Below are 144179 nucleotides of genomic sequence, written 5' to 3' on the forward strand. Positions count from 1 at the left end.
TTGAATATCCATGTTCATATTCAACATGGACCAGAATGTATCTTAACATTCAAAAGTACTTTAATTCAATCACTAATAACAATTAAAGTGATAGTCGCTGCTTAAACTTTTGCTTAGTACAATAAGACTCCTTCTCTCCCTCCATACTGTAGTTAATATTGTGTTGCTAAGAAAAATTATACATTTTACTGATTTTGAACTTTGCTGTAAAAAATTGTTCTTTTCAATCCAGAAATTAAAAGACAACAAAAGAAATATGCCATTTAAGTTACAGTATCAAAATACAACAAAATAGTTTTATATTTCTAAAATGAATTTTGTGCGTTCTTATTACTTAAAAGTAGCTTTTATTTTTTTAAGTGAAATTTTGTAGGGCACAATGTAAATTAGATACTTTTGATCTCTATCAATCTCTCTATGTGTACTTATAGTGTGGAAATCACTGGAATCAAAAAGTGTTAATTTTCAGCATAACCCTGTCACAGGGTCCACAGACCACTAGGGGCACCTCCTCCTGGCTGCTCAGGGGATTAACTCCACTAACATCGAATCCCCCTTTCTGTCACTCATTCATGCAGCTTGGTGCCTCTCTGTCTCTGCAACTCTGGGTGCTCTCTCTTTGTGATTTAGCCCTCTGGCCAGGTCACTAAAGTCCTTTCCTTCCGGGGTAGGCAAGTCCTACTAGAATATCATCTTAGGCAGTCTGCTACTCCACAGTCTGGTCTGTACAACTTTTCCAGTGGCTGGTAGGGGAACTCCAGGGCCACTCTTCTGGGTTCAAGCCCAAGGACCCTACAACCACCAGCCAAGATCTGCACTGTCCCAAACCTTGCTACTGTTTCCCTGGGCTGCTCCTACTTTGCCTTTATCTGGATCTTTTTCCACCCTCCTCTGGATACACCCTTCCCCCAGGGCCAGAACCACAGGGCCTCTAATCTCCCCCTAGTTTCTTCCTTTCCCATCTAAGGCTAGAAAGTGACTGCAGCACCTTTCTGTTGCCAGCTTTGATTTTATCATAGCCCTACCTGTTCCTTCTCAGCTGGGCTCTATTCCCAATCAGGAGTTGCTTGTGCAGTCTAATTTCCCTCTGAGGTGGCCTATCAAGTTAATTGGCCCTCTTCTCAGCCTCATTAACCCTTCTGAGGCTGATGTAGGGTAAACACCCTATCATAACCCCCTATAGGCCATATTCTAAACTTCAATTCCAGTGGGTTGTCGTTTCATAGTTTGTGTTTTTCTTCAGGAGTTTAAAGGAACAGGAGGATTTGCTAGCCAAAGGAGTGCCATCTTTTAAAGAAATGCCTACAGCAAACAGATTCTGAAAAGAGAGGAGTCTTGCAGAGTATTCTGAATGAGATGAGACAGGAATTCATCTTAATTACCGGTGACTAAGGGTTCCCCAGCAGGGTGCCTCTCCATGAGAACCATCCTGTGTATTGTCAGTTGTATCTTATCTGTTGATTGATAGTGCTCGAGTTTTACAGAGAGAAAGATGGTCTTTTAGGTAGGTGGGGCCTATCCCATTAAAGGTTCTGAAGATGAAGACCAGGACCATGAACTGGACCATTACAAAATAGAGTCACAATTGTAAGCAGAGTACAGATGTGATGTGTTCTCATCCACCTGTTCTACATGGGAGATATGTGTAACTGTGTGGTAGACCATCTGGACCTTCTCTGTGGCTTCTTCCATCAGCCTCAGGTAGTGAGAATTGCAGTAGTCCACCCTTGAAGAGGCAAAGACCTAGCTCTCTCTGATCTGGTCCTGGTGCATGAAAAATGGGTTTAGTCTTTTAACCAGCTGGAGATGGAACTGTTGTTTCTAGCCACTGCTATAACCTGAGCATCTGTGTGCATCTGAGAATCAAGCTGACTGCATAAGCCTGACTCACCATCATGCAACTTTGTCATAAGACTGATGTAATAAATGGTTAACCAGGCCTAAGACTACACACCTTCCAAGCTATCAGCTGCCTTGGATTCTATAAGATATTAAAAATACTTCCCCCTACTCACCAGCATCGCGTCTGTCTTACTTGGGCTAAGGTTGAGCCAGTGCTTATTTCTTTCAGAGACTGAGATAACTGGGTAATGTCATGATCCGCTTCAAATGAGAATTCTGTGAACAGGATGTGTATAGCTTATATTTGAAAAAAATAAACACTAAATGAGTGAATGTTTGAAAATAGAGTCTTAGTGGTGTCTCCCAGGAGTCTGTACTGGGACCAGTCCTATTCAACATATTCATAAATGATCTGGGAAAAGTGGTAAACAGTGAGGGGGCAAAATTTGCAGATGACACAAAACAACTCAAGACAGTTAAGTCGCAGACAGACTGCAAAGAGCTACAAAAGGATCTCTCAAAACTGGGTAACTGGGCAAAAAAATGGCAGATGAAATTAAATGTTGATAAATGCAAAGTAATGCACATTGGAAAACATAATCCATATAATCCATCTAAAATGATGGGGTCTAAATTAGCTGTTACCACTCAAGAAAGAAATCTTGGAGTCTGTGGATAGTTCTCTGAAAACATCCACTCAATGTGCAGCGGCTGTCAAAAAATCAAAGAGAATGTTGGGAATCATTAAGAAAGGGATAGATAATAAGACAGAAAATATCATACTGCCTCTATAAAAAATCCAAGGGCACCATTTCTTGAATACTGCGTGCAGATGTGGTTGCCCCATCTCAAAAAAGATATATTGGAATTGGAAAAGTTTCAGAAAAGGGCAACCAAAATTATTAGGGGTCTGGAACAGCTTCCGTATGAGGAGAGCTTAATAAGACTGGGACTTTCCAGCTTGGAAAAGAGACGACTAAGGAATGGATATGACTGAGGGCTATAAAATCATGACTGGTGTGGAGAAAGTAAATAAGGAAGTGTTATTTACTCTTTCTCATAACACAAGACCTAGGTGTCACCAAATGAAATCAATAGGCAGTAGGCTTAAAAGAAACAAAAGGAAGTATTTTTTCACACAAAGCACAGTCAGTCTGTGGAACTCTTTGCCGGAGGATGTTGTGATGGCCAAGTCCATAATAGGGTTAAAAAAAGAACTAGATATGTTCATGGCGCATCGGTCCATCAATGGCTATTAGCCAGGATGGCCAGGGATGGTGTCCCTAGCCTGTTTGCCAGAAGCTGGGAATAGGTGGCAGGAGGTGGATCACTTGATGATTACCTGTTCTGTTCATTCCCTCTGGGGCACCTGGCATTGGCCACTGTCAGAAGACAGGATACTAGGCCAGATGGACCTTTGGTCTGACCCAGTATGGCCGCTGTTATGTTCTTATTTATGTGGAGTACTTTTCTCCAGAGGTTTTGACACACAGACCAGTTAATTTCCCCATTTTCCACACAGACTCCTGATTTTGGATACCCTCTGGTATAATCCTCGGCAATTGCCTGGATATCCAAAGAAAATGATAAATTCAAAAGGAAATTGTATGAGCCACTCTAATTCCACCATCTCCCCCAAAACAACTAACAAATAAACATTCCTGATTCCTAAGATCTCAGGTAGGTTGCTATTGTCTGTTTCTTTTCACATTTATTTAGGTACTTAAATATGAATTTGGGAGCCTTAAATTTTAATTTAAATTAATTAAATTAAATTAAATTAAATTATTAAGGCCTTTAGGCACTTCAATTTTGGTCTGCTTTATTTTAATAGAAAAGAAATGTTAAATATATTATTTAAACCAACAAAATCAAGGAAAGTCAGTGCTGAGGGTGGAACACTCCTCAGCTCCATGCAACTGTAACTTAACATACCTTTTTGTACCTATATATTACAAACTTCATCAAGCAATCAACAAGTCACATGTCCTGTCTGGTAGACACAACAAGGTGGACTGACAACTCTGTCACATATGGTAGCTTCTTTCATTCCATATGGTGTTAAATCACTTTGGCCCAGATTTTGATACCCTTACTCACCTTGAATAGTACCTTCCTTGGCAAGATTTCCCACTGATTTGAGTGGGACTATCCAAAAGGTAAGGTGATAGGCAAGAGGAATTAGGGTATTGGAGAAACTGCCTGTTTAAATCATTTATTTATTAATGTATTTATTTAGATTTATAATAGAGAGGCATGTTTACCCAAGGCTCTAGGTGCCCCTGCCATAAATTAAAAGAATCAAAATAAAATTAAACAGCAGCTTACCCCTTGACAGCCAACAGAACCCAAACCCAGACAAAACACACAACTCCATGCAAAGACCCAGATCTAACCCCACTTTCTTCAACAGCTAGCACAAATGAGATGCATCTTGCAGTGCATCCTTAGGGTCAATGTGTGAAAATGTACACAAAATATAGACTGCAGCTGAGAAAAAAAATGTGTAAAATAACAACTAATTTACCAAATACAGAGCAAGAACTTATTCTGCAGTCATAAGGCATAAGAGCAGAAAGGTGCCTCCCACTGTTCATATCATAGCTTTAAGAACTTAGAACAACAGTCATATAGGGCATAAGCCTGTTTTCATTGAAGTCAGTAGCAAAGTTCTCACTGACTTCAGTGGTGGCAGAATCCGACCCCTAATGAGTCTATCTTGATATAAAATCCAAGATACAACCGGCGCCCTCTCATGAAAGACTTTGTAGGTCAACAGCAATTATAGCTAATGTAGATCCCATGGGTAACAGATAACCAGTGTGTCGATGCCAAGATGTATAATGTATTTGTTTCTCTGCACAATATAGTGCCCTGGAAGCAGAATTGGGTATACAAGATGAAATATGATAAACAGTCTCATTGGCAGATCAGCAAGGCAGGCATTACAGTAATCTAGTCTAGGGAAGATAAAAGCGTGAATGAGCAATATACAAAGCAAAATACATTTATTTCAACTAATAGGAGGCCTTAATCTTCTGAACGCAACACTAAAAGGAGAGCTTGCAATCAAAAACCAAAACAAGATTTTAACTGATGAACCTAAGTTGAATTTCACAGATGGGTTAAAAGTTCAAGTGCCAGTCATAAACAACTCTGCTTTGTTTGATTTTAACTAAAGAAAATTGATGCTCGTATAGGCTTTTATAGTCACCAACTTGTCAATATGGTAATAGCATAGTTTGAAATTGCACACATAGTTGACACATAGATCTGTGCCTTGTCGGCATAGAAATGAAAACCAGTATCATACCAATGAATAATCCTGCATAAAGGCAATTTACGAACGCTGAATAAGAGCAGGGCCAAAGTGGAACCCCGCGGAGCACAAAAAATAAGTGCACCAGCAAAAGGCACAAATTACCTTTGGAAATATACTGCAGATAACTGTTGGATAAATATGATTCAAGTCAATTTAGGACTATGCCAAACAGAAAGTCCCTAAGGCATTCAAGAAGAACATTGAGATCTAGCAAAATGAGAATGGATGGAGAATGAAAATCTGCCTTTAGGAATAGATTATTTCATTTATATTTTATTACGAATTTTAAACATACAAAGACAGAGCATATGGGATTTGATGCTACGCCCACTAAAATCAATGGCTGCTGTGATATGAGATTAGGCCCATGCAGACTGAAATATCATTCATTTAGGGACATCTCTTTTTTACACTATAATTATAAATAAAATTATGTGCATGTTTCATCTCTTACTTATTATGGCACCAGCTCAGAGATAACACTTCTGTTTACCACTATTGCTCTACCTGCTGATATTCTGGTCTTTATCATGGGGCAAATTTAAAGAGTATTGTAGTGAGGGCAGAGGAGGAAAGTAAAGAGAAAAATCAGTCCCAACCCAAATTAAATGTGTCAATTTTTTGATCTAATAGATTGTAATTGAATCCATAGACAAGATTATTTTCTGATCACTCAAAACATATGTCTTTGGCGGGATCCTTTTCTTCTACCTAGTGTAAAGCTATAGGGTGGTGTTTCTGCCCCACAACAAAAGCAGGTGTGTTTAGAGTATCATGATCATTAACAGAAATCTCCAAGGCCCACCACAATCAACAGCATAGATAGGCTGAATTTTGTTGCAATTAGAGTTTTCATAAAAATTTTGAATTTTGAGAAAAAAAATCACAAAATATTTTCATGAAAATTTCCCCTTCACCCACCCATTTTTCAAACAGGAATGGCTCTAGTCGAAATTCTAGTATAAGTTTTGATGATTTTTTGGTTCATATTTCAGTTAATGAAAAAAGAGGAAGGGGAATTTGCTATCTAGGAAGAACTCTTGTGTGATCCAATGCGTAATTCTTCCCCTCCTTTCATCTAGGTGGTGCAAAATCTGGCCCTGGTGGAAGACGGGAGAATTTTCAGTGAGAGTGAGAATAGAAACAAAAAAGTGTAAATTGTAGATAACAGAAGTCTTTGTGTTTCAGATAGTAATTTGTACAGTCTTTTAGTCATGTGAGTTTAAGAAGAATTCATTCGTTGAATCATGCTAGAGCCTCTGCTTCTGAAAAAAGAGTGCAGTCCAGTGTAATGAAGACCAATTAGCATGAAATTACAATTAATATTTACCTTGTCTCTTTCTTGTAAGAAATGAAGGAAACCTCCTAACTGGGGAGATAGTTCAGAAAAAAAAATTTGTTGCAATAAAAACTGTGAATTTGCTTCAGTGGTATTTTTCTCTGACTCTTTTCCCAGCTTTCCTCAAACATTCATATGAGCAACTTTCTGTTTGTGGACCTAGAGACTGGTGGGAATACTCATGCAGATTTTTTTGTACACCAAAAGTGTTCATTTGGTGATTTTGAAGTTTTTTGCAGGCCTGGAAATCATCCAGTCAGGGAGAAGAAATAATATCGTGTGATTTAAGAGATCAGTCAAACAGAATGTATAATTAATTACAAATGGCAAATAAGTGAAAAAATAGTTTGGGTGAAGAGGTCATGAGCTGTCCCTGAGCTGAAACACGTTCATTTAGGGACTGAAGCAAAGTGTGGTGAAGTCAATCAGCTCACAAATCATTTGTCAAATAATTCTGAACAATGAACATATCAATAAGAGTTGGTCTTTTCATAAATAAATCACAAATAAAAAATGAATAATTATTTGTTGCAAACATATAATTCAGTTCTAAACTATTCTATATCTCTTTGGCAACTAGACAGAGCCACCTGCCAAAGAAATAGAAGAAAGGTACTACTACTCTATGGGTATGTCTACACTATCTTTTTAAGTATGGAGGCATGGTTTGGGAGAATGATCTAAATCTTGCTGTCCTACAAAAGGAAGTTAGCTATAGACCATACTGGAATAAAACCAGATTTTGAAATCTCAAAATCCTCTGTGAAATGGAATTACCATATTCTGCCCAACTCTACAGTTAAACAACGCTCACCCTGGCACTGAGGTTTCTGTGTAGGGGATGCCATTTGGGCAGCAATGTGTGTATTTAGGAGTATGTTTGAAAAACTTTGACAGGAGGACTGTGTGCTGTGAATCCAAAACCCTGACTGACTGTCTATTGAAAATGTTGTCAAGTGTGTTTTGTTTTATTTCATTATACATCAGACAGAAAAAAGCTGTAATCTTTACAAAATTAAATTTAGAAATTCTAGACACAGCCTGCAACAGCTGAAGTTTATATTTGGAAATAAGTCACGTGCTTACTAAAGGGTTTTTAAAGCAAGAGTAATCTTGTCAAAGCAGTTCTTTGATAAGACAAACAGTACGAAAAATAGCAAGAGAAATTTCCCCACTCCTGTCAGTGGGACACATCCTGTATGAACATAACTGTTGCCATCTGGTGAGTCAGACTACTATCCTGGTCCTGCCAGATTTATGCGATGTGCAAAATCACAGTCTTATGATCAACAACATTTACTAAGGCTATCTTCTCCTAATATAACTTGAATATTGCATGTTAATAAACCCACTGAGGGGTATTCCATTGGATCTGCTATCTATACCATGAATGTGATTAAAAAATAAAAATAAATAAAATAACAAACACGCAAACAAAAAAGCCACATATGGCCTATGTTGTCAGAAGTGCCTAGTGATAGTGGGTGCTTCAGTTTTTGGGTGCCTAATTTAAGGCAACTTAAAGTGTTCTGCGTTTCTGATTTTCAAAATGGTGAGTGCTCAACAATCGAAGGTAGCCAAAATCACTAGTTTTATGTATGTAGGGCCAGATTTTCTTAAGTATTCCGCACCCACAATTGGGACGATATTTCAGAAGAGCTCAGCTCTCATTTAGATATCAAAATGATATGTCCAGATTTTCAAAAGTACTCTGTGCAGTCAGTGCATGCAGGGTTTCTGGGAGGTGTCAGCAATATTCAGGTAATACTGCATCTTATCTTCACTTCTAGTCTGTTTTCATGCAATTGTCAAAGTTATTAATTGTAGGCTTTTTAAAACAAAAATTATCTGTCGTCATCCCCATTCATCACTGGACAGGAAAACCTGATAGGTCTTAGCTTCTGCACTCAGCAGGCTCTGAGGTTTTGACTCCCACAAAATCCTTGGGAAAGAGGATCTCTTACTTTTCCACTCACTAGCTCTTTTCTTAAGGTCACAAGGCCTGGTCCTAAAGACAGAGATATTTTACCGCTAATTATTATGGCCCAGTCTTCTGAGATTGCAGGTGCCCTCATTCTCAGTTATTCAGTGAAACTGGGAGTGTTCTGCACACCCATGAACAGGCCCTACTTACTTTTTCTCACGTGTTCTTGGATCCTCACACTTAGGAATCATAGAATATCAGAGTTGGAAGGGACCTCAGGAGATCATCTAGTCCAACACTTAATAATTCTCAATTCTTTTTTTTTGAGGAAAAACAAGCAGGGATATTAAAACACCAAAACTTTAGTTACTTTAATCTTAAATTTACGAATATAAGTGTTCAAAAGTCAGTAGAGAGAAAATGATTGTCCATGCAGGGATCGGCAACCTTTGGCACATGGCCCACCAGGGTAAGCCCCCTGGCGGGCCAGGCCAGTTTGTTTACCTGCTGTGTCCTCAGGTTTGGCTGATCGTAGCTCCCACTAGCTGCGGTTCGCCGCTCCAGACCAATGGGAGCTGTGGGAAGTGGCCTGGGCTGAGGGATGTGCTGGCCACCGCTTCCCGCAGCCCCCATTGGTCTGGTGCGGCGAACCATGGCCAGTGGGAGCTGTGATCGGCCAAACCTGCGGATGTGGCAAGTAAGCAAACAGGCCCGGCCCACCAGGGGGCTTACCCTGGCAGGCTGCGGGTTAAAGATTGCCGATCCCCGGTACATAGTAATAACTTGGCTGCATTGATCATATGTTATATTTTCTATTTCTGTTATTCCTTTAAAGGTGATCAGATGATAGCCAGCCAGCAAACTGATACTGTGAAACAATGGTGTTGTACTCTGATAACCACTAACTGCTTAGTCTGACAGAGGGCCAAATCCTTAGATTATTACTCAGTTTGTTTTCACTGATGTGAGTGACATCTTTGCCTGAGTAAACACTGAGGAAGACCAGGGTAAGGACAAAGTCCAAAAAAGAATATGCATAGACTAAAGATGTTGCAGATGCAGTCATAAAAAACTGGGACATCTCCATATGTAGCAATACCATTAACCCATGGATACCATGTTTTTTTTCACCCAGACTTTTATACCTGCTATACTGGTGCTCTCTGATGTCATCCCTGGAAGTAATAACTCCAGACTATTTTGCTTCTGGGCATCACTTCACACTATTAATAATGGTGATATGTCAGTGTATTATAACATCATTCTTGGAAATACAACATTTTTCAGCAATTTTTCGGAGAGTGACTGCAGTGGTTTTACAAGTACTGGATGTATTCCCATGAGTAAAGACAGAAAGCAAGTATTTACTACCCGGATATATTGAAATGATAATTATTTAAGCTTAATCAAGTAATGTTTGTACAGCTCTTTGTGATTCTTACATGAAAGGTGTTACAGGGGCACAAAGTGTTATTATTTATTAATAAGGCTACGATTTAGTCATGGGTATTTTTAGTAAAAGTTATGGACAGGTCACAGGCAATAAACAAAAATGTATGGCCTGTGACCTGTCCATGACTTATACTATAAACATCTGACTAAAATTTGGAGGGGGGGGCACCCTGGGAGACCTCTGCTTGTGGGGGAGCTGGGGCCTGCTGCTGGGGACTTCTGGAGGACCCACTGCTGGGGGGCTGCTACTGAGGGGGAACTGGGGGGCGCTGAGCAGCAGCTGCTCTGGCTGGGACCACTGCTGGGGTCCACTGAGAGGGGCTGCTTTGACCGTCCCCGGGACAGCTGCTCGGGCAGTCCCTGGAACCAGCTGCCCAAGGCTGCCCGAGCAGCAGCCAGTGCGGCTGGCCCTGGGGTTGCTCCAGTAGCAGCTGGTGCTGCTCGCTGCGGGGCTGGCTGCGGAGCTGCTCCTGCTGCAGCCGCTGTGGCTGTCCCGGGGCCACCTGAGCAGCTGGCCCTGGGGTCAGCCACACTGGCCGCCGTAGAAGTTCCTGGAGGTCATGGAAGTAACGGATTCCAAGACTTCCTTGACCTCTGTGACAAACACAGAGTCCTATTGATTATTTCCTGATACAAAATATAAGGACAAAATAGTAGTTCCTATTTAGGATGTAGACATGCACACACATGCTCGTGCGCGTGCACACACGCACACACACACATACACAAACATGCAAATAAACACAAACAAGTCTTAGTGTGTGAATCAAAACAGATACAGTACACTGGAGGCCTGGACAAAACCAACCACATGTTGCAAGCATATGATGTCTCCATGAGTTTATAGGGTACAGCTGGCTTCACATGTTTTTGTAATTGAAAAGGCTATAACATTTAGGTCCTTGGTTTATTACTCTTAGATCAAAGAGTCATGATATGAAGTCTACTTTTTAATCATCCAGAGATTTCTGATAATGAAATAGTGAGAAATATTTTTTTTAGAATAGCCCATCCAGCTGAAAGAGAAATTCCAGAAACATGGAAGACTATGAAAACAAAAGAAAGAAGAAAGAAGAGAGTAAATATTGGCAGGAACTTGAGGTGCTGAAGGTACCTCTTGTGGAATACTTTTCTAGATAATGTCTGTAAAAAGGATTTGGTTTGAAAAGCAATGCCAATATGAATGTTAAAAGAATTCACAGAACTTCTGTAAATACACAAAGAGTTTTATAATATTTTGGAAATATAACTTGGTTCATTTTTTGAAGATATTTTGAAGCTCATTTTTTGAAGTGGTCTATAATGGCACACACTTTTGATATTTTTTATTTATATATAGGTTTGATGACTCCCCTTTGCAAATACCCTTATATAAAGATCCAATTACTTTTCATTTACAATTATTATAGACTTACTACTCACATGCACAAGGCAATGTATGAACAATGGTATGTCTACATAGAAATGATCTCTCTGAACCAAATTCAGTCCCCAGTTACACCAGTGCAACTCCCACAGATTTAAATTAATTCTAGATATTACTACTAATTAGAAGATAGATTCTGATCTCCTTATTTGAGATATATGGATGACGAGCACAAGATAAGCGTCATGTATTATTATTATTATGCATTATTATTTAGGCAAAACTCTCATTAAGTCGGTGATCCAATATATAAGATAAGGAGTACTTGTGGCACCTTAGAGACTAACAAATTTATTAGAGCATAAGCTTTCGTGAGCTACAGCTCACTTCATCGGATGCATTTGGTGGAAAAAACAGAGGAGAGATTTATATACATACACACACAGAGAACATGAAACAATGGGTTTATCATACACACTGTAAGGAGAGTGATCACTTAAGATAAGCCATCACCAACAGCAGGGGGGGGAAGGAGGAAAACCTTTCATGGTGACAAGCAGGTAGGCTAATTCCAGCAGTTAACAAGAATATCAGAGGAACAGTGGGGGGTGGGGTGGGAGGGAGAAATACCATGGGGAAATAGTTTTACTTTGTGTAATGACTCATCCATTCCCAGTCTCTATTCAAGCCTAAGTTAATTGTATCCAGTTTGCAAATTAATTCCAATTCAGCAGTCTCTCGTTGGAGTCTGTTTTTGAAGCTTTTTTGTTGAAGTATAGCCACTCTTAGGTCTGTGATCGAGTGACCAGAGAGATTGAAGTGTTCTCCAACTGGTTTTTGGATGTTATAATTCTTGACGTCTGATTTGTGTCCATTCATTCTTTTACGTAGAGACAGTCCAGTTTGGCCAATGTACATGGCAGAGGGGCATTGCTGGCACATGATGGCATATATCACATTGGTAGATGCGCAGGTGAACGAGCCTCTGATAGTGTGGCTGATGTGATTAGGCCCTATGATGGTATCCCCTGAATAGATATGTGGACAGAGTTGGCAACGGGCTTTGTTGCAAGGATAGGTTCCTGGGTTAGTGGTTCTGTTGTGTGGTGTGTGGTTGCTGGTGAGTATTTGCTTCAGATTGGGGGGCTGTCTGTAAGCAAGGACTGGTCTGTCTCCCAAGATCTGAGAGAGCGATGGCTCGTCCTTCAGGATAGGTTGTAGATCCTTGATGATGCGTTGGAGAGGTTTTAGTTGGGGGCTGAAGGTGATGGCTAGTGGCGTTCTGTTGTTTTCTTTGTTGGGCCTGTCCTGTAGTAGGTGACTTCTGGATACTCTTCTGGCTCTGTCAATCTGTTTCTTCACTTCAGCAGGTGGGTATTGTAGTTGTAGGAATACATCCAAAAACCAGTTGGAGAACACTTCAATCTCTCTGGTCACTCGATCACAGACCTAAGAGTGGCTATACTTCAACAAAAAAGCTTCAAAAACAGACTCCAACGAGAGACTGCTGAATTGGAATTAATTTGCAAACTGGATACAATTAACTTAGGCTTGAATAGAGACTGGGAATGGATGAGTCATTACACAAAGTAAAACTATTTCCCCATGGTATTTCTCCCTCCCACCCCACCCCCCACTGTTCCTCTGATATTCTTGTTAACTGCTGGAATTAGCCTATCTGCTTGTCACCATGAAAGGTTTTCCTCCTTCCCCCCCCCCCCTGTTGGTGATGGCTTATCTTAAGTGATCACTCTCCTTACAGTCTGTATGATAAACCCATTGTTTCATGTTCTCTGTGTGTGTGTATATAAATCTCTCCTCTGTTTTTTCCACCAAATGCATCCGATGAAGTGAGCTGTAGCTCACGAAAGCTTATGCGCTAATAAATTTGTTAGTCTCTAAGGTGCCACAAGTACTCCTTTTCTTTTTGCGAATACAGACTAACACGGCTGCTACTCTGAAACCTGTAATATATAAGATGTGTCAGTATGATTTTCACCTGTGTACAGGCTGCAGTATTGGATGATCTGATTTTCTAAGGGACCTTCCCAAAAGTGGATATTCTGACATATTGTATGAATTGAACTGGGCTGAATCAAGGATGGAATCTAATCATTTGTCCATGAACCTAACAAACTATTTTAGAATAAGAATTTTTGTGAAAATATATTTCTGTGAAGCCATCTAACTTCTCAAGCATGCCACAAGCACGGTTTAAAGCTAGGCCAATCTAATCCTGCTCCAGTTGAAGCTCATGTGAGTTTGGAAGTTTTGTAAGATTGCTTTTACAAATATATGGTCCATGTGGGAAAAGATGTTATCCATTTATGTATTTTATTTCAACATCAGACAGACAATCTTTTTCTAGCCGGAATTGTACTGTAGATTTGTTAACCATTTATGAAAATAATTTTCCTAAGCATAAAGGTGATCAAATAGAAAGTTATGTATAAGTCAACAATTTTTAAACTGTTTTCAGGTAGCTAAATAGAAAGATCAAATTTGTACTTCAAGAATGTAAAAAATGCAATTACATTTTGATTTTCAAGGGGTTAGTAATACAGAGGCATGTTTGCTTTTGATCTATTTTGAAACTTCTGGTGAGAAATGTAATATGTAAGTAGAAATGGCTCACTGGCTTTGGCAAATATGAGTTTACACTTCACAAATGTTAAGCACAGTACCAACAACTTTCCAGTAAGCGCTTGTAATTCTGTGAAGCAATTCAACAGTAACTTCTGTAAATTTGTATTTCTTTCAAGAGCAATTCAAAAGTAGTCTGCTTTCTAGCTGTCATAAAAAGTCTTGGACTGGTAGATGATTTGACAATGAAGAAGCCCCCTAAAGCAAAAATTGAAAAAGTAGCCCTCTATCCTTTACATTGTCTGTAATGAAAAAAATGTACTTAGATTATCTACTGCGTGTGTACATCACGCATGCACACATGTACACTGTCTATGTTGGGGAAATGAACATGTATTTGACTTTGGTTGAAGACAAGCTACAGAAAGAACCAATAAATATATACAAATAGCTTGATAAAATCTGGCAGACTGATTCATTTTTTCATTATGGGCTAGATTCTTCCACCTTTATGCATATGGCCTAGTACCTTATTTGGCAGTGTCATTTGAACTGCTCAATGAGAACTCAGTGTGAGTAAGGGTGTCAGAATCTAGCCCTGTATAAATATAATTTAAAATACTCAAAATTAACTGGTTTGTAAATGACACCACTGCTTAATACAGTCTCTGCTGATTGCGCCACAGAAAAAGATGCTTTCCAAGCCCTGTTCATTTTATATTTTGCTAAAAGTCCTATTACAGAGTATTTCAGATAAGCATTCTTACCATTGCTTGTTCCCAATTCCTCATTTTGTAGGTTCCTTCTCTATGCAAGACATTCCCTACGGTTAAAAATGAAAAGGTAGCTACTACAGACATACTTGATTGAAATAGCTGGTAAATTGCTGCAGTAATGAGAAAATTCCCTTTCCTCTGGTTAGTCCAACTGCTTAGCACTGAAGCATTTTTCAGATAAAGAATTTTAAAGAAAATAAAAATTAAAGAGAATTTCTTTAAAATCACAAAGGGCCTGCTCCCATGGAAATTAGTGGCAAAATTCTCTTGCAATGTTAGGCAAGATCAAGCCATAACATTAGTTTATGCTTCATAATACAGAGACTGATTTTACAGGCATTCTGATGTGCAAATGCAAGGATGCTTTAGAAAATACTGGTGCTTCTTAAAAAATGTGGTTAAAAACATAAGATGATGAAGTTCACCAAATCTCTCATTGGCTTAAAGAAATAGGTCAATTAATACATTATTAGTTCTGCTAGTATACAATTCCTACATTCCAAAGTACAAGAGATTTTGCTTAATATTTCAACATCCTGTTTCATTCATTAGTCTGTAGATTGAAATATTTGGCTTTAGCCATGTACACTTCTCTTTTGTTTTTTAAACTGGAATCCGGATGCTATTTGTGTAGTTATATTATCAGATATGTCTATTTATTTAAAAAAAAGTTTGAATATAGTCATTTGTTAGTTTCTTTGTGTTTTTTTTAATGTGTATTTTGGGGTCTGTTTTATCTCTAGAATGTTTGCCTGTGTTTTTTTTTGATGGTTATTTGCTTGTATGTAGTTGTGAATGTATTGTTTTCTTTCCTCCTTTAATACTTTGTTTTTAAAAAGGCAAACATTGTGTTGATTTAGAAAAGCCAAGGATTACCATGTTTTTTGCTGTGTGCATAAAAATCTTAAAGTGTGCTGCAAAGTACTTATAAACCCATTTGTTATGTTTGCAGACTCTAAGTACAAGCACTCTGTTTGTATAGATAGGATGTGACCAAGGTCAGACATTTTGTGGTGTTGTATATATAAAACAAATAAAGCAGCAGCATATCCCATATCTATCTTCAACTTTTTTCCACGGAATGGCACTAGAATACCTGTAGCAAGAGAAATTAGACATTAGATTGTAATTCCTTGGGGGCAGGGAAAGTGTCTTCTTCACATAGGTTTGGACTGCACCTTGCAAAATATTTGGTAGCCCTGAATAAGTTAAACACAGAGCTTTGCTCAACCTTAGCGATGGGCGTTACTACCACAGTACCCCTTCACTGAAATATCAGAACTAAAGGCAAAGATTCAAGGCCAATCGCAAGAGTTTCGGCTAGCAGTGAAAATGCTGGTTCAGTGGGCAGGACTTGGGAAAGGAAGGACGCAGTTCTAATCTCCTGCGCTCCCTTCATCACTAAATGCATCCGACCAAGTGAGCTGTAGCTCACGAAAGCGTATGCTCTAATAAATTTGTTTCGTCTCTAAGGTGCCACAAGTCCTCCTTTTCTTTTTTCATCACTATTGTCAACTCTGGAGAACTCATAGAGCAACTCCCCATGTCTGTTTCCTTTCCTTCAATCCCAGCTTCAGAAGCCATGTGCCTGGGCAACCCCGAAGTCTCAAAACCAAGAAGGCAACGAGAAAGAACCCCAAGTTGATTATCTTCTAAAACCTCATGTGTTCTAACCAATCTGAGGGGGCTTGGGGGGCCCTGGCTCCATGATTTTGGAGCGCTGGGGGTTGGCACTACTGGCCCTTTCCAGTCGTACTCCCGGGGGCGCCTTTCCTCTCTTTGGGGGCTCGCTTTCAGGCAAGATTTAGGCCCCGGGAGCCATTTACCACCGGCTCCCAACATCCCCCCGACGCAAAGGGAGCCAGCTTGAGTGGCAGCCGGCCTGAGCGGGAGGCCGGGGAAGTTCCCTTTCTCCGCCCCCCCCCCCCTCGCGGTGGCGGGAGGGGCCAGGAAAGGGTTAAGCAGAAACTTGGCGGAGGAGCTGAGCGGCATGGAGAGGGGAGGGACTGGGCTGCGCTCAGCTGGGTGGAGAGGGAGGGGAGGATGAAAGTCAGCCTCCCAGCCATTGCAGCAGAGCGAGCCAGGGCGCCGAGCTGTGTGTGTGGATGCGCGCTGCCCGGCAGGGGAGGCTGCCCCGCTGGCCGTGCAGCCCAGGGAGGAGGCTCGCCCCCGGCCCTGGAAACGCTCCCCGGAGCCCGGCCCCAGAGAACGCGGCTCCGCGGGGGCCAGAGGGACGCGCAGGGCGCCGGCGGGCCGCAGGAGCGCCGGGCCGGCGGCCGGGGTGAGTGTCGGCGCCGGCCCGGGGCTGGGGGCTGGGGGCTGGCCCCGCCGCGCGGGCAGGGAGGCGGCCGGGAACAATGCCCGGGCGGCCGCGGAGCGGGCGCTGCTGCCGGCTGGGCGGGATTGTTTCCGGTGACACCTTCCTACCGCCCCCCGCCCTTTTCTAGCTGCCCGCCCCAGCCTCGGGCGGGCGAGGAAAGCGAAAAGTTTGGCCCCAAATTGCGGCTTTGGGGGCAGCTGGGCGCGTGGCAAAGTTTGTGGCCGCCGCCCCGCTTTTTCCTGCCAAACCCCCCCCCCCCCCCTCCTCCCGCAGCTCCCGAGAGACTGTTCCCCCCCCCCCCGCGCCCCCCTTCCTCCGGCCTCTGCCCGGGCGCAGGGCTCCGGCAGCGCGACCTCCGTGCGCGGGCGCTGCACGTCCGGCAGCTCCCCGGGGCTGCGTGTCTGGGGGGCGGGGAAACAAACCCTGGGATCCAGAAGCGTTAGACCAGGCTCCCCCAACCCCGCTGTCTTTCCCGCGCCCCCCCCTCCTTTCCTCCCATCCCTCCATCCCCGCCTCTTGCTGCTTGCACGGCAGGAGGCAAGGCCATGCTTCCTTCTGCTTGCCCCTCTTGTTGTTCATTTCCCTCTCCCCGCCCCTTTCAAAGGCGCCCACAGTTTACTGTGGGTTAGGAATCCCCCCCCCCCCACCCGCCGACCCCATCTGCTTCCTCTCTCCCCCACCCCCCCGCCGCGCAAAAAGGTGCCTTCTCACCATTTACCTTCCATAACGTGCAGCCCCTGGGGGCATCTCTTCTTGGCTTTTTAAGCTGAAGGTTTGTATTTCAGGGCTTGCCACGTATTTGGTGTCCCCAAAGCCCTTCAGGGTTGCCTTTTGTCCCCTACAAAATTGTATCGATTGAGGGTTTTCCTTACTTCTCTCAAATAGTAACAAAGCTGACATGTACAGAAATGTACTTTGGGGTCATAAAATAATAAATTAGGATTACACAATCAAACCTTCCTGATGTGCGCTGTACTATATTGTAAAAAGAAAAGGAGTACTTGTGGCACCTTAGAGACACATTTATTGGAGCACAAGCTTTTGTGAGCTACAGCCTTTCATCACGAAAGCTTATGCTCAAATAAATTTGTTAGTCTCTAAGGTGCCGCAAGTCCTCCTTTTCTTTTTGTGAATACAGACTAACACGGCTGCTAGTCTGAAACCTGTACTATGTGGTGTGGCTGTGTGGGGTACTCTTTGTCTCCCTTGAGTGTGGTGGTGTGCATTATTATTATTTATTATTTTTTAATTGAAAGCCCCAGGATGGTACTGGAAATCCTCGACACATGGAGATGATGATTTAAGAACTATGGAGATTCTGACTTTGGGAATGATTCAGCGTTAGGGCAGCTGGTATGCAGTTGACTCATTCTATTTATTACTCCTTTCACTATTCTTGTGCCAAGATACCTTTTTCAAAAGAAAGTTCTATTTGAATTGTTTGATTGTAGGAGTATTTTGTGGGTATTTGGTTGCTGTATTCACTTGATGGCACCCAGGCCAGTTAGAATTTAACTGAGTCATGGCAGTATAAATTATCAGATGTATACATTTATGGAGTTTGTTCACAAAGAATCGTAATACAGCACACACAACTTCCGAAAAGGGAGTGATCTGTCCTTGAATTTATGATACAAAGCCTATTTTTTTTTTTTTTTTTAAATGTGCTAGTCAATTGCTGTCTTAAATGGTTGTTGAACTAGAGACTGGAATGTGACACATCAGTAAGCCATCTCACAAATAAAAGTTGTCAGAGGTGAGAATGTTTTGAGGTTAATCATCTGATTTAATGGTATTCAAGGGAAAACTTGCTGTAAAGTGAATTTTACAAACTTATTAAAACTGCAAAATTGCCAGAACTAGAGTTGACATCTCGCGTAGTGAGCTCTCATGCAGGGCACCTAAATTCAAAGCAAATCAAGAGTTCTCTGCTTGGCCCATTGCTGTGCTCTCAAACTTCTTGTTAACTTCTCAGCATTGTATTCTTGTACAGTCTGAGAGACAGAATTGAAATTGACGTTTAACTGACAGGAGCGCTTGACTACAAGTTCAGTACACATACTTATGTGCAAGTTTTGGTTGTGCAAGAGATAAATAGTGAACAGGCATTCAATAGCGAATGGGAACTCCTGCCTTTCTCTTGGACTGGCCTGCAATCCTTTATTATCATTATCTAATAAGGGTGAAATCCTCTGGTGTATTTTTTTGAGAGCATGAATGCACTAAATACAAAGTGAAATCAAATGCACAATATAATTAAACTGGCAAACCCAGGTGAACTACTTTTCTAGTTGTCTTAAGGGTTACTTATAATTATGACACGTACAACATTTTCAGAGGGAAACTTGTTTTTTTTTTTTTTTGAAAGTGGTGTTTTGGTTTTTTTTAATCTACTTTTGGAGAGAGAGATTTGATTATTATGGTACTAAAAACAGTACTAGGTAAAGAAATAATGGTGATGAGTGTCTTCATTTAGTTAGCTTGAATGACTGACTGTTTTATGTTGTATCTATCATTCTGCAAATGACAGCAAGGCAAAAATGGATTTAAAACAACAGAGGTTTACTAAAGGTCATCAGAGTTCAAACCTGAGTGAACAGAAATACTGATCTTATTTCCCTTTAGTTTCTGCTTAATATGGGATCTGTTAAAACGAAGACAAATGCCTGCTAGATAATGGCTTATCACATTGTCCTTGCAGAGAAAAGTTGTTCTCTTTTTGCATAAGTAATGTAGTCTGACAAAAGAAGGCTTCTAGAAATCTTAATACCAGGCCAACATTGATACTGTCTCGAGTGACATTCTCATAAACCTCCTAAATGGAGCAACTGTAAGGTGGGTGCATAACTGGTTGGAAAACCATTCCCAGAGAGGAGTTACCAGTGGTTCACAGTCATGCTGGAAGGGCATACTGAGTGGGGTCCCAGAGGAATCCATTCTGCGTCTGGTTCTGTTGAATACCTTCATCAATGATTTAGATAATGGCGGAGGGAGTACACGTATAAAATTTGTAGAGCGTACGAAGCTGGGAGGGGTTGGAAAATCTTTGGAGGATAGGATCAAACTGGAGAAATGGTCTGGTGTAAATAGGATGAAATTCAATAAGAACAAATGCAAAATACTCCACTTAAGAAGGAACGATCAGTTGCACACATACAAAATGGGAAATGACTGCCTAGGAAGCAGTATTGCAGAAAGGGATCTGGGGGTTATAGTGGATCACAAGCTACCTGAGAGTCAGTAGCGTAACACTGTTGCAAAAAAAAGCAAACATAATTCTGGGATGTATTAACAGGAATGTTGTAAGCAAGACATGGGAAGTAATTCTTCTGCTCTACTCTGCTCTGATTAGGCCTCAACTGGAGTATTGTGTCCAGTTTTGGGTGCCCCATTTTAGGAAGGATGTGGACAAATTGAAGAAAGTCCAGAGAATAGTAACACAAATGATTAAAGGTCTAGAAAACGTGTCCTATGAAGTAAGATTGGGGGGGAAAAATGGGTTTGTTTCTTCTGGACAAGAGATGACCGAGAGGGGACGTAACAACCTTTTATGTACTTGAAAACTGTTACAAGAAGGAAGGAGGAAAAATTGTTCTCCTTAACCTCTGAGGGTAGGAGAAGAAGCAAAGGTCTTCAATTGCAGCAAAGGTGGTTTATGTTGGACATTAGAAAAAGCTTTCTAACTGCCAGGGTGGTTATGCACTGGAATAAATTTCATAGGGAGGTTGTGGAATCTTCATAGTTTGAGCTCCATTTGAACATATGTCTAAATTTTCCCCAAGCAAGCCTATGGAACTGCATTTCTCATAATAGCCCTGCCCAGGAAAGGTGCAGTTGTGGTCGCTCCAATCTCAAATAAAATATATTGGAAGTGGTGGGGGGGGGAAAGTATGGATAAAGGCAACAAAATGATTAGGGGGTATGGAGCTGCTTCCATCTGAGGAGAGATTAAAAAGACTGGGGCTTGTCAGCTCGGAAAAGAGACCGGTAAGGGGGAATATGATAGAGGTCTATAAAATCATGACTGGTATGAAGACAGTAAATAAGGAAGTGTTCTTTACCTCTTCACATAATACAAGAACCCTGGATCACCAAGAAAATTAATAGGCATCAGGCTTAAAACAAAGAAAAGGAGGTACTTTGTCATACGACATACAGTCAACCTGTTAAACTCGTTGCCAGGAGATGTGGTGAAGGCCAATATTATAACTGGGTTCAAAAAAGAATTTAGATAAGTTCATGGAGGACAGGTCCATCAGTGGCTATTTATTAGCCAAGACGGTCAGGGATGCAACCACATGCTCTGGGTGACCCTAACCTCTGACTGCAGAAGCAGGGCGTGGATGACAGGGGATGGACCATTTGATGGTTATTTGTTCTGTCCATTCCCTCTGAAGCACTTGGCTTTGGCTACTATTAGAAGACAGGATACTGGGCTAAATGAACCACTAGTCTGACCAGTATGGCTGTTCTTATGTAGGTGCTTGACTCCTCACTGAAGGACTATCACTGGGAAGTCATCAGGATTATGCTCTGAGGCTGTTGACTTTGAACTACTGACCTACTCCCATGGAACAGTTATTTTTCTACAGCTGCCTGGGGAGGCTGAAGTATTCCAGTTGCACACATAAAGAGACGAGACTTTAAAAGCAGAGTGCTGCTCTGTCCAGGTGGGCTGACCATTGCCATGTGTAATAAGGACATATTAGATAGAGGGCGAGAGATGCTGAAATGTTGACAGACCTCTGCCTCACAGAAGGGGCAAGACCAGACATGGGGAAAGTGTAGCTCAAGACCTTTGATTGTTTTCAAAAATCTGTAAATCTCAAGAGCTTTAACAGTGAAATCATGGTGGTTAAGATAGTCCTTTTGCTAAGCCTGTGTTCCATGCTGACCTCCCACGTTGTTCCCAAATGAGTTAGAGTAGAAGCCCTGAAAGCTTCAGCCTGAGTGGAAATCTGGGGGAGTGTGTGTAAGCAACTGGGGGGCTTGCGAGCTGTGAGACACTGGTTTTGGAGTCTAGAGTGGCTGGACTGTGGAGTTCCATTTTTCAAGGAAGGGCATCAGATCAGCTGTGAGCCTGGGGCTGTGCCTTACAGACCCAAAGCTAGGAATGTTGATCAGACTTTGGCCAGCTCCAGTTGACCTAGAAGCATGCGGGAGGCCACTTGGAACTGACTGATGATAATACAGAGAGGTACTGGGCCAGGTTGTAACCCTATCAACCGCTAATATTTTACAATACTGAGACCAAGTGTCTAAATATAAATTAATCAGTAATGTCTGTGGGTTTAATAGGGAGTGATAGATGAATGGAAAAATTACCGCTACCAGTTTCTAAGGGAACAAGTATAGTGTGAAGTTTGAACAGGAGGGATAGAATATAAACCAGCCAGAATGTCTAAACAGATAGGAAGACTTTAATCAAGAAGGAAAAAACAAACAAAGTTTGAGGCCGGTGTATGAAATATATAGGGTTATATGAAGCTTTTTGTTTTAAAAACAAAAACAAACAAATTTAAGGCCAAAATAAGACTTGGTTTCAGAAACTTTTTTATTGTATGTAGCACACATTTAATGATTACTTGATATTCCGTTAGGTTTATTTGTTGTTGAAGGACAATTTGTTCTGTTTGAAAATACTGAATTTGAGAAGAACATCTTGAGATGGGGAGTCTGTGTTGTGTGAAAAGGAAATAGTCCTTCCTTGTATTCTCATATGTAGGTAGGTCCTTACTAGAAGAAGAAACTGAATGTAGCAAGTGAAATTTCAAAGGCATGTCTTTGGTAGAGATGCATTTATTTATGGGAAGCCCCACAGAAATGTGGACAGAACTATGGTACTTGGATTCCAGGAAATTTGAGAGAATGATACTATTTGGTGTTTTTTTTTTTTTTTTTTTTTGCCTCTCTTTTGGGTACCAGACATCTAGGCTTCCTGGTTAAGGAAGCAGGATGCAAGCTAAGGATTTGTAAACATGGCAAACTAGGAAGGAGAAAGAGGTCCTGTCTTGCCTCTGGCCAAAGAGAGAAACTTATCTTCGGTTAGGTCCCAACCACAATTTACATTCCAACCTATTTCTTTTATAAGGAGGGTGTTATTTAATTAGTGTGACTTTGAGAAAGACGACATGTTCTCAATTTTATATGTATATTTTATTTCTAAATGTGTCTGTCTACAACGAATGAAGAAGGAAAGTTTTTGTTCTAAACATAATCAGAATAAAGCCAGAAGCTGCCGCCTGTTTGGAAGAGTGCCTGTCTTCTGTCAGAGATCAGTTCTTTGAAGTTGATCTTCCTGAACACACACACACTCTTTCCTTGTGTGAAGTACTGTAGCCTAGTTTTCCTTAAACATATCTAGTTTGAGCAGGAGTGAAATTAAGTGAGATAAATGCATTTTATAAGCAAGTGTTTTGCTGGGTGGGTGGGTGGGGGTTTGTTTCGGTGGGGGTGGTTTTTTTTTTGTTTGTTTGTTTTTTGCAATGATTACATGAAACAAATAAGGAAAGATTTGGAAGGTTCCACAAAATATCTTATTGCCTTTTTGTGTAAAAGTGTCTGGCCCATAGGAAACACATAGTACTTTAGTTTCCTTTGACAACTGATTGGTACTAATGTTCTGTATTGTCTGTTTTTTCAATGTCACTGTTAAGGTTTGTGGCTACTACCCTTTTTAATTTCGGAGCTGAAGAAATTGGAATGAACTTTTATGGACGAACTGGGCTCTGGTTCTCACAGAGATAGAAATGCATTTCTATCTGTTATCCCAAGTGGTTGCTATATTCAGATCTTTCATTTTTTTTTTCAACTGCCCGTAATTTTAAAACGGTCAAACTTAGTATTCCTGCAGAAACTATACACAACCCATCTTCCAATTCAAGGAGTTGTTCTTCCTAAAGTTTTTTAACAGAATTCTGGCAAGTGTAGGAATTTCTTCCGTCTTTCCAGAAGTATCAAAGTGGAATTGCTTGTGCTCTTCTTTCTAAACTTTTGTAAACTTGAAGCCTCTTGTACGTCCTTGAAAAAAATACAGCATAATCCTTACCGCTGGCTTCAAGAAAAGCCAGTGGCTATGTTACGGCATCAAAACTGTTGGCATTTACATAGAAAGCTTAGCTCCTTTTGCTAGTTTTGTTTTGTTTTTGGTATACAAGAAACGTGGTGGTGGTGATGGCAATACAGAAGAAGACTGCTCAGATTTACAATAAAGAAAAAGAACTATTCAAGAAAACACCTTGCTGTTCATTAAGATGGTCTCAAAAGACAAATGTCCTCTAAAGAAGCATTGCTTCCGCCTTCTGTCTAACCCCCTTTCTTCAATTTGTGAGTCATAAGTCTGTTGTGAGAAAGGTGGATGCTTTTACTGTGACTACATTAATAAGACTTTTTAGTATTTGATCAAATTTGTGCTCACTTGTCTGTCCTTCTTGCACTTTTAAGTTAAAATGAAGTGAAAAAGACTCCGACCCTTTGTTTTTAATGCTTTTTGGCAGCACAGGCTAAACCCACCATTGACTTATTAAATGATGGCCTAATCTCTCTTCCTAATTAAAAAAAAAATGGAGACTCACTTCTGTTTAGCGAGGCCAAATAACTTTTTTTGTTTATTTGGAGAAGCATGGAAGAGATTACCTGCTTTTGCCCAAAAGATTTACAACGTGGTGGTCCTAGTGGATCCATCATTCCCTATGGATTTGGGTGGCAGCTGTGGTCCAGGGGGCATCCAGTTTTTGTAGCTGTAGGCCTGGAGGCTTTGACTGCTCTTCTCTTGGACGATGACCCTCGTGGCATCTATCTGCAACTTTATTGCTCCTGGTTAGATAGCACTGTTACAGCCATCCTTAGAATTCCTTGGAAGTTCATCTGGAAGCTTGCTTCAGTTGGTGGACATTACAGCTGGGTGTCACAGCAATAGAAGGAACTACTGTGTACACACAGCCCAGATGCTCTGGTCTCTCTACACTGGCTACTTGTTCGCTTCAGTGTTAACCAGTTCCTATGGCTTTTAAAGGTAACCTCAGAGTAGTAGTTAAAATTGGTTAAAACAGAAGATGCACACAGAACCCTGTTAGTCTATTAAGGCATGTTGGTAGTGACAGTTGTGGGAGCAGCAGATTTAAAATGTATCACTTTTTAATCAAAATTCTTAGTTGCTCTAGTGACAAGCACTATAGAAGTTCTTTATTAAAAAAACTCAAACCTAGTTTGGTCCACCTCCTAAACTTTAGGGTTTTATCATGTGTCCATTTAAGGAATGGTAATGAGGGAAGTAGTTACAAAAGTGCTTGAGGTGGATAGTGATCTCACTATCCACCAGCTTTTCATGCCTATGCATTTAAGTCAACAAATTGCTCCAAACTAAAAGTCTTTTGTGTGTGGTGGCTTTTTGCCTGGTCTTTAGAATTTTTTGGGACACACAATACGGTATATAAAATAAAAGGTTCTGCTATGGACTGATATTTTCCTTGTTGCTATATTCATTTTAATAAGGGCCCTTTTAGAAAACTTTACCTCTGGTTATTTGTACATATGAAATAAGTGTTAAGTCATAACATAGTACAGCAAGTCCAAGTTTTAAAAAAAAAAAATCAAAGAGCTATTGTCTCTGAATCCAAAGTTCACTATTTTACATGGATATTATAGTTCTGATGTTGAAGAACCACTGTCTGGGTAGTGGGGTAATACATTCTTCTATAATTACTTCAAAAATGGTCCTGTCTGGGAGGTCTTACTTTCTGGAGTTTAAAGTTATGTTTATTTTGCTGACACAAACCGTTGATTACTTGTAAATCTTAACACACTCAGTGAAGTGTGTTAATTTTCCTAACAGTAAACCAATACCTGGGTACTGTGATAGAAAACTGTTATGCAGATACTCATTATTTCTCCCCCCCCCCCCCTTCAGATCAAGCATGGAATGGTTCAGGAGAACTAATGTACCCTTGGGCTCCTGAAGGATAGGCTTTCCAGGCTGGAACATTATGAAGGTAAATCTTTTCTTTAGGTTAACTATCTTCACATCCGATGAAGTGAGCTGTAGCTCACGAAAGCTTATGCTCAAATTAATTTGTTAGTTTCTAAGGTGCCACAAGTCCTCCTTTTCTTTTTATCTTGACAGTATCATTATTTAATTTTAAAAAAAAAAGTGTCCGTTGAATGACTCTCTACCATCTACTTTTAATCTTAAAATGTCCTGTATAATTCTGTCTATTTTTGATGTTAAAACTCGCCAAAGCAAGAAATGGAGAAGTTTTTATACAATGTATCCCCAAGAGGCAGAAATCATACATTTTGGATAGTGTTGCATTTTTTTTGGTGTGGAACTGGCTAGTGGGCCCTAAGATCTTCCAGACTTGTTTGGGAGGTCGTTCTTGGATAGGGCGGGATCCTGTTTCTCACATTATAAGACTGAGAGGGGAAATAAAATACAAATTTAAAAATTATTTTTTTAACCTCCTTACAAAATGAGCTCAACCCATAATATATGTAATACGATACAGGTGAGCTTATATGGGAAGTGACTGGTATTTTTAAATGGTTAATGAATATTATCCTACTTATTACAAATGGTTTGCAGACATTTAGTACCACTATCAGTTTGTTGATATATGCTAACTTTGTCTCCATTTCTCAAATCCTGTTTCCCTTTGGTATATTGGAATCATCCGTTTAGTCTTATCCAAAGATTGCCCGTTTTATGGCCCAATGTTGCAAACACTTAAGCATGTGAATAACTTTACCCACTTGAGTATTGAATTCAGTAGCAGTATTTGCATGTGTATTTGCAGAATAAGGCCATTAAAGAGCATGAAGAAAAATGAAATGATTGGGCAGGGAGTGGTTGCAGGGTAGTCTGTTTTTATATTTAGTACTCTTAGGACTGGCTTACTTGGAAAGGACAATGTCAATGTCAAACCAACAAACAAAAAAGAAGCAGTAATAGAGCTGTACTCAGATTTTAAGACCACGCTGAAAACTCAAAAGTACCGGGCTTATCAACTTCATAATTGTAATCAGTGTGGTTATAATGGATTCTTATTCTGATAAACCAATCCATGTACCACCTGACTGCAGCCCACATACTACCAGTAGTGAATGTACTATAGTTTGAGAACATCTGAACTAATACAGTATATTCAAGGAAAATCACCAGAAAATCTGCATGTTGTTGGTAAACTTTAGATACTTGAGTTTCAGAATCCATCCAGTATCTTTGATTTTTGCAGTAGCTAGCACAAGTGAAATCAAAATGTGGCTATCAGTCAGGTTATATCTTCGCTTAGAATACCACTGCTGTAGCGCTTCAGTATAGACGCTCACTGCAGCGACTGGAGAGGTTCTTCTGTCACTAGTTAATCCACCTGCCTGAGTGGTGATAGCTTGATTGACAAGAATGCTTCCATAGACCTATACCAGGGCTTAGTTTGGATTAACTGTCACTCAGGCATGTGGATTTTTCACACCTCTGAGAGACATAGCTGGGTTGACCTGACTTCTTTGGTGTAGACCTGGTCTCAGTCCATGATTCTTTAGTTTGTTACATTTAACCACTCAGAAAAGTGTAGAGGATGATCTCTTGACTTGCTTTCATCTTTCTTAGTAATCTTGGCAACCCAAGGTTGTTGAAAAGTTAGTTATATGACTTTTGCTGATCTCAAAACCACAGAGTTATAAAATTTACTATTAAAATACATGGGTTTAAGTAGCCACTTTAAATTTATGAATTACTATGGTCGGCAGTGGATGATGGTTCTGTTCCTTATGCTGAATTGTGCTTAATAGAACAGTGGCTTTCGTGGAAATGAGTATTTGACTATATCACAAGTGGGTTGAAGGCTTTGAACAAAGAGCTGTGCTTATTTTTTTTTTTTAAGAAGGTGGTTGGTTGTGCAGCACAAAAATATATTTCCTTCATGGGTTCTAAAAGTCTGAATTGTAAATAAATGTTGTGTATTAAGTATATCAACTTGTCAAAAAAGTAGCTATTTGATAAATTTGAGGGAATATTTATTACCTGTTTTATGCACAGCAGATATCCTGATTATATTTAAAATTGCTTTTTCTCTGCCCATCCAGACCAATACAAATTTTGAGTAGGTGACCACATTCTGTATTGTGGTACAAACAGTCTTGTTATGGATGTTTTTGTATTCAGCCTATTTCAATACACAAGCTTGCATTACAAGTTGTTACAAACGGTTGTGCTGTATTCTGCCCTGAAACTACCTCTTGCATTAGAATCAGACATTTGTTCTTGTCATTGAAATTGGTTTTTTGGATATCAGAGTTCTAGATCATTAGGGCAATTCCCAGAAGATCATCTGAGTTCTTAAGCAAAAGTAATTTGCGTGTGGTAGGGAAGTACCAATCATCCTGCATACCAGAACAGATGTATTCCTTAAAGCAAAAGCTCTCAACCTGTGGACCACAAGTTATGCTACTAAATGAGAAAGGAGTCTATTCCCATATTGCTGAAAGAGGGGTGAGCCGCAGATACATCTCAACCCTCTTTCCCACAACAGACCATAAAGAGATGTGACGTAGAAAAGGTTGAGAATCCCTACCTTAAAGATATTGCAAGTGAATCTTTTAAGGCTAGAGTCTACCAGGTGGGGTAAGTAGTATCTTACTCTGCAAGTAGTACCTCAGATATCACTGAGGCCATTGAAGGAGGAAGGTATAACCCAATGTGAGCAATGACAGACAGAACATTTGCCGTCAGTGAGGAGAAATTGACATCTTAAAAATAAAATAGTGATTTGTTTTACAGGCTTCACTGCTCAGTGATCATCCATACAATAATTTACCATCAGAGTGGATTACGCAATTTTTTAAAAAAAAGCATAGAATGGGCAGTTTGAGGAAGGATGGAGGGCGAGAGCAAACATTGCAGTATTTAAAAAAAAAAAAAAAAAAGTGATCCAGTGACACCTTTGTTCTAGGGAGCATACTATACTTCATTACAGAAGAAAAAGAAACTGTATTTTTCTGTGAATGCAGGTTAATGTTTTTGTTAGTGGTTATGCAGTACCTTCTAGGATTTAACCCTTACCTCACTGCCATTTTCCATTTTGCCTGCCAAATGAATTTGATAATATGATGTCTAACCTTCGGGTTAAGAAAAATGACCCTTATGCTTTCAGTAGTTTGGCATTTAATATTTTACAGAAAAGTTTTTAGTTTAACATATGTGAACTTGTACTGGATAGGGTTAATAGGCTAGAACAAAAGGTCAAAGCATAAGGCATTAGGCTTAATTAAGGGAGAGCAGGAGTGGCAGGAGTATGTGACAGTTAAATGGGTTTCCCACAGACTGTCGGTTACAGTGCAACCATGCCTCAATTTAAGTGGGTTATTTTGTGCAAAGGGCAACAGTGATTAGCAGTTTGACATGCCAGACATTTCTAGCCAATCCCATCTGTTTTAGAGGTTAAGAAAGCACACCTTTATGAGCTGATGGATTGAATTGTGTGCCTGTCTGGTAAAGATTAGACGTCCAAGGCCAGTGCAGTAAATGTCAGTTGCTGAATATTGTACTTTCTTGGTGGTTCTTTGTTTTAACTGTAAAGTGTTTTGTAATAGGTATAACTGCTGTTACAGTGTTATAAACATTGACTATAGAACAAGAAAAACACTGCATGGATTCTGAAGCAGGTGTTTTGAATTGAAATGGGTCAGGGTGTGGGCACATTTGTTTTTAAGTTTTATTTTAAACCTTGAGCTGTAATGCTTGTTCATTTGTGTAAATGCTTTACTCACCAGGGAAGTATCTTTTATATGAGTTACTTTGTTTCGACATGTGATGCATGATTTTTCTTCACAACTGTCACTTTTTTAAAGTGCATTTGTCCAGTGGTTAATTGTCTCAGTAATAATCTTTCAGACACAAATTAAGCTGGATGTAAGGAGGTTCTCTACATTTAAAAATGTCTTTGACTTCACACTTAACTTCATAATACTCCCCTAAACCTCTCCACTCTGTTATTTGACCAGAATATAGATAGATAGCGTGTGTGTGTTGTGGTTTTTTGCTATTGCATCGCTTTCCCAACTGTGTCATAAGTCTGCTTATGAGCCTAAAATAAAATGAATGGTACAGTAAGTCTGACTGTTTCTTGTCATCTTTATGACTTTCTGAAGTCAGGAAAGTAACACACTATTGATATAAAACTATTAAATTGTTGAGGCAATAAAAGTATTTTTGATGTTCAGAGTTTATACATAGTGAAAAGTGGTTATCCTTCTTTAAAGTAAAGCAGATATCAGGTTGTTCTGTAAGATATGACATCAGCCCAGATGACATGTGGGTAGCTTCAAAACCAATGTAAAGCATGCTTTATACAAATAAGCACCCCACATTAAATCTTTGGCTATGAATGAGACACACAGTAGCTTTAATAATTTCTTAAAGGGAAATGATACAATGAAATGTCTTTCTCTGTTTGATTAAGACTACCCTGGCTTTAAGCAAATGAATACTTAAAATTTTTTTGAGTTATTTAGCTGGTTCCATTCCCTCAATTCCAGCTGTGATAGTTATGGCTGAACAAGAAAGGGAAACTAAATCACAGTATACAAGGCCAAGAGTAAACCATTAATGCTCTATCTGTTACAAAATTAGTCCATTTCCTAAAATTTTAGTTTCTAGCATTCCACAAACAAGTATAATTTTCTTACTGTCGTTCAGGCAGGGGGATAGGGGGTGAATAAAATATTACTGATGCATATTACTCTGAACACAGTTCCACAAGATTATCTTTGGGGCATTTATAACGTATATGTAAAATGAGTTTTGCTCTATCACATACAAAGTGTCCTCATATTAAATGAATTTGTGGTACCCCCGCCCTTTTTTTTTTTTTGAGAGAGACATCCTTTCCTTTGACTTTTGGTTGGAAAAACATGGAGAGATTTTCACTTTTTTTTTTTTTTTTTTTTTTTTTTTTTTAAGAGGGGTAAGACAGCATCATTATCTTGCAGTTAATTCAGTAACATGGAGCTGAAATGGCTATATTCAGTGTCTTGCTCTCTGTGGAATATCTATTGAAATTATTTGGATCTCATACATATTTACATGGAAAAAGCATCTTGCCCTTCTCTGTGGGGAGAGAAGGTGAACAAGCATAAATTTTATAATACTCATTGCTTCACTTGCACTAAATCATTCTTAAATTGCAGAAGGTTGGCTTGAGAGTTGTGTAAAAGTGCTTGGCTAGTAAACTAAGGCTGCATGGAGACATCTAATTTACTACTAAAAACCATTGTCAGCTTCAGGGAATTGATGTGCGGTTGCTTGATCTCAAATGCAATACTTGAGATTTTTTATATTCTCACACTTGTAATATTTAAAATGCTTCTATAAAAGACAAATTATAATTGTGCTACATTTCAGGTAATTTTATTGCTATTGATCACACCTAACACATTATTCAGTGCAAATATGATTGGGAACGGGATGGACTTGGTATCTGTCTTCTACTGGTCTACAGAATAACATACTCTGTTCATACTACTTAGTGGTCACTGTTACAATCTTTACGATGCTGCTTGTGTGTAATTTTGGTATTTCCTGTAGTAAGTATAGCACAAATACTGTAGTAAATTGAATTAGGCAAAATAGTAAAGATTTTAATGACAACTGCTGTGCTGGATATTTTCTCTCCTGCTTCAGGGGTGACATTGGGCTCCATTGAAGTCAATAGTAAAACTCCCTCTGATAGGATTTCACTCCTAAACCTAACATCACTTATGTGATCCATGAGCTGCAATGGCATGAAGTTAATACAGTGGCTTTTCCTACTGTCTACATTACTAAATAAATCAGTGCAAAACATTCCCATTTCATATAACTGACAATAGTGATGCAGTGTTGGTAATGATCACAGCACATTTGGCAACCAAAATTATCTTGCTCTTAACATTCTCTGCGCTCTCAATTAGAACGTTATAAAATATTCACCTTACTTACATTGGTCGTTACACATTAAAAGCAATTTTAATTGTCCAGTGTCTTCCTTTTTGAATCAGATCCAAAAATTGGAAATACGGTGTTATACAGTTCAGCTTTTTAAAATGTTGTTCCTTACATGTAATAGATGAAAAGACAGGCACTTGTTGATATCATGGGCCCTTAATAATTGGTGAGAAGAGACTGCCACAGCCTATTTGAGTAAACTGCCCCGTGTGTGTGTATCTCTTCATTTTACTTTTTCCATACTCTGTGACCTTGCAGTCATTGACTTCAGTCTGGAACAATTTCAAAGTCATGTAAATGTAATTAAGGTATTGCTTATCATCTTGCAGAGTTCAGAGGGAAGCTTATTGGCTAGAAAGGTTTTGTTTACTTAAAATGGAAGGTCAAGCTAAAGTTAAACTTTTTTTTCATAAAATGGTTTTGTAATGTTTTTGTTTAGCTGCTAGAGAACGTAATGTTTGGAAAAGCAAATAATAGTTTTATTTGACCTCAGGGTGTTTGCTGAAGCTTGCTTTATTGAAGAAATTTATTTCCATTCCACAGTGTTTGTGGTATGTTGTCTTCATCTCCCATCCTCCAAAGAACTCTCCATTAAAGCTAGTGTCTTATGTCTCCACCTATTGGTACTGAAGGAAGTACAAAAACAGCCAGTCATAATTAGTATAAGTAGTCTATTTAGCCCACTCTCTTTCTCTTTCTCTCCTCTCCTCCTGGTGCTTGGATGTCAGGTTTTGGTAATCAACTAACCTCTTTTTTTTTTTTTTTTTTTTTTTTTTTTTTGCTTTCTTCTAAGCAGAAAAGACAGAGAGAGAGAGAGAGGGAATTAATAGTCACTAAATTATGTAACTTACTGTTCTTTTATATTTTTCTTTCAGTCAACCCTCTGTTTCTTGGTCAGAGTAAGAAAAACGGCAGCTTCTTAGGCTTATTTCCCTTTCTTTTCTAGCCTGTTCGGTTTAAATACACTAAGTTGTTTCACTTCTTCATCTTTTGGAATTGGTGGGTTGCCTTTCTGCTGTAGGCTTCCTGCTGGTCTGCCTCCAAAGTCATTTCAGAATCCGTAGTTCAGAGCATTTGTAGTGCAGAGCATTCAGTCACCTACCAGCTAACTACTGGATATTTAGGAGAAGAGGAGTGTCCATAAACCAAACCATTTTGAGGAGGGCCCTTACTTCCAACCATTTATAATCATTTCCCTGGAACATGTCTTTTGTGGAGTCATCCAAACTATGGTGAAATGCTGGCTTTATCTCCTTTCAGCGCATATCTCTACAACACAATTCCTTTTTGGCATGGCAGAGTGAGCATCTGCCTTTCCTATAGAGTAATCGGTCACAGTCTCCTGTAGGAAGAACCCCCTTCTCTACTTACAGAATGTTGGTGGGTTTATGTGTGCACATGCGGCTGACTCACAAAGATCAGGGCATGCTAATGCTACTAGCTTAGGGCAATGTCCTTTAGCTAAAATATTGGCGAGCTGTTTGTTTTCTGAGGAGCTGAAAGATTGAAGTTCTAGTCCCATCTTCCCAGGGGTGTGACTTGTTTGTTAATTTTCTGTCTTCAGGACAGATTATTTGTATTTTTATGTTGCTCCTTTCATCCAAGGATAAGTGACATCTTTATTGTACAAATGGGAAGGAGTAGGGGAGTTAAGGTGCAAAGAAAGACCACAATGACTTAGAGAGAATAGAAAACAAGATCTGGGAGTGAAATCCTGTCCAACTAGCAAAACCTCCTTTTGACTTCATGGATTTCAAAGGAGTTAAGATTTCACCCCAGGTCTCCTAGATCACTTGTCTAAATGGAAGGCCTTTCTAGATTATGGGGGAGGGATGCAGCAGGAACAGTTGGCTGGAAAATGTCCTGTCCTCATTTCTTCAGACTTGACTCATGAGAAACATAGCAAAAGTCCTCCCACCACCTCCAGCGTTTCTTTTCCCACTAACATACTACTAAGGGAATAGGGGTTGTGTCCTCACCCAAACTACTCATCAGTGCCACCCTAAAGATGAGTAGAGACTGCTTGAAGTCCTCTTGGCACTGGAGAAACTGATTACTTTCCAGGAACCACTGCAGAGATGGATGCTGGCTTCCCCCTTAACCATTCGTTCAGTTTGGACTCTGGGCCTAACTCTCCACTGCCTTGCACCCTGTGTAGTCATTTATGCCCACACAGCTTGAGTTCAAAAACATTTCCAAATCAGGATGGCAGCATTTTACAGTCCCTTTGCATTCAGTAGGCACAGGTTAAAATGATAACACAAGGTACAAGGCATTGGAGGATCAGGTCCGTTGTCTTTAGAACTAAAGTTATCCTTGGAGTACAATATCAAAAATGAAAGCTTGACATGATCTTTTTGGTGGAGTTCTTGAACACAGCTGCCATTATTTTCTTGCTTTCGAACTTTCTATGAAGTAATTTCATAGGGTGTTATTTCGGAGAGCCCTGTTTCCATTTTCAAAGCCACCTTTCTAGGGACCCTTAGTGCAAAGAGATGTGATATGACCATTTCCCTCTTCTTCAAAGCAGCCTTATTAAGGCTTTGTCCTTGCATCTCCTTCTGTTCCATCTGCTAAATGTAGGACGTGGCTTAACTATTTCACAGAGGGGCATACTCTTGCTTTCTCAGACTTCAATGGATTAGTTTGTTTTGGCACTAAACTTGAGCCATAGAGCAGGAGCTAACGTATATGATGACCCAAAAAGCTTAGTCTCGGGCTATAATAATGATAGGGGGCTGAACCAGGTGTTTTACTCTGGTACTTGGCCCAAAAAGCAGGGATGTCTTTTGATCCTGATTTCTGAATCATTGAATAACTTTATGGGGGAAAAAAAAAAGGCTAGACTCTTATCTATTGCATTTATGCTTATGCTTTGTAAGTCTCAAAGTGCTTATCTTTTTTTCCTGTATTTTCCCCATACACCTGGGGCAAGGTCAATACCTATGATTAAGGTTAAGAGTCTAGGTCATGGGCAATAACAGAAATTCACAGGAGCCCGCAACCTGTCCCTGACTTTAACTAAAAATACCCTGGAGAGTGTGTGGATGGAAAATCATAGCGCGGCCAGGGCTTGAAGCTGTTCTAGCCCCGCTGCTGCTCCTGTGGCTGGGGCTGACTGCTGCTGCTCCAGCCCCAGGGAGGCTGACCCAGCCCCAGCTGTTGCTCCTGTGAGCTACAGGGCTGGCTGCCGGGCCGCTGCTCTAGGGCTGGCCGCTACTCTGGCAGCCTCAGGACTGGCCCAGTAGACGTCATGAAGATCCTGGAAAGTCATGGAATCTGTGACAGAATCATGTCCTTAACTATGATTCACAATTCTGATAGTTTTCAGATCTGCAGGGTCTTCCCAAATCTCTAGCTTCAGTGCTCTTCACCACAACCCTTCTCTACTGAATCATCTTCATGTGATGAGGGACTGCTTATTGAGATGGAGTCGCTCTTAATAGGCATGTGAGTGTTTCAGATATTGGACAACTTTCTGACTGCTAAGGGCCATATTTTCAATGTGGTATGAAAGACAGAATTCCTAATCCTCTTCATGTTCCCTGTGGTATGTTTAGGATTTATAATTGAGACAATGTTTTGAGTTAGCAGACTGAAGTTTTACATGGGAAGAGTGCACTACTGCCGCCAACATATTCAGGGCCTTGACTATGCAAACATTGACAGTGTTTTGCCTTTATCGGAGTAAACTTCATCATTAAAAGAGCTGTGTGAATCCAAGCTTCTTCAATCGCACCTCACATGCTGTTGGGAGAACTGTTGCTTTGGCGCTCAACTTTCCTGGAGAAATCGGCATGCGTGCATCGCAATTAGATACCAAGAGCACTGAAACTCTGCATTTCAGCTACAGCTTTTGGACATCAAAGGAAATTGTTGCTGTGCTTGTAAAATGATTCAGAGCCTTAAGTCTCTCTTACTTGTTGGATTAAGGATTGTGTGAATTTAACATACAAGCACCTTTGCCTGTCTGCTTCCTAAAGGTTATTGTTGGCAAGGTGAAGTTGAGTCATCGTATTGCCACTTGTAGGGCTGCTATTTGAGCTAATCCTTGTTTGTTTATCAATTATACTAATTGGACCCGCTGTCTGAGGTGTGTTTTTGGCAGAAAAAATGCTTCAAGAGGCTACATGAAAGTAAGCCCATTTCTGTTACAGGGCCTGATCCAATTCCTACCAAAGTTTGTGGGGAAACTTTAGTGGGCTTTAGATCAAATCCTTAAAGAAGGACTCATCACAGCTACTTGTTCAAAAGAAACTTCCTTTCTAGAAAAGTGGGGGGGCATGGGGGGGGAGGGAATGTGGCAAGGAAGTATGATTTACCTGTAGTTGTCCCATTTTTCTCCTACCCTGTTCTCCTGCATATTTCCCAACATTAACCTCCTCTTTTTTTTTTTTTTTTTTCTTCAAATGTTAACTTGAATTTCTTTCAGTACTGAACGAGAAGGAAGGAAGTGGGGCTAATTCATATCCCAGAGACCATTCTTGCTTCCTGGGAAGTGGAAAAACGTCATAATAGCAGTGCGGCTTCCTTTAGAGGAGGAAGAACAGGACTCTCTGATCATTAGTTACCACTAAGGAAATCTGTTTTAAGGTTGATACAGGTGAAACACTTCAGCAGAAATCAATGATCAAGCAAATAGAAGCATTTCTCTCTCTGCCTCTTGCTATTAAAGCAATGTTTCCAAACATGCGGGAAGAGGTGGATCTGCAGGACAGAGAAGAGGAAAAAACTGCGACTCTGGATTCACCTTTGTCCAACTTAAAAAGATGCTTGAAAGTCATCAATGTCCATTTTGCTGCCCTTTCTGTGACTGTTGTGAGGGTAGTTAGCACATGTGCGCTGCAAGCTCCTCTGTTTCTCCCACATAACATAATTCAGCCATGAGATCCTGTCCTGCTATAGGTAGTGTGTCTAACTGTTTGAGACTGAGGAGAAACTAACGAGAAACAAAGCATCTCCCTCCCCCACCTTTCCTTAAAAGATAACATGCTGTGGAGGAGTTAGTGAACTCTATTAAGCTGTGTTGAACTGTAGTAAGAGGTGTCTTTGTTAGTGTTTCAGAAAAGAAACTTAAAATGCAGAAGTGCCACTGTCTGGTAGTTGCTGTGTTCTAGTATGAATGTATAGAGTAGGGAGAAGCTAAGAGAAAGGAATGGGATAGTATATTTTACTGGTGATGGGACTGGTAACTTGAAATGCACAGATTACGTCTTCCTCAGTTTTAATGGATGAGGATTAATTTTTCAGTTCTTGGACAGCTATCCTGGTATCCCAGGGATGAAGATTCAAGCACAACAATTTTTATCAAATAGAATCTAAATTAGGATATTTAAAACCTCTATCAAATGACCACATGCATGCTCATTAGGGAGAATTAGGGCATACTGCCACCTCATCCATATTTTGAAACGGTAGAGATAGTAAAGCTGACTTTGTGGAAACTTCAGAAAAACTTAACATGATGTTTGTTGTTGCTCTTCATAGAGTATAAGGTATGATTATTTTTATGGTTTTCATATAGTTTTCTAATGAGTAAGAGTATATACCTCTTCTGGGTTACAGAGGTCATTTAGCATAGTTAAACTATGTAGTGCTTGCCACTTATGAAACAATTCTCCCAAAAGGAGTTTGTGTTTGAAGGCATTTTGTGATTTGATGGATAAAGTTAATTTAGTGTTCTTAAGAGATTCTTGAGAAACAAATACTTTACTTTCCAGGATAGTATTTTTTCAGAATGTACAGCTTGGTGTATCAGTTAAAGTAAAGCTAGTTCCTCCCTCCCCACTTTTTATCTAAAAATCTTGTCAGTTACTAATATAGTTTCTATGAAACTCTAATTTATGTAGCTAGGGGCCAAATTCTTGGTGGGTGTAAACTAGCATCGCTTCATTGACTTCAGTTGACCTATAAAGGCACTGTCTATCCCCTTATTAATGCAAGAGTATTCCTACATCATATTCTGGTGCTTTTTTTTTTTTTTTATTTCCAACTGAGACACCTAAATGGGGAAGAACATTGTATTGTCATGTCTGTCATTTTCAGGGGTTTTTTTCCTGTTCACCTCATTTTTAAGAAGATTATGAGACTTTTTTTTTTTGTATGTATGTATCGGATGTCAGCAGGTTTTTGAAAATGTGCTGTTTACTCTTCAGAATTTGCTTATGTGTTTGGTTTACATTAAGGAAAGGGTGGAGGGAAAAATCAAGAACCATTTTAAATGCAGTTGTGTAATGGCTTTGTGGGACTGGCATAGCAACCAGCAGGCAACATGCCAGAAGGCAGCACATGTTTTCATGCTGTTAGAACAGGGGTTTTCAAACTTCATTGCACTGTGACCCCCTTCTGACAACCAAAATTACTACGTGACCCCAGGAGGGAGGACTGAAGCCTGAGCCTACCCAAGCCCTGCTGCACTGGGGGAGGGGGCAGCTGATTCCAAAGCCTGATGGGGCCAAAACTGAAGCCCAAGGGCTTCTGCCCCAGGTGGGGAGCCTGTAACTGAGCCCCACCACGCAGGGCTGAAGCCCTGCCGCCTGGGCTTTGGCCCTGGGTGGTGGGACTTGGGCTTTGGCCCGGGGCCACCGCAAATCTAATGCCAGCCCTGGTGTCCCACTTTGGGGTTTGAGAACTGCTGTATTAGACTGATACTAAGGACTTTGACCATTCATGTGAGCTATGAGGTCCATTCCCTCAGTATAAATCGGTATACTACACTATTTTCTAGAGCTGGATCTTCAAATGATGTAAATCAGCATAACACCCTTGAAGTCAGTGGAGCTTCGTGATTTATACCAGCTGAGCATCTATCCCCGTATTTAATTTGAAGTATTCTTTGTGTATTTTTTAATTTACTGAAACACATTGGTCTTGATAGTGCTGACTTATAAAAAGGAATAACATAAACAACTGGTCTACTGAGGGGCACTTATTACTGCTTTCACAGGAACATAAATGTGGGAGAAAAGTAGTATTTTGGTTTTAGTATGTTCCTGTGAGAGCAAGTGTTTTATTAAGGCAAGATATTTGTTTTGGTGAACTGTTTCAGTGTATTATAAAAGAGACAGGTGTTCCTGCCTAGTAGTGGAGTAATGAGGTTAGAAGTAATGCCTTGGGGTAAAATATGGCTCTCTCAAGTTGGGTGTACTTGGAGACAGAAGAGCGGTTCAGTGTGTCCCTTCTGTCTCCTTTCCCACAAGCAGGAGTGAATCATAGATAACACTGCTTTCTGTGCTGAGTGCCTGGGGAGCTGCTGCACTGGAAAGCACACTACACATCCAGGATGTGAAAAGCTGGCATTTTCTGTTGCCTGGGAATCTCTCTGCCTGAAATCAAAGGGACTCAACTTGCTCATGTTCTTGCGCGCTTTGTTTAATTGGGACAATCAGGCTTCCTTGTATGCTGCAGATACTCCAGTCTCAGTTCTCCAGTGGCAGTTCTCCTGAGACATAACTTGCTCCTCTGCCATTTTTTGTGATTTTTTTTTTTTTTTCAAGGTGTAGATAAGTGTGTATACATGTTGTTGTTCTGGTTCAGTAGTACCTTACAAGGTGGGACAATTTACAGATTATTCACTGTGAATAAGAGCGTCTGAATCTGTCCCTTTTATATACATCTTAAGACACCGTTAACAAAATTGAACATTCTAGCTAGTTGTATGCCACTGTCATTATGGAGTGGATCAAATGACGCTTGTTTGTCACTGAGTAGTCTCTTTTGATAAGATGTACAATATTAACACAAATCTGCTTCTATAAATGCAGTGTAAAATGGATGTCTGCAGCAACAATTTCTCTTCTGATTCATATGTACTCACCACAGGCTTTTAAGTACAGCACCTTTTTGTGATAAATTTGAGGGTGTTTTATTTAAAGATTATATACAGTCAGGCTTTGATGTTTAAACTGCACCTTTTTGAGCTATATCAATTTTAAACATTTTTCAACACTGGTCAAAGCATCATAGGTTGAAGTATATTCACTAGGGAGAAAACTGGCACCAACTTTAGGTCCTTAATATCCTAAAGCCTACGGTATGTTTGTTCTGTTGCAAGGCTATTGTCAAGGCTGGTTAACCTAGCCTTAGACCTACTAGCTTATGGGTATAGACAGATATATGTTCACAATTTCTCTTGTTTCTAAAATCTGCTTTAAAAATACCTCTTTTTGTGTGCCTGTGAGGTGTGCGCAAGGTAGCTATACATACAGATGTGGTGCCTTCTGTGACAGGAATCGTGTATAGTGGCATGAAGGCGGTAGGAAAACGAGTCTCAGCCAGCATGTACTGTTTGGGTCTTGTGCACATGGTTGACTTTCTTTCCTTGCTGGATTTGGCATCTGTTTTAATGTAAAATAGTTGGATTTGAACACTGGAAAAATTTGAGACTAACTGATTTAATTTTCTTCCCTGCTTTCATGAATGGTGTCAACAGACACAATAGGAAAATCTGCAGCATGGGATTTGAGCTAGTTCCAGAAGACAATCTAAGGGAGAGACTTCAGAACATATTGGAGTGTGTGTGTGTGTGTGTGTGTGTGTGTGTGTGCAGGGGGAGATGAATCCTGGAAAGCCTCACTTCATATTGATCTCTGAAACAGAGAGGCAGGTATCCCTCTCAATTTGGGATGCAATATTGAATAAATGAGGGCAGGGGACACACTGTAATAATGAGTGATACACAGATTTATATATCTGAGGAAAATGGAGCACTCCTTTTTCTTTAAATTTAACAATACACTTCATATTTTAAATGATTATTTAGTATTATAGTAGTTTCAGGCCCACCGACAGCAATTCTGAGCCCCAGGGCTGTCCCTTATCGGATGCGGGTCCTGTGGCGGAAATGACAAATTCATCACTTCTGGGACTGACCACGTTGGCCAATCGCGCCAGCCCGTGGGGCCATGAGTGGTTGCTACCTCACGTGTGCCTAGGAGCCCTGGGCAATTTAAAAGGGCGGTTTAAAAGGGCCCGGGGCTCCTAGTCGCCACCGCAGTGGCTGGGGGCCCTGTGCCTTTTTAAACTGCCCAGGCCCCTGGGCAATTTTTTCCCCCTTTGCCCCACCCTTTCGACGGGTCTGAGTAGTGTCTAGAGGTTCCAGCTGAGATTAGGATTCCTATGTGCTGTACAAACTCATAGTACAAAAGAGTCCCTGCTCTAAAGAGTGTACAGTCCAAACAAGAAGGGCAAAAGAGGGAGTGTGTAGTAGTAGTATTCCTATTATACAGATGTGGAACTGAGGCACAGAGAGCTATTAAGTGATTTGCCCATGGTCCTACAGGAAGTCAGTGGCAACACTGTGAATTGAACGCAGATCTCAAGAGTCCCAGTCAAGTATCTTGACCACAGGAACAGATTTCATCTTTATGCAGAGCTCATGATTTGACAGCTTCACATGTTAACAACATGGAGGGTCAGAAGTTACTCAGTAGAGTACAGGGGAATAGAACCAGAGGAACTGGGTTGAAATTAGCAAAAAGGAATATTTAAGCAAAAATATCAGTGTCTTCCTAACAGTGCACTCCATGATACTCTGGATTAGATGCCAAGGAAAAGTGGCTGAAGCCTTTCCCAAGGGGTAGTTAAGACTAGATGAGACAATATGTTAGACAGTACACTCCAGGAATTTTCTTCATTAGATGCAAAATAGAATAAATAAAGGGTATTTTTCTTTTCTAATTTCCAAGAATATGCAGTGAACCAGGTAATTGAGTTTAAATTAAGGAAACACAAACATTTTCTCTAGTTGGTTTCTAAATATAGGGTTGTGTGCTACTTTAATTTACGCTTGTCTACACCTTGGACTCCTTTACATGTAGGCAGAGCGGGTGTAAATAGGAGTCTAAAGTGGCATAAGCGGGGAGAGGTCTGATTTGTGCCAGTGCACTCGTCATTTGACTTGTGAAATTTTAAACTTTTTTGCCTGTTTTGGCAGTCTCTCTACATTTGCAGAGGAAAGTTTGAAGCTATGACTGAGTCATTTCTGAATTAGGAATGACCTCCCAGGAGGCACGAGAGGAGTGACTCCTTGGCTATAATCAGCTGGCCTTTTTTTTTGGACCCTTGAAGAGTGAGCCTGCAGACCAGATCACTGAGAGCAGCAGAAGGATGAAGAAAAGGCAGGTTCTTATAAATGAAGGAACACTGTTTTCTTGTAAGAGAGCTGGCTACCTCAGTGTTATAAATATCTCTGTTTTTTTTTTCTTTCCCTTGTCCCTCTCTTGTTGCTGGGTTTTATTTCAGCTGCTTGCAGGGGACTAATCCTTCCCAAAGGAGGGAGAAGAAGAGAAATCCTCAAGAATTTAGGTGAAATGGGACCAGAGCCATCCGGAGAATGTTTGCAGTTCAGGCTCTTGTAAAAAACCCAAATCTAGCCCATGGTGGTTCTTATTGGAAGTTTAGTTCAGGAGCCAGGCATGTAGAACTTTGGAAAGTAGGACAAACTTTTATTTCTAGAAATTAATTCTAGAAGTAGTCACTACAGTTAACACTTAGACCCAACTTTTAATTTAATTACTGTTGTATTAAAAGGGAAATCTAAAACGTGTTGTATCACTTAACGAAGGATTATTTTGAATTGCATAAATTCTTAAAAAAAATAAACCATATACAGTAATATATACTAAGTCCCAAAACTGGAAAAATATTCTAAAATTAATAGCTATTTAAAAAAAGTAACTATCACAGCCATTTCATAACCTTTCCCTCCCCCCCCAGTATTAGAAGGCACCAATCCATGTTATAGACTGTAAGACCCGTGGTGGGTTTTTTTTTTTTTAAAGCTCTCCTTGTTAGAATTTCTTTCTACTATATTGAGGTTTTTTATAAACAAGCCTTGGTAAAAGCAGGCTTGTCTGCTGTTTGTTTTTTGAGTAGTTATTAAAATGCTCTGGACATAACTTAAAACTCTTTAATCCACATTGTTTAATTTGCCTAGAAATACCAACATGAAGCTCTTTGACAAGTGGTTTGAAAGGTTGTCTAACTGTACTATATAAGTACTGGAAATACTTTCATATTTTCTGCTGAAATGCCGCTTTGTAAATTGTTGCAGCAATACTGAGTGAATCTGAACCAAAATCCTTATTCCTCCAACAGTACAACATAAGAAACGCTATTTTTCCCCCCCCCCTTCCTTTTGTGATACAAGAACACCCATGACACACAAACTGGTGCTAAACAAGGGAACTGGCCATTTCTAAATTATAGACCTTGTACATACACAAAGACAAAAAGATATGAGCTAGAAAACGTGCACAAAGTTACAAGGGGTGGGGTGGAGTTTAGGGTTCAAAATTAAGTCTTTTTTCCTGCTTTGCCTCTTGTTAGAGAGTCAGGCACAATCCTGGTCCATTTGCTTGGGGACCAGGTGATTCTAGCAGGCATAGCAGTGCTAGACTGTTCAAAGTTAAGGAAGATATGACCCTATTCTTTCATATGAACTGTTGGAACCTGGCCGGCATGGGGCAGCACGCTCTGCAACATGTAAAAGGGTATAACAAAGGCCATTCAAGTCTGTGCTTCTTGATGCGTTGTCACTTTTGGACATAGCTCCTCTTCAGCCCTCTTCTTCCCCCATGGGCTTTTGTTTAAAGCCCTCTGCACTGAGAACTTTATAGTGTTTCAGCCCAGTTGATTCATCAGAACCTTGCACTAAAGACCGAGGTTTATTGCAGATTACTGAATTGTGTAAGTATATGAACAAATACACAACAAAACAGCAAAAAAAACAAAACCACAGAATGTATATTGTAAACTTTATTTTGCAGATAGTTTTAACTAAAAACTTCAAAGTAAATTGTAAAGTAAATGTTGTTGTTTTTAAAAAAGGGAAATTATAGTTAAGAGGATCCATTACAGCATCTCCTATTGAAACTGCTCAGAGGTGGTAAAATTCACCCTACACTAGCTGTGAAAAGATTTAATATGGGCCTGAAGGGCCAATTAACTTCCCATTTTGCCCCTGGAGTGAGGGTCAAGAATAATTAAAGCCCTGCTGGACAAGAGCAGGGTTTGTTTCCATAGAGAGCTGGGTGAGCTTTGCTGTGGGGAGGAAAACCTGAGGAGGGGAGGTTAGGAGTTCCTGTTCCCTGAAAAGCAGCCTAAAGGAAAGTTGAGAAGGAGAAAGGGGCAATGACGAGACAGGCTTCTCCAGGGGTAAGACATACCAGGAAACTGCCTGAACCCCTTAGTGGGGAAGGAAGGGGCCAGCCCCTGCATTGTGGGGTGGATTGAGGCATGGGACCGTCTGAAGGTGCGTCCCTACTGCTTTGACGAGATGGCAGCCAATTGAGCCCAGCTGTACTAGAGGTTTGTTTTTTGTGTATTTTTGTTGGATTTTGATAAGACTGGCCCTGGAGTGGGAGTACTCTGTGAAATTGTCTGGGTGGAGTAGGCCAGAGGACAGTGGTGGGGAACTGAGGCACAGCTGCCCCAATGCCACATCTGGCCACAAGGGCTCATATTAGGACATCAGCCTAGCACAAGTAGGGGGGAAAAAAGCCACCTGGGTTTTTTTATACTAACTAGAAACTGTGAATTAGTAAGGTTATGCTATAGTTTACACAGTTTTCTAGAGAGAGAGACACCTCCTTGCTTACAATAATATCCTGAAAGCATATGAGTAAAAGTGTGCATGTTTAAATTGAGGAATATGATGAAGTGTATTGCAGGTATAGTATTTTTGTGACCAGTTGTGGGTGACATACTATTTCTGTTTGAATATTTTGTCTTGGCATTCCAAGTAATGCAAGATAATCTAAATGACAGTAGGGGTTTTTTCTTTTCTTTTATGGAAACTGATGTTTTAGTTGCCTTCTGGTGTCTGTTAGCTTATTAAAAAAGCAACATTTGACACCAGCAAGTATGGATTAAGTGTCAGATTGTACATTAGTGTCTCTCCTATTTTTAATACTTGTTTAGTAGCTCAACTTTTTTGATTATTTATATCAGATGCTAGACCTCTGTACTGCATAAACAAATTATATTAAAACATGACAGATGTCTTTGGAATAAACATTGTACAGTGCTGCTGGTTTCACAGATGACCAAAATGGACACATCAACAGGCCCCTTCGTATCTGTTGAATTACTGCTTTTAAATATGATGCACTTTTCAAATTGACCAAAATAATCTGAATATTTTTGCTTAGTAGTTTTTCCAATTTTAAACATGTTTACAAATGTACTTTTATTGAAATGTCCATTTCATGATTATAAATTGGTTTTAAAACTGTTATGTTCAAAATTATATACCAACTGATTTTCAGTAGTGTTGTTTTGAGAAAAGTATAGCAATCCGTTTGTGTACTAGATATTAGTTCAGTGTTAGTTGCTCAGGCTAATATATAGAACCACTGCAAGAAAAAAATGTTTTATAGTAATATAAATGGACCCTCAACAATAGTGGTGTTGCAAGGAACTTCTGATATTACATTTACACCATAATATAGCTATATATAATATTGAAACTGATTTTTCTGGCATTTGGACATGGGAAAAGCAGTAGGCTGCAACCATACTTTAAATGTAAGGAAAAATACTGATTGTTTTGGAAACCTTCCTTTTGTTACTGAGTAATCTTTTACTCTTTAATTATTAATCCAATCTCTCTCTCTCTCTCATTTAAAATGCTCTTTCATGCTGCAAAGTCTCAAGAGTTTGAAGCTTCCCAATATTTGTTGTGATAGCATTGGGCAATTGATTGATAAGCAAGTATTCTTGGAATTCTGGTTGTATTTTCTTCACAAGAACACATTCCGTGGCTTACCATTCTGATGTGACTATTGGCAGGAGTTGCAGGGGAAGATGCAATTGTATGAATAAACTAGCTCTCGGGATTTTTCAAGGAGCTCTCTTGAGAGTGAGTTTTGAGGCTTTCTTACAATTCTCTGTACTTAATTTGTCCCAGATTCTGCCTGATTTATTCTGTGAGTGACCCCTTTGGAATCACTGGGAATCCTGGGAAAATAATCCAGTACAAACAGTGATATCCGAAACTGGCCCTCTGTCACTTATCAGCCCAAGTCTAGGAATGGGGTTCATTAATATGAGTTCTTTCTTTCATTTTTGCATTCGAAGAGCACTATTGTTAGTCGTACATAACCAATTTTCAATTTTTTTTATCTACGGTTTCGTTTCGTTTCCTTTCCTTCCTTTATCAAGATTGATAAAGTTGTTCTGAGGTACCTCTGGTATCGTCTGGATATTTTGGACTTCCTTCAACCCCTTTCATGTTTAGTATTTGCTCAAACAATGATGACAGCCTTAAAATACCCATTTGTTGGTTTCTCCCTCAAGATCTTTGCAGTTCCTTGTGTGCTGCCCAGCTCTTAAATAATCCGTCAAGCCACTTCTTTCTCCTCTCAGATTCTCCTGTAAGACTTTCTGATGCGGTGACACTAACAAAACAGCCTTGCAACAATTGTTAGCCTGTACAGCAGTGAGGGAGCTCTGATTTTATTTATTGAAAAATGAAATTAACTTACAGGCTCAGGCTTTCAAATGATCTCGTTCTTCTCTGGAGAGAATGGTTTGGGGCAATTCCTTCTCTGTCAGATGGAGCTCCCATGAGTGGGATTCTGAAATACTTTTAATGATCTCTCTGGTAGAAGATTGAGGCAATTTGGCTTGTTCTTCTGTCAATATGAAGCAACCTGCAGCTCTAGGTCTCATTTGCTTCAGAGCCAGATACTGGGAAGGGTGAGTCCATGCACTATGTAGACAAAATTGGTATGTGGGTGAGAGCAAACTGGTGAAACTGAAGATGCAGGTACTACTAGGAGGTTGGAGGAATGGCTGTTTGGAGTATATAGTAGGGTGGTTTCTGCACCTGTAAGTGAGGGTGTTTCATTTAACTTTTTTGCCTCAAGACTTCTGCACTCTGGGGTTTCTCTTGAACACCTTTCTGCTTCTGTAATTCCAGGAGTGTCCATGTTTAAGAATTTGCCTTAATCAATTTTCATTAGGCCAACTATTTTCTTTAGGATACGGACTTTACTACAGCCCTTTTGTGCCTATGTAACTTCCACACTGGACTACAGAAATGTGGTATTCTGAGAAGTCTTCAAGCTTAGCCTCAAGAAGTTTGACTAAGGGGTTGTCTATGCTTGCTGTGCTGCAGCTGCAGCTCTTAGTGAAGATGCTACTTATGCCAGTTGGAGAGTTTCTCCCATTGGTATAGGTACGTCAACAGGAGAAGTCCTCCTGTTGATGTTGCATTGTCTACATGGGGTTAGATTGGTATAACTGTGTCTCAGGGTATGGATTTTCTACACCTCAGAGTGACATAGTTATACCAACATAAGTTTGTAGCATAGATCAGGGTTCATGAAGAATGCAGCTGCCTGCCTCTTAAGTGGAGTTGTGTGATGTAAACATACAACTGCGGTTCTTCAACTGCTGCACTGGCTTCCTATCTGCTTCTGAGTGCTATTGGCCTTGGTCACCGCAGCCCGACATGGCTTTGACTCAGGCTGAAAGAATGGGCTGCTTTTTTGATCCAGCATGAAAATTAATGTCAGTTGGGATGTTCGACCTGAATTGCCCTAGATTATAATGTCAAGTAGCCTTTGGCAGGAAGTTCTCTGAAGGACTTTTGAATCTGGAAAGAGCTCCACAACTTGGCCTGACAGAGTCAGTTTGCTGACAAGGTGCAATGCCAGGCCCATCTCATTTCTTTGCCTAAAGAGATGAAGAACTGTTCTAGGGCATGTTTGTTTTGTCTTTTTGCCTCTGCAAAGAGGCAGGTTTGCATGGGTTTTTAGTTACTAAATTTTGGACCTGAGCCATTTGGGACAACACATGATGTGGTATTTTTCTTTAATGTACGTTTGTTAAAACAAAAGTGACTTTTTTCTTTGGATAGAAGGGTGAATTTTATTACTACATCTATTTGGCTCATAGAGTTCAAGGTAAGAAGGGACCATCATGATCCTCAAGTCTGACCTCCTGCACATTGCAGGCCACAGAACGTCACCCACCCACTCCTGTAGTGACCCTTTATGCTCTGGCTGAGTTACTGAAGTCCTCGCATCATGTTACAGAAAATCCACCATTTACCCTAGTTTAAACCTGCAAGTGACCTGTGCTGCAGAGGAAGGCAACTCCCCCTGCCCCCCAGGGTTTCTGTCAATCTGATCCAGGGAATAGTCCTTCCCAACCTCAAATATGGGAATCTGTTAGACCCTGCACATATGGGCAAGATCCACCAGCCAGACACCTGGGAAAGAATTCTCTGTAGTAACTCAGCCTACTTCATCAAGTGTCCCATCTCTGGCTGTTAGAGATATTTGCTGCTGGCAGTCACAGATGGACTACATGCCACTGTAGCCACTTTCATTAGACCAGCAGTTCTCAAACTGTGGGTTGCGACCCTGTTTTAATGGGGTCGCCAGGGCTGGCTTAAACTTGCTGGGGTCTGGGGCCTAGCCCAAGGGCTTGAGCCCTGGGTGGTATGGCTCACGTTACAGGCCCCCTATCTGGGGTTGAAGCCCTTAGGCTTCAGCTTTGAGGCCCCTGCTCAGGGCCGTGGAATCAGGTTTTGGCTTTGGCCCCCCCACCCACGGCTGTGGGTCTTGGGTGGGCTCAGGCTTCGGTCCCCCCTTCCTGGGATCATGTTGTAATTTTTGTTGTCAGATGGGGATCATGGTGCAATGAAGTATGAGAACACCTGCATTATACCATCCTCTCAGTCTTGAAGCCAGTTACGTTTTTTGCCTCCACTACTCCTCTTGGAAAGCTGTTCCATAACTTGACTCCTATGATGGTTAGAAACCTTCATCTAATTTCAAGCCTAAACTTGTTGATGGCCAGTTTATATCTATTTGTTCTTATGTCCACATTGGCATGTAGCTTAAATAACTCCTTTCCTTTCCTGGTATTTATCCCTCTGATGTATTTATAGAGAGCAAACTTATCTCCCCTCAGCCTTCTTTGGTTAGGCTAAACAAGCCAAGCAGTTTGTCTCCTCTCATAAGGTAGGTTTTCCATTCCTCTGAACATCCTCCTAGCCCTTCTCTGTACCTGTTCCAGTTTGAATTCATCTTTCTTAAACATGGGAGAGCAGAATTGCACACAGTATTCCAGATGAGGTCTAACTGTGTCTTATATAATGGTACTAACACTACTTCTTCGAGTGATTGCTCATGTATATTCCACAATAGGTGTGCGTGCTTGCCACTTGCACCAGTGCCGGAAGTTTTTCCTCTAGCAGTACCTGTAGGGGGGGAGCGGCCCCCACAACCCCTAGAGTGGCGCCTGCCTGGCACGGTATAAGGGAGAGCTGCATGCTTCCCCCCACCCTCGGTTCCTTCTTGCCACCAGTGAAGGTGCATTGGAACTGCTCGGCTTCAGCTTTGCTGTAGCTTGTCCCCAGAATTGTTCGTTTGTAGTTAGTTAGTAGTTAGTGAGCCCGGGCCAGGGCATGCCCCACGCCCCGGGGTTTAAGTCGTGCAGCTCTTGTAGATGTTGTATGCCAAGAAGCAACCCGCACACAGACTGTTTGCGCTGCTTGGGAGAAACCCATATCAGTGAAAAGTGCAAGATTTGCAAGTTGTTTAAGCATCGGCCCAAAAGAGAGAGGGACATTAAGCTCTGGGCCATCTTGATGGAGTCGGCACTAACCCTGACCCCGACCGTGGCACGCTGCTCCAAACCAGCACTGCAGCGTTGATACACAGTGACCCTCCGGTGCCATCGACCAGTCGGCACCGCTCTCCATCCACGGGGCACGCCAAGAGGGCCAGGAAGACTCAGTCTTCACAGCAGCACCGAGGGAAGTCTGGGACAGAGGCTAGGTCCATGTCGGGCAGTCCTCAATCCCCATTGGGCCCCAGGCTTCCGACTCAAGTTGAGCGGAGTAGCCCGGCCCCTTTGAAACAGGTCTCTCTGGATGTCCAGATGCCATCCACGCCTGAAGCCCTCTAGGCAGCCCGGGACATTATGTCCATGCCGGTGCCTGGAGCACCACTGATGTCAGCCCCGTGCTCCAGAGGTAAGCCGCCCCAGGATCTCTGCAGTCGCCTCCGACCCAGTACCGGTCTCGGTCGAGGGAACGTTCCCGACGCCGATCACCACACAGCGATTGCTCGGGGCAGAGTCCAGGTGGATTGCCCTCGACACCGACCAATGTGTCTGGCTGGGTTCTGTCCATCCGGGACTCGTGGCACCGCTCGTCCTCAAGGAGCAAATATTGGTGGGGTGACAGCAGGCGTCTCCATCGGTCCTCGTCTCGGAGAGAGTACCACAGTCGGTCACGGCACAGTCGTCGACGCCGTTCCTGCTCCAAGTCTCCATGAAGACATCTGCAGTCCCGGGCTTTGATCACCGGCGTCTTGCTGTCCAGTTTACTTCCTCCCCACCCAACCATCCCCTCATTCCTCTTGGGGAGACCCCTCGCACGAAGCTCTGCTCGAGCAGGAGGTGGGGCAGTTCCTAGGACTAGCAGCAATAGAGGTGGTGCCTGAGGAGTACATGGGCAAGGGGTATTACTCCCATAATTTCCTTATCGCGAAGACCAAAGTGGGGCTCAGGCCAATCCTGGACCTCCGAAGTTTGAACCAGTATATGGTGAAGCTCAAGTTCCTCATGGTCTCCCTGGATCCCGGGGACTGGTACACTGCCCTCGATCTACAGGAGGTGTACTTCCACATCCACATAGTCAAGGGGCACAGGCACTTCCTCCCGTTTCGTGGTGGTACAGAATCATTACCAATTCAGTGTCCTCCCATTTGGTCTGTCCACTGCCCCCAGGGTGTTTACAAAATGCATATCAGTGGTAGCGGCCTACCTCAGACTGCGGGGGGTCGAGATATTTCCCTATCTGGACGATTGGCTGGTCAAGGGCACCTCCCTGTTGCAGGTGGTAAACAACACCTGTTGGTAAACAACACCAAGTCCACGTTAGTCCCAGTCCAATGCATAGAGTTTATCGGGGCGCTCCTGGACGCAGTGTCAGCCAGGGCGCCTCTCCTGCCAGACAGATTTGAGACCCTGAAAGGTTTCATCGACTTGATCACAAGGTTCCAGGTGACAACAGCCAGGGTTTGCCTGCAATTCTTGGGTCATATTGGCATGTGCACATCCATGGTCCGTCACGCCAGACTCAGGATGAGGCCCCTCCAGCTCTGGTTGGCCTCGAAGTTCTCCCAGGCCAAAGACAGGATGGACAAGGTCCTCACCATGCCGGACTCTGTGATCACCTCCCTACAATGGTGGTCCTCCCCAAGCAACATGCTCCAAGGGGTCCCGTTCAGGGACAGGGCCCCGTCGTTGGAGCTGGTGGGAACTTTCAGACCCAAGACCTGTGGTCGGCTCAAGACCTGACCCTACATATAAACGTCAAGGAGCTCAGGGAGGTGCTGCTGGCGTTCATGGCCTTCTGCTCGCACCTGGAGGGCAAGGTAGTCAGGGTCCTCACGGACAACACGGCCTCTATGTTCTATATCAACAAGTAAGGCAGGGCCCAATCCTCTGCCCTCTGCCATGAAGCCCTCAGGCGGTGGGACTGCTGTATGACACACAACATCCACCTGAAGGCCTTCCACCTACTAGGTGCCCAGAACAGGAGGGTGGATCGCTTGAGCAGGGACTTTTCCTCGCAACACAAGTGGTCCCTCCACCTGGAAGTGGGAAGCCCACCGGCTCTTCCGAAGGTGGGGAACTCCCCAGGTGGACCTATTTGTGACTCAGCAGAACCGGCGATGCCCCTGGTTCTGCTCCAGGGCAGGCCTGGGGAGGGGCGCTATCTCGGATGCTTTTCTCCTGTCCTTGTCAGGCCGGCTTCTCTACGCCTTTTCCCCCGTTCTCTCTAAACAGCAGGGTCCTAGAGAAGATAAAGACGGACAAGGCCCGGGTCCTTCTGATTGCCCCGGCATGGCCCAAGTAGCGTTGGTACAGGACCCTCATGGGCGTAGTGGTAGCTCCTCCATGGCCGTTGCCGCTCCACCTGGACCAGCTCTCTCAGGACGCTTCCTCCATCCTAGTCTCGCGGTGCTTCACCTCACGCCATGGCTGCTCAGTGGTTAGGTGGAGAGGAAAGGACATGCTTAGAACAGGTTCAGCACGTCCTCCTCAAAAGTAGACGACCCTCCACTCGCTGCGCTTATTTGGCAAAGTGGTCCCAGTTCTCTAGGTGGGGGACGGACCCGGTGTCTCCCCAGTGGTTGCCCTGATCCAGCTTATCCTTGATTACCCCTCTCCACCTGAGGGCCCAGGGCCTGGTGCCCTCGTCAGTCAAGGTGCACCTGGCAGCCATATCGGCCTTCCATCCACCAGTGCAAGGGCACACTGTATTTTCCCATGCTATGACCTGGCTGGTTCCTTAAGGGTTTGGACCATCTTTTTCCATATTCTAGACCCCTGGTCCCACAGACCTAAACCTGCTGGGGTCTGGGGCTCCCATTTGAACCACTGGCCACATGCTCCTGGTCTCGCCTCTTGTGGAAGGTGGCCTTCCTGGTTGCAATCACGTTGGCCAGGCAGGTCTTGGAGCTCAGGGCCCTGACCTCCGATCTGCCGTAGATGGTCATTGATATGGATAGGGTCTAGCTCTGCCCACACCCTGCATTCCTCCGAAAGGTGGTGGTCTCCTACCACATGGGTCAGGACATTTTTCTACCGGTCCAGTGGGGAGCGCTGTCTCCACATGCTCAATGTGCGGCGGGCTCTGGCTTTCTACCTCGAGTGGACTAAGCCGTTCAGAAAGTCCTTGCAACTGTTCATCATCTCAACTGAATGCGCGAGGGGCCAGCCAGTTTCCACTTAGTGGCTTTCCAATCGGATCACTTCGTGCATCCGCTCCTGCTATGAGCTGGCGGGTGTCCCTCCGCAATCCATTGTCAGGGCTCGCTCAACTAGGGCGCAGGCCTCGTCCACTGCCTTTGTGGCCCATGTCCCCATCCAGGACGTTTGTTGGGCCACCACATGGTCTTCAGTTCACCCGTTCACCTCACACTATGCGATCATCCCCCAAACCAGGGATGACGCCAGGTTTGGCAGGGCTGTCCTCCGTCCTGGGAATCTGTGAAATCCTACCCACCTCCAAAAGATATAGCTTGGAATCTCCTATTGTGGAATACACATGAGCAGTCACTCAAGGAAGAAAAGACAGTTACTTTTTCTGTAACTGGTGTTCCTTGAGATGTTGCTCATGTCTATTCCAAATCCCATCCTCCTCCTTCCCCTTTGTCGGCGTTGTCTGGCAAGAAGGAACTGAGGGTGGGGGGAGCGTGTAGCTCCCCCATACTGAGCCAGGCAGGCGCCTCTCCAGGGATCACAGGGGCGCTGCCCCCCCACGGGTACTGCTAGGGGAAAAACTTCCGGCACTGGTGCATGTAGCGAGCACGCACACCTATTGTGGAATAGACATGAGCAACACATCTCGAAGAACACCAGTTACAGAAAAGGTAACTGTCTTTGCCCTGCCTCTACTGGAAATGCATTGCCTGATGCACCATAGGACTTCATTAACCTTTTCCATTGCCTCATCACATTAGTGGCTCATAGTCATCCTGTGATCAATCTGTAAATCTTTCTCCTCCTCGGTCTCCTCTAAAGGATATGTCCCAGTTGATAGAGAAAATTCTTGTTGTTGGTCCCTAAATACATGACTTTGCACTATTAAATTTTATCCCATTTCTTATTACTCCAGTTTACAAGTTTGTCCAGATCATCTTGTCTGATATTCTGGTCCTCTTCCATCTTGGCAAAACCTCCCAACTTCGTCTTCTGAAAATTTTATTAGCACGCTTCTACTTCTTGTGCCAAAGTCAGTAATAAAAATAAGATTGTTCCTAAGACTGATCCCTGAGGAACTCCACTCATAACCTCTCTCCATCCTGAGAGTTCCTTTCAGTGCTCATGATGACTCGAACCAAGGTTATTCCCTACAACCAGTTCTTCTGAGGTCCTCACTACTACTCACCAATACCAGATCTAAAATGCCATCACCTCTTGTTGGTTCAACGACTGATTTGTTTGGTGAAGAAATCTGTCGGCAATCACAGCCAGGAAAATCTGAGCCCTACTATTATTAGTAGCTCTTGTCCTGTAATCTATATCTGGGAAAGCAAAAAGAAAAGGATGCATCCGATGAAGTGAACTGTAGCTCACGAAAGCTTATGCTCTAATAAATGTGTTAGTCTCTAAGGTGCCACAAGTACTCCTTTTCTTTGTGCGAATACAGACTAACACGGCTGCTACTCTGAAATCTGGGAAAGTAGTTTCCCATAATCACACAACTCCCAGTAGTTTTTATTTCACTAAAAATGTCAGAGGTGGCTATCCATATACAAATCAGAGATGTGGGGGTCTGTAGCATACCCCAAGTACTAGCCTGAGGAACCTCTATTAGCTTTCTTCCCCAAAGTGATTTTGACCCAAACAGACGGTTATCCATTTCATCACTTCTAATTGCTTTATTCTACCTCATCCTTTATATACGATGCTACTCAATCACCTTACCTCCCAGACAGCAATTTTAAGGTATGATCATTTTAATTTACATCCCCACAGTATTTTCTTTTTCAGCTTTGTGAAAGAGACAGAGGTTGCATGTGAGTCCTTGAGAAACACCTTCCTGCTGGAAAAGGAGGACTTTCAAACCATTAAAATATCTCCAGCTTCCTGAAAATTTAAGTAGCCTCCCCCGACTCTTGGCTGAAAAGAATGTAATAGGCCTAAGTTGGCACTGAGGCCTGGTCTACACCTAAAATTTACATCAACCTAGCTATATCACTCAGAGATGCAACACCCCATAGTTAAGCTACTGTTAGCCCTGGTATAGACTCTGCTGAGAATTAGTCAGAGAATAAAATGCTGCTTTGTTTAAGTCCCAGGAGCTTGTATCATCTTTAGAAAAATCAGTTAAGTCGTGGGAACGTTAGTAGTAGTAGTAATAAAAATGTTACATTTGAGTCATAGCTGACACAATCTACTGAAGGTTTGTTGTGTCCTTGTGGGAACCTCCTCAACGTTCCTGAAAACATATAGACAATTTTTTTTCTTTTAATTATTTCACTTATGTTCTGCTCATTTCCTTTTGTACTAGCTCATGTAATACTATCTAGAACTACACCTCTACCCCGATATAACGGGACCTGATATAACACGGGTTCACATACAACGCAGTAAAGCTCCGACACGCTGCTCTGAGCATTGTGTTAAGGGTGCCGGGCAGGGGCTGAGGGGTTGGATAAGGGGCAGAGGGTCTCAGGGATGGTCGGGGGCTCACCCTACAGGATCTGGGAGGCAGGAGCTGTGGGGGGGGGACTTTTGGGGGTCCCGGAGTGGCCCGGGGAACTAGTGGGAGGCTGGGAGCAGCCCACTCCGCTTCCCTTGTCCTGGCCCCGGCCATGTCGATCGGGGGAGGGGTCTTGGGGGGGAAGGGATCCCCCGCACTCACCAACAGCGGTGGAAGCAGAGCAGCCCGCTCCACTCCACCAGCTCCCAGCTGCGGTGCTCCACTTCCCACTGCAGGTAAGTGCGGGACCTTTTCCCCAACGCTCCCTCACCTTCCCGCCCCCCTCCCCCCCACCACTGTGACACGGCTGGGGCCGGGACAAGGAAAGCGGAGTGGACTGGGGCCGCATTGCTCCGCTTCCTGCCGCTGCTGGTGAGTGCCGGGCAGGGCATGTAGGTAGGAGTTGGAGCAGACAAGGAGCAGCGGGGGTGGTGTCCTGGGGGTGATTAGGGACGGGGTCTCTGGAGGGGGAGGTCAGGGAACAGGGAGGGCCAAAGCAAATTTGATACAATGCAGTCTCACCTATAACGCGGTGAGATTTGATTTTTTGGTCTCCTGAGGACCGTGTTGTATTAGGGTAGAGATGTAGTTGAAATGGTAGTGAAATTATATAATTAAACTAAGCCACAACAAAGTTCAAAGAAAAGGAGTACTTGTGGCACCTTAGAGACTAACAAATTTATTAGAGCATAAGCTTTCGTGAGCTACAGCTCACTTCATCGGATGCATTTCCGAAGTGAGCTGTAGCTCACGAAAGCTTATGCTCTAATAAATTTGTTAGTCTCTAAGGTGCCACAAGTACTCCTTTTTCTTTTTGCGTATACAGACTAACACGGCTGCTACTCTGAAACAAAGTTCAAGTAACGTTAGCAGCCGGATTTTTATCTGGTAAAACAAGGCAATTCAGAGTTGAGGTTAACTCTGTGCTTCTGGCATTTTAAGACCTAATGGTGTACTAAATCATTAGTTCTCAAGCAAGGAGCTCTTTATCAAATTATTTGCGAAAATTCAGGACTCACCCATATTTAATAAAAATGTTCTACTTGGCTTCTTCTGATCTTCAGCCTTACTGGTGGTGCAATAGAAGCTTGGGCTATGGCTGCTATAGCACTGGAGTTGCAAGTGCCAAGTGACCTGGGGTAAGTAAATTTAGACCAGCTTACAAAATGTTGAGCACAGGGTTTACGCCTGGTGCCCCTGAGAAGAGTGAATGACTTGAGGGGGGAAAGGTGGCTAGGTTGCTCCAACAAATGATCAGGTGAAGTGCTGTGTGCTCTAGCCTGCCCTGACGTGCATTTGATAAGCTCCATTCCCTGACCGGGGAGTGGAGAAGCTGGCCTACCAAAAGCAGGTGGAGCTAGGGTTGAGGATGTTGGCCCTCAGTGTGTTTGTGTGCGCGTGCGCGGAGGGGGGAATGGCATATCAGGTGTATTGTTACAGTATGGCTGCATTCTCTATTATATAACAGTATTTCAGTTTGCTGTCTCTTAATTGCTCCTGCTTTTATACCTTATCTCTCCCTGCACTTTGCTTTCTTCCTTCATTTATTTTCTCTGTTTTTCACTTAATCTCTCTTTGGTCTGTCTTCCCCCATGTTCTTTCAGCCCCTCACTGTTTCCTTTCGGTCTTTTCCTTCCTTCTCCTGCTCTGTTCTAATTTACCCACCAATCCCCATCCTCCATCTCTCCATCCTTTCCAGTACTTCACTTTTCTGATCAATCTATCATACCTCTGTTCCCCTGCCTCTCCTCCAAAATCCATTTAGATCCAGCCTTCGCTCAGGACCAGCCCTCTTGGAAATTACTGGGAATATGATGGCACCCTTTGAGAGCACAGGCCACCTTCCTGAGGCTGTCTGAGGTTAGCACAAAAATGGAGGGTATAAACATAGCTGCTTGATGTGTGTTGTCAGAAAGACAGATAGAATGGACTCCCAGCTTTGACTCCTTTATGCAGCTCATTGCAAGGACAAAGGGGAGGAAGCTAGCTGGGGAACTTGCCTCTTTCTCCCAGCACAGAACAGGCAGAGGTGAGGATTTAAACTGAGCTGAGCTCAGCTCAGAAGCACAGAGGGAGCTATAGGACTGGGGCAGAAGACCCCAGTTTAGGAACCCTTGGTTTAAATCCCTCAGTTTGGAGATAACTACACGCTTGTCTGATGGGTTTGCTGTAAGGATAGAGGCTAGACGTGCTTCTGCAGATCCTTGCTTTTGGGAATTAAAATTAGATCCGTGTGTGTGATTTTGTGAGATTAAACTTTTTAACAATTGCAGTATAATACACTGTGTACATAACCTGCTCCCCTCAATGCAAAAGTTTTGGTAGTTTTTTTTTTTAAGTTAATATTAAAGATCTGACTTGCACTGACAAAAAGCAAAGCAATTATTTAAGTCCATCGTTAACTCAAAAAGTAATCTAAATGTCTCTTGAACTCATGTAAACTCTGCTTCAGTCATCTTCCATGGTAGCTGATACCATGTTTATTACCCTTAGCATGAAAAAAAGTTTTGCCTAATTTACACATTTACATGGAGTTTGTCATCTGTTTATTTTTTTTCTCTCACCAGGGAAGAGAAGACTGTAAAGGTGATCTAGTAGCTATTCAAAATTATTCAATGTCTCCTCCTTTCTTCCCCTCCCCCTCACCCCCCATTACATTTTCCTGAGATTGACATAGACCAAGGAGGATACCCAAAGGGCTTGTCTACTCTGGGGACATGTAGGAAACTGAATCCAAAATAACTAGAGATGTGAATTTAAAGTAGATTGAACTGCATTAAACCCCCGTGTGGGGAGACACATTCAGAATGAAAGTGGCCTTAATAAAGTTTCACTTAATTTACATAAGTGAATTAATTAAATTAAACCAAATTCATCTTTTGGTTGGTTTACCTCCAACCTGCAGCTTTGTGTGTGTGCGCACACACGCACTAAAGAGTGAGAAACCAGAATTGGCTAAATTATGGTTTTGCCTATGTGTTATTCTATGTCGGGGTTCTCAACCTTTACCTTTGAGGCCCCGCAAACATGCTATAACAACCCCATGGCCCAGCAGAGCCATGGTAGCTGGTTTTCTGTATATAGCAGCCAGGCCCAGCAAGGGTAGCAAGCAGGGCAATTGCCTAGGGTCCCATGCCATAGGAGGCATTGTTAAGCTAAGTTGCTCAGGCTTCTGCTTCAGCCCCAGGTGACGGGGATCAGGGCCCCACGCTTCAGCCCCATGCAGTGGGACTTCAGCTTTCTGCTCTGGGCCTCAGCAAGTCTAACACTGGTTGGTCCTGCTTGGTGGACCCCTGTAGGGTGACCAGATGTCCCGATTTTATAGGGACAGCCCTGATATTTGGGGCTTTTTCTTATAAAGGTGCCTATTACCCCTCACCCTGTCCCAATTTTTCACATTTGCTGTCTGGTCATCCTAACCTCCTGAAACCTGCTTACAGTCCCCCAGGGGGCCCCAGACCCGTGGTTGAGAACCAGTGTTCTATGTATTTTCATGCTTGCTTTTACATTGACTAAGAGCCTGATCCTGACATAACTCCCTATAGAACTCTGCTTGAACTCTGGGGGAGGATAAATACTCCTTAAACCAATCACTTTACAACTGATTTAGTCTTATAAATTCCAACATTAACACAGTCCTCCTTGGAATTGCTGAACTTTGCATATTTGGAGACAATTAGCCTTCTAATAAGAAACAGGAATTATATTGCTTTATAACATGTTGTTCAAGAGGCAAAAACATTTATGGGGATACTATCAAGAATGCTAGATCCCAGATTTGACTGACTAACTTTTTTCTTATCTCTGTCTTGCAAAGTTCAGGTAAATGGTCAAGTTTGTCCTAGATAGTGTTTGTTTTTCAACATTTATTTTTGTGGAGGTGGGGGAAAGGTAAGTTATGAGCAGCCATGAACAACCCTTGACGTCAACAAATGGTAAAGCAAAACAGGCTGCTGCAAAGAGTGTGTCTGGTATGCTGTCTATGGCATCTTTCTTCTTTAAACACTACATGGGGTGCTCTGAGGGGTCCAGAATTGAAGCCTGAGTAGGGGGTAACAGCTAGTGAGATGGGATCAGTGAGGACACGCATTGCTCCCAACCCCACAGGCAATCTGCAGGAAAGTTTAATACATTTCTTAACAACTCTACTGTCCCCATTACATGAGTCTCATGGACAAGTGTAGAATGGAAAGACCAGGCTAGCCTAGCATGAGTCTCATAAAGCCACACCGCTGCAGGCCCTGAAACCAGACTGAAGACACATTGCCTGGGTTGTCATGTGCCTCCAGTGGACCACTGAGACCTGTGATGCTTGGGAGCTGAACTCCCTGCTCCTTTGGTAGAAGGGGCAAATCACCTACTGAAAGTAGAAAACTTGGTCAGGATATGGTGTACATGACAATATAGCCACTCCTGCTGCTTTTCTCATGGGGCTAGGTGATGTGAGCCACCCCCTCCCCCACGCTTATAAGTATAACTTGATAGTATTCCTTTAACATGCACAACATTGCTTTATGTATTAAGAAAACAAACGTTTAGTAATAAAGAGAGACTAGCAGGATTAGAAAAATTAGGGTGAATCATTTTTTGATGTGTAAGTAAGAGTGTTTTCACTGTAGCTATGGCAAAATTCTGGTCCACATAATTTGTATCTGGGATGGTAAACTTTTATGCCAATTTTGCAATGTTGATATAAGCATATTTTGTAAGTGTTCCATGTTGTCATAGTCTTCCAGTTTTTAGCATGAGTTTAGTTCTCATTGCACATCTGGTAGCTCATCTTCAAAGAAATCTTCTGAGCTAGCATTACTTTATATTGCAATTTCTAAAAAAGTACTCTCTAGTTGCTTATCCATTAGAGCCTTCCCGTTCTTTGAAATGGTTCTTGTTCTTCTTTGCATTACTTGACTTCACGTTCCCCACTTAAGAAATGGGAGAATACCAGTATTTCATATGCTTAATAGTATTATTTTTGTTGGCATTAAGAAGTTATTTGCTTTAAGTGTTTTTGGGCTCAATCCTGTAAGCCCTTTCTCATGTAAAATTGAACCCAATGGTATTGATTTGAGTAGCGTTGTTCGTGATCAAGCCCTATCCCTGTTCTGTATTATGGTTGCTTGGAATTTTTATTGAAATGGTTAGGTCTTAGCTTGTCATTGGTAGGCAGGTTTGGAAATATAGAGAAGATAGGAATTCTGACTTTGGGACAATCATTTTATTAACATGAAGACTTCCTGACCTCAATTGAATTAATGTAACTAGATAGATTTATTGTGAAGAAAATCTACTCACTGCATTTGTAAAGAGTTTACTGCTAAAACAAAAAAAATAATTTTTATCTTTTTGATCAGACAAGTAACAATAAAAGGAGTAAATCTGCCAAAAGAGCTTAAGATGACCCATGTTAAGTTGTCTGTACTATAATATTACTAGTCCTAGGGTATCCAATCTTTCTGCCTTTTTTGTTCTGATTTTGAAAGAATCAAAGGTATATGTTTTACATGTTAAGATGAGCTATAATAAAACAAACATGGATAATGTGGCAGCAATCCAAGGACATTAGTATGCATGCCTCCATCTAGCTGGATGGTAGCTAGCAGTCATTCTCAACTTTCTGGTGAGTTCTACGCAGTCAGCTTGGCTTGCATACTGTCTCAGTGAACTGTACCTAATTTGAAGGGTAAAAATTTGAATTTAAGGCCTTCAGTATACCAACTGAGAGAATTGGTTTATGAATATAAAACATGCAGTATAAGGTTTTTGTAGAAATAGTTTCTGGACACTATTTCCTCAAAGTTAGGGATATTTTGAATTTTATATTTGTCATGTTCAGGCACAGGGTCCACATTTTTGCAATAGAATTTATTATAGAAATTAAGAATGGGAAAGACTTGCTAGACTTTTATCCAGTCTCTGTTCCTGCCAATGCTGGGTTATTCCCCACAGCATTTTTTTTTGGGTGGGGGGGCTATTCTTTGAAAATGCTAGGCTCAAAATGCTCTGAGTGATAGGGCTGTTGTCCTCCCGCCCCACCTCTCCCTTCCCCCTCCAGCACTGTTTCATGACCAAATGTATCTTGCTGTCAAGAAGGTTTTTTGGTTTTAGCATAATTTTTCTCAGGCAAATGGACCTTCTGTTGGAAAGCTCAAAGGAAGGACTTAAGGCTGAGGACATTTTCTTCTCTTGTTGTATATTTCTTCCCAGTAGTTCAGTTGTCCTGAGGTGGATATTTCAGAACAGACAATGGGCTTGGCTGTCTCTTGTTCCCTGGATTCCACGCACAATGGCCAGGATCATCTCTGCAGATGCACAGCAAAAACAACAACAAAAAAAACCAAAAACAAAGCTGCTCTTGCTTTTAAGGACTTGAGTTTTGAAAATGATGAGGTTGGACTTGGTCTTGTTTTCACTAAGCAGTTGTAACTGACTTTTTGGTTAAGTTTTTAGTTTTGGAATATCAATTGGTGCTTTTCCTTCATTTTTTGCTTTTTCCATCAATAGAGGCATCAGATTTGTTTTACTAATATGAGTAATTCTTTATAAATCCGTTAGGCTTTTATGCATGGTTTCTTTATCCTCCTGACTCTCTTCTCCCCCCCCCCCCTTCCCATTTTAATGGGCATGATCCTGAGACCCGTTATTTAATCAAGAGTTGAAGCCTTTCAGGGTCAGGCTTAACATTGGTCCAACTATTTTGTGGTATACAAGTTAAATGTACAGAATGTAAATTGCCAGGATCCATTTTCTATATCTTTTTGAAGATAATACTACATTTACTCTCTCTCAGTACTGTAATTCCTGATCAGCCATGACTTCTCAAAACTAATTCAGAGAGGCAACAAGATAGTGAAACAACAGAGTGATATTTTACCGCTTCTCTTGACATGACTAGTGTTGTTCTACAAACCATTTCTTCCATTATTAATTATGTAATGCAAAACAATATTTTTGAGGTTTTTTAATATTAGTATGGTTTTAATGCATATTTGGGAGTAGCAGGGGAAGGACTGATGTCATAACTTTAATTTAGCCAGCTTTTCTGCAGTTGTATGCCTGTGTTAATTATTGAATATTAGTCAACCATAAATGAAAGCAATTTGAAAGTGACAAACTCCTGTAAATTATTGTTAAATCAGTATGTACCAAAAGCATGTTCAACTGTTGTTCTTCACCTGCTGAGTCAGTAGTTGAATCTTTCTCTGGTTCTCTGGAGGTAGCTGGTATACAGCTTTGTGAGCCAGGGGAGTAAGGGGTAGGCTATACCCTCCCGGGGTGGTGATTTGGCATTTCATCATTGCCACTGATTAATCCTCAGTCGGGAAAGAAAGTTCCTGCTTGTAGCTTTCTGAACAGTCCTGTACTCTTATAAATGCATACATCGTGCATCTTCTCTGACTAGCCAACATTGATGTCGGTGAAGTGTCCCTGGTGGTTCACCAGCGCTTGCATAACCATAGAAAAACGGTCCTTTCTTTTGATGCACTATGTGACAAGGTGGTCTGGTGCTAAGAAGGGATGTGTGTGCCATGTATTGTTCCACCACAATTTTGGGAACCCTATTGCTATAAATCCATCCATTATGTCCTATATTTTGCTGAGAATCAGTCCTCTGTAGCAGGAAACAATTAATGGCCCTACACACTTGCATTACATTGTCCCCCCATGGTGGATTTTCCAACTCCAAAATGATTTTTCCATTAACCAGTAGCAATCTAGCAAGTTTCCACAGTGTGATCTCTGTAGTTGATTTTGCTTGCTTCTCCACTGTCAGTGCAGCTCTCATTCTGGTGTCCCTGTGCTGGAGGATTGGGGCAAGCTCAGCACCAGAACCAGGAATGTGGCCTTGCATATCTGAAGCTTTTCAGTCACCATTCATCATCCCAGGCCTGAATTACAATGCAATCCCACCTGTCGGTGCTCGTTTTTTGGGCCCTGAAGTGGCTTTCCACCATCTGCAGCCGCCCAGTGAGCAGCACCATCAATTATGAATTGATTCTTGCTATGTTCCGCAGCAATCTGCCCTCTTGGAAATTGTTACATTCACCACGTTTCTTTTTGTGGCTCTGCAAATACCGGAGAATCGTGTGTTCTGTGCTTGCAACACTCCTGACAACAGTGCAGAACCATGCAGGCTCCATGCTTCTGTCAGAGATGGCAGACAGTGACAAGTCCCATGCAGGTTTGTTGGTTTTTGCTTCTGTGAAAATCTCATGTGCTAGAGATTGCATTATGTGATGGAGAAAATTGCAGTCCCAGTCACCCCTGCACGACTCAGTTCTGCCCACCATGCATTGCCAATACTTCCCAAAAGACAATGTACTGGACAGTGGCGAGTTGCACACTGGGATGCCTGTCCATGGTGCGCCACACTGTACATTTAAACAAGCACTCCTTGTGAGCATGTGCACCACGATATAGAAGGAACCAAGTATGCATGTGCACAAGTGATGTACTAATTGTGGTGGCTTTATGCTGACATAACTTGCATTGGGAAAAGTTGTTGTAGTGTGGATATGCTATAACACAGCATGTAGACAAGCCCTAAAGTGTTTCCTATAGGTGGCTATGTTTCTATTACTAATCAGTGTGATGCAAGATAGCAGTAGTGCATTCGAAGAGCTGGACATTGCAGTCCTCCAAGAAGGAAAAACTACCCTATATACTCGTTCATAAGCTGAATATTTTTGGGGTGTGTGTGTGTGTGTGTGTGTGTGTGTGTGTGTGTGTGTGTTTTTAAAAAAAAAAAAGTGACGTATCAAAGAGTGGGGGTCGACTTATAAACAGTTCTACACCAAAATTTGATTTTAAACTCTATAAAATCATTTAATTGAACACCTGATACATTGTTGTTTTGTTTACCTGGAGTGTCTGATGGCATGGAGCCCTTCAGTTCCCTATGGTCGCGGTTACTGTTCCCAGCCAATGGGAGCTGAGGGGCTCCATCTCTGCAGACGCTCCAGGTAAACAAAACTTCCTGACCATCAGCGGTTTACCCTGATGGGCCGGGAGCCAAAGTTTGCCAACCCCTGAAATATAGGATCAGCTTATGAAAGGGTCATACAGTTTTTACTATTTTTACCTACGCATCTTCTCCTACTAGGTTTTCTCCTTCTGTTTTTATATATATATATATATAATATATATATAAAAAAATGTGCATGCTTTGGTGATCTTCAGTGCTGCAAGACCCACTGTAAAATTGTAACCATCTAAAGCAGTGGTTCCCAACCTTTCTTGTGGGAATAGCATATTGCTATTCCCAGAAGACTGTGGCGGGTGCCGGACACCCTGCCGCCGAAATGCTGCTCCTGAGAAGCGGCAGTAGCAAGAAGAGTCGCCGCCAAAGTGCCACCAGGGAATGGCAACGTTTCTCGGTGGCATTTCGGCAGCGGGGTATCCTGCAGGCACGCGCACACACATGCCCCAGCGGGCACCGGGGCACCCCCCAGACAGTGTTGGGGACTCCTGATCTAAAGGGAGTGAACTCTTCCTTACATTTGCCCTAACGAAAGGGGAAAAGATTTGTTTGATGTTGGAGGATGTTTTTGCTGTGGCTGACATATCAGAGGAACATGAAAACAGTTAGTCCTTGCAAAAATATCTACCTAATAGCGTCATCTTCACTGCTTACATGGGTTATTTGTTGCTTGCTGATCTACTGTAAAATTAAAGTTTACATGATGGTCAGCTCACCAATCTTAAAATGGTTTTCTCATTCTTGAACTACATCGGCAATAGAGCAGTGAAGTTCTTCACAACTTCATGAATCTTCTCATTGACCCAGACTATCCCTTGAACAGTAGGTGTCTGTCCTATCACTGTAGTCTGTTACTGAATACAAAATTATGTAAGTTTCATGAAGGTTTTAGTTACAGACCTTGGGGGAAAAAATGTCCTGAACTTTAAGGAAGTTGAGCCAATTGCTATTTGAAGTGGGTTGTTTAGTCCAGAATAATGTCTGCATGTATGAAGGGATGAGGTGGTTGTTGTGTGGTGGGGTTTGTTTTTTTTTTTGTTGTTTTTAAATCCTAACAGTTCCAGAAAATAATTGTAATCACAAGTGCACAACCCTTCTAGTAATACTTCTTCATACACACAGCTTTAATAAAAAGTTAAAGAAAATATGATTTAAGAACATTATTATTTTGAGATTATTCTTTATAAACCTTTTATTTTGGGGTTGAGGATCTCATCCGCCGCCCCTCCCCAGCACTTCAACTCCCTCCCATGCCTTGAATTCCTCACTTCTGGCCCTACCCCAAAGCCCGCACACCAACCCCCAATTTCGTGAGCATTCATGGCCTGCCATACAACTTTTATACCCAGATGTGGCCCTCAGGTGAAAAAGTTTGCCCACCCCTGTACTATAACAATGGTTGAACATCTTTGAGCAACAGTACCAGCTTGGTAGAGAAGACCTCAGATCTCGTAGGCTGCACCTAGTATGTCCCATTTAGTTTTGTGTTCCCTAATTTGTATATAGCTTGGGTTTCTTTAAATCTTCGTAAGACAAATACTTTGGAGTAGCCCAATGTGTATTGTAAGCTAGAGTATGTCACTGAATAGGACAGCAGCAATGCAAGAAAGCCTAGAGTGGGTCTAATCATCAATGCCGTGACCCCTCTTCCACTGTAATCAGTTGTAGCCTTTCAACTGACTGCAGTGAGAGTTGGATTGAATCCTAACTACCAGCTCCTGCTCCCACTAAGATTCTCAATTATGTGAATGGGAGGAGGATTATATTGGATATGTTACGGAGTGGAGGCTGCATTTCCAGACCTAAGGTGAATATTAGATAGGTAACCACTTGTGGTTTTATTTTTTTATTTTATTTTTTTAAGCTTGAATGAAGATGCCTAATAACGTTAAAATTCTTAGCTGTAGATAGCTATGTGTAAGGCTGTGATTCTGTCATGGATTCCATGACCTCAGAGACTTTCACAGCTGCAATGACTGGTTTGGCTGGTCCCAGGGCTGCCAGAGCAACTGGCCCCAGGGCCAGCTACTCAGGCAACCTGCAGCCAGCCACGCCAGATGCTGCTCGGGCAGTCCTGGGGTGGCTGGCCCTGGGGAGTGCCTGAGTAGCGGGTAATCCCCAGGGCCAGTAGTCCTGGGACCAAGCAGGGGTCCCCAGGGCCTTGGAGCAGGTGTGGCTGGAGGCAGTCAGCCCCCGCAGCCAGTGCGGGGGGCTAGCAGTCAGCCCCAGGAGCTGCTAAGTTTTAGTCAGGGGTATTTATATAGTAAGTCATGGCCAAGTCACTGGCTGTGAATTTTTGTTTATTGCCTATGACCTGTCCATGACTTTTACTAAAAATGCTTGTGACTAAATGTTAGCCTAAGCTGTGTGCAGTTTAAATAATTTGGGCGTGAGATCCACTGACTAAGTATTGAGCGAACTAAGGACAAAGTTGCATGGCGGAATCAAGCCAAAAGCCCTTGAAACTTGCTTCAAACGGTTCAAAGTGCAAAATCAATAAAATAATAAGGGCAAGACTTTTTGCCTTTTAGATGCACTTTGGCACTCTCTGCAAGAAAGAAGTACATAATTTTGTTGAGTAAAAGCCATCAGCTGTCTGGAGATGAGCACTGGCACTACCAGGCTTAAATTATTATATAATACAGGAATAGGAATGGCTAAAGATGAACTGAAGTGTATTTGAGGGAAAAATGACACCTGAATTCCCTGATGAACGTTGTCACCAGGAATCACAGTAAACTCTTCAGTTGCTACCTGGCACCTCTGTTACTCCTCATGCTTACCATACGCTGGACCTGCGGCGTCCTTATTGCTGCTGATCATTGTTGGAGTTGTGCACTCATAATTTTATTCATTCACTATGCCTATCCGGTTCTCAGGACTCTTATACTTATCCTAAAGGACATAGAATACCAAATTTTTAAAAAATACATAAAACGGTCACCCACCAAACATTTCCAGTCTTTGCATTTCATGACTAAATAATTTTATCTCCATTTCAGTATTAACTGGGCTTCTCTGTATTTTGCACAGGGAATATTTAGGGGGAATGCATTACAGAAAGAAGTCAAGTTACTTGGTTTTCAAAGGCAATTGCAAAGTATTGTAAAGACAACCATAGTAGACATAGAGAATGTTCAGGATTTAATGTTCCAGTTTGATAGATTCCCCGTTATAGTGATTATAGTGACAGTAGTATCCCACTGTATGGTGGGTTTATGAGTAAAAATAGCATGTCGGGTGTCCTCAGGGTAGCAGTTTATTTTGGTCTTTTTAAAATGTAAGCTCGGGTAATGCAATTTAAGAAATTACTTTTCTTCAGGTTTCTGACATTCATTTGGGCAGTCAGGTATTGCTAAAATAGTTAATATTGATAGTTAATATTTAACAATCGGATGTTGGGTTTTCTTTCCCAAAATCATATCTTCCTCGTTACAAGGAGTATGAATGTGTGGGGGAGTGATTAAAAAAAAAATTCTAAGTGGAGAGACATCTATCATAGAGACCTTGCAAGATTTTTATATTGTGAGAGTTGCTGAGCAAGGCCTCATACAAGGGCTGCAGGGGAGAACAGAGCAAACACAATTTAAAAGATGTTTTTCAATATTCTTTAAAAGAAGTTTAGACATCTCTTTATTAGAATTTTTTTTTTTTTTTTAAAAAAAGGTGCATCTCTGCGTGCACACAGCCAGAAAGCTATGCTTGTGAATATTTACAATGACCATGAGGAGAAACACTTGACAGGTGGTGATGGTGACGGTGCTTTTGTATTTTACTAACATAAACCAGTGAAGCTGTGTGAAGAATCTGCATTAAGGGTTAAGGCCCTGGTTTAGCAAAACACTCAAGCACTTGCTTAACTGTAAGCTAGTAATTCCTCATTGACACTTGTGGGAGTGCTCACATACATACAGGTAAGCAAATGCTTAAGTCCTTGTATGAACTGGAAACACATTCATTAATGTGTGCAAAGCCACTATGATCATGGGGCCCATGTAAGTAATTGTGAGGTCCATGTGTCTGTCTAATCAGCCAGTAAAGCCCTAAGAATTGGTGATACTAACTGGAGATGTAGCAACATGTGTAAGAAATTACTCAATTGAATATGACTCGCCAGCAGGACACCATGAAAGCCCCAAGTGCAAATTTAAGTCTACCCTCTTCTGGCAAAACACCTTTTGGAGGTTGTTGGTGCAGTGGTTCTCAACCTATTTACCATTGTGGGCTGCATCCAATACTACCAGTATGGCCCTGAGGATGTCACATGAGCCGCAGCGCTGTGCTGATTGGGCTGCAAGCAGCTCGTGGGCTGCAGGTTGAGAACCACTGGTGCAGACCCATGGGGCACAGTAGGGGCCATGATTCAAACAGTCTGTAAACTTCTACTAACACTCCATCACCACCACCCCTCCACAAAAAAGGGTGGAGAGATGAGGGGCTACAAAAGCACATGGATGTTATCCAAAGGCTTAGCCCAGATAAGTTGCTTGTTTTACATTGTTACGCTAAGTCCAAATTCTGCTGTTTCTATTAGAAATGCTTTTTCTTTTTCTGTCCATTTCAAATGGTTCACAACTATCTTTACAACTTTAATCAGTAATGCTCTGTTTACTAAAAACAAATTCAAGCTTAAAGCAGCAACAATAACTGACATTACCTCTATTACTAAGGATTATGTGCATCCTCATAGTAGTTAAGTGTTTTATTAGAAGTTTACGTTTCTTTTTGGCCACTATAAAAGCGTTCTGTGCTCATGCCGCTAAATAAGCTTGGTCTCATCATCCTTCAGTCATTTTTTTGAGGTGTTTTGTTTCTATTGTCTGTAAGTCACAATTAGAAAAGCTTTTTTTTTTTTTTTTTTTTTTTTAAAGCAAACCCCACCCCACCAAATTTGTCACTGTTGACTGCAATATGACTTTTAAAACCTGTGAAAGGATGTTTGATAGTGAGTAGCATGATTTGTGGCTGTTGTCTTTGTGGAAGACTAATATGCAGTGCTGAACTATGATAGTAAGAACAGTGTTTGAGACTGCACAGTGCAACAGGATCCATGCCGTGGTCATAGTACAGTGTTTGTTTTTTTTTACATTGTTCATTTTTTGATAAGGCTGATCTCAAATGAGAGTATGTGCAGTGGTTTACAAAGGGGAACTTTAGCTTTTGTAGGTTTAATTCTGTAGTTGGTAGAGTTCCAATTGAGAGGAGGATAAATTATGGTGAGAGTTCCACAATCTCTCTTTGGTTGATTAAGTGGGGTGGGGGGAGAGATGGGAGGGTGTGCATGTGTGTATTATATACAACACACACAATCATCGATGTTTTAAAGAATGTTAAATGGCTGCAAAATCAAGAACTCGGCAATTAGAAAATGCCAGAATTAAGGATGATGCATGGGTACACAATGATAGTCTTGCCTAATATCACACAGCGGATCAAATTGCGGGGGAAGAACCAAATGGATCAACAGAATCATACTTTCTGGAACAAGGTGTTCCTCTGCAGAGACAAAGCATGACAAATTTTAGGCCCAGTGACCGATTGCCAGACTTGGACATTTTGTGATGGATGAATGTACTTGTATGGTTGAAATCCATGCATATGGGTGTAGACAGCGCCACACTGTAACTCTTGGTATGTGCATGTAGGTGCTGTATGTGTATGCAGGCATTCCACCTCTTGTTTGATGTAAAGACATTCTGATTTTGGATGTTCTCACTGGAGTGCTAAAACACCAGAATGAAGCTGTTAACTTGCATTTTGTTTTCTGGCTCCTGGGTTTGGCATGACTACATTCTCTCTCTCTCAAACTTGGCAGCATCTATTGCCTGACTTAAAAGCTTTCATTGCATCTTTAACGCACCCTGTTCAGCCAGGTCATTGCAACACATTTTTGTTTTGTTTTGAGAAGCTTCACAATTCTTGGTGGTGGTAGTCAGGGAACTAGTAACATTTCTGCCTCCGCTGTGTAGTTCAATTACATGAAGGAAAAATTGGGAGGCCGCTTATGCTACAGTGCATTTCACTGCATACTTACGGTATAAAAGGCATCATAGTACTTTCTTCTAGAGGGACGTATAATACATAGACTTAAGGGATTCTCTCCTAGTCCCAGCCTAATGAATGTTAAAATAGAAAGATTATTAAAAAATGAAGTGTAGAAAAGTCTTGCAATGGCAGTGAGATAGACTTGATGACCCATTAGTTCTTTTTCACCTCTATTTGCTGCCTGTATGTTCTTCTAATGCACAAAGGACACAGAAGGAGTTAGTTAATGCAGAAATTCAATGGGCCTAATCCTTGGCTCTGGCCAAGCTGTGCTTTGTGCAGGGCCCCAAATGAGGAAGGGTTGCAAAGGCAATCTTATGCCACCATTTATTCCCCAATCTGGCCACAGTCACATGTCTGGGAAGTATTCATGCCCAACTGCCAGTGATCTTTAGGGACTCCTCTGACAGCAATGAATATAGTGGCACTTCACCCAAACAAAATAAATACATTTGAAACTTGGGAGATCTTTAAGGTGTTTCACACTGTGTAGCTTCCCTCTGTGGTGATAAATATGAAGGAACTGTCAATTTATCTGAAAACACATGGTTGAAGTAGGATGTTTTGTGAGAAGAGCTGTCATTCACAGGAGTGACCAATTGAGCCCATTTTAGCAGTAGATGGGTAGTGCTGTAACAGTTGTGATATAATTGCGAAAACACTATTTTTTCAGTAAACTTAAACGTCTTCCTTTCTTGTCTATAGTAGAACCAAGTACTTTAAAAGACAATGTACAATAGCAGATTAAATTAAACTGTAAGTGCATAGCCAGTGAAGAACTGGAACACCCTCTGCTGGCATTAATGGGCTCCTTTTCCAGTTCTCCTTCCCCAAGGACTTGTCTGGCCTATACGTTGTAAATGTTAAAAGGCATTTCTAAAGTGTTACGGAGATTTCTCATAACTACGATGAGTGTGTTTTGACCCAGCTTTACTTGTAATTTCCCACAACAGTTTCCTACAACAAAACCTTTTGTTTCGTGTGTGTGTGTGTGTGTGTGTGTGTGTGTGTGTAAATCTCCCCACTGTGTTTTCCACCGAATGCATCCGATGAAGTGAGCTGTAGCTCACGAAAGCTTATGCTCAAATTTGTTTAGTCTCTAAGGTGCCACAAGTACTCCTTTTTTCTTTTTAACAGTTTTGTTGTTATGTTGACCAAATCAGCCATTGTAATGTGAGGTAGGGTATGTGATTAAGCCATCTTTTTCCATTTACATATACCAAAACCCAGGTAGTTTTCTATCTGCTGATACAGAAAGCTGCCTTTTTTTTTTTTGATACCTAGAACATTTTTTATTTCTTCAAATAAAAAATGAGGTAGAGAGTTCTGTATAGAAACACATCTCTGAATAATATGCTTCTTTTTAGTAAGAGTGTTGTATAGTTTTTAAATGACACTGACAAATTCACTTGGTGAATACAACTCCTATTTGTCAACCTATTGAAGGGAGCCATTAGCCAGATAGCCTGGTGAAACTGAGGCAGGCTGACAGTTCTTGTCTCACTCTAAGTACATTTCCCAGCTCTACCAGGCTTGTCACATGTAAACATCCCCTACTTGACTGATTCCTTACTACCTTGTAAGTCCTTTAAGACTTAATCAGCCTTTCCCTGTATGTACTCAAATGCACAAAGTGGCTGAGAAGAAAAACATTTTTGTTGCATGCAGTTCACCTACCGCCCACCTCCATCGTCCTTGTGGCAGGTGTCCTCTTTTCCCACTATAAGAGAATCGGGCCCTTTATGACTGTAGAGGGTTGCCAGATTCTGAGGTGCTGAACACCCTCTGCTCCCATTGAATTCTCAGGATTGGGCCCAGAGAGAATAAGATTGTTACTGAAGTGTCCTGTAATAAATATAAGAGCAGCAGGAAAATAACATAGTTCAGGGTTAAGGAGGGTGGAGGGGAATGCTGTGTTGTGGGGTTGCTGAATATTCACTGTTAATAACCATACCATCCTTAGTGCATACTTGCTTACATAATTTTGAAGGAATGCAGCTGGTTAAACTGTGTGCATCTGTTGCTTATTAAACTGTCTTTAGAATACTTACACTATGTTGCCTTCTGCATGAGAAGGGTTAAGAGGAGACAATATTCTGTCAAAGACCTTGGTTTTAATTTTGCCTCTCACACTGGCACAGATCCGGCTAAGAGCAGCCCAGATTAGTACGGAAAACCTTTGAAGAGATTTAAGATGTCCTTCAGCCAGTTTGAAGGTTTTGTCTTGCAAATCCAGTACAAGGGCGCCTGCAGGCATCTCGACCCTTGCTGTGCTGCTGATGCAGCTCAAGGTCACACTAACCCGCCCTGTGACATTCAACAACAACAAAATTATGCGGTGAAACTGCTTCAGCATTAAGCCAGCCAACCAACAACTTCCTCAGTTCCTCACTAAAAGAAGTGTTCCTTTCTATTTTTTGGCTTCGTGGATTTTTGCTGTAGGAAATAATCCAGGATTTCTGGTGTGTGTGATGACAAGGTCATTTCTTAATTAGAACACATGTAAAGAACAAAGCTAAATGGCTTCAAAACAGCTTTGTAGTTGATGGAGAGGATTTAAATTATTTAAAGAGAGAGTCACCCAAGTATGATGGAAACTGAATTCTAAAGACATTAACTCTTTCACTGCGCTGCGATTTCCATGTGTTACTCAAAAGGAAATCTCATGAGAAACTTCATGAGAAATATTCTAATTGCTACATTTTCCATCTATTTAAAAATAAGACAATAATGTGCATATAATGATGATCTGTATCTGAACTATAAAAGTCAGAGAACTTATTTTCTTTTTACCCTGAAATGCTAGTCATGGCTATAGAACAAGAGTATAAAACTTTTTCTGAAAGATCAGTGAATTCATTCCTGCTGCTGTATTATTCTTTTAAGTGATTCTCAGTGTATGTATCTAAATGTTTGATTTTTTTGTGAAAACTATAAATTTTAAGAAATTTGGACAAGTTCCCCTACCACTGAAAAACATTATGAAGGAGAAGCCCTGTGGAAGATACATTTGAGGGGAGGGAGAGAATGCTCATTTGTAATATTTTTTTTTTTTTTTTTAAAAAAAAGCTAACTGCAGTTAAACTTAAAACTCAATTTTTTTGCACAATACATAATATAAGATGTCTTGGAATAGGAATTTTTTATTGGATTTTGTTTGGTCCAAAATGTGTGTCAATACTGTTAAGTGCTGGGGTGCTTTATATTGGTCATCAATATTTTCTGTCTTTTTTTTTTTTTTTTTTTTTTTTTTTTTTTTTTTTTTTCCCTTTCTTCCTCCCTTCCTTAACCCCCTACTTTTTTCCTTTAGATCGTAGGGTAGGAAATAGCTCAAAAGATAGCCCAAAAATTTACTATAATGTTGTTGTTATAGACTTGACAGAGGAGGAGAAGGAAAGGATGAGTATTTAGTGTCCTGTAGAGCCTGGTTTTCATGCACAGCTACAAATTGCTGTCCTTTTAAACCGCAAACTTAAGTTAGTTAAGCGGTTTACCAGCTTTTTTAAAAAAAAAAAAATTATTCATGAGGCAAGAAATTTTTTGCCAGCAAACGTGGAGTAATGTGACTGATAGCATTTTTTGTACTTGTACACAGTTGCCTCAAGGAGAACTGAAATAAGGAGAAATATTTCCCCCTTAATCTGAAGTGTAACACAGTTGTTGACACTTCAAATAGAGATTTAAGGGCTTTCAAATGTAAATGAAATAACACATGGAGGATTTATCATTTGGATTGTTTTTCTGGTCTTTCTGGACAAACCTCCTCAATGTAGAATGTCGGAAGCTGTGAACATTAAATGTCAGGCTGAAATTAACTCTGAGTATAGATAACTTGTGCTTGCTCTTGGTGGGGACTTCCCTATGAGAAGGGAAACTCCGCCTTTGCCCAGATAAAAGGGCAAGAGTAGGAAATGCAACTTCTTTTCTACTTGGGTTCCCTTCCCTCCCCCACCACATTCTGCACTTGCTCTCTGGCAGCAGGCATGTAAGAATAAAACGATGGAGGAAAACAGACTTCATGCAAGAAAAACGGATAGAAGAAAACTGATACACTGCGTAAAATCTGTACATTCTTGCCCTTGCCTGGGGTGTAGTATGCCCTTAACATTGTGAGACCTAAGCTCACCTGCTAGTAACTTCTAATTTATTGTTCTAATTCATCGATTTGTTATCACTAATTGTACTTCATTTACTTCTGTGTAGTTTCCAGTACCTAAAGGGTTGAAAGGTTGCTGTAATTGGCACCCGCAGCTGCTCTTTCTTTTGACAGGGGATAATTTTGCAGCCTATGCTTTGTGTGACAGCTGCCTAATTGGGCATTCTCCCCTTGTAGCAAGCCTGCCTCCTCCAGCCTCCCTGCTGACAAATGGTGGTGGATTATAGATGAGGACATGCTGACCCTTTCGACCTTGCTAAGACTGCGGGGAGGGGCCTCCTGCTACTTGAGGGAAGCTTTGGGTCATTTAAAGGACAAGGTCATAAGCCAGGTGGGGAAATGACATGATATCACATGACAATAGCCTGATGACACGGTCAGTATGTCAAGGACAAACTCATCAGTATTGATTATGCTTCTCTTTTTTTCATATCTCATGTTTCGAAAGTATTTTGCTAATTTTAAAGGTGGTAAAGTACCAAATGGTAACATCAGAGTTGTGTTTGAGTATTTTTACATTTATTTCTTCTAAATACAGATCCCACAGGAGAAGCAATATTCGTTAAGCTGCGCTAATAATGATTTATAGTGGTGGCCTTCATGTATTTTATAAATGTGCGTACATACTCTGTCTCACTTACTGCTAAAGAAATACCAAAAAGCAAATGCAACTAGGCAAAATTAAAGGAGAAATAAACTGCTGTTAAATTTTAACGTTTCTCTTCCCAGTCTTTGTATGGTGATGATTCAATAATTTACAGTGCGCAGATGTGCACCACACGTATTTATAATAATATTTGTTTATATATGTGTTCATATCATGTAGTGGTAAAATATTATAATAGTTTAAAAGAAAGGAAGGAAAATAAAATAAATGAATGTTTAAAGGAAAACTTTTAAAGTAGCTTTAGGACTATGTGACTAAGGTAATGCCATACCCATTTTAAAGGAGTAATGCAATATCCAACTATGCCAGCCAATAAAAACCTATTAAATGATTTGAAAATGTTTTATGAGTACTGCTGACAATATTTGAGAGCATCTGGATGTTACTTTGCTATGCTAATAAATTTCAAGGTAAATGAACAGCTTGTTTGACTTTTGCAATGTTAGACAAAAGTGAAATTCTTATTCTTGCATAGATTGATTATGCTAAAAATTAAAGATAGTTTAGAAAGAAAATTCCCCCAAAGTACATTAAATGTATGTTAAACTTAATGGCATAATTCTATTTTATCTTCTTCAGAACAGTTTCCCATATACATTTTGTTTCTGAAACAGTCAGCCTTTCACTACAGAGAGCAGGGTTCACTAGTTCTCATTTCAAGGAAAACAAAATTGTTGTTGGATGCTCTTGTGTCTAAATCTCATCAGTTCACCAGGATGTAATTTTACTCCCCTGAAGTAAAAAGCCATCAGTGGTAAAGTGTGATGAATTAGTTCACTCAAGTAGACGCGTCCGTGTGCATGTTTAATTCTGACCTTGCTATGCATGTGTTTAGCGCCTCTCAGTGCCTGAGTCAAGCCTGGTGGAGGTTTAATCCTGTGCCCTTGTACACGTATACTTGATTAGTAGTTGTGGTTATCTCGGCAGAAGACATTCCGCCCTCTTCCTTGTATTGGTCGGGACCCAGGCACTGGGGAGTCAAGTCGAAGGAGAAAGAAGAGATTTTTACATTAGCATTCTATGAAAGCCTTACTGTCTGCAGAACAAATTGATTGCTACAGTGTACCTGTGCTTGGCACTACTGCTGTGAAAGAAAGGTATGGTTGTAATCTGTTTTATTGTATTACATATTGTGACACTCCAGGAATATTTAACATTCAGCTCTTTCTGTGGCACATGCTGTAAGTTTAAGTAAAGAACAAGAAACGAATGAATGAAAGTTTGTGAGAGCATTGAGTCTGCAGCTTTGTTTACTACGATCAACTAAGCCCATTCTAATAAGACATTTGCTGTATACTTCACTGGTAACATAACCAGATTGATAACAAAAACCCACATATAGTGCTGAGTGACACAAACCTGTGTCACTGGTTGCAACGTGCCTGCACAGATGCAATTCCAGGTTGAGGTTTTTTAAAATCCAGATGAATGGGAAAAAATCTAAGATGTGACTGTTGATTTGTTCTAGTTAACTGCTGAGTATGGGTTCTTACCCCCCTTCCCCTCCCATTGAACTGGCCCAATGTATTGGTGCTGCAGAGAGAAAAAGCAAGAAGAGTATATTATAGAGTATATGATGCTGTTTAATATTATACTAGAGCGAGGCTTGGGAAGAAGTCTTGTGTAGTATTTGTGCTCTGTAATTTATTTTCATTTGCATAGAAATTTGTACTTTTTTTTTTTTTTTTAAATGTAGGTTAGTGCTGTTGCTTTGCTATGTCAGTTACAGACTTTACCTAGTTGATTCTCTGGGTGTCTTCCCCCCCCCCCCCCCAAGATGCTGTGCTGATATCAATTGTATGTTTGATGGGAAGTGTAGAACAATCTCTTAATAAGATTCAGGCTGCTTCATACTGAGCTGTACTCAGTGCTCCACTATTAACATTGCTGAAGTTATATTAGTGATTGTTTGGATGTTTGCTTGTGGCCACATTTGAAGTATTTCTGCCCTTGTTATGCAAACAGTCTCAATCAATTAAGTTTAGGACAGATGGAAGACTTGTCCAGGACATTTAAATCTTGATGTAAGCCCAATCTAATAAATTGATGGGGAAATGAAAATCTATCTTTGCTGATTTTTTTTATCACTATAATACAAGCTATTAGAGAGAGGCTTTTAAAACTATCCCTCTACACGTTGTTCCAGTAGATGACAAGTAAACAATCTGCTTTAAGGAAACCAGGGACCTAAAAGATGCCAAATGCTGAAGTATAGACATGCATTACAATAGTTAGCTTCATCATATGGCCTTGTAGATTTAAGGTTAGCACTTTATAGATGTGCAATATGTTTATACAAGAGTACCCTTGAGTTTATATTTTACAGCTCGCAAAGAGTGTGAACGTAGCCACATAAGTTATTTATCATATAGACCCTTTGAAAACTAAAAATTTCTTCGAGGCGTGGACCTAGTGGCAATATGATGCAATGGTTTGTATTTAAGTAACATATAATGAATTTAAAACTATTTGGTCTAAACTAATTTATACAAGGAAAGTACTCTGTGAATGGGATGTTCTTTTTCCCAGCACCTTTTTGTAGTCAATTTTTAAAGCCAATAAAAATTTTTTTATTTTATTACAAATTACACAGGTTCTTCACAGTCAAACCATAAGTTAAAAGAAACTGACCAAATTTAACAAGACTTTTTAAAAATCAATATTTAATTACTACAACACTGTAGAATTGGTTAATTCTTTCTTAAAGCTTATTCCATTCTGCAATGACTTTTTTAGCAATTTTTAACCAGTTATTGAAAAGCTGTTTTGCTTTGAGTTTGGAGGAGTACATTTGTTAGACAATTGCAGGGCAATAATACAGTATTTCAATGCAAATAATTTTCCTTCATAAATAAATCAACCTATGATTTTAAATAAATGATTAGAGGAAAAGAAAATGTCAGATTAAAACCATGTCAGATCTTGAAAACTCTACCAGCAAAGATTTTTCTATTCCAAATTTATTTATTTATTTATTTATTTGGATAAGCACTGCTTTTGGTATAGTATATATTCTGTGTTCAAGAGGAAGGAAGGTTTTTTTTTCCGTTTTTTAAAGGCAAAAGCTTTCTTAGTATTCATCACTTTTTATGCTAAATGACCTGTCATGGGATCCAGAACAATCTGTATGCTTAGGATGGTGTGTGGATTTGTTTTTTAATTGGAATGTAGGACTACATCTATAGAATTTAAACTTTCGGTGCACAATATAATATGTTTAATATGTTTGAAAACTGTTTCCTTTTGCTGTTAATGTGGTGGGAAAACTTGGCCTGGAATTTTGGATGGATGAAAATGGGTTTTGTGACATGAATGCATCTGAGTTTTTTAAATCAAAGTGCTGATTTTACTGACTTTACAGATTGCCAAGATCAGTAGTCAGTCCAGTGTGGACCTATCTAGTATACCTGACCTTCAGATACATAAAGATATCTTTTAAAAATATGCAGAGTTGCCTGTCAAGGCAGTATTAAATCATGGAAACTGAAGGGAGAGGTTTACAGTTCATGCATCTTCCAACGGGTGTTTATGCATGCCCAGGTCAAGATTGTGAAACTTCTGTTCCCCGTTTCCATCCCTTTCCCTTCTGTTACCATGTTTCAGCATAAGGAACAGAGGAAGTTGACCTGTTGCATAACTTTCAGCAACTTTAAGCAAACGGAAATGTGTGTAAACAATTAATATAATCTTGTCATTGTGTCTGTAGCTGCTCAATTCACATTAATGCTAGAGGCAGTTGTGTAATTAACGTCCCCATGTATTGAAAGGAGACTGTTGCTAAACCTCTTTGGGGGAATTGTTGGCTCTATTATGCTGTGTAATTCTCCCTGAAAAATACAGGTCTTACTAATATTCTCTATTTTGAAACCTAGGGCCAGATTTTTAAGGTGTGTAGGTGCCTAACTCCCACCCCAATTAATTCTGATATTGTTTGCCTTATTTCAAATTGTTGTTGGATGCTGTGTCCATTCTGAATTTACTAACTTTAGTTTAAACATAAATTTTATCCTATCTGGATGGTGGGGAGCAAGCCTGGGGTCCTTTCTCATTTTATGGACTTAATCTACACTAAGAAATTTTGTGTGTTTATCTGCAGGCTTTAGAGTTGCCAATTTTGGTAGAACATATTCCTGGAGATTTCATCACATGACATAATGTTTAATTCCTGAGACTCCAGGACAATCCTGGAGCGTTGGCAACTCTAGCAGGCTTTTATGACATAGTGGTAAAAACAACTGAGTTTTGTCTATACTTCTAGTTCCTGTGTTGCCCCACTGCTAAAAAAAATGAGAAATTTTCTGGTCTAGACAAGACCACATTGTGTAAATGGAAGAGACACCTGTTTGTATTTCTTTGTTTATGTATTCTTATGAAAGCATTTGCAAATCTAAAATTGCTTATTCTCTAAGTAGTAATTTTAGTGCTTAAAGGATAAAGTTCCAAACTATATTTTTTTTTCTTCACTCTCAATGTGCTTTTCTTCCATTTGAGCCATAATAAGTAATGATAGATAGCAGAACCAAAGTCTGGGGCTTCTGCTTCTCCCCTCCCATTCCGAAGTTTCTTCTGGTATTTGCGCTTTTTTTTTTTTTAAACCAGTGGCGTTCACTTGGTGCATTCCTTTCTAAATGTTTTCTTTCATTAAAGCAATAAATGCCATGTAAGGGGACTACAAATTCTACTTGTAAAGGGGTCCAGCAACAGAGACATGAAAACACTCTTCAGAAAATACCACACTTTTTTTTTTCAAGACCAAACAAGAATGTTTGTATCTTTGAAGCCTGTTTTACCAATTTCTTTATCCATAGGTGAAGTTTTACTAGAATTTAATAAAACACACATTAAAAAAAAGTTAATATTGTTTGATTAAAAAATACAAATTTTCTATGCTTTGGCTTCCGCTATACTCATGGGATGATTAATTTCTGAAGGTTGGATTCTGCTGCCCGGTCACAGAGTAGTATCTTTTTTCTCCCTGAGATCAGCCCCAGTGAAATCAATGGGCTTCTTAGAGTAAGATACAACTTTGTGTGAGGAAGTGTTCCAGAACCTGGATCTGAATTAGCAAAGCTATTAAATGTGAAGGAAAAAAAATCAGGCAGTCTTATCTGGCTTCTTCAGCTCAGGTCCCTTTCCACTATGGCTCATCAAGGCCTCCCTCTTCCTCCTGCCCTCTCCCCCATCTGCTTCTCCTCTGCCCAATCAAGCCAATCCCAGAAGCACTCCAGGTGACCCAGATCAAGTGGCGAGTAGAAGCCATATGACCAATTTAAAAAAAAATGGATTTTTGTGGGAGAGAGCAACAAGTAACTGTGTGTGTGTGTGTGTGTGTGTGTGAGAGAGAGAGAGAGAGAGAGAGAGAGAGAGAGAGAGAGAGAGAGAGAGTTATTCCAAAACTACAGGGATTCATTGTGTGTGTTTAGAAATTAGTTGATATTGATGCGCAGTTCAGTAGGACTATGTAGAGTAAAGCAGTGGACCAATGACTAGCTTCAAAATTCTGTCTTCTGAAGCTGTACTGCAGTCCCATCAGCTCTCACAAGCCAGGAAGGCTTGGGCCAGGTCCTTACATGGCCCCGCTGAGCCAGGGTGGGAGAATCTCTGAGGGAAAATTAGGGTGTTGCAGGAAGTAGCGTCCCTGACCCAGGATGTGGCCGATTCAGTATTGGACCAGTTGCCTGCTTAGAGTTGTGCAGTATGCGACTGCTGCATATGCTGTCTGATGTGTAAAACCTAGATCTTGACTATATTTGGTCATTAAAGACCCCCCCCATATTTTTTTTTTTTTTTTGTCAGATCAGGGTATTTACTATAATGTCCTGGATCTGTTCCAAGTCATGTAACTGCAGTCTCTCCCTGCAATCCTGGATAGATGTGATGTTTTCACTCTGTATGCACCTATCAGTGGGGAGGAAGGATAGTCTTGTAATTAAAGTGTTTGACTGAAACTCAGTAGATCTGTGTCCCGTTCCCCAGTCTGCAACAGAGGTCCATGGATGACCTTGGGCCAGTCATTTTAATCTTCCTCTATCTCAGTTCCCCACCTGTAAAGTGGAGATAATAGCACTGTCCTACCTCAAAGGGTAGTTGTGGTGATATGTTCAATGATGTTTGTGAAGCACTCTGACACTGCTATGATGAAGACCATGTGTGTAGCTATTACTGTTTTTTTGGTTTATTGGTAGTATCTGAAGATCCCAATCAGGGATCAAGCCCAGACTGTCAGGCTCTGCACAAATAAATTACAAAAAGACATTCCCTTCCTCACAGAGCCTACAATTTAAATATATGATGCAAGATAACCAGCTAATACAACACACAGATGGTGGTGCATAAGATAAGAATAAAATAATTGTGATCAGTGTCATAAGCAATGATCACAGCAGGGTTGTTTTGGTTTTGGCTTTCTTTTGCAGGGAAAGAGACGTACTGTATTATTATCAAAATCTTTTTCTCATAGTTAAAGCTTTCAGGCATCACTTCACCTAAGTGGAGGAAAGTAACATCATCTTTTTTCATGCCTCTTGTGCCTTCAGTTGAAGAAAAGTAGACTGCTAAGAATGTTCGAATTAATCTAGAGAATTTTTCTCAGTGTGTATGTTTATTCCTGTGGCTATCATTTGGCAAAGAAAATAATTTCGTGGAAGAGTTGAGGGGAACTGCACTAGGTGAACGTTTTTTGTAAATAGCAAGAAGAGGCTATCATATAAAGTTGAAGTTCCTTCTGTGTCCCACCGCGGGATAACTTGAGAATAATGGAATCTGTTGTTTGCAGTTCTGTATTTACATGTGCAGTTTCTCTGGTTGTGTCATCTGAGATGTATCACTGAGATTAAAGGTGGCTGAATCAACTTCACATGGGGGAAAAAAAACTAACTAGATAAAATTTGATCAAAATGGGCAGCAACTAATCACACAGTAGAGGAGAGAAGGAAAGGATTTACTGAAGAAGGGATTTATTGGCATCACTAGATTTGTACAATGCTTATTTGCATATCCCAGTGCATCAGTTTTATCATTCTTAAAGTTTGTTCTGGGAAGGTTAACTTCAGTATAGCTTCTTTTCTTTTGATCATTCCATGCTATTAATGGCCACTACATATTACTGCACGTGGCAAGTGGCTCATTGTCCAGATGAGTTGGAACATTTTATCTATTCTCCCCATCAATGAAATCCTCTTTACAGTAGTGGAGAAGGGAATCCTATATTATAAAGAGAGCCCAAAAACCATGCTGGTATTATAACATTGACAAATCCTTCTTGAATATCTCCGGGGCTTCATATCGTAGTGCATCAGTTTCAGGTTTCTTGTCCTAGTTTGCAGTACAAGCTCTTCATAATTTTGCTTCCACTTATGTCTTTGCCCTCACATTACACATGCTTCTTGCTGCTCCTATCTTCCTCTCCTTCCTCCACTCATGATTTCATGCTCTTTATCATACTTTCCCATACACGTGGAATATTATCTCTTCTCTCATCTTCTAGTACCTTTTTTCTTCCTTCCTTCAAATGCCTCTTTGAAACCTATCATGTAAGGAAAACCCTCCTTCCATCTTCCCTACTGCCAGACTGTTTATTTCCTGAACTACTGTTCCCATGTCTTGTCTTAGTTTGTAAGCTCTTTGGAGCTGGAGACGTATCTGTGATCTGTAATGTGCTGTGTAAATTTATGGTGCTACAAAAAATTATTATAGTAATAATTAATGCCATTCTCTAGGGCTAGTGATCATTTGCAACATGGTTGTTCAAGGCGAATCTCAAAGGCAGAGAGACTTCACATAAATCTGCCAGCGTAAGAAAAGCCCAGGAGTGCTTGCAGCAACTCTAGGTACACCAAATTGTTCAGCTTCAGAGAGGCTTTGACTGAAACGCTGCCTATGTGAGCTAGGAGGGGAATACTTTTGGGGGGGAAAAAAAGCCAGGCTTCCCCTCTTCTTCTCTCAACCCCCCCCTCCCCCCACTACAGGTAGGGAAGAACAATGTTTTATTTTAAAGCTTCTTTTTCCCCAAAGCAAAAAGTCATTATAGAGCATCTGGTTGAGTGACCACCTAGGGTCCTGCTTCCTGCATTATAGTGGGCCAGGTTCTGATCCCAGTTTTATATTGGAGTCAGTTCAGAGAAAGAGAATTTATTTTAGTGGTGTTACGCTGGGGTAAATCTGTAGTAAATGAGATCAGAATTGGAGCCAATGGCGGCTGCTTTCTCTCACTTAAAAAGAGTGGTGGAGTGGGGACTCCATTGAGTTAGAAGCCTTTTCTTTTGAGCCAGAAAGATTAGTTCTGTTTATAGGATGATTAAGAGGCATATTGCAAAGGCTTCTCTATTACATTGAACCAGGGCCTAGTTTATATTTAACTAGATCCCTAGGGTGATTTCCTTTCTCTTCCTTTAAATCTCTCCTCAAAATTAACTTTTTTTCATCTATAAACTCCACTTTGGCACCATTTGCTCTCATGATTGTTTTAAAAATTATATCAAACAACCCACTCTCAAAATAAAGTTCCTCTATAAGCCGTGTTTCCTTTCTTCCTCTAGCCTCTTCTCTGTTTGTTTGTAATCTCAGGAGTGAGAGTAAATTGGAATAGGAGGGAGAAATCTCAGAGGGAGAAATTTCACTATATTTTTTTAATAGCACTAACCAAAGAGGAGGGGAGAGATCTTCTCCCCTTTATGTTAACCAATCAGGGCATTTTCCTCTCCTCATCAACACCCACCATGTTCTATTGCCCTTTTCATTGCATTATCAGTCTTAGTTTGTTGGGTTTTGAGAGGAAGGAACCATATGAGGTTTTTTGTGTGTCTATGAAGCACTTTCTATCACTCTGCTGTTTTTAAACAATAAATAACATGTTCTCTCCAGATCCTTTCTTTACAATGGGAAGGGACAAAAATCAGTCTATTCTAGAGGCTAGTCTTGTTGATGGACTTCATTTAATTATCAGAGGTCGGTCTGACTGATGATACAGGTGTGCGAGGTGCCTCACAGACACGCATTTGTTCTGAAATGTTAACAGTCTAAATGTATACATGACGTGACATGATGAGGGAGGGCAGCAAACAGTAAGGAAGGACAAGCAACGTGTTAACATGTAGACTCATTTTCATCATTTTGGTTCAGTTGTGTTTCATTTGACTCATTTTTCTTGGGTATTGTGGGAAGGATATGAATGGGGAGAACACAGTGGCTTGGCAGGCTAATCTTGGGAGGCCATCCTTGTGTAAGGAGCGAGCATGTCATGGAAATTCTTGTAGGAGAGGTTTCTGTTGCAATGAAGTTGGCATCAGTGAAGCAAAGTGGATGTAGGGAGAGGGCCGCGATACGCGATGAAGTCCATATATGTAAGTGGGCCAGAGTTACCCAGGCCCAGAAAGCTATTAAAGCAAGACATTTAAACTTGGTATGGTGGACCGGGGAAGCCAGTAAAGGAAATAAGAGTGGTGAGGTGAGATACGATCAGAGCAAATGGTAAGAGAAATTTAGCAGCTGCATTTTGGATGTACTAGAGGAGGGCCCTGATGATACCAGTGAGGCCAGAGAAGAGCAGGTTGCAGTAACTTAGGCCATGCCTATGCTAGTGAGCTTGCAGCAGCACTCTCTGTACAGATGCAGCTGCACCGCTGTAAGATCACTCATGTAGCCACTCTATGCTGATGGGGGAGAGTGCTCCCATCGACATAATAGCTACCACTGTTCGTGGAGGTGGTTTTATGTTGGCAGAAGAGGCTCTCCGGCAGACATAGCGCTCTGCACACTATCACTTATGCCAGCGAAACTTGCATCACTCAGGGTGGTGGTGGTGGTGGTGGTGGTGTTTGTTTTTTTTTCGCACCCCGAGGAACATGAGGTTTGCTGACATAGGTGGTAATGTAGACATGGCCTCAATTAGTAGGTGATAAAGACATGCATGAAAGTCTTAACTATGGGGGAAAAAACAGGATTCCATCTTGGAGATGGAGAAAGAAATGTCAAGTTAAGGAACAACCTGGACATGTGGCAGGGGAGAGAGGAGTTGAAGATGACCCTCTGGTGATGAGTAGGTGACACTGGGTAGTAGTGCTAATAAACCCTACCTGTTTGTCTGTACTTCTTTCTCTGTCACCGTTTATCTTCACTGCGTCTCGTACTGAGCGTTCTGACTTTGCTCTCATGAATGGCCCACTTGTACATCCAAATTAACGGCGGCAGTGGCGGGGTGGGGGATTCTCTTCTAGTTAGTTATTGACACCTCAGTAAGGGCTAGGAAAGGTTCCCTTTCTTTGAGCTAATACAGAATTAACAATTTCTTTCTCACTACTATAGAAATAATGGATGTTTCCTGTCCTGTCTTCACTTTCTACTTTTCTGATTTAGTTTGTTCTAAAATGGATTTGACAAAGGTCCAGGGCTGTCTCCTTTAACATAGGAGTTTTTGCCATCAGGGTTCTGAAGAAAAAGTATGTTTCCTACTCCTTCTTCCTTGTTTTCTCAAGCAATGAGTGGTAACTTGATCCACTTCACAGGTTTGGTCTTTGTCACTTTTGTACAAGGAGTGATCATATGATAGTTCAAAGACTGAATGGGGATAAGAATTTAACTTCCTTTCCTTAGACAGAAAACCAGAGTGCCAATGAGTACTAATAATTGTATTGTTGTGTTTTGGGGGGTCTGGACAGCTGCTCGTTAGGAACTGAACTGAGGATTTTTTGTAACTTTTTATAATACACAATTTTTTCTACTGACTGTAAGTGTAGCTAGACGCCTTCGCAGCCGCTTGATTGGACTGTACTTTGCCTGTCCAATATGACGTGTATTTGTAATGACTATGTTCTGTGAGCTTGGCTCTGGTTCTATAAGGCATGTTCTGTAACTGCATTAGCCTGAAAAGGGTTCTGCCTCATAGCAGTGAAACCATTCTCTTTTGAAAGGCATTGAAGGCAATCAACACAATAGTGAAACCTTATGTGAAACCCCATAATATGATCCACTAGTCAGCGGAAGTGGGGCAGAAATCCATTTATTAGCTTCATGTCCATATTCTTGCAAGGAAAGTGAGACACAAAGAAACAACAATTAGCATAATTTAGTAAGAGAACACCTGTATGTATGAAAGTTATCCATGTGTCAGTACTATTGCATTACAGTGTATTGTATTAAAAACCTGAAGTCTCTCCACAATGGAGAAACACCCATCATATGCACATTAAAAGAAAGGTGACTATATCAAAAAAGACCTGGAGTATGACCTTTGATCCACGTTGGATCTCGGCACTGACAGATTAAGCTGGAAGTAAGATGCAGTCAGTTAGGCTGAGTGAGAGAGATGTGATTATGCTATGCTGTAGGTAGTAATTTTATGCTTCATAATGCAAAGAAGTTGTGTGTTTTTAATTAAATAAATTGCATTTATTTTTGTATCTTGGACCCTCTTATTTGTACTCTGCCTACTAATGTCTGCTGGGATGACTCCTAACATTCCAAATCACTGCACAGCTTTCAGTCAGCCTTTTACAAAGAAAATAACTTTGGGTATGTGTACACAGCACCAAAAAAAACAAAAAACAAAAAACATTGCAGCTTAGTAGGACTTGCTTTACAGGACTAAAAATAGCAGTGTAGATGTTCAGGCTCAGGTCTGAAACCTGGGGAGGGGGCAGGGTCTCATCACCTGGACTCTAGCCCAAGACTGAACATCTACACTGCTGTTTTTAGCACCTTTGCATGAGCCCTACTCAGTTGACCTGGACTCTGATACTCATTGTCAGGTGGGTGGTTTTTGTTTTTGTTTTGGTTGGGGGGTGTGTGTTTTGAATTTATATGCAAATGTCCCTTCGCCCACCCCCACCCCCATTCACTCTAGATAGGGGTAAAGAAGTGCAAATTACTGTCTGAGATCCAGAACTTGACAAATGTTGGTCTTAAACTCAATGACCATTTAAGATTTTAGGAATAATGCTAAGTGCTAGACCCACCTACACCATTACATTCAGGAGTTCACATTCCAAGATTTGAAGTGTTATATACATTTTGTTTCTTGGTCTCAATGGTTCATGAGATACCATAGCTTAAAAATATGACGTGATTCACGTGAAAGATTTTTTTGTTTTGTTTGTTTTTAATATCATGAGTGTTTACAAACAAACAACCCTCACTGCAAGGCCTGAACATCATAAACTAAGGCATTGTGGTCAGATAGGTGGAGTGCTACAAATGTAGTACCCATAAAACTTTATTTAAAAAAAAAAAAAAAAAGAGGGAGGGGACTAAAGCAGTTTAAAATGTGGCATAAACAAAATTGAGAGCATATTATGGAATAAAGGTTTTATTGGCAGTGTTTGAGATGTCTGATTACAAGTGAGTTATGCAGGTCACCCCAAATGAGTGCCAATAAAAGCTTTATACTAACGCACATCATCCTATTTATAGAGCTAGATGTCTGTCTATATATAAACTGCTCCCAATCATGTCTAGGTTGACATCAAGTGAGCTGTATATGTGTTGGGTCGAAAGAAAAGCACAAGCTATACTCTTCCTCAAGCAGTTAGGCATTATGAAAGCATCTGCACCCATCTCTCTCTCTCTCAATTTAAAAAAGTAAATGTCACATGACTTTGTTGTACAAGGCAATGAGTCTTTTATTTTTCTCTTTAAGTGTCAAAAGGTATATCTTTTGAATGTGACCTATAAGCTAAATATTCTTTTGTTTGTTTTTTAAGCATTGAGAATGTAGAGGTTGGTGGATGGATGAATCGGTAGATGACTTTCATTGCTGACTATTTTCAGCAGTTTTAATAAGTTGCTACTGTGTTTAATCTGCTTATTGGCTCAACACTCAGCATTAAGGAGGTGTCACAGTACAGCAGTATTGACATTGTTATGAAGAAGGTTATTGTGATTGTATTCTACATAGACCTTGTGTTTAGTTGCTCACTTTTTTCATAGTGAGATGTATGTGATGAATGCAGTTGATGATGAAGATGGATGTGCAATTGGTGGGACTTCAGAGTGTGCAACTAAGCAGACTATCATTTTAATTTAGGTGTGGCATGGAAAAAAGTCCTGTCTCACAAGCAAAGACCCTTGCACCCATGTGGAGTCCCATAGAAGTCAGTGGAATTCCAGACTGAAACAGAATCTTAGATCTTTTTGGATCTTGATTGTTGGATTTTTTTTTTTTCCCCAATGTTGGTCTTTAATGTATGTTGATTGACAGTTGTAGTTAGTGGAAAATGGTGGCAGAAGGCACTCTCCCCCTTTTTTTTTTGTTCAACATAAATTGTTCTTCCTCAATTTTGTTGTTAATTTTCCTCATAACAGTCCATATCAGATAAAACTGGCATAAGGTATTGGTTTACAAAGATGGGAAACACTTTGAAAATACAGTGTACGGAATGAATAAAATGTAGTGTTTCTCTTTTAAGTTGACTTAAAAAACAAAACCAGGAGCTTTGAACAAATACCAGCTGTTACATCAGTCCTGTTTGTAATCTTTCTTGCTGATCTGTGACCTTGACCTTGTACTTGTACTTGTTTGTATGTCAAATCTATTTTAGGGATGGACAAACCATAGTTCAGTTTAATAGGCTTTATATTCCAACCTCACAGGATGTCCCACTGCAATATAAAAATTAAAGGAAGTTTATTCCATTTCAGTTTTTTTCTTGACTGCTTATAGTCTTAAAATCATGCCTTTGAAACTTGGTATGATTGACACCATAATAGGTTTTTTTTTTTTTGTTTTTTGTTTTTTATTTTTGTAATCTGGAAGATATTTTCTAGAAAGTGCATGCTTTTTGTTAGTCTTAAGAATGCTAAAACACTTCTTTAAAATTTTTTTTTGTCTGTTTGATTGGATTCCCCTCTTTCCAGTAGAAGATGGTCTTTGTTACATACAAAACCTCTGCAGCTCCCGAACATATTGGTTTGCTTTTGTTATTATTTAAGTTTTGTATACGGCTAAGTTTTATGATGGTTTTCAGATAGATGATACTTGTTCAATGTCCATTTAGACCCCCCCAATTCAGAAGTCCATCTCTATTCAGCAAAGTACTTGAGCACATGCTTAAATTCAGTATGTGCTTAAATGGGACTTAAGCACATGCTTAAATGTTTTGCAGGATTGAGGCTTTGGAACAAATGACTTTTGTTATATGTATAGTGAAATTTGTTGGAATCGTGGTGATCACTCTCTCTAATCCTATTAACAAGCAGTGGTAGCCAAAAATTGTTGTTTGTGGGATTCTAATTAGCAAAATGTTGCCTTGACTTTTTTTTTTTACTTTGGGGGGGAATGTTTTATGTATGCACAACCATAAACTTTTTTCAGAGATCAGTAAGTGCCTATGTACTTTCTTGTTGTTTTTGTATAGGTTTTTAAATGAGTCCGAGTACCTGTCTGAACTTTCTTGACATTTAATGGAACAAGCAGAGAAGATATATAGCCTTTTCTTGCTGCTTTGCAATTATTTTCTTGCTTTAGCATTCATGAAAGACAGATATAAAACATACTGGTAAGAGCTGTTTCCACAACTTTGTGACAGCATATCATCTTTTTGCTTAAAATGCTTGTCATTTTTATCAACATAAAATTTGAGGAATTACTTCAGAGTATGTCCTTGTGTTGAGCATTTAGGGTAGTTAAACCCCAGCATCTTTCCCCACCCCTTCAATCAGAGCTTTGTGGCAGTGAATATAGAAGAACATTCTCTATTCATGTTAAAGTAGTGATTCAACTACTCAAAAAACATTCTGATCCTATACCTGGCTTGTGCTCATAAAAGAGGAGGTTGCAGCCTAGTTTTTGATGTTTTGAATATTATTATTTGACATTCATGTACAATATATTGTTACTTTTAAACTGTGCAAATAATATTTAGGATTCATGTTGTGAGCACTTCTCAGTCATTCTTGCACAGTGGCTAAGTTATGGTGGAGTTGCCATAACGTTCCTTACTGTATGTTGTTAATCTCTGAAATATTTCCTGCTTAGTTTTGTATGGCGTTGGCTTTCAGGTTGCATCTTTATTTCCAGTAAATAGTATGGCTTCTCTGAAGAAAAATCAATTTTACTTTGTAGTAGAGATTTTCTGCTAATGCAAATAGTTCCTGTCCAACTTGACAGAAATTGTACAATGTCTTTTTCATGCTAAGCCATTTGTGGTTTGAGAAACTAATAGTACCAGTTAACATGGGGGCCATTGTTGAAAGATGGTGGTACGATATTGCACATGGATTTTTCATTTTATCATGGTGGTAGGGCAGAATTCAGTGATCCTGTCTTATCTTGTTCCCATTAGTATGAAATGATGGCTTGTTTATTTTTTATTTTTCTAATCTGTTTGGAGGAAAACGTTCAAGAAAATGACCCACATCAGAACATTAGTCTCAAAATGGATGAACTGGTGTCACACTACCTTGCTTACTAAGCATTGTGTGCCTTGGTGCACATGCATTTGATGATGCTGATGATTTTAAAAAAAAGAGAGAAAAAACTACAAAGGGAGGTTACTTTTCAATGTGAATGTCACCAACCATTTAAAGCTATTCCAGTAGTACTACTGAGAATTGTAAAACTTCCTGAAATAGAGAAATTGGCCACTATGTTTATCTTTCTACAGCAGGTATGAGGTCAGAGTTCTGTGGAAACACATCATCTGTGAGTATTGATCAAACCTCAGTGGCATGACTGTCCTGAGGAGAATATTGATTTCTTCACTGTATATGAATGCAGTTTCATTCTTTGGGAGTTGGCAAGTAAAATGTTGAATTGGTATTTCGTTGTCACAGGTTTAAGGACAATAGGAATCTGGTTGGTGAGTTGTTGTGTTTTTGTTTTTTTGTTTTTTTTGTTTTTTTCATTTTAAATTTAGACTTTAAGTATCTAATAGGATTGGAAAGAAACTACCTCTCCATCCCTTTTTCTCCATCAGTCTTGTATTTGAGTGTGAATTAGACAGTTCCACTTTCAGCTGTCAATCAAAATGATCAGTTGCATATTTCTCTGTCAAGGTTTGGTTTTCTATTTCCCTGCCGCCCCCGTGACCTCTTCTGTATTTTTCAGTATGTTCTTCCTTACTTTTTCCTTTCTTCTCCCATAGAAGCAGGTTACTGACAGGGACAGTTCTAGGTGTCAAACACTCAATCTGACCTTGTGACTTACATTATAGGTAGGGCTATTTCCCTTGACTGCCAGAATAATGGACAAAAGACTTTGCAAACGTATCAATTTCTAGGTTAGAACATTACAGGTTAGAAGATCCTAGATTACTCGTATGGGCTTACTTTTCTTTAAATAGCCAGGCGTAGGGTGACGGTTGTGTTTAAATAATATGCATTTTATTATATTTTATAAACTACATATTCTTTTCTTTATTTACAACTATGGTTAAGGGGTTTTAAGAAGTCCTGTGATACTTGTGTGGTGTTGAAGATGCTAAATTTAAACATATAGAAGAAGAGTACCTGATTCCACCAGTAGTATTTCCAAGGGGAAAAAATTGACTTTCTGAATGTGGAAGGCTTGTGACGACAACTTTCTCTGATTTTTAATTTGTCTATAATTAGATGTGAGCATTATATTAGTCGGCAACTCTGTAGGTTTATTCAAAAGTTATAATAAATTCCTACTGCTTATCCTTCCAACTGAATTTCAGTCAAATCCTTCCCCACCCCATAGAAAGCCTTGGAAAACAAATGAATGTAGGGCAACTTCCTAATGTCACCAAGTCCAGGCTCTGAATGATCCATTGTGGGAAGTGAGTGCCAAAACTGAGAATCCATCCCTTCCTAACAAACCGCTACCATTTAAGCCAGGCCGTTGTTAGGTAGGACACCTGAGCTTATCACAGCTGTCATGATATCAGAAGGAGAAAGCCAGGACCCAAACCATCTGGGACTTGGTAGGTCAAAACCAATGCCTCAGACTTTGCTCAGAGAGTGGTTGTTGCCAGCATGGATTGCAGGCAAAAACTAAATGATTCTAAGGTGTAACCCCACATATGGTGCCTTTCAGTAATATGTTGTAAAGAGGCTAAAAATGTGGATAACTGCTGGTGAGGTCAGCAGCAACCATAATTCACAGATTCTAGTATGTGTCATCCCTAAAGCATTTCCAGAACCTTAACTGGCTCAAGTTTACGCAGAGAAGACGCTCTCTTTTTTTATTGCCCCAGAGTGACAAATGTGCTGCAGCAGAGAGACAGGTTGGTCTAGTTGTTATCTGCAAAATAATTTGAAATTGTCTCCATAAGAAAACACTCCATTCTGTTGCAAGATGCAAATAGAATAGAAGTTCTGACATCCACAGATTTCTGGATGTTGTGTTGGAAGTGAAGAGATAGGTAGAACCTAGAAAGGTTCAGAAATAGTCTGATTTGGTTTAGTGTTAGTATGACTTTGTTCTAAAAGTGTGTGTGTGTGAGAGAGTGAAAGTGAGAGAGACTGTGTGTGTGCACTAAAGAATTGGCTTAAATGTATGAACTGTATGTTTATATATGTGTAACTTGGTGAATAAGGTGGATTTGCCTCACCCAAGAACAACACATATGCATTCTCTAGGTTTGTGGATAGATGAACTATCCATTTAAACAGATTTGAGATGGGTCAGTATTTTAATGGTGCAAGAGACACTATAAGTGTTACAATTCAGCTCAGAAAAGTGCTATGTCCCAGCAGTATATTTTGTGATGCAGGCAGGGCTTGGAATCATCTGGTTTGTGGTAGTACCAGGTATTGGCACCTCTCTCAGGCTGCTACCAAAGTTTCCATAAACTCCATTTTCAACTTAAAAAAAATCTTCTAGTTTTTATGATTTTTGAAGTTTTCTTTACAATGTTGACCATGTAACTAATGCAAATGTCTACCTGAGTCTGCAAAGAGCCTGGAACAACAGAGGTGTGAACTGTGCCAGTCCTGTCAGTGAGGTATCCGGTGATGATGAGGAATGAAACAGTTAACATCATCATCTCGGAAGGAAGAGAAGGACCCTCACAGATCTGCACAATTAGTCTACTGTGAATGAAGTCGCACTTTGGTACCAGAAGTAAATGACATTTGAGAGATACTACCACTTATCTTTTCACTCGTCATAAAGAAGCCAAGCCTAAAGAGCCCAGTGTTGCTCAGAGAGCTGAATGTTCATATTTTGAACCTCTCCACAAACTGTTGCTAGTAAGGTCTTTCCTTTTGATGGTTCATACAGGTGGAGATGAATTTGTAGACAGTGTTTTGGAGAGTACCACCACCTTTCCTGCCACAAAATTTGACCCTGGGGTGCAGGAGATGTATTCATTCGGATGAAACATAAAATCAGGGTCTTGACAGCTGTGGCTATTAAAGATCACAATGCTAGTCAAAAGGTATCTAATATACATGTGTATCCTGTTGAGCTCTATAACTTGAGAAATACCATAAGGTATTGTAATATATACACACTTTAATTTTCCTCATTTTAATGTATACAGACCTGATATTGCATTAACCTGTGGTCTGACCACCGTTCTCCCTTTTGTCTTTATGCTGACTGGCTTCTGGTTCTTTTTCCTTTCTATTCTGATCCTTCTCCCTGCTCCCACAGCACACTCCCTATACGTGCCTGCCCAGGCTTCTCACTCATTATGCAGAAGCACTAATATAGCTTTCTACCCACTCTACCACCACCCCAGAGACAGGCAGCCTATGGAAATGTAAGCCTGCCCCTTTCTGTATTACATGTCCTCCCAGAGCTCCTTATTGCCAGGGAAGCGACCCACTTATGAATCCCTGGACTCATGTAGAATTTCCCTGTGAAACTTGGGGGAAGGAGAGAGAGACATTGTCTCCTGGGAATCTGATCAACCTTGCCATGTGGGAGGAGGGGAAATTTTGTGCACAGCTTCCACCTCCTTGTCTGAATGTAGAGGGCAGAGCTGTAACCAAAGTTTGTTGCATTTAATTTAATATCTGTCTTCTAAAATAAAATAAAATAAAAATCAAGTGAGGAGGCCTATGTTCTGCTTCATCCAGCAGAGCAGTCATCCTTATGCTGTTTTTCAGGTGTTGGGTTACTGCTACTGAATTTGATTAAGCAGTCTGTCACTTTTGCTCTCACTGGCAAGAACATTTGTTGTGTTAGCCAGGAGTTTTGTGTTCATGTCAATTTTGTGTGACTGAAATATTGAACTGTTCACATGCTGTGATGAAATGGTACATTTTGACTCCTCCTTGAGCAAGGATGTCCTCCAATCTGGAATTAGTTTTCTTGAGGATTATTTTAATTGATTATAAAGAACTAATGTGAGTATCTGGCCTGGTGTGTTCTAGTGTTCTAGAAGTATGCATGTGAGAGGGGGAGAGAAAGAGAAACCTATTCTACCCCCTTTTATGTTCAATAACTTTTGTTATCAATATCAAGAATGTTTATGGGTTGATTTTAAAATAAAATGTGTTATGGTCCAAATTAATTTCAAGAACTGTGTGTAGCTTAATTTCATGTACCAGCCAGTTGTCAAACCTTCTCTTATACAGTATGATCTTAGCATTATGAATTAATTCAACAAAACACAATAAAACAACGAGAAGGCTTTATTCCTCTTCCACCATTTTGTCACCAGAGGGATCTCCCAGTGATACATATATAACACATAATGGCTTATCCCTTTTGGGATAGCTCAGTGGTTTGAGCATTGGCCTGCTAAACCCAGGGTTGTGAGTTCAATCCTTGAGGGGGCCATTTAGGGATCTGGGGCAAAAATTGGGGATTGTGCCTGCTTTGAGCAGGGGGTTGGACTAGATGATCTCCTGAGGTCCCTTCCAACCCTGATATTCTATGATTCTATGTTTCTAGACTATGGATGATAATGATGTCTTATCGTTCTAGAATTCAAAGAGGCAAGGTCTGAGCATGTCTATAAAGTCTGCCTACAAGCTGTCTAATATTTGCATGTTGCTATGATTAGGAAGGTGTTAAAGCAACCCACCTTCATTAAGCGGTTTCTGTGTTCTTGATGATCAATTCCTAATCCCCTTATTTATTTAAATTCACTTCTGTTGCTTCACATCTTTATTTCATTGTTACTTCATATTGGAAAAGAAAAAAAACACATTTGAAGGTGGTGAGCCTGGTTCTTCACTGCCTTGCATCCTTATGCAGTCATTTACACCTGCGCAAAGTGAGTTCAAAATACTACCATTTTGTTTTGGAAACATTTTGCACAAGTGCAAATTACTGCACCATGCATAAAGTCAGAGCATCAGGCCATGTATTGCCAGTGATGGTTGGGATCCAGTCCTGTGCAAAACGTACTGTTCAGGAAAGACTAGTGGGTACAGAATTGGAGTAGGACTTAGGACTCCTAAATTCTTTTCCCAGTCCTGCCACTTGCCTATTGTGTGATCTTGGGTAAGTCTATTCGCCTTTCTGCAACTCTCCTTTTAGATAGGTAGGAATGTTGGTCTGGTGGCTAAAACACTGGACTGGGATTTAAGAGACCTGGGTTCATATCTGGCTCTGCCAAGCTTCCTGTATGGCCTTTAGCAAGTCAAGTTAATTCACCTGTGCCTCAGCTAATTCATCCATACTTCAGAGTTGTTGTGAAGATAAAATCCATTAATGATTGTGAGGTGCTCAAATGCTAAGGTGATATGGCCATATAAGTAGGCAGATAGATGAGAAATTGTGTTATTTTTTCCAAATGCGAGTCTAGCACAGCAGGACATTGAGGAACTAGAAGTTTTCAGTTTTGGGGTGGGGTGGGGCGCTAAGAAAGGTATGTCACAGATCCAGCTGATTGCTGCCCAAACTGACCCTTTATAACCAGCAAGATTTTGAGGTTTAGTTGCATGTTCTATAGTTTTCCTTCTGAGCGTCCTGTCTGTTTTTTGCTAAATTGGTCTATTTGTGTGTTCCAAGGAATTGCATTTGAGTCCCAGAATTGGAAAGTGCAGTGGCCTGTGACCGCATTAACTTGTTCTTTTCCCCTCCATAGTTTGGATACCCACCCCCTTTATGAGAATTCCTGTAGGGATACTTCTAGCCATTGCAGATTTCTCTAGATTTATACTCTGAGACATAGTAGAGGTGGAGAGGAGAAATCTCCATGTTACCCACCCAGAGAATTCCAAGGAAGAACTATGAGAACAAATTTGACTACCCCTGAGCAGGAGTAGCCCTTCAACTGGAATGATCTAGTCGATATAATTTACTTTCATTATCAACCCCTTAGAAATTTTGTTTTAAAATGCAATTTTGAGATAGTGATGATACTACAGTAGTTGCTAAAATGTCTGAGAATAGAAAAATAGCACAAGAATTAATTCTGGATTTGTTTCATTTGGACTGGAAATGCAATGTGCACATAGTGAACTAAATAGGAGAATGACAATTCTTTATGGTCTCAGATTAAGTTACAGCACCTCTGTTTAACAACAATTTTTCCTAAGCAGATCCAGGGAGGTTTGCCCCCTGCTTTTAAACTTTAGTCCTATCTACAGCTTACCATTCCCTTCAAGATTTAGCCAGGCTTAGCTACTCTCATGGACCTTCCCTCCCTGCTTCCGGGGACTGGGATTCCCTCTGCTTTTCTGCAGCCTCCCTTTTCAGCTTCAGGGCTAAGACTCCCCCTTCCTCCTCCCGCCCCCCAGCTCTTTGTTTGATTTTCCCGTCTTGGATTTCTCTTTCCACCCCACCCCTCTCCTTGGGTTACTAGCCAACCTGTTGACCAGAGCATGGGGGGGTTAAGAGGTCAAAGTAATTTCTCCCTCCCACCCCACCCCCCACTGTTCCTCTGATATTCTTGTTAACTGCTGGAATTAGCCTACCTGCTTGTCACCATGAAAGGTTTTCCTCCTTCCCCCCCCTGCTGTTGGTGATGGCTTATCTTAAGTGATCACTCTCCTTACAGTGTGTATGATAAACCCATTGTTTCATGTTCTCTGTGTGTGTGTGTATATAAATCTCTCCTCTGTTTTTTCCACCAAATGCATCCGATGAAGTGAGCTGTAGCTCACGAAAGTTTATGCTCTAATAAATTTGTTAGTCTCTAAGGTGCCACAAGTACTCCTTTTCTTTTTGCGAATACAGACTAACACGGCTGCTACTCTGAAACCTGTACTGTTTGTTAAGCACAGGTAATTGGGCTATCTACAGCCCTTGATTTGGTTTCTGCAGATATGCAAAAACTACTCGGAACTGAGTTCACCCTTTTTATCCCTGTAGTCGATAGTGTGATAGTAATCAAATAGAGGTACACATCCTATTCATCAAACATAATGTGGATAATCGCACTATTACCAAGAGATGGTGAATTAATCTTTTGGATCTTGTTGCAATGGAAAGTATTATATTTTTTAGTTCAGAGACAATACATATGCTTCAGAGTAGCAGCCGTGTTAGTCTGTATTCGCAAAAAGAAAAGCAGTACTTGTGGCACCTTAGAGACTGACAAATTTATTAGAGCATAAGCTTTCGTGAGCTACAGCTCACTTCATCGGATGCATTTGCTGTACTTGTACTACTCATCTGAATATTTGTTTAATTTATCCATTAGTTTATCATAATATTTAATTACAGAATCTAACTCTAGAGGTGCATATATGTTAAAGATCCATTTCCGTAAGGTTACTGGTTTGTCCAAGGATAAAAACATTCCTGAAGGTTTCTTTGTTTCCTACCTTTACCTCTTTCTTCTAGCTTGTCTCATACAATCTTGCCTCTTTTTGCTGCTGTACAAAGTTTCTGTAATACTGTGTATTAATAACTTGTATATAATTACGAACTTTAAAAGAACTTTGTAAATCTCTCAACCCCATATCACCGATGTGTGTATCATCAATGCTGCTGATCTACCTTCGTGGTGTTTTAAATCTAAACCTGATCTCAATTTCCACATAGCCATAGTATTGAGCAAGGAGTGGAACAAATATACGCGAGACAAAGAGGCCTTTGAAATCTGCAGCTTTGAGACAAATACCTTTTTAGATCCAGACCCAAAAAAGGCAACTAGCTACTCTGCTTCCCATCAGAAATATGAAAAGTGTATTTCATCCTCTGCACCTGACTTCGAAACCCAGCTTTAACTCTCTTGACAGATTAGCTCAGCACATTTTATCTGTTATAAAAACATACACAATGATGTACAATATTACATAACTGTTTCTTCACTTGCTCCAATTAATTGCCTTATTAAAAGAGCTGGTGAAGTCTTCATTCCTCATACTTTTGTGTATTTTTTTCAGATTTAATCTTTAGCAAATGGCCGCTTTGATCAATTTCTTCTGCTGTGAGTAATTTAAAAAAAAAAAATCACTACTTGTGCAGTTTCTGCGAGTAAACTAAACTGTCTATGGATACCATCTACTATCACAGAGCTCTTATGCACCTGAGGGATTTGCATAAATACAATGTCTTTGTTTAATTATGCAGAGCTGGAGAGATTTAATTTAAATCAAGTATTGACATAAGCCATAGAACATTAGCTAAAGTATTTAATTTAAAAGTTACCTGTAAAGGATTTCTTCAGTGTTGCACTTTATTATTTTGAATGATATATCTGAAGAAGGTTTGAAAATATTTGTTTCCTCCTCTTTCTCCTCCCCCCCCCTTGTGTGTGGAGTTTTTGTTTTTTCATCTCAAAAATGTCAAGAACATGTAGTCTTGTTTTCTCTGGTTTTGCTTAAGGTTCTCTTAAAAAGATTAGAATGTTTATTGTAAATTCTGATACCTTTATTTGGCGGGGGGATGCAGAAATGTTAACAAAGGCCTTTCTCTAAAATGTTAACTATTAACAAAAACATCCTCAACTTTCAATTGCTTGATTTTTGGCTATGACATTTCATTCATTCATCAGTCATCATAGAATCTTTCCAAGGCAAACAAAATCTGGATTCCTCCTTTTCTAATACCTTGAGTTTTACACTGTTCAGGTCATTTGTCCTGAAATACCAAAGCAGAGCTAACTTGTATTATCATAAGTCTTTAGGAGTAGTTGGACTTGTGTGTTTAAACCATTCAAGGATTAATACAATTTTTCTAGTTGTAAAAGAAGTAAAATTATTTCTAAAAAGAATCCTCTTGGGCCAAATGCTGCCTTCAGAGTCTTCTGTGGACTCCTGATTCTCCTCTGAAATGTGCAGACACAGCAGGAGTAAACCATTTTTTCCTCCCTGAATACACAGCATAACCCAAATATTTGAAGAAATTTAGCTTCCCACAGGGTGATCCACTGTGAGTCCTTTCTTGCCTTAAGTGCAAACCACACCCCCTCTAGGTAGTCTTCACCACTACCATGCTTTATTATACTGTTCCAGCAGGCCACCGCCTGTAGTGCTATTTGCATATTTACAAGTCCTAGCCAGCTCCTCCACTTGCTTCTGGGAAAGGGAACAGTGGTAGCTGCAGCCAGCTCTACCTCCCTTCAGGCTCTCAACTCCTCCTCCTCCTTTCAGGGCTTCCTTCCTCTTTGTTTATCATGCTGGGGTTGCTTCCCCCTCTAATTAGCCCTTCAGCTGTATCTCCGCTTTTAACTGGTCCTCTAATTAGGTCCCAGTTAATTTTATATTGGTGGGAATCTGAGTGACAGGGTTCTGAGTCAGCTCCTGACTCTGCTCATCTATTACACAGCCTTAGTTTATTATCATTGCATTTGCCAACTACTTGATGTTCCCATTAGGAACCCTGATTTTCAGGGACTGCTGATTTTAATTCACATTGAGGTGATATTTGGCAAGAGTCTGCCCCAAGGCTCATTATTTGGGAGAAGCTGTAACTTATTAAACGGCATTTAGTTAGATGAATCCAAACGTAGCATACTTCTTTTGTACTCCTTTTCTTTTTGCGAATACAGATTAACACGGCTGCTACTCTGAAACCTTCTTTAGGTCTTGTTCATATCCTTGGCTAAACGTAGAAACAACTGTAGTTAATTCTGTTATAAAGTATGGGTAGTGTGTGTCTGTATCTCTGAGAGCAAAGCTGAGACTTCAGTAATCTTTAGATGACTTTAGACTTGATATTACTCTCTAAAAATGCTGGTGTGTAATTTTTTTATGACTGATTTGTAGGGATTCATTATACTGCTTGAAATATGAAAACTGAGGATTTGCACAGCCTGAGTATATAGCTTACAAAAAGTATGCATTTTTAGCTGTTCTACTGACGTTTCTAGAACTGTGGTGTCCCTTTAACCTATGTCTGTATCTCTTGGGTGTAATTCTGGTCACCGTATAATCAACAGCAAACCTCGTTCTTTAAACTTGAATTCACACTGCATTTATAGAAAGTCAGAGCCTGATCAGTCTTCCGCTTACAACAGTTGACTTGCATTTGTTGAGCATTTGAGTTGTACGCCGGTATAATTTGAGAGAATAATCAGGCCTGTGCAGTGATCTTTTTGCAAATACAGACTAACACGGCTGCTACTCTGAAAATTGTCCGTACAGTAGCCATTCCCTTGGTGACCAGAGTAATACAATTAGGAACTGTAGACCTAAGAGGTTATTGAAAATGTGTCCCCTGATTCCAGTGCAAGTGCCGTTGCTGGGATTTCCAGAGAAAAATAATATGATCTTCTACTTTCACTGATAGAATCAAATAGGCTTCTCTACCTATTCAATTCAAGCTGAGAAATCAAGGGACACTTCCCTGGAAATTTAATATAAAAGTAAAATGCCTGCAAATATCCATGCATTCAGAACTTGACCCCAGCCGCTTTTCTATTCCACCTCCAGTGAGACTGCTAATAATTGGGAGCAGTGAGGGAGGAATTGAGAAGAGTGTAGTTATCAGTATTCAGTGCAATGCAAGGATCTGTTGTGTTGTGCCCATTGATAATGGGAGGGGTGATATGCCCCTCATGATCAGGCTTCTCAAACTGTGGTACATGTACCACTGGTGGTATGTGAGCTTGATATTTCATCTATTTATTTAACAATATTTTTTTTAAGAAGATGGTACTTGAACCAGTAACGTTTGGGAGCCACAGCTCAGATTTCTGCTAGTTGGAGGGAGGCAGAGAATTGGCCACATGGATATTTTAGTATATGATGGGTGTTAATGAAAGACTGGGCAGAATATTTAGCATCAGGGAGAGGAGGGAAATGATATTTAATTGTCACCTGGTCTGGGATGACAGCGATTCTTTTTTTTTTTTTTTTTTTTTTTTAACTTTTAAATCTCCAGTGTGTCATCTGTCTGCCAGGCAAACATGTAAAAAATGAAGCTACCTATTTTTAAAAACAAAACAACAAAAATCCAATATAGATTCAAAATGAAAGCTGTTACGGTTTAAGGCTTCCTTCTGCCACAGATCCTCACTAACAGTTAGTTTATGTCCTAATTTATTGACAGCGTGCAGGATATTCTGTGTAAGCTTTATTTGCTAAAGATAGTATAACTTTGAAATATATGGCAACTTATTTTTTTTAAACTGAAGTTTTGAAATACATTGGGGTTTTTCTTTGTGCTACTTTTTCATTTTGTGCCATAGAGTACATACTTAGAGGTGTATTCATGACCCCCTCTAACACCTAGGCACATGAGGGTTTGTTTCCTCTACGTTTTTCATTCTCTAAGGTAATTTCAGTGACTTTCTTTATTTTAGGTGTAGGCTGTATATACTTGAGTTTTTCTTTAATTTGGCTATTTATTACATGTGTTGGTAGTTACCTGCAATGATCTAGGAAATGAGACCTTACCTTTTTTTTTTAAATGTCCTGTGCCATTTGTGTGTCTTATGTTCTAGATCTCTCCCTTGTATCTTTCCTGATCATTTTTATTTGTCTTTGCTCTTTAGGAATTTGACATGCCTGATGGAGGTGAAAAAGGATGAAAAACAAGCTGCTGTCCTGCACAAAGGTGAAGAAGATGAATGTTTAGTAGAACTTCATTACATTGGAACCATGTTCTAAGTAATTCTTCTAGACATCTTTCATAAATATTTTATATATCTACAGAGACTGATATGACTGAAAATTTGGTTCATAAGCAATATATGCTGGAAGAAGCCTGCATGGAACATAACATTTGGTTTAGTTCAGATTATGTGAAAAAACTATAGACTTCTACCTATTATTATTTATTAACCTTGCATCTCAATTTGGCCACACCAAACTAGTCTTTAAAGTGAATAGAAGCAGAGCCTTTGTGGATATTTTTATTGAACATGACTCATGGAGAAGAGCTTGGCTCTGAGATGCACCAGGATTCTGTTGTTCTAACTTACCTAGAGGGATTACTAATGCATCAGGCAGCGGGAGGCTCAGGTACTGCACTTGACAAAAAGCCTACTGGGCATAGTGGAGAGGATCAAAACTTTAAGATTTCTGGAAATATATTTCCCAACTGTCAAAGTAATGGTCCAGTTCTTAACACACATGCATATCAGGGATCTGGCATGTTGCATCTCAAAAAAGCAAGACTATTACAGTCTTCTGAAGACTGGAATGCAGCAAAGAGAAGGCGGTTGTCTGATTCCATTGTGGATTTGAATGGAAAAAAAGAAGCTTTGTTAGCTGGCATGGTTGAAAATGTGCCTAAAGGCAAACAGGATAGCACACTACTAGCCTCTTTGCTTCAGTCATTCAGCTCTAGGCTGCAGAGTGTTGCTCTGTCACAACAGATTAGGCAGAGCCTCAAGGAGCAAGGGTATTCCCTCAGCCATGATTCTTTACAAGTGGAGAAAGATGTAAGGTGCTATGGTGTTGCAACTAGTCGCTTGAAGACTCTGCTGAAGAAAAGAAAAGCAAAAGATCAAAAGCTGGACACCACTCTGCCTGATGTAACAACAAACCTGCCTAAAGAGAGGTTTATAGAATCTCCACATACAGGGCAGAAGGGATCCAAGGTGATGAATGAGCCTCTGTCTTGTGCTGCAAGATTACAAGCAGTTGCAAGCATGGTAGAGAAAAGATCTAGTCCTACTGCTTCTCCTAAACCCAGCGTAGCTTGTAGTCAGCTAGCTTTACTTCTTTCAAGTGAAGCTCATTTGCAGCAGTATTCCAGGGAACATGCTTTAAAAGCACAAAATGCAAATCAGGTAGCAAGCGAGAGACTTGCTGCTATGGCCAGATTACAAGAAAGTGCCCAGAAAGACCTTGGCCATTTCAGTCTGTCAAAAGGAATGCCAAGCCATTTCAATGGTCAAATGAGATCATCAGCCAAAACAATAACTAGCAAGAGCAATATGGCACCATTTCAGAGCCCCATTGGAATTGATCATTCTCCTCCCAAAAATGTAGGATACAAAAATACGTTGGAAAGAAACCATTTAAAACCATCTCCCAGCAACAGTTTGCTGTTACATCTTCTTAAAAGTCAGAATGCAACTAAACAAACAAAAGGGCATGAGCAGAATGAGAGAGTGGGTATTTTTGAGGACAGTAGCACACCAACAACTGTGGATGAGTATTCAGACAACAATCCTAGTTTTACAGAAGATGATAGCAGTGACGATGAAAGTTCCCATTCTAACTGTCTTCCTATAGATTTATCTTTCAAACAAAGGACAGACAAACAAGATTCTGGACAGCCTGCTTCTCTAGATAATCTGAGTCGGCCAATGTTTCATAATTGGGATCCAAAAATTCCATGTCTAGAGAACAGTTTGGAGAATAAAGAAGATAAAGACACTCCTAAAGGTTCTAAACTGAATCCACATCAGAAAGTAACACTGCTTCAGTTATTACTTGGGCATAAGAGTGAAGATAAAGACAAAAATACAGACCTTCAGGGACCACACAGTACAGCTGATGTGGCAACATTTACTGTACAAACTGGTAAGAGGACTCCTGTGACAGACAGTTCCAGTGCAAATCGAAGAACTCCATTAAGCACTCCACCTTTGCTTATTTCTACAAAAACAGACTCTCCTATAAATCTGTCCCAGCAATCTTCTCTAGCAGTCAAACATAATTCACCACCATATGCTTGCAGCGTCCAGCCAGAGAGGTTAATGAATCCAGCATCTAAACATTTGATAGATCTTACAAAAAATAAAGAACTTCAAGGAACTAAAATGAACAGAAATGAAAGTGCACAAAATTCTGCAGCTTTCAGTGCCAGCAAGCTGTTGCAAAACTTAGCTCAGTGTGGAATGCAGACTTCCGTGTCAGGTGAAGAGCAAAGAATGAGCAAACAGCTGCTAACAGTAAATACAGATAAACCTGTAGGGTTGATTGATAGATTGAATAGTCCTTTACTCACAAATGTATCAGGTAAATTTGAAGAAAACAACAAAGTATTCAGTTGTCATCCTACACCCACTGAACAAGGACTTCCTAGTTCAGAAATAGAAAATCTCCTTGAAAGACGCACTGTCCTTCAGTTACTTCTGGGAACCCCCAATAAAGGTAAAAGTGAAAAGAAAGAGAGGATGCTTTTAAAAGATGAAAGCTCACAAGAACAGGTGGATAAGGCTTTGAGTGAGCAAATATTGACTGTGAAAATAAAAACTGAACCTTGTGAAGAATCAAATGTTCCTCATAATCCAAATGCACAGCCAATAAGGGAGAGTAAGGGTAACACATTTCAAGGAATAGCTCATTCAGTGCAGAGAAACACAGGTGCCTCTCCGGCATCTGAGGACTTGAAACCTGAGCCTCTTTCACATGAAGATTTTTCTTTTTCAAAAAATGGCTTGTTAAGTCGATTGCTGAGACAGAATCAAGATAGTTACCCCATTGATGATCTGGACAGAAGTCACAGAAATAGTGAACTGACACTTCTAGACTCAAAGAGCCTTTGCACCATTCCTAAGAAGAGGAAATTTCATACTGAGCCTTCAGAAAGTCCATTAAAAAAGGTAAAAAGTAATGTGTCTGATGCTTCAAACAATCACATGTCTCCTGCAGAGACATTGTATCGGCCTTTGCTTAACCAGCAAGAGCTGAAATTCAACAGAAGCGATCTTGAATTTAAATATACCGCAGGTCATGGTTCGAATAATGAAAGTGAAAATAGGAGTTGGTCTAGAAATAGTAAAGGCTTTAATGTGTTGAAACAACTGCTTCTCTCAGAAAACTCTGAGAGAGATTTTTCACAGCATAGGAATAATGCAGTAACAGAGGGCAAGAAGAAAGGAAACAAAAATAATGTAGCAAATAATAAACCAGAATTTAGCGTTTCTTCAATAAATGCATTAATGGGAAATCCTGTGCAACCAAACAGTTGTGTAGATCACAGGACATTTCAGTATCCAGTAGCAGTGAAGAGTCCTGCTAGTTCCCCCTTCTCTGAACATTTGGGATGTACAGTATCTAGACCTGAATCTGACCAATTTAGTGTTTGCCCCATACCCAGTGAAAAAGGCCCCATCAGATGGGTTATCACAGGAATGGACAAGGGTGAATATGAAAAAGACTCCCCAAGACTAACCAAAACCAATCCAATATTGTATTACATGTTACAGAAAGGAGGCAATTCTGTTAATAGCCAAGAAGCACATGATAAGAACATTTGGAGTGAACCTTCAGTTACAGAAAATTCAACTCCTGTTACAATAAAGGAGGAGTTATTACCTGATACAGAACCTAAAATTCCTTTTCATAATTTAAGAAGCCCTTACAATAGCCATATGGGGAATAAGAGCTCCCATCAACACAATGTGAATGGAGAAGTGTATGGACTCTTGGAAAAAGTGCTAACAATCAAAAAAGAACCCGAGTGAAATATACAGCCAACACAATGAGTTTACAGTCAGTGGGTTTTAATCTGTGTTAATAAAATTAAAAAAAAGAAAGTATGAACTGGAATACTGTATAAATTGAGCATGATTTGAGAAAAGCATGGTCTTATTGAATCATATTTTCATTTGAGAAACTTTTGTTTTTCTGGTGATATTTAAAAATGTGTAGATATGTTTGCTTTACCTTAGATAGTCACAAGGAAATTGTGAGAGTTGTAAGCTGTACAAGACACAATTCTGTATGCATCAAAGTAAGTTACGAATAGTCTGTGACTGAAGTCTTATTTGGAACAACAGGTATTTAGGTATAAAATAAAGTAAGCATACAGCCAAGGTGGTGGTAATGCATTCTGCTGCATTTCATTCTTTCCACGTAGTGTATTCCCTTTTTTTGGCGGTTTAAGCATAGAGATAGTGTAACCTTTGATATGTGTTTAATACGTTTTGTGAAACTTTAAGAATTTTTTTAAGAAATGAAACAGTCCATCCAGGGTAGTAGTAGAGTAGATTTAGTAATCTGTCAGTGTTTAATTAATCAAATGCACTGAAATGGAATTTTTAGTGCTTCCAAATGTTTTTTATTATTTAATTATTTTTGTGATTATCCCTGAATCATGGTGTGATGAGTTCTCCCCCCACTTGCTTTTGACTAGAACATTCTGCAGAACCCTGAGTAGTATTCATATAAAATAGGAGTTATGATTAAAGATTGTTTTCTAGGTTTTCCTAGTGTTTTATATAAAAAGCAGATTTTCATCTACACTGTTTAAAAAAAAAAAAAAAAGTCCACTTTTACTTGTTGCTTCCCCTGTCTTAAGCCAATTCAACAGTCAGTATTAAGTTGACCCACCTATGTGTCTCAGGGGTGTGACAATTCCACACTCCTTTGAGCAACATAGTTAAGATGACCTAACCTCCAGTGTAGACAGGGCTAAGTCAGAGGAAGAATTCTTCCATCAATTTAGCTACCACCTCTCACTGATGGGAGAACTACACTGATGGGAGAACCCCTCCCATCAGTGTAGGAAATGTCTACAATGCAGTTGTGCCACTAGGAGTTTAAATGCAGACATATAAAGGGAATGTAAAAAAGGCATCTTATAATTTTGGAATAAATAGACCTGTCCTCTGTGGCCAGAAAACTGCCATTGATACCAGTTTGTGAAACACATAAGCAAAATGTTTTTTCAGCACCATGTTGCTTCCTGTTAAAAGAACAGTTATGGTATTTATATAAATACATATTCTATATTTCAGTGGAAATTGAGAGAGATTGGTGGAAAACATGGTGGGTCTTCCTGTAACTGCATATTCTGCAAATATTTATTACTCTGTGAGCAGCTGATCTGTGGTTAATACACTGGCCTTTCATCCCTGAAAACCTAGATTCAGAACAACTTGTTAGGTGTCACTGTGTGTGAAAATAAAATTGGTGGTTTTGTTCTATTCCATAGTGGACATCATCTCAGAAATGGCCTGTCTCCTCTGTTCCCCTGCCTCCACCCAACATTTTGTAACGTTGGCAGCATTTTTTCAAAATCAGTCTTGGACTGGAGTAATGGACAATTGTAGGTCAAAGCTGAGATGCATTGAAAGTGTTGTTGTGTGGGAAAAGCTGAGCAGCACACTTTTTTTATAGTGGCCAGCAGGAATGCCAAGAAACACCAAACTTTCATGGAAAAATGCAAAGAATTACCTTCCCCCCCACTCCTCCAAAACAAAAGTAACTGTATTAATAACCGTAAGTACTGCTGAACCTAATTTATCCAATACTGGATCATGTTCTCAATAGCTACTTATTTCATTGAAAATTCCCTATGTTATGAACAAAATCTTGATAATATCTAGATAATGAAAGTTGTAGTGTGTTAGGGAACACAAATATTTAAGTGTCCTATATAAAACATCCCACAAGGTATAGATTTATAGAGGGAATAAAAGATACATTTTTATGTTGTCTGGGCAAAGCTTAATATATTATTGAGCTGTATGAAGGAGATGTATTTTAAAACTTTCACACAAGTCTAATATTTTAAATTTCATTATCACTAGTCTGACTTCAGCTATGCAGTAAATTACAAAAAAAAATTTTTTGTTTGTCTTTAATAGTTAGCATTTATAATAAGTGGCCTGCTGACAAATAAAATACGTCATAGAAATTAACAAGGTAAACTATATTTTAGATTATTGCCATTGGAGTTGAATCTTTTTATGACTCAGCCTGACATAAATATTAGAAAAAGATGGCATTTTGTTCCATCCATGAAACATGTCTCAAAGTCTTAAGTGATTATTTTTCTTGAAATTACGTGTGTGTGTGTGTGTGTGTGTGTGTATCTATATATGTATATGTATATGTATAGAGCTATGAAATACAGAATAATAGATGGTCCCTAGAATAAATGCAAGGATGTAGTTGAGGAGCACTGCATACTTCATACACAGTAGGAGGCAGCTGGAATGTGAGTGAAGTGGATGTGATTGGAAAACTTAACCACAAATTTCTGATGAAAAATGGGGGAACATCAGACTTTGCTGTTTTCTAACCAACCCTAGCAAGAAGTGAGACAGAATCCCGTAGGGGGTGCTTACCCTTGTATTTATTCTATGATAGTCTATTGTTCTTTATAATATATACTTTTTTAAAATTGTTTTCTAAAACTTGTGACATTTAAGTTAACGGTTAAAACAGTTAACATTTTAACAATTTAGCTTTCCTTTTAGATGAGGTTAATGAAAGAGAATTAAAACTCTCAGACGTCAGTAAATTACAATACAGCATAATATAATTTTAGAACATGTTGACAGAAAAATCTCACGCATGGCAGAATTTGCAACGATGATCGGCAAGACCCTAGAAAAGAGGTGAGGGCACTCTTCTGGCACACAGTTCCTGCTAAACTGGTTACTTAATACTGTTTGGTTAGCCACTGGTGGATGGGGCAAAACTATTGTCTACACTTAGCTTCCCCAATAACAATGTGATTCTTACCTAGCAAAGAAAATTTTAAAGCCTGGTTTGCCCTATCCATATTGGCAAGCTGAAACCAATTGGAAAGGTTTAGCTGAACCTAAAAGGCCTACTAGCCCTCTGTTAGCTCTCTCTCAGGAGTTATGGGGGAGGCGATCACTAAAATTCTTCTTATGGGTTTCTCTTCCTAATTGTTCCATCAAACAGCATGCAGGGGCAGAATTTACCAGCAATGGATTCTGAAGGATCAGTAGTACTTGTGGCACCTTAGAGACTAACACATTTATTAGAGCATAAGCTTTCGTGAGCTACAGCTCACTTCATCGGATGCATTTGGTGGAAAAAACAGAGGAGACATTTATACACACACACACAGAGAACATGAAACAATGGGTTTATCATCACTCTCCTTACAGTATGTATGATAAACCCATTGTTTCATGTTCTCTGTGTGTGTGTGTGTATAAATGTCTCCTCTGTTTTTTCCACCAAATGCATCCGATGAAGTGAGCTGTAGCTCACGAAAGCTTATGCTCTAATAAATTTGTTAGTCTCTAAGGTGCCACAAGTACTCCTTTTCTTTTTGCGAATACAGACTAACATGGCTGCTACTCTGAAACCTGAAGGATCAGTGATAGGTTAAGATCATCCATACAGAGGCCCTGTGTTTCTGCACTTTCTCACAGCTCTATCCTTAGCAATCCTCAGCCCCATGACTAGTAGACCCTTTCTTCCAGGACGTACGCAGTTGGTGGCTTTCTCCACTACCACTCCTCAAATGGGGGGTTCCCAATTGTGGGAGTGGGGGACAAAAGTCGGAGAGGAAGTGGTTGGGGTTGCAACTTGACCCTTATTCTTCAGACCTGCATGGAAGGAGCTTAAATTATCATACTATGGGTGAGAATAGTAGTCTAGGAGGGGAGTGCAGATTTGGTGAATACTGCTGTGGGATCTGACTGACAAACTCCAGGTTTGCAGCACCATGGAGGAAGAGGGGCTTGCACTGCAGCTACAAAGGAGTGTAGAGTATTCCTGATAGCTGGGGTGGAGAGAGCCAAGAATTGCACACCATTGTCTCAATGGGAAATGAGGTATGGAGGATTGAGGGCAGAATTGCTGTTTCTGGTTTCTCTTCTGCCTCCCTTTTAGAAGTATAAACCGCCAAGGTGCATGTGAGCATAGAAAGAATAAAGGTTAGGGAGGCTTCCACTGATATGACTAAACCATCATTTCAGGTGAAGCAGTTTATGAATATCAGAAGATTGAAATTGAATTCAGCCATATTTTTCACTTGTTTTAGCCATCTACTGTTTAACATTTTAAAATGTTTAATTTACAATTAAAAAAGAATATGAATGATTTAAAATTTCCCTGCTAAATGTTGTCAGTAAGAGTATTACAGCTCTCATTGACGTCTGTGAAATATTACCAGTTTGTTCTCTGCAGCATCTTACAGAGGAGTAAACTGGTAAGTATATATTATATATATTTATATATGTAAATAAATTGACTTGTTAAACATATAATATGTTGAAATTGGTTTTTAAAAGGTGATGTAAATAGTGGTTTCCTTAATGAAAAATACATATTTTGTATTCTAATGGAAAGGAAAAAAACCTTTTAATCTTGTTTTGGTTATGTATATTCCATGTATAAGTGTAAATATGATCACATAGATTTAAAAACTTTTGCATGTAAGTATACAGTTGCAAGTCTGGAAGAATGTATAGAAAATACCTTTTATTTAAAGTTGTGATTACCTTCTGCATGAAAAGTGCATGGGGGACCCTGTGCATCTGTGCATTGGCAAAAATGTCTTAAAGTCAGGTCAGTTCATCAAAACACACAACAGTATTCCATTTCTGGACATGACTTCTGTTGTGGTATTTTAGCTTTGTGAAAGAATGTGCTTCAAATCAAAAGGGTCTTGAAAAAAACCTCAAAACTACTTTTAAAGCATAAAGAACTCACACAATTGTAATCGGTCATATACGTTTTGAACTCCATTTTAAATAATTGAAATATTGTACCAGGAGTATTTCACCATTTTAAAAAAATGGAATGACAGTTCTCATTGCCATACATAAGAATTCTGGGGTTTACTGCAACCAAGTTTGTTGTGATGTGTTTTCAGTAATATAACTGGTCTCATTTTTTATTAGAAATTAATTTCTTCATGTGATGTCACAAACCTGTACATACTGCAGAGTGAAGTTTTTTAAATCTTTCAGTGTTTACTTCCTGCAGAAAATTTGAATAAATGAGAAAAATGCATTGTGTTGATGGTTTTTAAATCCACTTTTTATTATGTGTCCTTTCTGTTTTGAGTCTTCGTGGTCTAGTAGCACCACACTAGTAATGTAAACTTTCATCAGCCAAAAGTAACTGTAGGATTTCAAGGACCCCACGTTTTCTTCAACAAAATATGCAATAAGAAACCAATGAAAATTGGTGGAAATGAGTTAGTAAAACAGATAAGATTCTCAGCCTAAGAGTCAACATAATTTTTAATTCTGATATGTGTAAATATCCTCCATAATTGTTACTGTGAACAACAACAACTGAGGGGTGCAGAATATTGTTCCACCACAGAATTTTAAGCAAGTACTAAAGAACTTGTTCTTAGACATACTGTATGTGGAGTTGCACAACTGCAGGAAAGGAATCAGTAATTCAGATTCACTTTAATTGATTATACATTTTCAAGGATGATAAATATCTGTTCATAAGACTCTGTCAGGAAACTTCATCTGGAAAGTATGACGCGATGGGGCGGGACAGATCCTTCTTCCATTGAAGTTGATACAAAACTCCATAGATTACAGTGCGGTCAGGCCCTTATTGCATTTAACTCCTTCTTGTTCTGAAGGATCCCAAAGCACTTTGGTACCCTCGCAGAGCTTCACTGGAGTCAATGGTTTTTACCATGACATTAATTGAACAGGTAGATAATTTTGCTGGCAAATTATGTGACCCTAATTGCTAATTTTTTTTCAACTTTTGGAGTCTACAAGAAAATCTTAATTTCTTTGTACAACAACTTCTCTGGGGCTAAACACACAAAACATGAGGTGTCTGATGTTGAAGTAGGAAGAAACTAGAGATCAATAGGATTCTGAATGGGCATAGATAGTCTATGCAGAGCTCCATTGCTGGTTTGAACAAACATTTGGAATTACTGAACAAAATGTTGCTAGCACTCTGTGATCAAAGAGAATATCTTTGATAATATCTACACCCATACAAGTTTTTTCTTCACTCCAAACACTTTTATCACACTGAACACTCAACAGTGCTGTTTGTTTCTGGTAAAATATGCTCACCTTAAACCAGGCAGCAAGACCAAGGTTTTTCCACGTGAAACTGTGATTCGTTCAAGCTAAATGGTGAGGGAAAGCAAGTAGGGGCAGGATGTGGCCCTTCTTGTTGTTCTGACACTGACTGAGGCATCAGGGGAGTCTGTAGGGGTAATAGCCATCACTAACCTTTTTTTGACCATTGTAAAACTGTATCCCTTTGAAACAGTATTGAGAAGGTACGTTGTCAGGGCACAGAAGGTTTCCATGCTTGTTAATTCTCATACCACCACCGAAAAAGCACAGTATGGACAGCATCTGCTGCATCCAGCACCTGATTGGCCATTGAGACTTTGCATACCTTCAATTCATAGCTGCTATTTCCAAATTTCTGAGTGGTTCCATGAGAAAAATAACTTTTCTAAATGCGAAACTAAAACTTCCCGGCAATTGTGTCCGTTAGATAAGCTTTACACTACAATTTGTGATCCAAGTTAGTATTCTTGGAGTATATGCTTCTGGTGTGAGTCACAGAATGAAGGGTGGTGATGGGAGGCCTTGGGATTGGGGGTACATCAGTCACAGTTCACTCTGAGGTGTTAATTTTTCATCTGCTCTGATCTAATTATTTTGAACAGTTCCACAGCAAACCACACAGGTGGTGATCACACCTAGTACTACTCCTCAGGGAATTCTATGCCAGAAAAAAATGCGCAAAATATTTTAAAGTTCTGAAAATTCTATTTGTCAATAAACAACTCGCAGACCCAGGAGGAGCGGGGGGGCTGCAGGGTAATCTCCCTCCTCTGTGCAGCCAGTGGTCTGTGCTCCTAACAGCCATGCTGGAGCCCCCCCGCTCCACCCAGGACATGGGCTTACTGGTGGGGCTTCACCCAACCCTGATACAGTGCAAGATCCAGGCCTGCCCCAGAAACGCCCTTGGGGCCCTGCCCTTCCACGCCAGGTGCACCAGGTGTGGATAGGCAGGCCAAGCCTGGCAGATCCAAGTGTGTGGAAGGGATCCAGGTGAGAGGGTTCCGTGTGGGGCAATCGGGGTTTGGGTGCGGGATGGGGGTATCTGGATGCATTGGGGCTTGTTGCGGTATTCCAGGTTCAGGGGCAAGGGGACTTGGGGGGGGGGTGTCCAGGTGAAGATGTTTGGGGCTCAGCAGGAGGGTCTGAGTGTGGGGGATTAGTGGGGGCAGGTAGGGGTGCTGGGGGAGTGGGGCATGATGAATGGGGGTCCAGATGCTGCTAGTTGGGGGTCTGGGTGCAGAGGGCTCATCAGGGTGGGGGTTGGAGTGCGGGTCTGGGTGAAAGGGGATGGGGTTTATTTGGGGGGGATTCCACAGCAGGAGGTGAGATTCAGTGGGGTGGGGGTTCAAGTGTGGGGAGCTCAGTGGGGGGGGATTTGGATGTGGTAGGGTCTGGATACATAGGGGAGCAGCTCCCCATATTATGACTCCTCCTCTCAGGGCTGAGGAGTGATGGGGGCGGAAGGTGTGTGTGCAGAACTCTCTGGTGAAACCAGGGAGGTTTCTGGGGGTGGGTCTGACCTGGGCCCGGCCGCTCCTTTTAAGGGAGGAGCAAGTCCTGTCCGCCCCAGCCAGGACTAGCAGCTGAGCCTGGCACAGGGTGGGAGCCACCAGACAGGGTATCCTCAGCCCTGCCTTTCCCCCCTGTAGTGATTTACCTCTCTGCCAGGTGCCCAAAATGACACGTCTGCATTGCTGGGGAGGGGCACATGACCGCTTTTGCGGCTTACCTTTGCTTTCCCTTCAGAGAGTCATTTTTCTGCAGGAAAGCAAAGAAATCTGTGGGGGGACATGAATTCTGAACATGCATAATTGTGCAAAATTCCCCCAGGAATATAGTTCTCATGTATGGCCTCTGGGACATTCAGGTATTTGTCCTATTTATGTGGTTTCCTGATATTTGCCTGCCTGGGTCTCTGTGTCCACAGGAAGGTGACAGTCTCCAAGTTGTCAGCTTTTACAAATCATACTAGGACCCAGACAGAGTGAGATGTGAACTTAGCAAGGTGGCTGGAAGGGTTTGTCCTGACACAAGCAGTCTTTGAAGTGTCATGACACACAACGGTATTGCTTAGGATCTTGTGTATTTACGAAACTTCCTGTTTTCATATTCCCTTTTTGCAACGTCAGCACAGAAAGCTGCTGTAAGTATAATGTATATTTTTTTTTTAAAGGAGTGGGCCTTTTCTGTCTCTTCACGGACAGGTGTGCTTTTTGTAATGCCTTACTATATCACAGGTGACACAGGAGAGAAACGGTGAAGCGTCTTTCCGTTGGGGGTAGGGAATGGCAATTCTGAAGTTGGCAGCCTGGTAATGCATCGAAACTACAGCACTAGACTATGCTTTTTGAAAATCCCAGTGACTGAGAACTCGGGATTAGACTGGGTGCTTACCCAGTTTGGAGAGAGAAGAGTGAAAATATTTTAAAAGTGCAGTACCACCCATATTCTGCTCTTAAAAGTCCCTTTGTTTTCTGACAGGTTTCAGAGTAGCAGCCGTGTTAGTTTGTATTCTCAAAAAGAAAAGGAGTACTCGTGGCACCTTAGACTAAAATTTATTTGAACATAAGCTATCGTGAGTTACAGGTGACTTCATCGGATGCATTCAATGGAAAATACAGTGGAGAGATTTATATACACAGAGAACATGAAACAATGGGTGTTATCAGACACAGTGTAAGGAGAATGATCACTTAAGATGAGCTAATACCAGCGGGGGGGGGGGGGGGGGGAAGAAAACCTTTTGTAGTGATAATCAAGGTGGGCCATTTGAAGCAGTTGACAAGAACATCTGAGGAACAGTGGGGGGTGGGTGGAAATACCATGGGGAAATAGTTTTACTTTGTGTAATGACTCATCCATTCCCAGTCTCTATTCAAGCCTAAGTTAATTGTATCCAGTTTGCAAATTAATTCCAATTCAGCAGTCTCTCACTGGAGTCTGTTTTTTGAAGTTTTTTTTGTTGAAGGACAGCCACCCTCAGGTCTGTAATCAAGTGACCGGAGAGATTGAAGTGTTCTCCAACTGGTTTTTGAATGTTCTAATTTTTGACATCTGGTTTGTGTCCATTTATTCTTTTACGTAGAGACTGTCCAGTTTGACCAGTGTACATGGCAGAGGGGCATTGCTGGCACATGATGGCATATTATCACATTGGTAGATGCACAGGTGAACGAGCCTCTGATAGTGTGGCTGATGTGATTAGGCCCTATGATGGTGTCCCCTGAATAGATATGTGGACACAGTTGGCAACGGACTTTGTTTTATTTCCCCCTCCCCCTCCCCCGGTAATAGCTCATCTTAAGTCATCACTCTGCTTACAGTGTGTATGATAGCACCCATTGGTTCATGTTTTCTGTGTATATAAATCTCCCCACTGTATTTTCCACTTAATGTATCTGATGAAGTGAGCTGTAGCTCACGAAAGCTTATGCTCAAATAAATTTTAGTCTCTAAGGTGCCACAAGTCCTCCTTTTCTTTTTGTTTTCTGAGGATCCCATAATAGCCTTTCCCATCTTCTGCAAATAGCCCAGTATGTGATTTCCCCAGATCACACAGGAAATCTGTTGCAAAGTCAAGAAGAGAAGACCGATTTCCTGAGTACTTGTGCAGTGCCTTTAACTACATGCCATCCTTCATCTTTGTGTGTGGATGCAAACTGAGTAGTTGGTGGTGCAATCACTCAGATCTAGGCCCACCTTTAATTTTGCAGGTACCATTTGTGCCCCAGATTACACAAACTAGCAGTAACTGAACTGAGATTTCATACCATCTCACCATAATTTGGTGCTGACCTAGCATTATCCCCCTCCAGATTCACAGCCATGACTTTGACTTTCTCATACAGAGAAGCTCTGGAGCCACAGGACAACATACTGTGGTGTCATTGCTTCGCCATGTCGGCTACATTTCAAGGGGCTTTTTTGTCCTCCTTTGCTCCTCTGTTCAGTGTAGCAACTTGGGGGTATCTGGCCCTTAGTATTTGAATTAATACTTCATAATATTAAAGAACTAGCAACAGCCAGGAAGCCCGGGTAAAATTAAAACTCTGTGGGCCAGCTCCTCGGCTCGTGCGAAATCAATGGAATTTACCCTGGTTCACACCAGCTGAAGAACCATCCACAGGTAAAAAATCCCTCTGTACTAAAAACTGATTTATTTGTAAATAAATTTGGAAACCTAAAAGGATTTGGGTCAGGTAATCCCTGCAAGTGGTGGTGTCTGTTTTATCCCAGTCAAAGCCAACTCAGACGTTACTTTTTCCTCCACTCCTCTTGCTTTGAGTCCTCTCATCTAATTTTATAACTGTGTAGAAACCTGACCATACCACCTGAAGGGTAAAGAAAAAACATATCGTAATATAGTTGGACAAAAAAATGGTAGGGGAATGTTTCTTTGGAATGGTCCTGCATTATGCATGACTGCATGCCATACCTAGCATTCTCTAGCTGTAAGTATTCACCTAAGGCACTGTAATATGGCTGCACACTGAGAAGAAAGGAGGTGACCTATAGCTGGGTCTGACCCCAGTATCTGTTTATATTTCAGGAAGGTGCATAACAGGGCAGAAAGAAAGGAGTGTGGAGTGCAAATCCCACATTTTTCTTAAACCAATGTTATCTTTTTTTTTTTTTTTTTTTTTTTTTTTTTTTTTTTTTTTTTTACAAAGGCCACGGGATAGAAAGTATTAGTACAAGGAGAGAACATCAGAAAGGACATAAGACAAATAAGAGAGAGATGTGGTATTTTCTTTTTGAAGTCTACATCATTAATCAGAGATGAACTTAGAAGTTAGGGGAAACATGGAAGAAGATACAGGAAAAAAGCTCTCCTCAGTCAGTGGAGAGGACAACGGAAAGTGCTTAGTTTGGTGCCTGGTGCTAAAAAGGAAGAAATCAGAAGCAATGTTGGCAAACATAAATTAGAGTAGGTCAGACTTTACCTGTGCTGCTCATAGCCTCCCATCTGGAAATCTAGCAATTGCAGGGCTTGCTGAAACTCAAATGTTTTTTCTTAATATTGTTTACTAGTTGTATTACCATAGTGCCTAGGATTCCCAGTCATGGAACAGGACCTTAGGGTGCTAGGCACTGTAATATTATTCAGTTGTGTTTTAGTACACATTGAACACACGAACAAGAAGCTTTAGGGTAAAATCCTGACCCCAGAAGAATTAATTATCCATGAAGAGGCAGCAGTACCTGCACTGAATACACTCTTTAAAGGGTTGCCTGAGTATAGGTAATTCGCAACAGAGTTTTCATTCTTGTGTTTTCTCTTTATCTGCTTGGCATTTGGAAACTTTGTTCATTGTGGTAGAATTGCACTACTTTATTTTTTTCTTCATCTCCCTCTGTCAATGTACTGCAGAGGCATTGCTGTGTCTCCCTCTTCCTTCTGGTATACCAGATCTCCTGCTATTTTTTATTTTTACAGTTGATGAAGTGTGCTTAGCCAAAAATGTATAGGCTAAGTACACTTACACAAAATAGAACAGACAACTAATTAGTACTTTAGGTAAAGTGACTCCTTGCTCGGAACTGCTCCATACCTCTCATTGCATTTCCTCCCCTTGCATCATCCGACAAATGCATGAGTAAGTAGATGTGCCTGTCCACTGTGCTCTAAAGGTCAACAAACACTCTAAGTCTACACAAATAAAATTTGGCTTGTGAGCCATCACATGGTTCCCTAGCACACCTGTAACACACCACCCATTTACACACACAATGGCTGCTGAGGTAGATAGGCATTTGCACCATTATTTAGAAGAGTTATTCTGAGTAAGGCTAACCATCCTGGGGTCCTCCCTGGTGCCTGTCTTCACTGATGCATTGCCATGGTTGATGGTAAGAGTTGGTATAATCCTAATGGCATTGGAGTCTGATCACTGTCTAGTTAGATGCTACTAGAAGAGCTTTACCTGTACAAATAGCTTTTCACAGACCTATCACTGCATATCATTTTACAAACATCAACAGCTCCATTGTTGAACTCCTTTAACAGCAAGGGTATTTCGGAAGACTTCCTATGAGCGTCCATCTGCTGGCCAAAAGCAGATGTTTGTGCACTGGTGCCTGGGAGGTACGGTTGCAGCCAAACTCTGATTGGGAACATCCTGGTGTCCAACAAACCTTGCCAGAAAGAAAAAGGTGGGGCCTAAAGGTGCAATAGATTAAGGCCCAGAAACAGCAATGGGCTAGGGATGAATGAAGACTTCTTGGAGCTCACTGTTCAGCACAGTCGGCTGTGCTATTGCCCACTGTTAAGGATGATGAAGGAAGAAAACAAACAAGGACTCCAATCCACTACATGGAATGAGGAACCAGATCAGGAGCTTGGCAAAGACCATGCTGGGAGTGTAGGACCACCTGAGCAGTCCCAAGATCAAGAGACAGTGACTCTGTTTGAGATGAGGAAGAATCGGGTGACGAGGTCATCTACATGCTCTGTAGGAGGAGTATGTAGCTTTTTATTGCTATACGAACAGACGAGCTGGTTAAGCAGGGTCTGGTGCTGCAAGAAGAGTTTTCAGGGATCAAATGAAATTTTCTTGTCTTGTATTGTCTTGAAACTGGCAGATGCACCCTCACATAAGGGCAATGGTCCCTGTTCACACCTGCCTCCACTCCTATTGCACAAGTGGCAGCTGTTGATCCCCTCCCTACCCACATTTATCATTTCTCTCTGCAACTCCATGCTGCTTACGAGGAGGGGGTTCTGTTGCCAGGGAAGGTCGAAGTGCCTGGTACACAGTACAATGACTGGTTGAGCCCTTCTTGGAATGGGGGATCGGTAAGGGAAATAATATAAAGTCAAACAGAAACCACAATATAAATATGTACATGGAGTTTTTTAGTGCCAAAAACTCTGAGTGCTGTGGCCTAGGTATTCCTATGAGACACATCCTGACCCTGCTAAAGCTGTTTTTACCATTCTGGCACAAAGCCACGTTACAACCAATTTACCCGTAGGAGGAAGGATGGTCCAGTTGTGCGGGCACTTGTTTGGGACCTGGGAGATCTTGGTTCAGTTGCTGTCCCTGCCACAGACTTCCTTTGTTGTCATGCACAAGTCAGCCTCCCTGTGCCTTACTTCCCCACCTGTAAAAGGGGGATAATAGATCTTCCCTGGTTCACAGGGGTGTCAGGGAGATTAAATAAATTACAGATTATGAGGTGCTCAGATTCTATATTCATGGGGGCCATAACTAACTCAGCTAGATAGCAAAACAACTTGCTCCTCTGCATCTGAATGAGGCCTGCTATACCAAAGCCAGCAAATTTGACCTTCTAAAATATTTAGACTAGATAAAGGTGGGGGAAGCCCAGGGTCAGGTTGCTGCTAAATGCTGGCAATCCCCAGATGAATAAACTGACTTCAGCAAGTAAGGAACCACAGAGCAAAAGGGAAACTCCAGAATTCTGGCCTTTTCTGCTTGCTGTCTCTGCATCTGTTACCTGATCATCTCTCTGCAATGCTGGCCCTACCTTGGTCATCTTGCCTGGGGTCAGACAGTGGGACTGGATTTAAAAAAAAAAATACAGTTGAGGAAAAAATATTTTTAAAACATAAAACAATTAAATAAAATAAATTAAACAAGCTGGTTAAAAAAAGCAAACAAACTGAGGACGGCCATAAGGAAGAAGAAGAAGGTGAAGTGTGAGAGGAAAGGGTTCCCCTCATTGAGGAATAATTAAAATGGGGTCAAAGTGCTATTTTAAATTTTTACCTGGACCCTGTACAAACTGACTGCAGCCCTGATGATCACACAGCAGGTCTAATCTCTAGTTGGTTTGGGAATGCTCATGCCCGCATATAGTGGAAATGCTCTATTTCTACTGTGTTAGTGGGAACCTGGTGAGGATTTCTTTCTTTCCTCAGCATGTTTTCCTCAGCCCTTTTACTTAGGCTTTGTTCCAGTTTTCAGGATTAAAGTATATTTTTAGTCCTCTGTTTATCATCTGTAATATACTTATCATAGATAAAACAGGGCAAGCTAAACATGGGGCTTCCCATCTAATACAGTCTCTTTTTACATTTGTTGGATTAAGACAGGACACTAAAACAATGTTTTCATTTTCTGAAATTATTTTTAGGCTTTTAAAGAAGAAAGCTTGCTATGAAGAAAGTGAAAGTGCAGAACCTTTAAAAGGCTGATTGTATCCCTAGCTAATCTAGAACACTCTGAAGTGTGTGAATTTATGTGGAAGTAATTTTTGTACACTGCAATATGATTTTAATTAAAGTCCATCATAAAAAGTTCAACACATTACAAAGAGAAAAATGTGTGTACGTGCACATCGGAGATCAGAACAATGACTCGTATGATCAAAAAGGAAAAATTCAGTAAGAAAATGGACAACAGCAAAGCAGACATTTAAACCAGCAGTTGTGTAGAGTAAGTACTCTTGCAGGCTAGCGGTTTTTTATTAAGTACCATCAGTGTGATTGGTGTCATACAAAAATATAAGGAGACATGCTTCAAGGAATTTGCAGCCTATTAGAAACACAGAACAGCTCAGGCACATACAGTACATTAAGTGCTGGTGGTGAACTTAGAGGTGGTGAAGGAATCTAGTAGAGGTCATTGTCAAAAGTTATTGTGAAAGAAACAAGGTAAAGGGGGAAAGTCAATGGAGGTGAAATTCTTTTGAAGGCTTAAGTGGAACTTGGATGGTGGACAGAGGCCTGGGTCTGACCCCTCTGCAGGGGATGAATTTCATTCTTGGTGTATGAGAAGAGAGATGTCCCATCTGTAGAGCAGGCTTGATGAAGGGAGACTGGAAAGAGAGAGGGAATCAATTGCCCATAAAGTGATGAGGGGGGTTTTATGATGGAATCTGAAAAGCAATGCCTTAGAGAGAGAGATCTGGATGGAACAACACAAGTAATAGAGCATTCATCATATAAAGAAATGTACGAGCAAGAAACTGAATAATGGAACCTGAGAAGAATAAACTGAATGGGTGAAAGAGCAAGAGGAGGTGAGAGAAATAGGGTGGAATAAGTTCAGAGGCAGTTTTGTAAAGTTAGTGAGCGATTATGAATGTGATTTGAAGTTTAAATTGGAAACAAAGGAAGATGATGGTGGTCTGATCCTTTGGATTAGTCTGACCAGAACATTTGGTACCCTATGCAATTCAGAAAACAGGGATTTATAAAATCATAAAAGGTAGAGTACACACAGTGAAACCAGCAGAAAAGAGAGATTTTTCTAGTAAAAATGAGTTCAGTATATATTCCCAGACAAAGGCGTTTGCTAGTGTCAGCATACCACAGCTTTCTGGGTATACGTGTGTATATATACATAGCATATATACAAAACTTTCTTGGGGGAAGAGGGGAAGAGAAGTTATTAATTGAATTGCTCTTGAGATTTAAAAAAAAAAAAAGAAAATAAATTCCAGCTAGGTTTGTAAAACACAAACACCTCAGAGTATAGTTTGGGATCTCTAGTAAAAAGTTGTGTTGCTAGAAGCTGACATCTGAGACAAATGGGAGAGAGAAACCACAGAGATTCAAAGGAAATGTAGAGCTGTGTCCTAGATATTGTGGTCTAGGGTATCATGTAATGTCTGGATACAAGCAGCTTTTTAGTCCCGAATGCTCTGTCCCTCAACCTCTACCACTCCTTTCAAAACCTGCAGCAACACTGCTCAGCTGTTTAAGTTTTTGTTTGAGGCTGGACCCTGAATATCGGCCAGAAAGGTAGAGTGCATCTGATCTCCAAATGAGCAAGAGCTATGTGAAAATGAGCAGGCCTCTGTGGAGGAGATGATGCAGAGGCGTCGGGTACAATCTTGCTTGCCTTCTTTAACTGTCCAGAGGAGCACAACCTTGTATGTCCAGCAGCGATGCATGCAATTCAATCCTGGCCCTTACTTTGTCAAAAAAGACAGCTGGAATGTCATCTTCTCTGAGCAAGTCAAAAAAAAAAATAGCACTGGACTTTACCGTAAGACAAACGTCTTTTGCGGAATTTACCATGCAAACTACCTGTAGGAGAGGGGGAAAGAGACTGAAATTATGGGTGATATGGTTATTGTGAAGAAAGAAACTTTGGACCACCAGGTTTTTAGGCTGACTTTGAATTACATAGTAGATGCTCTTGAAATGTATCCCTGAAAGTCTACTACAGATGTTGTATGAATACCTTAAGGCATCATTCTTGTTTTGATGCAGTTCAGCATAGGAACTCCTTAGTTTCCTAATATTGCTATGTGCTCTTCAGGGCTTCAGACCTGCAGTGGGGTTCAAAAAGCTATAGATGGGGAGGCTGATTAATCCTTTAAACAAACTACCAAGGGAAATGGTGAAGTCCCCATCTCTTAAAGTCTTTAAATCAAGACTGCATGCCTTTGTGGAAGATGTGCTTTAGTCAGGATTGAATGCTATGGCCTGTGTTATTCAGGTCAGACTAGATGATCTAGTGATCCTTTCTGGCCTCAAAGCCCATGAAACTATGAACCCTCAGGCCTTTTCATTTCCCTGCTGAAAGGAAATGCTCTCACTCGATTATGATTTTTGCTTTTACTGGGTGAGACAGTCAGGGTACAGAAACACAAGGCAAGAACAGGGGAGCTTGAACCCCAAAATAGGGTTGCCAATTTTGGTTGGCAATATTCCTGGAGGTTTTATCACATGACATAATCTCTAATTAAAGATTAATCTGCAATTCCTGGAGACTCCAGGGTAATCCTGTAGGGTTGGCAACCATACCAAAGAATGAGATGTCAACTCAACAGCTTGCATACACTGTTGCTGTACTGTAGAATGTACCCAGTAAGATCTATGAAAAAAGAAAAGGAGTACTTGTGGCACCTTAGAGACTAACAAATTTATTAGAGCATAAGCTTTCGTGAGCTACAGCTCACTTCTTGAGCTGTAGCTCACGAAAGCTTATGCTCAAATAAATTTGTTAGTCTCTAAGGTGCCACAAGTACTCCTTTCCTTTTTGCGAATACAGACTAACACGGCTGCTACTCTGAAACCAGTAAGATCTATGAAAGCCTATGTTCTAAATGTGATAATCAGTGTACACACACACACACACACACACACACACATTTATGTATATAGAGAACTGTGCTCATAAACTTCTGTTCCACCTCATAGCAAGGAGATGAGTGATCAGCTAGGGAGAGAGACCTCCCAAGCCAGGTGTTTACACAAAACCGGACTCAAGTAATGATCCATTGCACAACCCAGGGGGGAAAAAGAAAAAGACGGGCCATTAGAGTTAATGGAAAGAGATTGAGGCAACTGGGAATTTCCCCCACTCTGAATAACCATGAGTCACCATGACAGAAAGGGTGGGGGAAGCACTTTGAAAAGGAGCTTTGAGACTAAAGCTAACATCCAGAAACTGAGCAGGAAGCTGTGAATGCTGGATCCCCCCTACTGTTAGTAGGTATGCTGGGGAACAGTTCAAAGGCAATAGGTAACTTGCATTAGAAGAGGGAATTATCTAATATTTAAATGTAAAGCCTGAGATTGCATATTTGTTTGTATTCTCTGTAATGTACATTTGCTCTCCCTATTTCATCTTTCAATCTCTGGGTTTTCTAATAAATACATTTTGTTTATTTTTACCCATGTAGGTCTCTGGTGTGCAAACTGTGTGGAATGCGTGTGCCAAAGTGAGCTGATAACTGAGGGGCTGGTTTCACACCTTCAGGTGTAATGAACCATGGGGAAAAGTCCAAGTGTCTGATAATTAGGAACTTGGGCAGGGTGGATTTGGTGAGATGCAGAAGTGGAAGGGTGGTTAGGAAGGTAGGGAATAACTAGGCTGCTGGAAGCAAGTTGAGACGTGCTTGTGGGCAGGCTTCTGGTATTAGGGGTCTGAACAAAAGCTGCACAGCATAAAGACACTCAAGATGCAGGGCAGAGGGTGACAAACTCCTTACTGGTCTGGGTGGCTCCCAGAAGGCGACATGCTTTGTAACTAACTAAAAACTGGCCTTACACAATAGCAGTAGCTCTTACACTTTGCAGACAAACTTTACTGCTTTTCTGAGACACTGCTCACAAACTCCTTTATTTATAGTCACTCGCACTAAAAAACAGTGCAGCTGGCGATATAACTTGGTCAGACCATGCACTGGTCTTTCGAGGCCTGCTCCTGTACACTGATGTCAACAGGAGTTTACCATTGGCTTCAGTGCAGGATGAGGCCCTATATCTCTTAACTCAGCAACTCACAACCTCTGCAGATTATATATGTATCTTTACTAAAATATACAGTATTTTTTGTCAAAATTAAAGGAGACAGGTTAAAATATTTTAGATTGAATTATATGCTAGATATACATTCACACCTCCTTTGAGAAATGCTCAAAGCGACCTTTGAGGTGAATGTCTCCTTTGCATCAACTTGGCAAAAGCTGTTTAGGGCAATGTTCACAGATCTGAAACACAAATTTGCACTTTGAAAAAAGTGCCTAAGTGAACTGCTGCCCTGCCGTGTTACAAGAGTTTATTACTCTTAGGGGAAAGCTTAATAGTCTGTTAACTGAGAAGGCAGAAGATCTTCTACGCATGACTGTGCCGAATTATTAGGCAAATGGTAATAAAGTGAGTAAACTTTAGCTTGCATGTTAGAGTAAAATCTTGCAAAATACGATTAAGATCATTGCTTATTTGTGTGGCATCTACAGTGTTTTTGGGGCTGTACAGAACTCAGAAATATAGTTTCTGCTGCTAAGAGCTTATGGTGATAAAAACAGATATCCCCTCATCTGTAGTAAACTGATGTTTCAATGGGTTTTACAAGCAGTTCTACATTTCAGTGTACGCTCGCCCAAGAAAGCAGTAAAACTTTTTTTAAAAAATATAGTTCAACTGCCACCACTGAAGGGAGAAGAGAGTTCCAGTACTTCAGCTCCAATCCTGCAAGCTTCCCTGCACAGACAGACCACTGAGCCCATGTGGGAAAGCTTGCAATGTTGGGGCCTCAAAGTCAGATCTCCCCATCAGAGATATGACAAGCTACCCAAAATCTCCCTGCTGGTAAACGTTCGGTCCAAATGGCTAGATCTGACTGAACACTAGCAGACTTTTAAAGATACAGGACAACTTTTGCCAACCTAGGTGTCTCAAGTTTGGCTTTTAAGTTTTATTTACGGATTATTATTCGCACTTTATTAGAAATGGTGTAATTTTTCAAAGGTGCCGCATAATATTGGCTCCAGTTGAATTCAGTGGGAGTTGTAGTGGAAAGTGCAGTTAGGGTATGATCCAAAGCCCATTGAAGCCATCTTCAATTGGTTCTGTATCAGATCCTAAATTCCCAGATACATTCGTGTCTATCAAATACTGCTATCAAAACTCCAAAGAGCGGCTTCTCCAGTCCACTAGTTGCTTAAACCAGCAGAGAATTCTTCAGACAATTCACTTCCTTTAGGAGTAATGTGCCCAGGCATAGAACTGGCAAAGGCAGCAGAACTCTTGCCCCTAGCAAAATGCCAATTTGAGAAAAACAAAACTTTTCATGGAAACATTGTTTGAAATTTTTGGCTAGAAGGTTTCTCTGATCCAGAAGAGGATTCAGAGAAGAGCAAAAGAGACCCTAGAATAGCCTAGTGGCTATAGTAATCACCTGGGATGTGAGAGATCCATGGGCAAGATCTGAGTCAAGCAGAGCAGGGTTTCTAACACTCTAGCTGAGCATCTTAATCTCTGGGTAGGGGTGAGGTTGAGAGAGAGGGAGTGTGAAAAAGGGCTCTGTTTTGTCCCCATTCGGACTGAAAACAAATTTCAAAACCTCAATTTTTCTGCCCAACCTTAGTGAGAATTAATTAATGCAGCCCAATAGAAATTTGCAAAGACAACATGAACTCTTCTTCAGCTATCGCTATGTGGTGGTACATTGCTGGGCTCTGTTTGGCCTCTTCTTCTTTAGCTGTTTGTCATTTTGGTACAAATATAAAGGAAAATGTGTGCATAACTTCCTTGCTTTGCTCTCAGTTGTGCCTTTAAAGTTACTGACTTGCTTGGGGGGAAAGGGGTGTGATTGTCAGCTGTAGAGGGGCCAAGGCCTTGCCTCCCTCTATCTCTTCCCCCACTCGCTTTGGCAGCATAATCGAAGAGCAGTCCTTGTATGCAGAGGGCACAAAGGTGCAAATACTTGTGGTCCCTTCCCCTCTCTCGTGAACATGCCAAGGGCCTGACTACAATCTGGCTCTTCCCAAATGAGCTCATTCTACTTGCATTACTTTGTTGTTAGTTTTCTGCACCTATTCTTCTTAATGGAAATATGTATATATAATTTTCAGTCTTCATGGGGACTTTCCCCTGTGTAATTAAAAGTGTGATGCTTAAAATACAAACTGACCTTGTGATGTGTTTATACAACTTCCACTTGCTTTGCTATGCTCTTGAAATGCAATTAGAGCCTTGAAACACTGTCATTTCTCTGGAAATAGATTCTGTCCCTACCACTCAGACTACCCGCTGTCCATCAAAGAGTCAATGGGCGGTACTAAAATCTTGCATCAGATACTGTAGTGATATCAAAGCCTGGATGGACAGGAAAAGCTAAGAAATTGCCGTTTGCATCTCCGAGAATTTAAAAGATTAAATATGGCATCCACGCTGCATATTTTTAATTCCATGTAAAAGTGAACCCCCTTTCCTCTCTGCCTCCTACTTTCTCCCACAGATGTGTGAGGGGAAAGTCACCAGTGTCCTGTAATGCGATTACTGTATAGTGCAACAGTATAGAAAAATGTGCAGTCGTCCCTTTTGGGCCTGACTGGATACATTTGGGGCCCTGGATACATACCAGTTGGAAGCAGACATTGGAGTTTAGTATTTTCTTTGCAGTTTCATTTTATTTACAAAACCTGTACAGTGTCATGTGCAGAAGGAATCCTAGCAGGAAACCGCTTCTTTGGCTTGCAGCACCAAGGACACCCTTTTTCATCCTGCTCCCCCACCCCCAGAACATCTCTGCAGCTTTCTTCCACTGTCAGCCACTGTGCTTTCAGCTACTCTCCTTTTTTCTTTTTCGGTGTCTCTTGCTCCTTGTGTGTCTTTTTCTGTATGTTCTGTTCTCTCTCCCCTCTTCCTCACACTCCAAACACTAGGTCATAATATCTCCACCACTGCATATTAGTCTTTTGGGCGCAGACTCCATAAGGGTTTCTTTCAGGTGTGATCCCTTTAACTGTCTCTTACAACGACCTTGAATAGGGGACTCATTCACACATCAGCTCAAAGAGATTTTACCTTATCCCAGAACAGATTGTACCAGTGTTGTTGCACAGGGTAGTCAGTTCAATTGGTGGCACGTTTGTTTTATTTCTCCCTCTAGATGGCATGCTAACTAAAGATAAAGCAGACTGAGCAGGCAAGCCCAGCTGGGCTCCCTCTAGTGGTGGGCTGCAGCACGACAGATGTGCCTGCCTCAGTTTCCACTTTCTTGCAGAGTCCCCAGTGACTGCACCCAAGCTCTCCACACACATACATATTGCTTACAGGGGTAACTTAAAACCAAAGTCCAATGCATGAAAATCATAACAAAAGTCCTACCCCTATAATCTGGAATTCCCCAGCACAGTCCAGACAATATGTTGTCTTCCAAGTCCCAACAGTCCCTCAAAGCATCAAGTACGGCTCCAGCATCTCTCACCATGCCTCATTCCACTCTCTTCAGCTGGGGGCTACTTCACCCTGTTTCCTGCCTAGGTATGGTTCCAGCTCTTGCCCAGAGATACTCCACAGGCTCACCTCATCATCATTCCTCAGCCACCTGACAGGTAGGGGATTCCCAGTGCCAGGGGAGGGTGTCAGCCACACACCTCTGCACAAACACCCACCCTTCCTCCTGTGGGGGAAGGGGGCCCAGCATTAATCCCCAAATTAAGCACCACCCTTAACAATAGAACACCTCTTTTATCTAACCTGGCTGAAGTCAAGAGTAGACCTAGGTCGGGATCCGTAGCAGGAGTTACACAGACTCCCTGATACAGCGCACACACTCTCCTGGCCTGGCTAGATGCACCCAGACTCTCTGTCTGGCACTAATGCAATCCCCACCCTAGCTTTAGGTCTGTTCAGTTAGTCTAGTCCAGGCACTCTGATGCTGCCATGAGGTGTGAGCTCAGAGTGAGAGTCTTCTTGTGTGGTCTCGGCTGTCATCTCAGCTCCAGGCTGTGTGTTTATAAGTCCCCTTTTGCAAGCAGCTGGCTCTGCTCCAAGCACAGTCTCTCTCTCTCTTTCTGTGTCCCAGTACAGGGCCCCTGCTTGCTGTGCCTGCTGCTTTGTTCCCTCTCCAAAATCTTCCTGGGCTGGTGCCCTATCCCTCTGTCTGCCACTGGCACAAGCTTTCCCAGGGGTCCCCCATACAATCAGATTTGTGCAGAGTGGGAGAGGGAGAGGAGAGTTTTTTGCCCAGCCCCAAACCTCAACTTTCTTTTCCTCCAGCTTCAGCCCTCCAGGTCAGAGAGCCAGCAGGCATCTCCCTCTTCTACTGTCAACCTCCAGCCCTCTCTGGCCTGAGGAAGTTTATAGGTGACTTCTTCTCAACTGCCTTTGTGCTTTCGTTTAGCCTGATCTGGCTCTACCACTTGCTAGGGATCTCTCACAGCTCCACTCCCTCCTTCAGGGGCATCTCCTCCCTGAGGGGCTCAGCCCATCTCTGTTCTCCTGAGCTCACGGCCTCCTTGAGATCTCGGTTCTACTCTCGCTGTTGCCTTTGGGAGGGCTCTCCCAGGCAGCCCCACTCTCCTCTTTATGCCAAAGTAGGACACGCCTGCACTAGAGTGGGAGCGCTGGGCCCGATTTCGTTAAATATTAATAGGTTCAGCTCCAAAATAGGGAAAATAACTCCTTACAAAGGGAGCAAATGATGGCCTGAATTCTGCAAGGGTCTGCTGACATGGGACTCATTGCAGGACGAGGGCCAAGGCATGCTTGATTTCTGTTTCACAAGAATGTGTAGTGGTCTGTGGGAGCTATGCTTTGAAAGGTCAAACCGATTGTCTAATATCCCATTTTTCTCTAATTTGCGGTGCTGAGAGGCCCATGGGAAGTTCCTCTGGTGGCTTCTTCAATGCCTGCAAATTCTCATAATTTTTAAAGCAAAAGAGCTGAAGCCTAAAGGGGCAACGTGACATTAGTGTGGAAGGTTGTGCGTTCTAATCATGTTTTTTCCACTTATAATTCCCTAGTACACTTTTATTATACAGTGCAGCTTTGCAATGTTTCCATAGATGACATGGAGTGTATCAAATGAAATTATTTTAGAGGGTGAACTTAAACTGTTAAGACAAAAAAAATTCAGCATTACACTTGCGAATGCTTTCAGGTCCCACATTTTTATATCTAGGTAAAACATGCCTCACTAAGCAAAGAGTGATTTTTATGAACCATATTAGGCCTGATTCTAATCTCACTACACTAGTATAAATTAGGTGTCCCTCTACAGAAACCGTGTAAATTAGATTATGCCCATGCATAAGTCCCATGGTACTGATGCTGCAATCAGAGACCCATGGACATACCCTTGCACTTCTCTGAAGTCCTATTGAAGACAATTGAGCTCCATTCAGATGATGTTGTGAGCAGGCCAATTGTAGAATCAGAGCCTTTTTCATTGTATAAGTTTAAATTCAATACATTCCCATTTATCTAATAGGTCCAGAGAAAGTGATTTTTAAGGATTTGTGTGGATTTCTGCACTGTAAAGTCTAGAAAGAGTTTAAGCTTTTTGACCATATGCTATATTTCATTTTTGTTTATACAGCACCTAACACAATGGGGCTCCTGACTGGAGATGCTACTGAAATAAATAATAATCCCCGTCCAATGAATTAATATTACTTCTCTTTTCCACTCTCTTGGGCTTTTCTGTGAAGTGTGGGAAATTCCCTGTCTAAAGAGTACTTAGCCGAACGTAAGGGTCATGCATGCAAGTTTGGCTGCATCTATGTTTCAATCAGGCTCTCATCTGTTTTTAAGACAATCAAATGCTTACAATGCAGACTACCACCTTCACTTTTTTGGCTTTCTTTGTCAGACATGACCCATGGATGGTACAAAGTTATTTACCTGGTATTTCAACATTTCCCAAGAATGGATCCCCCAGATCTCGCCACCATTCTCGCCTCCCTGAAGCTCACTGCTTGGGCTTAGCTGACCTCAGGCTTGCAGCTGACACTTGCAAATGGAAAATAGATCTGCCAAACAGCTGCTTAACATAAAATCAAACAAAGGCTCTAGGAAGAGGCACAGAGGCCATGACTATAAATCTCCTCTGAGGAAAAATAGAAAATAAAAAAGAAAAGGAAAATAGATATGCCTAAGAAGGAATGGTGATGTGGCAACTGCCCTGAGTATAGTGAAAGTCTAGCATTCAGGCAAAGGCATAGAAAGCCCATCTGCTTGGCAGAAGTGTCCTAGCAAAGCAATGGGCTTTGGATCAGAGTGGATAAATATCACAATGTAAGAAAAAAATGATAAATCAATTTTTAAAGTTTGAATCAGATTTTTCTCTTGTTGCTAATTCTTTACTTTCTTTCCATTTTATAGTCTCAAGTTGGGAAAGATGTTTGTGCCTGTTTCTTTAAATAGTTTCCTAATTGTGAGTAGAATTTCAGATTTTACAAAGATCTTATTTTCTACTAAAACTCTTGCAATTAAAATTCTCATCTGTGCTGAAAAAGACAAGTCCTGAGCCTTAACACAAACAAACACAAAATTGATGTTTGTTTATTAGATTTAAAATAAGACAGACACCCCTCCAAAGCACTAGGAGCGCTAACATCATTAATTATACAATCAATGCAATTAAGGGTTGTAGGCCTGGTTTAATATGAGTAATTGGACAGGGGCAAGGCCTCATTTCTTGGGAGACAAGATTAGAGAGGAAAATGAATCAGCTGTCTGGAAAAAGGGTATGTCTACACAGCACCTGAATGCATCTCCTAGGCTAGGTAGATAGACGCACACTAGCTGTGATGGAGCTAGAGTGCTAAAAATAGCAGTGTGAATACTGTGACATGGGTGATAGCACAGGCTAGCCACGAGAGTATGGACCCAGAGCCTCAGGTAGGTGTGTACTTGGGTGGCTAGGCTATGTCCCACCACTCATCCCACAGTGCCCATACTGCTACTTTTTGCTCACTAGCTCGAACAGAGCTAGCACATATCTGACTACCCGAGTTGGAAGGCACGTTCCGACTGCAGTATAGACATAACCCTAAATTAAACCACAGCAGCATTAAACAAATCAGTTCAACGGTATCTCAGCCAGCCACCTAGCCCTTTCATCATCGAGGAAGCACAACCTCAGCCCTCTCCAAAAACCCTATCAAACAGCTGTCTTTTGCAACAGGCCCAGAAAGTACCAAATTCAGGCTATATCACACCAAGGTAGGGAACAAATTCCAGTGTCCTAGAGCTCACACACTCTGCCAGCCACTCCCTATCTTTTATAATGAAGGGGATACAGTTTAAGTGCCCCAGCTCACCACAGCTGGTGCAGGATGGCAGGGGGTGAGAGGTCTGGGTCCCTCAGGATTTGATAACCAAATATTCTGAGCTATATTGGCAACCAACACCACTCTCCAATATATTGAGCATCCACAAGTCAAGAAAATTGAAATGCTTCAACCAGGCTATTCACCTGCATAAGGGTTTATAGTTTGAAGTCAACTGGATTTGTGATTAGAAATCACTTAGGTGAAGAAAAAAAAATCAAATTTTCTGATTCAAAAATCTTTTTTTGAAAATGCCCTCCTTAGATTTCATATAACTTTAGCCTGTTTTTCAAAATGTCAGCTTGTGTGTATAAAGAGTTAACAATGTCTTTGTAAATGTATTGAAAGGCTAAATAACTTTTCACTGTTGACATGAGACCCATTTTATTTTGACGTTAAATATTTTTACACCACTTGGAGAAGTTTTTAATAAACTTACAATTTTAGCCGCCTTATGCTATAACCATGCTTATTTTATCTGGACTATTCATGTCAGTAATGCTATCTACCTGCTTAAGGGTTTGCTGGGACAAGGCAAGTCAAGTTCAAGCTACTTTACTGGTAATGGCATTAAAATATATAATTTACTTATCTATTATAAAGTTGCCATAGCACACATTTTCAAATTAGTTTGACAAAGCTTCAACCTGATTTCTGTCCAAGATATCTTTAAAATATCAAGGGATTTAAATGAATGATACAAAATGTCTTGGTTTTAAGTTGCTCCACCCTGTTCTATATCAGGCCTATAGGGAAGGGAAAATGCCAGTCCTGGGCACACGTGAACAACCAGTGAAGTACAGGTGCAAAATATCCACAAACATAGGGTTTACTGTAGATTGAAGAAAGAGACCAGTCTTGGGCTCTCCTGTGAGGTGCTGGTGCTAGGCAAGAGGGAGATGCCACAGAGAGTCAGAATACTAATTCTGATAACAAAATATGGCAGAGGCAGATAGGCTAACTGCACTATATGACAATACATGCCAAGGAAAGGGTGTCTCCTGGAAGCATGCAAAACATGGTTATGGGAGGATGCAGCACATGCCACCTGATTTCATTAAAATTATTCATTATAGTTCTAGGTACCATCCGGTGGTCTGGACAACTAGGCCACACAAAATACCAACTAATAGAAAAGGACTCCATATAAATACAACCACCCCAGCCCTCAGCCTGCTCCCTCCTCAACAGCCTGAGAAAAGAAAGAGACGGCTTTGTAGAACTCCTGAAAGGTTGAGAAATACAGGTTCTGACAGACCAAGGGAGGTGTGATTTCCAAAATGGAGAACTCTTCACAGAAAATGCCCTGCTAGTGGAGTCTTCTCATTTATCTGAGTTAGAGCATCTTAGATGAGTTCAGCAGTGGCAGAATCTCATGGAGAATGGAGGTGAAGGCTTTATAGGTTAAAACCCAGCACCTTGAATTCTACCCAGAAGATTACTGGAAGCTAAGGCAGATCTTTTAGTCCTGCTCTCGTGTGCTCCTATTGTGTAACTCCACTTAATAAGCTGGCGACAGCATTCAGCATTAGTTCTGAATGGTCTCAAGGTACCATGTAGAGTGCTTGACAGCAAAGGTTCTCAACCTTTTTCTTTCTGAGGCCCCCTAGACATGCTATAAAAACTTCACAGCCTGCCTGTGCCACAACAACAGGTTTTCTGCATATAAAAGCCAGGGCCAGCATTAAGGAGTAGCAAGCAGGATAGTTGCCTGGGGCCCCATTCCACAGAGAGCACTGTGTAGCTAAGTTGATCAGGCTTCTGCTTCAGCTTCAGTTGGCGGAACTTGGGGCCCCGGGCTTCGGCCTCATACGATGGGGCTTTGGCTTTCTGCCCTGGGCTCCAGCAAGTCTAATTCTGGTCCTGCTTGGAGGGCCTCCTGAAACCTGCTTGCAGCCCTCCAGGGGTGACTAAGGAATGAATAATTGTGGCAAGGTGAGAAAAGGTCACACTTGTCTTGCCAGGCGGAGATGGAAAAAAAAGTGCTCTGATCACAAGCTGTTCCTGGGGCATTCAGGACCAGCCCAGAATCTACCAGCATTCCAGAGTTGCTCACCTCTTCTACAAATAGTGGTTTCACTCCCTCAATGAGGGGGATCAGAAACAAGTTCTGTCAACTAATCTGTGTACTTTCCCTCCTCCCCCCAGCACACAGAGATTATCTCAGTCTTGTTTAGATTAAGTGACAACCAGCTAAACTCTGACCTTAGCCCCAAATTCATTTAAGCACTAAAGGCTGTCTACATGGAGCAGTGATGCGTGCTATGGGGTTTGTGTGTGATTTCTAAAGTTCATTGACCTGTTGTGCATTCACTTGTCCATGAAGACCTTGGTGGTGTGCACTAAAAGTTCCCTAGTGCACTTTAACATATTACTGTTTCAAACAGCACTACGTTAAGGTGCACTAGGGAATTTTTAGTATGCATCACTAGGGTCTACATGGACCAGTTGGTACACAACACGTTAGTGCACTTTAGAAATCCAGCCCCTCCAGCGCATTCATAGATACTAAGGTCAGAAGGGACCATTCTGATCATCTAGTCTGACCTCCTGCACAGCGCAGGCCACAGAATCTCACTCACACACTCCTATGAAAAACCTCACCCATGTCTGAGCTATTGAAATCCTGCCACACCAGATAGACAAGCCCTGCGTAATTTATTCTCCTGCTCTGGCTGGGTCAGACATGATGGAGTCGTAGAATTGCCATCTGTATAAATGCACTGCAGCCAATGTTACCTCATTAATCCTCTCACGCCTTGAACAAGAAGAAATCACCAACTAATACAACCAATGTAGTTTCTACTCCATACCAGGTTGGCCAGGATCAAGGTAATTTAAAGAATCAAGAATCTGCCAAAATTGCCCGACATCAAACTTCTCCACAACAGTCCCTGAAATGGGACACAAATTGATAGCCAGTTTGTCAAGGTCAAGAGTTGGCTTCTTGAGCATGGCCCACAACATCTTATTTAAGAATTGTAGAGAAGTGCTGATAATCTCAATGACCAATGGAGTCAGTACTTGGCCAGTAAGTAAGGACAAGGCTCCCACTCACAGACTAGCACAAAGCAGTCTAAGCACCTCCATAAACTCAGTGAATGATATAGGCTGAAACTCAACATAGTATGTCGTCTCAAGACATTGATCTTCTTCCATAACAGTCTGTAGCAAAGCCCAAATCTAAACAACTTTGTCTGCAAAGCAACATGAAAATTCCTTGCAAGAAAACTTGTGATAGCAGCTGGCATAATTCATAGAATAGAAGAGTCAAGAGACTGGTTCACTCAGATTCTGCTTTGCCCCTGAGGAACTGAACAAGTACTTTAAAACAGAACATTTCTATTTCCTCACCAGGACTGAAATGTTTGCTGGGCTGTAAGAAGCCATATTTTTCAGCAAATTAAATGTGTTGGCAGGATTTTGGCAGATTCCCCCCTGGATGCAGAAAGCTCCTAGGTTTGCATTTTGAATGTGCTATTTGGCAGATATTCTTGAGGTTTCTGTTGGAATATGTCTGGCAGTGGCAATAGCTGCGGATGCTAGACAGCCTCTCGGCGTGAAAGTGTACAATGGTGACACCCTAATCTGAGGCAGCAGAGCACAATCAGGAACGCTGGTGCAGAGCAGTGGAGAGTGTAAGAAAGAATCTTACATTGAACAAAGCCCAGGATCAATTTCCAACAATGGAAACCATCTGCTTAGGAGAGAAATCGACAACAAAGCCAATTATGCATGATACTCCTAAGATTGGGACAATATTGAACATGCAGGTTGTGATGTCTCAGGTCTAGAGCCATCCTGGCTTCTACCCAATGTCTTTTGAAATGTAATGGGTTGAGAAGCTTTTAAGACTGTTGCTTCATCTAAGGCACCACCCAAGGGAGACCTGATTGGAGGATCGCCTGTCTCCACTGTTGGTCCAGCCACACTGTTTAAGACAGAAGGTGGCACAGGAAGTTCATCTGAGTGACAAGGTGATTTCTTGTTGTGGCTATATGGGAACCTGCTTGTGCCTGCCTCCTGCATCCACCCTTGTTCCTGATTCTTGCTTGGCTGCTGCCCCGCCCTGCCTTTGCTTTTGTTCCTGCCGTGCTCCTGCTCCATGCTTAAGCCTTGCCTTTTCTCCAGTTCCTGCCCTTTTACCTTGCCTCCAGTTATCAGTCCTGGCTCAGCCTCAGCCTCCAACTTCTGACCCTGATTCTGGCAGTTAGTATTTGACCTTGGCTGTGACCATCAGCTTCGATTCCTGGTTCTCACTCTGGCTTGACCACTGGTGCTGGTAATTGGTAGTTGATTCTGGTGCTGACTGTTGGCTTTGTTCCCCAACCTGGACTCCTGCTCTGACTACTAGGCAAGACTGCCTATACCCCAGCCCCTAACACAGATAAAAAGGAAAATAAGAGATAAATTCAGACCCAGAAAGGTCATTGAGTTCATACCCAACTTTGCAGCAGGAACAAGATGCTGAAGAAGTCTGCACATTTATAAAAACATAGACATTACCTAAGGCCACTACTTTCCAGTAGATCCAGAAGGCTGTTGAAACAGCTAAAAGTCTGAGACCTGTTGCTGCTGTAATAACATAGAAAGATGAGGTTAAATCACTGTATTGGTTAAAATTTGTTCAGTTAGGGGAAAAAATAAATTAAAAAAAGGGTTAAGCTGCAACAGGAAGTTTTAAACATCCAATATGTAATAATAGCTACTAGAGTCAGTGGGAAATGACCCATTTTGTGATGGAAGTATTTGCTTTTTGAGATTGTGAACTATGTCTCAGACTGGGGCCAGGAAATAAAAGTTACGTTTTGCCAGCACTCATTGATTCATAGATACTAAGGTCAGAAGGGACCACTCTGATCATCTAGTCCGACCTCCTGCACAGCGCAGGCCACAGAATGTCACCCACCCACTCCTATGAAAAACCTCACCCATGTCTGAGCTATTGAAGTCCTCAAATCATGGTTCAAAACTTCAAGGAGCAGAGAAGCCTCCCTCCAGTCAACCATGCCCCATGCTACAGAGGAAGGCAAAAAAACCTCCAGGGCCTCTCCAATCTGCCCTGGAGGAAAACTCCCTCCCGACCCCAAACATGGCAATCAGCCAAACCCTGAGCACATGGGCAAGATTCACCAGCCAGATACCCAGGAAAGAGTTTTCTATAGTAAATCAGATCCCATCCATCTAATATCCCATCTCAGGGGATTTGGCCTATTTACCCTGAATATTTAAAGATCAATTACTTACCAAAATCCCATTATCCCATCATACCATCTCCTCCATAAACTTATCGAGTAGAATCTTAAAACCAGATAGATCTTTTGCCCCCACTGCTTCCCTTGGAAGGTTATTCCAAAACTTCACTCTTCTGATGGTTAAAAACCTTCATCTGATTTCAAGTCTAAACTTCCTGGTGGCCAGTTTATACCCATTTGTTCTTGTGTCCACATTGGTGCTGAGCTTAAATAATTCCTCTCCCTCTCCTATATTTATCCCTCTGATATATTTATCGAGAGCAATCATATCTCCCCTCAACCTTCTCTTAGTTAGGCTAAACAAGCCCAGCTCCTTAAGTCTCCTTTCATAAGACAAGTTTTCCATTCCTCGGATCATCCTAGTAGCCCTTCTCTGTACCTGCTCCAGTTTGAATTCATCCTTTTTAAACATGGGAGACCAGAACTGCACACAGTATTCTAGGTGAGGTCTCACCAGTGCCTTGTATAACGGTACTAAAACCTCCTTATCCCTACTGGAAATGCCTCTCCTGATGCATCCCAAAACCACATTAGCTTTTTTCACAGCCATATCACATTGGCAGCTCAGTCATCCAATGATCAACCAATACTCCAAGGTCCTTCTCCTCTTCTGTTACTTCTAATTGATGCGTCTCCAACTTATAACTAAAATTCTTGTTATTAATCCCTAAATGCATAACCTTACACTTCTCACTATTAAATTTCATCCTATTACTATTACTCCAGTTTACAAGGTCATCCAGATCCTCCTGTATAATATCCCGATCCTTCTCCGAATTGGCAATACCTCCCAGCTTTGTATCATCTGCAAACTTTATTAGCACACTCCCACTTTTTGTGCCAAGGTCAGTAACAAAAAGATTAAATAAGATTGGTCCCAAAACCGATCCCTGAGGAACTCCACTGGTAACCTCCCTCCAACCTGACAGTTCTCCTTTCAGTAGGACCCGTTGCAGTCTCCCCTTTAACCAATTCCTTATCCACCTTTTGATGTTCATATTGATCCCCATCTTCTCCAATTTAACTAATAATTCCCCATGTGGCACGGTATCAAATGCCTTACTGAAATCTAGGTAAATTAGATCCACTGCATTTCCTTTATCTAAAAAATCTGTTACTTTTTCAAAAAAGGAGATTAGGTTGGTTTGGCACGATCTACCTTTTGTAAAACCATGTTGTATTTTGTCCCATTTACCATTGACTTCAATGTCCTTAACTAATTTCTCCTTCAAAATTTTTTCCAGGAGCTTGCATACTACAGATGTCAAACTAACTGGCCTGTAGTTACCCGGATAACTTTTTTTTCCTTCCTTAAAAATAGGAACTATATTAGCAATTCTCCAATCATACAGTACAACTCCTGAGTTTACAGATTCATTAAAAATTCTTGCTAATGGGCTTGCAATTTCAGGTGCCAATTCCTTTAATATTCTTGGATGAAGATTATCTGGGGCCCCCGATTTAGTCCCATTAAGCTGTTTCAGTTTCGCTTCTACCTCCGATATGGTAATATCTACCTCTATATCCTCATTCCCATTTGTCATGCTACCATTATCCCCAAGATCCTCTTTAGCCTTATTAAAGACTGAGGCAAAGTATTTGTTTAGATATTGGGCCATGCCTAGATTATCTTTAACCTCCGCTCCATCCTCAGTGTTAAGCGGCCCCACTTCTTCTTTCATAGTTTTCTTCTTATTTATATGGCTATAGAACCTTTTACTACTGGTTTTAATTCCCTTTGCAAGGTCCAACTCTACTCGACTTTTAGCCTCTCACTTTATCCCAACATCTTCTGACCTCAATTAGGTAGCTTTCCTTGCTGATCCCTCCCATCTTCCACTCCCTGTATGCTTTCTGCTTCTTCTTAATCACCTCTCTAAGATGCTTGCTCATCCAGCTTGGTCTACAACTCCTTCCTATGAATTTTTTCCCCTTTCTTGGGATACAGGCTTCCGATAGCTTCTGCAGCTTTGATTTAAAGTAATCCCAGGCCTCCTCTACCTTTAGATCCATAAGTTCTTCAGTCCAATCCACTTCCCTAACTAATTTCCTTAATTTTTGAAAGTCAGCCCTTTTGAAATCAAAAACCCTAGTTGCAGACTTATTTTTGTTAATCCTTCCATTTAGTTTGAACTGAATTAGCTCATGATCACTTGAGCCAAGATTGTCCCCTACAACCATTTCTTCTATGAGGTCCTCGCTACTCACCAAAATTAAATCTAAAATGGCATCCCCTCTAGTCGGTTCAGCAACTACTTGATGAAGGAATCCATCAGCTATCGCATCTAGGAAAATCTGAGCCCTATTATTACTAGCACTGGTCCTCCAGTCTATATCTGGGAAGTTAAAGTCTCCCATGATCACGCAGTTTCCATTAGTATTTACTTGATTAAAGACATTAAAAAGGGCTCTATCCATATCCAAATTAGATCCCGGAGGTCTATAGCACACCCCAAGCACTATCGTAGGAGGGGCTTTACTACTTTTCTTCCCCAATGCAATTTTTGCCCAGACGGACTCTGTCTTATCCATTGCATCGCTTCTTATTTCTTTACATTCTAACTCATCATTGATATACAATGCTACTCCACCCCCTTTACCTTTGTTTCTGTCTTTCCTAAACAGCACATACCCTTCAATACCTGTAGTCCAGTCATGACTACTATTCCACCATGTTTCTGTTATCCCTATAATATCTGGTTTCACTTCCTGCACCAGTAGCTCTAGTTCCTCCATTTTGTTACCTAGACTCTCGCATTGGTGTACATCTTAATTTTTGCTGTTTGGCCTCGCTCACATTTTGTACCCTATTAGGCACAGTCATTCTACATCCAGTATAACCTATTAGACTAGTATCCACACCGCCCTCACTCCTTATATACATTCTCCTACCCATGGCTGTATCCTTTCTTACTTCATCTTCTTCCCTCTCAATGCTAAAATCTGGCGTGGAGATTTTCTGGACATCTCGCATCCATCTCCCCCCAATTCCTAGTTTAAAGCTCTCTATCAGTTGTGCCAGCCTCGATCCGAGAAGTCTATTTCCTTCCCTACTCAGATGAAGTCCATCCCGAGAGAACTGACCTCTGTCCGTGAATGCCTCCCAGTGGCCATACATCCCAAAGCCCTCCTTATAGCACCACTGCCTAAGCCATCTGTTGACAGTCATAATCTTGTCAGACCTTTGTTGCCCTTCTCTAGGAACAGGAAGGATCCCGCTAAAGATCACCTGAGCCTCAATTTCCTTAAGTGTCTTCCCCAGCCTAGCATAATCTCCCTTGATACTTTCCAGCGAGAATCTGGCTGTATCATTTGTTCCCACATGAAGGATAATTAGGGGATTCTTTCCCGCTCCCTTTAGGATCCTTTTCAACCTCAGGTCTACATCCCGTATCTTAGCACCCGGAAGACAGCACACCCTTCTATTCTTAGGATCAGCTCTAGTTACAGGCCTGTCTATTCTTCTCAATAAAGAGTCCCCGATCACATAGACCTGCCTTTTCCTGGTGACAGTGCTATTCTCCAGTCTCTCCCCTGTTCCCTCTGGCTGCAAGTTCTTTCCATTCCTATTTTCCCTTACAATCCTCTTCAACCCATCCTGTATCCTCCTGGGGCTCATATTTGGTGTAGTCTCCCTTGACTCTTCCCCTTTTTCTATAGAGCTAGCCTCTCTTCTCTTCTTCCTTACCCTTCCACCTTCAACAAGTACCTACTGAGCCCCTTCTTCATTTTCCAACTCTGCAAACCTGTTCCTAAGCTCTATTTCTCCTTCACTAGCCCATCTTTTTCTCTGCCTGGTTCTTTGAGTCACATGTTTCCACTGACCACTTTCCTCACCCAGTCTCTCCTCAAAATTCCCCAGCCCTGCTTCCATCTGTGAGTCTGAGCTTTTCCTTTCAGATACCTCATATCTTTGCTCCATCATCTGCTCAAACCCCTTCCTAAACTCAACCAGACTTTCCACCTGCATCTCCAAACCTTGGATCTTTTCCTCCATCAGCTCTATCAGACGGCATTTCATGCAGAAAAAACTCTTACCGGTTCCCCCCTCCAGGATCATGTACATACCACAGCTTCCACATCCAGTCATCCTCAATGTGTCTTTCACTGCAGGAGTCACTCCCACAGCTGCCTCTGTATCTGTCATCGCCTTCCCACCTAAATCCTGTTAATCTGGGAAACACAAGCCACACGAAAAAGACCACAACCCCCCAGCAAAAGCAAACCCCAAACAAGCACCACAATCCAAACTCCCCTTGCAAACTCCCACTCAAAGTCCCCTGTTTAGAGCTCTGTTTGCTATCTCCTGTGCCACTGGCTGGCTACCTTTATAGGGCCCCTAGTCAGAAGCCCCACACCCTAGGCAGGGCTCAGCTGCTCTCTCAGCACAAAGCCCCACCCTCTAATCAGGCTCAGCTGCTCTCCCAGCACAAAACCCCTACACACTCACAAATACAAATACTAAAAATACAAAACCAAGTACAACTACCTTCTCCTCCAATAGAACTCCCACTCAAACTCCCCTGTTTAGACCTCTGTTTGCTAGCTCCTATTCCGCTGCAGCTGTCAGATTCTTATTATACCACACATCCTGTGGGATGCTGTGCAGTGCCACACTTCGTGTTGGTTCTCTTATGCCTTTTGACAGGTACCAATTGCAGAGACAGAGAATACAGGCTGCCTGGTTTGTGGTAGAACCAGTGGTATGTTCATTAAAATGCCTCAGGGCTTGTCTACCTGTTGGGGTAATGCACTCTACAGGAGTGTGATTTCTAAAGCACAGTAATGTGTTGTACTTGAATTGCTCCATTTAGACCCAGCTGATGGTCTAAAGGGTTCCTCAGTTCCTTAATGTAGTACTGTTTCAAACAGCACCATGTTAAAGTGTACCAGCAGGGTCTATCTAAAGAGACCAATTAATGTGCAACCCATTAGTGTGCTTTAGAATTCCCACCCCCCATAGAATGCATTACCCTACCACATAAGCAAAGTCTCAGTCATCTTTAAAATGACAAAGGTGGGGAGCTGAAGGATAAATAGGTGTCTGAGAGCCCTGGTTTGGACTGTGCCTTCCAGAGCTGTTCTTGAGGCAATGCAAAAATGTGGCAGAATGCAGGGCTTTGGAGTGGAGCCCAGAGCTGGAGTGCGAAGCAGCTCCGGAGCAGTGGAGCTGCAGGTTTTTGCCTGGAGCTGGAGCGGAGCCGGAGCACAGCTCCAAAGCCTTGGCGGAATGGTCGAGTGTCTATCAGTTACAATCTATTCTGGTAGTGATCAGAAAACCATGCAGTAGGATCACTACTTCCTGACATGGATCTAATGCTATTAATAAAAATAGATTTGTTAATATTAACGATCACTACTCAAAAGCAGCAACATTGATTGATTACTGATGCTGGCAATGGTGACTTTATTCATTTGTTTTTAAAAAGGAGCTGTATTTTGTTTCGTAAAGAAAGTAAAGCTAGGTTTCTGGCATGACAGAGAGATTTTCAGCTCCAAACAAGGAGATCAATTAAGCAAAAGCAGGACAAAGTGGCACCATGTAGCCAGCTAGAGGCCTTAATCATTCCTGATAGCGCAGGGAATCGTATACAGACTTTCACAGTGAATGACTCAGGTTGGTATTTAAATTTATTTGAAAAGAAATCAACCTCAAAATATAACAAGACTGATGCAGTTTTCTAGGTTAGCTCTGCCGTATTTAGTGAGCTTCATTACATGTTCAGTGACATAAAACCAGGTGGCAGTTGACACACTAAACCAGTCTAAGCAGGTCACGGTCTGCTCCAATGTCAATCATTTGCCTAAGGTCAGGAAGTAAAACTAGGCCATGACTTTATTTGTAAAAACATCAGACTTGCTTTTGTTTCTTATTAGTTATGTTCAACTCTTGTGTTAAAATGAGCTGGTCACACAACTCTGGTACACACAGTGTGATTGAGAGTATTTCTTAGACTGAATGCAAAGACAGGATTTGGCTGCTGCTCTCAGAGATTTTACCTCTCCACTGTTGGTTGTTGAAAGAATGCACCTGATAAGATTGTTTATTAGCTGACGTTCCCTCCCCTCTCCCGCCATTAAAAATCATTTCAAATTTCACAGTGCAGCTCTCTTAAATGAATTTATGTTGAAGGAATACATATCAAAAGAACAAATTTCCTAGGCCAAATCCTCAGCTGGTATAAATCAGCATAACTCTATTGACTTCAATTCAGCTATGCCAATTTACACCAGCTGAGGATCTGCCCCCTCTATTTTCAAAAATAGTTTACAGTAACGTGACTAATTGCTGGAATGAAACTTTCCTATAAAAGTGACACCTGCAGGAACCACCTTAAGGGGCAACTGGTGAACAAATAGTCTTGCTAAAGAATTACATTTTCTGTGGAACAGGTTCACAGATTTAATGGATGTCCACTCTATAGACAGAACTTAATTGTACAAATCACACCAGTTTCATCCTCCTGGTTTCCTTTTTCCAGGAAAAAAACCAAAAAAACTCCTTTGAGAAGAAGCCACTGTAGCCTGAAGCACTGAGAGTACATCTACACTGCAATAAAACACCTGCAGCCAGCCCAGGTCAGCTGACTTGTGCTCGCGGGGCTCAGGTTGCAGGGCTATAAAATAGCAGTGCAGACATCTTTCTGGAGCCCCGGCAGTCTGGTTGGAGCCCCCTCCCCTCCTCACGGAGTCTCAGATGTCGGATTCCAGCCCCAGTCTGAACATCGACACTTCAGTTTTCTGGCCCTGTAGCCTGAGTCAGCTGACACAGGGCAGCTGCAGGTGTTCGATTGCAATGTAGACATAAAGTGAGATGCAACTATGGCATATTGCTTTGCTTGCAACTCCTCACCCAATTACAAGAGCTAGAAATGAAAAGCAAGGGGTTTGATTGTCTTCTCACACTAAAGAATGGGGTTATGTGGATGTGAAAGCAATGATAAGTGAGATGAAAATCAGGCCCAAGAGCTTTCAGTGTGAACTTGGAAAAGGCTTGCTCCCTTTTCGTTTACTGTTGTTCCACTTAAATTGGGCGACACCTAATCATTTCTGACTATAAGGGTAGTTAACCTCTGGAATAGGCTTCTAAGGGAGGTTGTGGGATCCCCATCACTGGAGGTTTTTTAAAACAGGTTGAACAAACAGGGATGGTCTAGGTTTACTTGGTCCTATCAGGAATGGTCTAGGTTTACTTGGTTCTATCAGGGATGGTCTAGGTTTACTTGGTCCTGCCACAGCACAGGGGGCTGGACAAGATGACTTCTTGAGGTCTCTTGCAGCCCTACGTTTCTATGAGTCTATGTCACCGATGCTTTCACCAGAGAGTTGAAATATTTTGGTTAGTAAAATATAGACAGCTACTGGAAGTGGAAATTCATTACAATCATTACAATCATTCTTACATTCATTACAATCCTTTTCGATAAAAAGCTAAGGAGCCAGGATCACAAGTCTTTTTATTCAGAATCGTATTCCAGTTTTTAATCCCAGGCAGCTGTGTGGATCATCAACATTC

The 144179-nt window shown here is 41.1% G+C and overlaps 1 protein-coding gene and 1 long non-coding RNA gene across 9 annotated transcripts; both read left to right on the top strand.

The window, feature by feature from the left end:
- The first annotated feature begins 16620 nt into the window (after positions 1 to 16620).
- NRIP1 (nuclear receptor interacting protein 1) lies at positions 16621 to 107217 on the top strand. Of its 8 annotated transcripts, XM_043509373.1 has the most exons (4): positions 25832 to 25914; positions 74496 to 74649; positions 101730 to 104735; positions 105342 to 107217. In XM_043509373.1, exons 3-4 carry the CDS (start codon positions 102099 to 102101, stop codon positions 105597 to 105599), a joined length of 2895 nt encoding a protein of 964 aa, XP_043365308.1. In that variant the 5' UTR covers positions 25832 to 25914; positions 74496 to 74649; positions 101730 to 102098; the 3' UTR covers positions 105600 to 107217. The 8 variants fall into 8 exon arrangements, with proteins under 8 accessions (XP_038233494.1, XP_043365301.1, XP_043365268.1 ...); XM_043509366.1 differs by lacking the exon at positions 74496 to 74649 and having other exon boundaries at positions 25827 to 25914; XM_043509341.1 differs by lacking the exon at positions 74496 to 74649 and adding an exon at positions 28450 to 28541 and having other exon boundaries at positions 101730 to 107217.
- LOC122459010 lies at positions 88015 to 107217 on the top strand. Its single transcript, XR_006279418.1, has 3 exons — positions 88015 to 88025; positions 95680 to 95686; positions 106403 to 107217. It is a non-coding gene; the product is annotated as an uncharacterized LOC122459010 (long non-coding RNA).
- Positions 107218 to 144179: the final 36962 nt, after the last annotated feature.

Source organism: Dermochelys coriacea, chromosome 1 (genome assembly GCF_009764565.3).
Source record: "Dermochelys coriacea isolate rDerCor1 chromosome 1, rDerCor1.pri.v4, whole genome shotgun sequence".
In the NCBI taxonomy this organism is placed as follows: domain Eukaryota; kingdom Metazoa; phylum Chordata; order Testudines; family Dermochelyidae; genus Dermochelys; species Dermochelys coriacea.

Bases quoted from the DNA above. Each gene is read 5' to 3' on its own strand.
- NRIP1 (XM_038377566.2), top strand. From the start codon at position 102,099: ATGACTCATGGAGAAGAGCTTGGCTCTGAGATGCACCAGGATTCTGTT.